This window comes from Erythrolamprus reginae, chromosome 6, assembly GCF_031021105.1.
Source record: "Erythrolamprus reginae isolate rEryReg1 chromosome 6, rEryReg1.hap1, whole genome shotgun sequence".
Classification (NCBI taxonomy): Eukaryota; Metazoa; Chordata; class Lepidosauria; order Squamata; family Dipsadidae; genus Erythrolamprus; species Erythrolamprus reginae.
In genome coordinates, this window is record NC_091955.1 from 97106132 (window position 1) to 97247404 (window position 141273).

The 141273-nt window shown below is 47.0% G+C and overlaps 5 protein-coding genes across 7 annotated transcripts in view; 3 read left to right on the forward strand and 2 right to left on the reverse strand.

Annotated features, from left to right (window-relative positions):
- Positions 1 to 2410: 2410 nt before the first annotated feature.
- Positions 2411 to 91487, forward strand: FLNC (filamin C). Of its 3 annotated transcripts, XM_070754510.1 has the most exons (48): positions 2411 to 3347; positions 26213 to 26461; positions 30743 to 30840; positions 31067 to 31217; positions 31897 to 32015; positions 33536 to 33613; positions 34208 to 34370; positions 35627 to 35827; positions 42908 to 43045; positions 44420 to 44546; positions 46333 to 46469; positions 47762 to 47955; positions 48062 to 48175; positions 48606 to 48749; positions 49673 to 49796; positions 50498 to 50658; positions 51264 to 51354; positions 51488 to 51657; positions 52450 to 52567; positions 53413 to 53675; positions 54408 to 55005; positions 56730 to 56903; positions 58364 to 58526; positions 59421 to 59581; positions 60432 to 60599; positions 61712 to 61835; positions 62967 to 63123; positions 63711 to 63900; positions 64005 to 64028; positions 64765 to 65012; positions 66102 to 66200; positions 68163 to 68262; positions 71268 to 71408; positions 73473 to 73601; positions 73804 to 73977; positions 74712 to 74873; positions 76645 to 76848; positions 78361 to 78513; positions 79806 to 79928; positions 80506 to 80748; positions 82607 to 82876; positions 83919 to 84056; positions 84257 to 84372; positions 85933 to 86065; positions 87596 to 87772; positions 88714 to 88932; positions 89259 to 89468; positions 90119 to 91487. In XM_070754510.1, exons 1-48 carry the CDS (start codon positions 2978 to 2980, stop codon positions 90304 to 90306), a joined length of 8196 nt encoding a protein of 2731 aa, XP_070610611.1. In that variant the 5' UTR covers positions 2411 to 2977; the 3' UTR covers positions 90307 to 91487. The 3 variants fall into 3 exon arrangements, with proteins under 3 accessions (XP_070610611.1, XP_070610613.1, XP_070610612.1); XM_070754512.1 differs by lacking the exon at positions 80506 to 80748; XM_070754511.1 differs by lacking the exon at positions 66102 to 66200.
- A 1764-nt stretch (positions 91488 to 93251) lies between these two features.
- Positions 93252 to 96885, forward strand: ATP6V1F (ATPase H+ transporting V1 subunit F). Its single transcript, XM_070754551.1, has 2 exons — positions 93252 to 93568; positions 95266 to 96885. The coding sequence occupies exons 1-2, from the start codon at positions 93411 to 93413 to the stop codon at positions 95465 to 95467; spliced, it is 360 nt and encodes a 119-aa protein (XP_070610652.1). The 5' UTR covers positions 93252 to 93410; the 3' UTR covers positions 95468 to 96885.
- A 1592-nt stretch (positions 96886 to 98477) lies between these two features.
- Positions 98478 to 99764, forward strand: SPMIP1 (sperm microtubule inner protein 1). Its single transcript, XM_070754536.1, has 2 exons — positions 98478 to 98937; positions 99655 to 99764. Exons 1-2 carry the CDS (start codon positions 98478 to 98480, stop codon positions 99762 to 99764), a joined length of 570 nt encoding a protein of 189 aa, XP_070610637.1.
- A 9101-nt stretch (positions 99765 to 108865) lies between these two features.
- LOC139169158 (uncharacterized) lies at positions 108866 to 129036 on the reverse strand. The gene is made up of 8 exons (XM_070754984.1): positions 128978 to 129036; positions 126844 to 127040; positions 116529 to 124325; positions 115437 to 115571; positions 114020 to 114169; positions 111933 to 112040; positions 109938 to 110026; positions 108866 to 109290 (listed from the first exon to the last, which is right to left on the reverse strand). Exons 3-8 carry the CDS (start codon positions 124311 to 124313, stop codon positions 109110 to 109112), a joined length of 8448 nt encoding a protein of 2815 aa, XP_070611085.1. The 5' UTR covers positions 124314 to 124325; positions 126844 to 127040; positions 128978 to 129036; the 3' UTR covers positions 108866 to 109109.
- A 10845-nt stretch (positions 129037 to 139881) lies between these two features.
- Positions 139882 to 141273, reverse strand: part of LOC139168808 (interferon-induced protein with tetratricopeptide repeats 5-like) — a 7050-nt gene continuing 5658 nt past the window's right edge. The window contains exon 2 of the mRNA XM_070754530.1: positions 139882 to 141273. This exon is cut by the window's right edge and continues 853 nt beyond it. Within this exon, the coding sequence (XP_070610631.1) occupies positions 140782 to 141273 (492 nt within the window). The 3' untranslated portion in view covers positions 139882 to 140781.

Consider the following 141273-nt stretch of genomic DNA (forward strand, 5'->3'; position numbering starts at 1 on the left):
TTAATCCATCTCTTTTTGTAGGTGAAGTCTCCAGAACTGGACACAGTATTCCAAATGTGGTCTCACCAGCGCTCTATACAACAGGATGATAATCACCCTCTTCCTGCTTGATATACTTCTAGCTATGCAGCCAAGCAACGGGGGATGGTGGTGAATTCACACCGTTGTATATAAAATTAATAATGCCCTGGACACAATGCCAAACGATCTGGAGCATTGCTTGAACATCATTGGCCTTGACACAACCTCCCTCAGTCAATTGCAAAAGGCAGCTGGACTCGGAAGAGTTGACATCCTGCGACGAGGCCTTTAATTCCCTCAAACTTCCACATCTGGCTATCTCACAGGTTCTTGGGAAGGATTGGGGAAGTGGACAAAAATGCCACATCCACCCTGAAGTTCCGGCTGACTTTGCATAGAATAGAATAGAATAGAATTCTTTTTATTGGCCAATTGTGATTGGACACACAAGGAATTTGTCGTTGGTGCAGATGCTCTCAGTGTACATAAAAGAAAAAGAGACATTTGTCAAGAATCAGGAGGTACAACACTTGATGATTGTCGTAGGGGTCAAATAAGCAATGAGGAAACAGTCAATATTAATGAAAATCTTAAAGATACAAGCAACAAGTTACAGTCATACAGTCCTAAGTGGGAGGAAATGGGTGATAGAAATGATGAGAAAAACTAGTAGTAATAGTTGTGCAGACTTACTAAAAAGTCTGCAGTGTTGAGGGAATTATTTGTTTAGCAGAGTGATGGCGTTTGAGAAAAAGCTGTTCTTGTGTCTAGTTGCTTTGGTGTGCAGTGCTCTGTAGCGATGTTTGGAGGGTCAGCGTTGAAACAATTTGTGTCCAGGATGCGAGGGGTCAGTCAATATTTTCACAGCCCTCTTTTTGACTTGTGCAGTCTACAGGTCCTCAATGTAAGGCAGGTGGGCAGCTATTGTTTTGTTCTGCAGTTCTGATTCTCCTCTGAAGTCGGTGTTGGTCCTGTTGGGTTGCAGCACCAAACCAGACAGTTATGGAGGTGCAAATGACAGAGTCAGTGGTTCCTCTATAGAACTGGATCAGCATTTCCTTGGGCGGTTTGAGCTTCCTGAGTTGGTGCAGAAAGAACATTCTTTGTTGTGCTTTTTTGATCAATCAACCCTAGTACTAATATCGGCATTGACAATATCAGTCAATTGCCAAAGGCCTATCTATCTATCTATCTATCTATCTATCTATCTATCTATCTATCTATCTATCTATCTATCTATCTATCTATCTATCTATCTATTAGATCAGTATGCCGCCCCTCTCCATAGACTAGGCTTTGCTGGGAATGGCTAGACATCCCGAGATCTTTCACTGCACCAGAGTTCCCAAGTTCTTGGGGAATACTGGGAAAGTGGGCAAAAATGCCAGATCCAATCTGAACATCTGGCTAACCATGGTCAACCAATCCACCAACCCCCAAGAACGGAAATTGATGGGACTTTTTGGCTAACAAATCTAATAAATTATTATTATTATTATTATTATTATTATTATTATTATTATTATTATTATTATTATTATTATTATTAACTGCACCGCTTTAAGTTTTCAACACCCAGATAAGGCCTCTGCTGCCTCTACAGCAGAGCCCTCCAAACTTGGCAACTTTAAGACTTGTGGACTTCAACTCCCAGAATTCTCCAGCCAGTCTTAAAGTTGCCAAGTTTGGGGACCCCTGCTCTGCAGTGTGTGGAGTACTATTCAACGAACACACACACAAACAAACACACACACACACACTCCCTCCTTCCCAAGCTGTGTGCTGACGCGTTTAGAAGACTCTCCAACCATCCTTTTCAATCACTCAGGGTCAAGTCTGAAAACTTAGAAATGACTCCTCAATCAAACATCGGGTCGATTTTCCGGGGCTGCTTTGAGAGGGCTCCCTTGGCAGGAAGGACCCTCCTCGCCCCCCCATTTGGAAAGCCACAGAGGGTGCCCCCCATCCCTTTTTTGCACCCCCCCCTCCAGCTCTTTTCTCTCCACCAGCAAAGTCACCGCGCCAAGAAAACCGAGTGCCCTATTTTCCTTTCGCGGAGGGTAGAAATTAAAAATAGCAGCTGATATAGACCCCTGGCGTTCCGGCCTGTGGAAGGGGAGGGGGGCTGGGTGGGCAGCCAGGGGACTGGGGTAGAGTGGGGGGATGTCTGCCGCTGGTGAAGGAGCCAATCCCCGCCGCTTTGCTATCCATAGCGTCCAATCCCCAGCGCCGGGATTATCTAGCCCGGGCGGGGGGCGCGTTGCGAAGAAACTTTCACCCCCCAACATCCCTTACTTGTCGATGGGTCCCGGGGCAGCGCAGGCATTCCTGGCGGTCCTTCCTCCTGACGTGGGGCGGGGGTGGGGTGTGTGGGGGGGACGGACGAGCCCTTTTAAAACACCCCTCCTTCGTCCCGGAGTTTCCACTTTTTTGAATGAGCCAAGCGGTGTTCCGGACGCGCGCGCGCCCCTCCGGTTCCAGACGCTCGCCGGCGCCCTTCCCGCCCCGGGACGCAAAGAAAAACCAAGCCGAGCCCTGAGATCAGAGGGGACTCCCCCACCTTGGCCGCCCCCTCCTCTTCAGAGTCCCGGAGACAAAGAGGAACCCACCCAGCCAGCTTAAGGAAGACCCTCCGGGTGGCTAAAACCGCTGCGCCTTTTTGGGGCTAAACAGTCGTTTTTTGCGCGACGGTTTTGCGAAGTTTTGGAGAGCCGGGAGAGGTGAGAAAGCGGACCCCACCCCGCTTTCCCCAAGCCAGCCAGCCCGCCAGGCCGAGGGGGCTGACCCGCTTTCACTTTTGAGCACTTTCACTCTTCATCCCGGGCAAACTTTCCCTGCGTCTTCTTCTTCTTCCTTTGCTCTCCCCGCAGCCAAGTTCGGAGCGCGCGCGCGCAGCAGCCCACCGCGAGCGGAACCCACCGCCCCAGCTACCCCACCCGCCCACCCCGCCACCGCCATGAACAGCAACAGCTACTACGAGCAGCCGCCGCCCCAGGGCTACTACCAGCCGGGCGAGGAGCCCCAGCAAGAGGAGATGCCGGCCACGGAGAAGGACCTGGCCGAGGACGCGCCCTGGAAGAAGATCCAACAGAACACCTTCACCCGCTGGTGCAACGAGCACCTCAAGTGCATGCACAAGCGCATCGGCGACCTGCAGAAGGACCTGAGCGACGGGCTGAAGCTGATCGGCCTCCTGGAGGTGCTCAGCCAGAAGAAGATGTACCGCAAGTACCACGCGCGCCCCAACTTCAGGCAGATGAAGCTGGAGAACGTGTCGGTGGCGCTGGAGTTCCTGGACCGCGAGCACATCAAGCTGGTCTCCATCGGTGAGTCCACGCATGGCCACGCCACGCCCCCCCCGGAAGGATTGGGGAGTGGGGGCAAGGCTGCTGGGTGGGCCCCAGGGCTGGGCTGGGCCAGTGGGGGAGCCAGGCAGGAGGGCTGGGACCCAGGAAGGAGAGGGGGGCTGGTAGAGGAAGGGGGCTCTGCCCAAGACAGGAGGGTCACAGAGTCCGGAATGGGCAACTTATCATGGTTAGACATGGCCATTTAGCCACGCCAATTCAATAGGGTCAATTGGCCATGGCCAACTCATCATAGCCAACTCACCATAGCCAACTCACCATGGCCAACTCAAGATGGCCAACTCAACACTGCCAACTCACCATGGCCAATTTGTCATGGGCAACTCAACATGGCCAATTCAACATGGCCAACTCACTATAACCAACTCAACATGGCCAACTCAACATGATAATCTCATCGTAGGGTGACTCCCTGCGGGACAATTCAACAGTTCAATTATATTATTTAAAACAACTTTGAAAACATTCTGATTTGGGTCGTCCGCATTTCTTTTTAGCTCTCCTCTTTCATCCTTCCTTTACTGATTTGCCCCCCCCCCCCCTTTCTTCAATATTAGTGTAACTGTTGTCTCATGGCCAGTTGTCTGTGTGGAGTTGTCTGGTGGTGAATTGTGCGAGTTTGGCTGTGGCCAGTTGGGCATGGCTGGGACTTGTCATGGACCCCACAGAATCACCTGGGAAGGAGAGTGACAGGCGGGAAGACCCTCAGGGTATGGTGGTGACAACCACTATCTGGGTTTGGGCTGGGTGTGGTTGTGTGCAGCCAGCTTGGCAAAAGGCAGCATGGGGCCAGCTCAGGAGGTGTGGACGTGATGGAAGGGGTCTGTTGTGTGGCCATTGTGGGTGCCAACCTCGCCTGCTGACCTGGAATGGGTTTACTTGATCAAACCCAAGTTTGACCGGTTGTATGAAGAAAGAACTGCCCTTGGATTGGCGGGTTGGGGATAGAGGGCTCTCGGGATCAATGGTGTGATTGGATAGGTCATCCTGGACCGACTGTGGTTCATTTAGTGACCATTGGAAGTTACGATGGTGCTGAAACTACCATGGTTCATAGTTACGACCCCAGCAAGCATCCTATGGGTGACATGATCCAAACTGAGACACTTGGCACAGCTGACTCAGATTTTATGACGGTTGTAGCGTTCGACCTTCTGATGGGCAACGTCAGCCCAATTGACTCAACCACCATGGGGCTTGTGTGAACTCCTGCAGGGATTCGCTTAACAACCGTGGCGAGAAAGGTCACAAAACAGAGCAAATGTTTTCCAAACCATGGTCTGGCTTAGTGGCAGAAATTCGGGGGGTGGGGGAGGCTCAGTTGTGGTCGTAAGTGGAGGACGAACTATTAGCTGCCTTCAGCATGAAGGAGAAGGTGACTGCATGAAACCTGGACAAGCGGTTGGTGTGACTTTTTGTTGGCAGCCACAATTTCTCTCTCCCCCTTTCTCTCTTTCTTTTTTCCTCTCTCTTCTCTCTCTCTCTTCTCTCTCTTTCTCTTTCTTTCTTCTCTCTCTCTCTTTTTCTCTTTTTTCCTCTCTCTCTTCTCTCTCTTTTTCTTTCTTCTCTCCCTCCTCTCTTTTTTCTCTTTTCTCTCTTTCTCTCTCTTCTCTCTCCTGTTTTCTTTCTCTTTCTCTCTCCTCTCTCTTTTTTCTCCCTTTTCTCTCTCTCTCTCTCTCTCTCTCACACACACACACCCCTTGCTCCACGGGCCCTGGCTCAGAGGCCGGCCTTCTCTTTGGGCTCCCAGCTGTCCCTCTGGCAGCTGCTCCCAGGCCACCTCTGACCGGGTGCCAGCTTCCCAGGTTACACAGAATGCTTCTTAGTCATGGCTGAAATGCCGCTTGGGAGGCAACTGGCGCCCTTGATGGGTGTTGGCAGCTGGAGATGCCGGGGGGCCCGCTTGACAGGAGGTGGGTGGGAAGCTCGCGGAGGAGGTGGCTGCAGGGTCGACCCCATAGAGGAGGGACTAGCGTGGGGTCCTTGGGGGTCTCCCTGAGCTGGGGGGGGTTTCTTGCTGACCTTTCCTGGCCTGACTAGGGAACAACATCAGGGCTAGGAGGGAGAGGGGCTGGGGGAGAGGAGGAGGAGGAGGAGGAGGAGGAAAAAGACTGCGGGGTCCTTGCTGGTCTCAGAGCTTATTTCCTTGTAGACATCTCATGACCCAACTAGGTACTATTATCAATTCTAGGAGGGTGTGGGGTAGAGGAGGAGGAGGAAGAGGAAGAGGAGGAGGAGGAGAACAACTGTGGGGTTCTTGGTGGTCTCAGAGATTGATTGTTTCCTGACCCAACTGGGTACCACTGTCAGTTCTAGGAGGGTGTGGGGTAGAGGACAACTATGGGGTCCTTAGTGCTTTGTTCTTTTGTGGCAGACGTTTCATAGCCCATCTAGGGAACATCATCAGTGCTAGAAGGGAGTGGGGTTTGGTGCTCTACTGTTGCTTGTTGCAGGCGTTTCATGACCCAACTGGGGAACATCAGTACCATTTGTTGGGGGTCAAGGGAAAGGGAGGGTCTTGCCTTCTCTTTCTGCTCAAGATCCCCATGGACAATTGGGGGGCCACTGGGGGACACAGAATGTTGGACTTGATGGGCTTTGGCCCCATTCAGAAGGGCTTTTCTTAGGTTCTTAGGTTCTCTCTGTCTTTCTCCTTCCTTCCTTCCTTCCTTCCTTCCTTCCTTCCTTCCTTCCTTCCTTCCTTCCTTCTTTCTTTCCTTTATTCCCTCCCTCCCTCTCTCTCTTTGAGTTGAAGCAGGCAGGGTTCCCTTGGGTCCCATTTTTTGGGGGTCCAGGGAAAGGGAGGGCCTTGCCTTCTCTTTCTGCTCAAGATCCCCATGGACAATTGGGGGGCCACTGGGGGCCACAGAATGCTGGACTCGATGGGCTTTGGCCCCATTCAGAAGGGCTCTTCTTAGGTTCTTAGGTTCTCTCTGTCTTTCTCCTTCCTTCCTTCCTTCCTTCCTTCTTTCATTCATTCCCCCCCTCCCTCTCTCTCTTTGAGTTGAAGCAGGCAGGGTTCCCTTGGGTCCCATTTTTTGGGGGTTCAGGGAAAGGGAGGGTCTTGCCTTCTCTTTCTGCTCAACATCCCCAAGGACAATTGGGGGGTCACTGTGGGACAGAATGCTGGACTTGATGGGCTTTGGCCCCATTCAGCAGGGCTCTTCTTGGGTTCTTACATTCTCCTGCGACGTAGCTGGGACCAATTGTATGGGCCTTTGCTGTCCCATTAGATAATTTCAGAGACCTGGCGAGGGGGGATCTGCTGCTTGGGTAACGGTCTATCCTCCATGCTAACCTACCCAGGCTTCATGCTCTGCGGAGTCCAGAGCATGGTACTATGGTCTTTCGAGGCCGAAGGATGCCAATGCAATGGCTTAAAATAGGAATAGCATTAGACTTATATACTGCTTCATGGTGCTTTTATATCCCTCTCTAAGCATTTACAGAGTCAGCCCCTTGCCCCCAATAGTCTGGGTCCTCATTTGATCCACCTGGGAAGGATGGAAGGCTGAGTCAACTTTGAGCCCGTGGTGAGATTTGAACTGCTGAACTACAGCTTGCAGTTAGCTCATGTAGCTTGCAGTAACCACTGCACCACCCTCAGACTCTTATGAGCAGAGAGATTTGATTGGTGGATATTAACCAGGTACGGTGAATCCCTGAGTATAAGCCACAAACGGGGATGTTGGTTAGTTTGGGATTCAGAGGGCTGGCTGCATCCAGATCCTAGGTTAATTCAACAGGTTTTGAGAATGCGGCACGGGTGTCTCTGCTTGGTGGCAGAACAACAAGAATTTGAGCTTTTTACAGGGCAAAACTCCTGATGTGGTTTAGAATAGAATAACAGAGATTGAAGGAACCCTAAAGTTATTCTGGTCCAACCCGCTGCTTAGGCTGGGAACCCTACACTACACTTCAGACAAATCGTTATCCAGCATCTTCTTTAAAAATTCCAGTGTTGGAGTATTTACAACTTCTGGTGGCAAGCTGTTCCACTGGCCAATTGTCTTCATTGTCAGGAAGTTTCTCCTTAGTTCTAAGTTACTTCTCTCCTTGTTTAGTTTCCACCCATTGCTTCTTGTCCTACCCTCAGGTGCTTTGGAGAATAGCTTGACTCCTTCTTCTTTGTGGCAACCCCTGAGATACTGGAAGGCTGCTATCATGTCTCCCCTGGTCCTTCTTTTCATTAAACCTAGACATACCCAGTTTTGCAACCGTTCTTCCTGTGTTTTAGCCTCCAGTCCCCTCATCCTCTTTGTGGCTCTTCTCTGCACTCTTTCTAGAGTCTCAACATCCTTTTTGCATCGTGGTGGCCAAAACTGGATGCAAATATTCCAAGTGTGGTCTTAGTTTAAATAAAGTTTGAATGATGAGCATTTTTATGTTTCCTTTCTAAATTGGTGGATGTGTAGCAACAGAGGTATGGTCTAACGCATCCATCCTATTTTCTCCAGGGCGGTTAAATGACCTTTGCATTTGTACCAAAAATTAAGTTAACTTGCAACCCAGAGAAAGTATCGGCTTTTTTACCGGTTACTTTTGAGAAGTTCTGCTCAATTCACCTGGGAACAAAACTTGCCAAAATCTCTGTTTTTGTGCTGTGTTGTTTCTAAACTCCTCACGTTCCAACAGCTGTCGGTTGGGATAAAAGCACCCGAGGCTTTAAATTTTTTTTTTAAAAGGCAGTCGGAGGGAAACAGGATGCAAAATTTTCCTCTCTCCATCCTCTTCTGTTTAATTTCACATTCCTGATTCATTGTTTTTTTTTCCCTCGTAACTTTTAAAACCGACAATTCTAACCCTGAGTTGGTTTTCTCTTTCGGGCAAATAGGATGGAGAGGTCGCTTGAACTCAGGGGTCCCCAAAGTTGGCCACTTTAAGACTTGTGGACTTCAACTCCCAGAATTCTCCAGCCAGCATAGCTTAGAGAATTATATAGGAGCGTAACTGGCTGGAGAATTCTGGGAGTTGAAGTCCACAAGTCTTAAAGGGCCCAAGCTCGAAGGCCTCTGCGTTGACTGGAAGGATGTACAGGCAATCCTTGAATTGCTTAGTGACTGTTTGCTTAGTAAGGGCACACGAGACTTTGCAATGTTTCGGCTCCTGTGCACCAGCTGATTTTCGGCCTCCAGAAAGGCCGTTTTGCCCTCCAAGCACTTCAGGGAAGGTTCCCTGAATAATAATAATAATAATAATAATAATAATAATAATAATAATAATAATAATAATAATTTATTAGATTTGTATGCCGCTCCTCTCTGCAGACTCGGGATGGCTCACAACAACAATAATAACAATATGACAATGTAACAAATCTAATATTTAAAAAACATCTAAAAAACCCTTCATTAAAACTATACAAGACAAGCATATCATACATAAAACTATATAAGCCTGGGGGAGGTATCTCAATTCCCCCATGCCTGGCGATAAAGGTGGGTCTTAAGCAATTTATGAAAGATAAGGAGGGTGGGGGCAGTTCTGATCTCTGGGGGGAGTTGATTCCAGAGGGGCGGGGCTGCCACAGAGAAGGCTCTTCCCCTGGGTCCCGCCAGACGGCGTTACTTAGTCGACGGGACCCGGAGAAGGCCAACTCTGTGGGACCTTATTGGCCGCTGGGATTCATGCGGCAGAAGACGGTTCTGGAGGTATTCTGGTCCGATGCCCCGGAGGCAAAATAATCCCACAATGGACAAACCGGAAGTTTGGGGAAATGGACTTCCGGTTTGTGTTTGTGCTGTTTTTTGCACTCCGCAGAGTTCAGGGAAGCTTCCTGAAGCCGCAGAGTGCAAAAAACAGCACAATGGGCAAACAGGAAGTGTGTTTTCCGAACTTCCGGTTTGCTCATTGTGCTGTTTTTTGCCCTCCGGAGCTTCTCTGAACCCTCCAGAGTGCCAAAAACAGCACAACGGCAAACCGGAAGTACATTTTCTGAACTTCCTGTTTGCCCATTTGGGCATTTTTTTCATGTACTGGGCTTCAGTAAGGCCTGTGCGTATGCATGGAGGGCAGTGTGGTGGTGGTGGTTGCGCACATGTGTGGGGGGGCAGAGAAGGGGTGGGGGCATGTGTACGCATGCTAGCACACCAGTGAAGGGCTGCTACCCATACTTATTTTGTGGGTGTGCTTGCCAGCCATGTGACCAGGTGGGAGTGGTTTGATGATCATGTGACTGGAGGGGGTGGCTTAAAAGTCATGTGACTGGCTGAAAGGTGGCCAACTTGACGTCACTCATGTCAAGGGTTTGGGTTCAGGTGCCTGGCCTCTCCTGGCCTCCAAGAGATACGATTTCCCTCTCTATTTACTATTACTCTTTAATTCTATGTATATATGCCATGTGTGGACATACATATTACACACAGGCACACAAAAATATACATTCTTATCTACTATATAAAGTGTGTGTACACACACCCGCATGCACAGCTCTTCTAAAATTATACACATTCAATCTCATTTACTGAGATAGGAAAAACATGACCTAGGCCAGAAGTTGGAAAAAAGAAAAAAAAATTCAATTTTTTTCCTACCATGACCACCCTTTTTCTACCGGTTCTGCGTACCACACCCCTTTTCGCACCCAAACCAACAAAGGTTCGCCGTCGCTGATATATAGTGTCTCCTGCTTGAGTCGAGCGAGGGACTAGCACAACGTTTCCCAACCTTGGCAACTTGAAGATATCTGGACTTGCTGGCTGGGGAATTCTGGGAGTTGAAGTCCAGATATCTTCAAGTGGCCAAGGTTGGGAATCACTGGACTAGCAGACCTCCAAGGTCCCTTCTGCTGCACGAATCCCAGCGACCAGTTAGGTCCCACAGAGTGGGCTTTCTCCGGGTCCCGTCAACCAAACAATGTCGCTTGGTGGGACCCAAAGGAAGAGCCTTCTCTGTGGTGGCCCCGGCCCTCTGGAACCAACTCCCCCCAGAGATTAGAATTGCCCCCACCCTCCTTGCCTTTCGTAAGCTTCTTAAAACCCACCTCTGCCGCCAGGCATGGGGGAATTGAGATGCTCTTTCCCCCTAGGCCTTTACAATTTTATGCATGGTATGTCTGTATGTATGATTGGTTTTTATAATACTGTGGGTTTTTAACTGTTTTTAGTATTGGATTTTGTTATACAGTATACTGTTTTATTGCTGTTGTTAGCCGCCCCGAGTCTCCGGAGAGGGGCGGCATACAAATCCAATAAATAAATAAATAAATAAATACATTCTGACTCAGTGGAAAAGAGAAGCTGGCGTCCCATTTCCTTGAAGTTTGACCTCCCCCCCAACAAACCTGGTTATATTTGCCTCTGGGAGAGGACTGACCTCCCCCCCCCCCCCGGCTCCCCAAGCGAGAGGCCTTTTCTCCTGGAGACACTTTGGATTCCACCGCACTCCCATCAGAAATCTTTTTGTGTGCTCATTGTCTATTTTTGGGCATGGATTCCTCACTCGGGCCCCCCCCCTGGACGGCTAGCCTGACGTCCTGCTGGAAGATTGCTGACCGGCTTCTGTTGCAGGATTTGTTCTCCTCACAAGCAGCCGATTCCTTGTAGGAAGGAAGAAGGGAGATGGAAAGGGACCTTGGAGACTGGGAAGCTGCAGCTCACCATTTGCAGCTGGGTTCACACAAACATTGCATTCAGTTCATGGAGTGTGCGTGTGTGTTTGTGTGTGTCTTTGTTTCATTGAACTTGTGTTGGATAGACTTCATTTGGAGCCCAGTTCTGAGGGTGCATTTAAAGCGAAGGCATCTTTTGCCACATGTGGTGATTGTGCCCTAAAAGGAAAAGATTTCAGCTCAAAATATAGATTAGATTTATTGGATTTATATGCCGCCCCCCTCTCTGCAAACTCGGGGCGGCTACTCAAAATAAATAAATAAAGGGAACACTTAAACAACACAATATAACTCCCAAAGTAAATCAAACTTCTGTGTAATCAAACTGTCCACTTAGGAAGCAACACTGATTGACAGTCAATTTCACCTGCTGTTGTGCACATTTAACTTTGCACAGAACAAAGGATTCAATGAGAATATTTCATTCATTCAGATCTAGGATGGGTTCTTTGAGTGTTCCCAAGTCTTCAATCACATAGATAGCCAGAGAGGGAGTCAGAGGCAGTAGTGGGTTGCTACCCTGTTTCCCCAATAGTAAGACACCCCCGATTGTAAGACGTATCGGGGGTTTCAGGGGGGTTGGCTAATATAAGCCGTACCCCAAAAGTAAGACATATGTCTTACTTTCGGGGAAACACGGGGGTATTGCCGCCTCCCTCTCATCTAGCTGCGCGCCGCCTCCTGCCCACGTCCGCACCGTCCCCCTCTCCATACGTCGCCGCATCTGCCACCTCCCTCTGATCTTAATGAGCGCCGCCTCCTGCCCACTTCCGCGCCGCCCCCCTCCATACATCACCGCGTCTAAATGTTAATTTTATGGTTAAAACAAAAAATTCGACAATTTTTTTCCAATATAAGACATACCCCGAAAGTAAGACATAGTGGGGCTTTTGGGGATAAAAAGAAAGTAAGACACTGTCTTACTTTCGGGGAAACACGGTATTATTATTATTTTATTATTATCATTTGTTAGATTTGTATGCCGCCCCTCTTTGTAGACTCGGGGCGGCTCACAACAATAACAAAGACAATGTAACAAATCTAATAATTTAAAAAACACTAAAACCCCCATTATTAAAAGCAAGCATACAGACAAACATACCATGTATAAACTGTACAGGCCCGGGGGAGATGTCTCAGTTCCCCCATGCCTGACGGCAGAGATGGGTCTTAAGAGTTTTACAAAAGGCAAGGAGGATGGGGGCAGTTCTGATCTCCAGAGGGAGCTGGTTCCAGAGGGTCGGGGCTGCCACAGAGAAGGCTCTTCCCGTGGGACCTGCCAAATGACATTGTTTAGTCAACGGGACCCGGAGAAGGCCAACTCTGTGGGACCTGACCCGGTCGCTGGGATTCGTGCGGCAGAAGGCGGTCCCGGAGATAGTCTGGTCCAATGCCATGAAGGGCTTTATAGGTCATAACCAACACTTTGATACCGGTGTGATAGTGGACTGTGCACTGCTAGTAGTAGTAGTAGTAGTAGAAGTAGTAGTAGTAGTGGCGGCCGCCAGATTGCGTGATTTGCGCGTGACCACTCCTGTTGCAGTCCTACGGGCACCACCCTCTTTGTTTTGTATTTTTTGCTTTGCGCACATTCACAGGAGCAAAATTTCACGCAAGATTTTGGCGATTTTTTGCTTCCGCATGTGTCAAAATCTCTACATCGCGCATGTTCCCTCACAATATTTCAGTGTGCTTTTCCTCTGTGCACATGCGCAGAAGCAAAAAACGTGCTGGGTGTGTGCGCGCATAGAGTGTGCACGCACGCAACACAACCGAAGCTGTGCACGCAGCACACTGGTAGCAGTGGTAGTAGCAATGCGCCCCTGGTCAGAGAGCCCCCCCACCTCTATGGGGCAGGTTCTAAGTAGAGCGCACAGCTAGAAGTCCCGAATGCCAGAAATGTTTCTCCAGCTCAAATTTGCTCTCAGCTGTTCGGATGCTCCACCCACCCTTGTCTTGATGCAGCCACGATTTGGACAGGTGGGATAACTCAAAGGGTCGGGGGGTGGAGAGGGAAGGGGGGCATTCCTGCATCCGAAGATCTCCATCCCTTCTCCCCGCTGCCGGGTTTAACCAGGGGTCTTTTGGTGGGGGGGGGGAGAGGAGAATTGGAATGCCATCTGTTCCGACCACTTTCAGAGGGGGCTACGGACAGTGTTAAATTAGCAACACCAGTTCTTAAGTGAAGCTGGCTTCTGTGTGGACTTGGCAGTTCTGTATTAGCAAAAACTTCACAAGAGGATTTAGGGGTCGTGATTTCTGACAGTCTCAAAATGGGTGAACAGTGCAGCCAGGCAGTAGGGAAAGCAAGTAGGATGCTTGGCTGCATAGCTAGAGGTATAACAAGCAGGAAGAGGGAGATTGTGATCCTGCTATATAGAGCGCGGGTGAGACCCCATTTGGAATACTGTGTTCAGTTCTGGAGACCTCACCTACAAAAAGATATTGACAAAATTGAACGGGTCCAAAGACGGGCTACAAGAATGGTGGAAGGTCTTAAGCATAAAACGTATCAGGAAAGACTTAATGGACTCCATCTGTATAGTCTGGAAGACAGAAGGAAAAGGGGGGACATGATCGAAACATTTAAATATGTTAAAGGGTTAAATAGGGTTCAGGAGGGAAGTGTTTTTAATAGGAAAGTGAACACAAGAACAAGGGGACACAATCTGAAGTTAGTTGGGGGAAAGATCAAAAGCAACATGAGAAAATATTATTTAACTGAAAGAGTAGTAGATGCTTGGAACAAACTTCCAGCAGACGTGGTAGATAAATCCACAGTCACTGAATTGAAACATGTCTGGGATAAACATATATCCATTGTAAGATAAAATACAGGAAATAGTATAAGGGCAGACTAGATGGACCATGAGGTCTTTTTCTGCCGTCAGACTTCTATGTTTCTATGTTTCTTTATTGGTCCGACGGTCACAAAACCTGGATTGCGTGGCCCAGGGATGCTGCAACCGTCATAAAATATGAGCTGGATGCCAAGCGTCAGAATTTTGGCTGGAGAGGAGGCCGCGAGTGTGAAAAAGGATCCCAAGTCACTTTTTTCTGTGCCCTTGTAACTTGGAATGGTCTCTAAATGGACGAATAGAATAGCAGGAGTGGAAGGGACCTTGGAGGTCTTCTAGTCCATCCAGCCAGGAAACCTTTATACCCGTGATGGCGAACTCATGGCATGCGTGCTACAGGTGGCACGCGGAGCCATATTGGAGGGCACGTGAGACTTTGCCATGTTTTCAGTTCCAGGGCTCATGCGCACGCTGGCCAGCTGATTTTTGGCCTTCGGAAAGGCTGTTTCGCCCTCCGGACATTTCAGGGAAGCTTCCCCAAAGCCCCGGGGTGCAAAAAAATAGCTTAATGAACAAACAGGAAATTTGGAAAAACGCACTTCCGGTTTCCCCGTTGTGCTCTTTTGTGCACTTCAGAAGATTCAGGGAAGCTTCCTGAAGCCCCGGAGTGCAAAAAACAGCACAATGGGCAGACCGGAAGTGCATTTTCCGAACTTCCAGGTTTGCCCAGGGCTTTTTGTACTCTGAAGCTTCCGGAAGTGACAGTTAGTAGCAGTAGAATATGTAAATATAATGCTCAAAAAAATTAAAGGGAACACTTAACACAATATAACTCCAAGTAGATCCAACTTCTGTGAAATCAAACTGTCCACTTAGGGAGCAACACTGATTGACCATCAATTTCATTTTGTTGTCAGCACATTCAGCTTTGTACAGAACAAAGGATTCAATGAGAATATTTCATTCCTTCAGATCTAGGATGTGTTATTTGAGTCTTCCCTTTGTTTCTTTGAGCAGCGTATGTAAATAGAAATGTACAAGCAATAAAAACAAAGGAAATAAGGTTAAGCATAATGTGACCAAGTTAAGTGAAAAAAATGCAATTATTATTTATTATTATTATTAGATTTGTATGCCGCCCTTCTCCGAAAACTTGGGGCGGCTCACAGAATAAATATAGAAACAAAGTGTACAAAACAAATCTAATGCATTAAAAAAACTACAGCTAAACCCCCCATATATTACTCAATCAGACAATCCAATCACACCATGCATCACATTTATTAGTCAGGGGGGCAAGATCTAATTGTCCCAGTTATGTGACAATGCAGAATTGCTCAAAGTATTATTGTATTGTTGTTTTTAAAGAAAAGAATTGAAAAATAAAAAGGTTTAGATGAAGTAAACAAACAAACCCCGGATAAATTAAAATTAAAATTCCAAGAGTCGAGAAACAGCCTTGCTAAACTTTTGTAGATTTGTAGATGTCGGAAAGAGGAAACCACGCAGCGGCAAAGAATATTGGGGAAATATAATATGCTGGTCAATATAACAGAAAATCTGCTCTTTTTAAAATCCAGGCACTAGGAAAGGGGGGAAAATTACCCCGACAGCAGTTGATTGACAAAAATGTCCTGGTGGGAGGGGGCCCCTGCCATCCATGTGACCCAACAGAAAACACCCCTCGATACCCTTAAAAGGAAGGAAGCTGGGCTATTTTGGGATCCAGGAGCTAAAAGATCAGATGCTGCCAGACTTAAGAGGAGGGGGTGTTGGGGAAGAAAGAAAAACTGACCCTCGTGGGAAAGAGAGGAATTTTTTGACACAAACCTTGACCTGAGAATTGATCCCTGCCTAAAAAAGTTTTGGGTAGCAGCAGCAGCACCCCAAACCCCAATATGTAGGGTCAATTGTCCAATGAGCTGGCATTGATTTGGGTGCTGATTTAATTCTTTTGCTGCTGGGTTCTTCAGCCCCGACTGAAGTTTTATTATTATTTTTTTAAAGCAGGGGGGGTCTCCAAATCTTGGTTGCTCTAAGACTAGTGGACTTCAAGTCCTAGAATTCCCCCTGCCTGCCTGCTTTACGATGGTGGATTCTGGGAGTTGAAGTCTCCATATCTTAAAGGTTGAGAAACAGTTGGACGAGACTAGGAATATCCAATTTTGGCCACTTGTGGACTTCAACTCCCAGAATTCCCCATCCTGCCTGCTTTATGATGGTGGATTTTGGGAGCTGAAGTCTCCATATCTTAAATTCTTGAGAAAATGTGGACTAGGCCAGGGATATCCAATCTCCATATTTTAAAGGTTGAGAAACAGTGGGCGAGACTAGGAATATCCAGTTTTGGCCAATTTAAGACTTGTGGACTTCAACTCCCATAATTTCCCAGCCTGCTAGGGAATTCTGGGAGTAGAAGTCCACAAATCTTAAAAGTGGCCAAGGTTTTACACCCGTTTTAAAAGTTTTTCTACCTGGGGCTAGAGGCTTTGTTTTTGTTTTTTAAAAAGCTCATTTCTACAAAAATGCAAAGTCAATCAGTTGGAAAGGGAGTTTTGATTCATTTGTGCCAAGTTTCTACCCTCTACCACTGGTACAGCAGCAAACTTTTTATAGGGGGAGCTTGTCCGTAGTGTAGAAGTATCTATGTGCAGATTGTGTGGGTGACTCTTGAGGTGTGTGGGTTTTTGTGTGTGTAGGTATATTTATTTTTGTGAACACGCAGTTCCTCTGGGAAACCTAATTTCCTTCACTCTATTCCTGTTTGCAGACCTTGTCCTTTGATATGTGGGTTGGGTTGGGGGTGGTGGTCAACGTACTTGGGGTTTGGAGGGCTTTTGCCCATTTCAAGTGGATTAATTTAGCTTCTGCCAAACCATCTTAGAGGAGACCCCAATTCTCAAAATTCCATGCATTCTGTTTAATATTTGTCAGGGCAAATGGGAACCACATAAAGAATAGAATAGAATAGAATAGAATCTTTATTGAGAATACAATACAGAATACAGAATACAGAATACAGAATACAGAATACAGAATATAGAATATAGAATAGAATAAATATAATAGAATAGAATCTTTATTGAGAATAGAATAGAACAGAGCAGAACAGAATAGAATTCTTTATTGGCCAAGTGTGATTGGACACACAAGGAATTTGCCTTTGATGCAGATGCTCTCAGTGTGCATAAAAGAAAAATATATTTGTCAAGAATCACCAGGTATAACACTTAAGGATTGTCATAGGGGTCAAATGAGCAATCAGGAAACAATCAATTATAATAAAAATCTTAAGAATACAAGCAACAAGTTACAGTCCTAAATGGGAGGAAATGGGTGATAGGAATGAGGAGAAAAAACGACTAGTAATGGTAGTGCAGCCTTAGTAAATAATTTGGCAGTGTTGAGGGAATTATTTGTTTAGCAGAGTGAGGGCGTTCGGGAAAAAATCAGAATAAAATAACATTCGGATCTGAAGCTTCTCACAACAGATTTTTAACGGCAGTGCCAATCCAGAGAGGTCGAAATACTCCGGCCACGCTTTGCGGTCAGTAACCAGAGGAGGGATATTGTCCTGTTAGGGATTAACTGTCCTGCCGGCTGATCCTACGAGACAATCGGTGGTGTGTTCATTTCATGAGACCAAAATGGAAAGTGAGACCCATCTCCAGGACCGTCTGCCCCCCCTGCGCTCGGGCTCCCTCGATATATACATATATTTTTGTTCTATTTAGGGGCTGGCTGGGGAGTTTTGCCCCCCGGCTGCAGATTTTAACTGTGTGGTCCAAGAAACTGTAAGACCATTTGGAAAAAACACAGAGCAGAACAGACACAAAACTATTTTTTTATAATACATATTTATACAAGGTTTTTTTTAAAAAAATCCCAATTTCTTTTTTCATGCAACATTTCTTTGCATAATGCATTTTTACGCAGGCTTTGTTGTTAACCCAAACTTGTTTTTTCCGTGCAAAGTTTCTTTCAACAATGCATTTTGATGCAGGCTTTTCTTTTTGTTAACCCAAACTTCTTTTCTTTTGCAAACTTACCACTTGATAAGGTTTTGGTAAAACAATTGCTCTTGGAATATTTGCATCCAGTCTTTGGTCACTTCAATATTAAAAAAAAGATGTTGATATTCTAGAAAGAGTGCAGAGAAGAGCAACCAGGATAATTAGGGGATGGGTGGATGGAACATACAAAAATGGTTGTAGGAATTGGGTGTCTAGAACCATTAATCCATGGAACTGCTTGCCACCAGAAGTTGTGAATGCTCCAAACTGGAAGTTTTAAAGAAGATGTTGGATAACCATTTGTCTGGAGTGGTATAGGGTTTCTTGCCTAAGAATAGAATAGAATAGAGTAGAATAGAATTCTTTATTGGCCAAGTGTGATTGGACACACAAGGAATTTGTCTTTGGTGCTCTCAGTGTACATAAAAGAAAAGAGACATTTGTCAAGAATCACGAAGTAAAAAACACTAAATTGATTGTCATAGGGTACAAATAAGCAATCACGAAAAACAATATTAATAAAAATCTTGAGGATACAAGCAACAAGTGACAGTCATACAGTCATAAGTGGGAGGAAAAGGATGATAGGAATGATGAGAAAAATCTAGAAGAAATAGTAGTGCAGACCTAGTGAATAGTTTGACAGTGTTGAGGGAATTATTTTATTTGTTTAGCAGACTGTCCTTGTGTCTTGTTGTCTTGGTGTGCAGTGTTCTATTTATTTTTATTTATTTATTTTGTCCAATACATAATGAAGGTTAATGAGATTAACCATGTAGAATATATATCAAAGAAAGGAAAGGAAGAAAGAAAGAAAGAAAGAAAGAAAGAAAGGATAGGAGTGAAGATATAAGAATAAAATGCAATGTACATCCAATACACAACTCTGTAGTGACATTTTGAGGGTAGGAGTTGAAACAGTTTGTGTCCAGGATGCGAGGGGTCAGTCGATATTTTCACCGCCCTCTTTTTGACTCGTGCAGTCTACAGGCCCTCAATGGAAGGCAGGTTGGCAGCCAATGTTTTTTCTGCAGTTCTGATTCTCCTCTGAAGTCGGTGTCGGTTTTGTTGGGTTGCAGAACCGAACCAGACAGTGATAGAGGTGCAGATGGTGGACTCAACGATTCCTCTGTAGAACTGGATCAGCAGCTTCTGGGGCAGTTTGAACTTCTTTAGTTGGCACAGAAAGAACATTCTTCGTGGTGCTTTTTGGATGATGTTTTTTTGATGTTAGGTGCCCATTTTAGGTCTTGAGATGCAGTAGATAATTTTGATAGATGGGGCAATCGAAACACACACAGACACACAAAGACATACATACATACACACACACAAAAGCACACACACACACACACACACACACACACACACACACACACACACAAACAAACACCAAGATGAGAGAAAGTTGACCAGGAATCCTGCATCAAAATAGCAGTCAGTGGACCATCTCTGCTGCAGCTGCACCCACAATTTTGTGCCAGGGGTGCCTCTAGGGCCATCGTAGCCCCCCCTGAATCTGGTGGGCACCAAATTGTGGAAGGGGGTCCCTGCAGGCAGGGGGTCTAGCTAGGCGGCTGCCGCAGCGGCTCAGTTGATCTCCCCCGAGAGCCCAGAGGCGGCTTGACTTTCCCTGGCCTTTGCAGTCGCTTGACCTCAGTGCTCAGCTATGAAGGGAGGTGGTGCGTGCCGGAGTGTCTGTGCGTTCCTTTGTGTGTGTGTTTGGTGGTGTGTGCCTGCAGAGGAGAAGAAGGAGGAGGGGGCTTCGCAGAATAACCGAGTGGCTCTTTGTCGCTGCCCCCCCCACCGCCTGCTTCCTTTCTTGCATGGGAATCTTCAACAGGCACGTTGATCCGGACAGACATTTAGAAACTACCCACCCCACACACCCTCCCACTCCCTACAACGATCCTGGTTGTGTGTTTGGGTCCTTGGACTGACAGACCCACCAAATTTCTGTTGCTAAGTGTGAAACATTGGTGAGGCGAGTTCGGCCTCATTGTAAGGCGTTGTGGGCCACCGTCGTTAAATGGATCCCCGCAGTTCGGTTAAGAGCAGGGCTGCGTTCGCAGGGATGGTGCAGCGGCTGTTAAGTGTGAAAATATGGTAGTAAGTCATTTTCAGTGCTGGTGTAACTTTGGTCACTAAATGAATTTTATTTACCGGTACTTACTTACTTACTTACTTACTTACTTACTTACCGGTACTTACCAGTACTTACTTACTTACTTACTTACTTACTTACCGTATTTACTCACTTACTTACCGTATTTACTCACTTACTTACTTATTTACGGGTACTTAGTTACTTACTTACCGGTACTTACTTACTTACTTACTTATTTACTGGTACTTATCAGTACTTACTTACTTACCGTATTTACTCACTTACTTATTTACCGGTACTTAATTACTTACTTACCAGTACTTAATTACTTACCTATTTATTTACTTACTTACTTATCTACTTATTTCCTCCCTTCCTTCCTTATTTATTTATTTATTTACTTATTTACATACTACCTCCCTCCCTCCCTCTCTTTCCTTCCTTCCTTATTTGCTTACTCACTTATTTACTCATTTACTTACTTACTTACTTACTTACTGACTTACTTACTGACTTACTGACTTACTTACTTACTTGAGTTGGAAGGGACCTTGTAGGTCATCTAGTCCAACCCCCTGCTCAAGCAGGAACCCTTGTTGTAACCTTTGCACATTGTTGTAACCTTAGGAGTGACTGAGGTTTTGCTTCTGGGTACCCCCAAATCTAACCCCACTTTTTTGCCAACTCTTGAGACTCCACCTCCCATCATCCCCTGCCAGGTCTTTTTTTTTTTTTGGAACAAGGGGAGGTTTTTTTCCATCTCAGGGGTCTTGACAGTTGCAACACACACACACACACACACACACACACACACACGCAGATTTTTCCTGCCCGCGCAGAGCCCTGGAATTTGTCAAATGAAGTTATGAATCATCGCACAAACAGAAAACGCGTTTTGGAATTCTCCGCCAAAGCTCCTTCAGGCTTCGCACACGGCGTCTGCCAGAGACATTGTTTTTTCCAGGGAAGTCCCGGCATTCCGACCCTCCTTCCTGTTGCTTCTGTGCGCGGGTTGCCCTCTGAGGGTGTGCAGAGTGTTTCCCTTGCATTGCCAGTTGCAAAACGTCACTATTTATACAGGCAATTGGACACAGGAAGGCGTGGATGGCTTTTCAGCCTCCTGTGGGTGAACCAGCCACGGGTTCAAGAGGAGTTGATCTCCACACCTCCAAGTCTCTCCTCTCCTTCCTTCTTCCCTTCCTCTCTCTCTTTTCCTTGCCCTCCCCTTTTTCCTTACCATATATCCTTCCTCTCCTCTCCTCTCCTCTTCTCCTCCATGCTCCTCTCCACTTCTTCATTTTTCCTTTCTTCTTTCTCCTTTCCTTTCCTTTCTTCTCCTCTTCCATCCTCTTGGGTCTCCTTCCATTCTTCCTCCTTCCATCTCTTTTTCTCTTTCTCTTCTCCCCTCCTCTCTCCTTTCATTCTTCTTCCATCTCTTTTTCTCTTTCTCTTCTCCCCTCCTCTCTTCTTTCATTCTTCCTCCTTCCATCTCTTTTTCTCTTTCTCTTCTCCCCTCCTCTCTCCTTTCATTCTTCTTCCTTCCATCTCTTTTTCTCTTTCTCTTCTCCCCTCCTCTCTCCTTTCATTCTTCTTCCTTCCATCTCTTTTTCTCTTTCTCTTCTCCCCTCCTCTCTCCTTTCATTCTTCTTCCTTCCATCTCTTTTTCTCTTTCTCTTCTCCCCTCCTCTCTCCTTTCATTCTTCCTCCTTCCACCTCTTTTTCTCTTTCTCTTCTCCCCTCCTCTCTCCTTTCATTCTTCTTCCTTCCATCTCTTTTTCTCTTTCTCTTCTCCCCTCCTCTCTCCTTTCATTCTTCTTCCTTCCATCTCTTTTTCTCTTTCTCTTCTCCCCTCCTCTCTCCTTTCATTCTTCCTCCTTCCACCTCTTTTTCTCTTTCTCTTCTCCCCTCCTCTCTCCTTTCATTCTTCTTCCTTCCATCTCTTTTTCTCTTTCTCTTCTCCCCTCTCTCCTTTCATTCTTCCTCCTTCCATCTCTTTCCCCTTCTCTTCCTCTCCTCTCCTTCCTCTTTCCTTTCTTCTTTCTCCTTTGCTTTGCTTTGCTTTCCCTTCCTCTCCTCTCCTCCTTCGGCGCCCACAAACCTGAGGACCATTCTCAAAGTCACTTCTTCAGTGCCATTTAAACCCTGAATGGTTGACCAACAAAGATTTGTCTGTCCTGGTCTCCCCGGTAACGTATGCAGCCGGGTCTCTTCGCCAGGCGCCCAATGCTGCTCTGCTCAAGACGGGCATTCTCCCCTTTGGTTTGCAGGCCGTGCCTGCAGGAGGCCAGGAGGAAGGTTACCTGTGGCCTTAGGAAGCCGGCTCCCACTGCATTGTGTTGTGAGTGCTCCTTGTCCCCCTCAGGCCATGTCAGATTCTGAGGAGGGTGAGCCAGGCCCCTCTGGATACCCTGGGCCAGGTGTGGGTTGACAGATGAAGCAGAGAGCGAGAGTAGGGGAGAAAGTGACTTGAGTGAACCCGAGGAACCACTAGAGGGGGCTGATGTGACAATGGGGGAGAGGTCCTAGTCAGAGGATGAGGAAGACATGAGAGTGGAAAATCAGTGGATTGACCCTCCTTATAGGAGATTATTGAGGTGAGAGGAGTTGTATAGCTTTATGCATGGAATATTGAGTTGTGTGATTGTTCTTATTAAGGGTTTCTTAATTGTTTTGCTTTTTAACTTTGGATTTGTAGACTGTATTGTTTGTTGGGAGCTGCTCTAAGTTCTCCGACAAGGGCGACATACAAATCTAATAAATAAATAAATAAATAAATAAATAAATAAATAAATAAATAAATAAACAAACAAACAAACAAACAAACAAACAAACAAACAAACAAACAATATTAGCTTACAGTCTTAGCCTCTTTGAGGTGTGATGTCACTTCCAGGCAAAGGATTGTGGGAAATGGGGTGTGGAGAATCAATGGAAGAGACGTGAGGCTAGGAGGTGTGATTGAACAAGGCTTAAAAACCACGATTTCTGCTTCAATAAAAGACATTCTCTGTTGGATGCTGTGCTGGGCAAAGCTTACGGTGAACAAAATGCATATATTTAAGTAATGGATGGACTTTATCTAAGGAATGTAGATGAGACGAGGTTTTTGGTGCTTTTCCCAGACAGAGGTTCCAGGTAGCTCTAAAGAGGAATAAAGCTCCTTCTGTGCCGTTTTTCAACCTGTGTTTCATTATGTGTGCGTGCGTTCAAGTAGAGTCGGATTTTATCACAAAATAAGTGATTTCTGAGTTGGGGTCCCCTCCGAGGGCCATGCACAGAACACATCTGGAGAAGCACAGCTGGATTTGGCCAACCATCACAGGCTCTGCTGTCTATCCGTTGCTCAACACTGTCCTTTTCCCGTCTCCGGACAGCTTGGAGGTTGGAGAAAAAGGGAAATTTTGACTCAGCACCTCCAAGAGCCAAAACACCACCACCGAGGCTGGCTGTCCGCTGGCACCAAACCCAGACGGACACCTGTTCCCTTGGCTCCCTCTTGCTGGTTTCCCAAGCCGGATGCTCCGATTCGGCCCGCTTTCCCTGGCCTGGACAGGCGTCCAGCTTTCGAACAGCCCCTCCCATCCCCCCAGCAGCTGTCCTGGGATAGGCTGGACGTGGGCGAGAGAGGAGAAAGATTTTGCAAAGGAGCAAAAAAAAACCCCTGTTGTGGTGGGGTGGAGGTTGCAGAATGTGCTGTGGGGCAGTCGGAGGATTGAGCAAAGCGCTTAAAAGACATCCCAGGTGGCCCTCGACTTAGAAACCTAGAAACCTAGAAGATTGACCGCAGAAAAAGACCTCCTGGTCCATCTAGTCTGCCCTTATACTCTGCTACATTTTATCTTAGGATGGATCTATGTTTATCCCAGGCATGTTTAAATTCAGTGACTGTGGATTGCCCAACCACGTCTGCTGGAAGTTTGTTCCAAGCATCTACTCCTCTTTCAGTCAAATAATATTTTCTCACGTTGCTTCTGATCTTTCCCCCAACTCACCTCAGATTGTGTCCCCTTGTTCTTGAGTTCGCTTTCCTATTAAAAACACTTCCCTCCTGGATCTTATTTAACCCTTTAACGTATTTAAATGTTTCGATCATGTCCCCCCTTTCCCTTCTGTCCTCCAGACTCTACAGATGGAGTCCATGAAGTCTTTCCTGATACGTTTTATGCTTAAGACCTTCCACCATACAACGACTTATATACTAAAGCTAAAGCTTCTATTCTGGCACCTTGAAACATATTTTTACAATCTGACCAATCAGGCGTTTACAGTGGGGGTGTCCCTCTGACCTTCCTGCCAATCAGCTTAAAGCTCCGTTGGGAGAATTGGTGCTCGACTTATGGTTGGGGGTCACCACAACAGGAGGAACTGCATTAAGGGATCGTGGCATTAGAAAGGTTGGGAACCAATTGCGAACCCGTTCTGAGGGGGGTAATTCCCCCCTCCAGAACCAAAGGTGGACAATTAATGGAATCTTTAGAATTTGCAAAAGAAGAAGAAGAAGAAGAAGAAGAAGAAGAAGAAGAAGAAGAAGAAGAAGAAGAAGAAGAAGAATTCCTGCCGATCCTTGGGAGGCTGGCTGACACCCCCTCCCTCCAGAAGGGTCTGGGGTCCAGGAGAGGCTCCTCTGCTTTCCCCCACCCTGGGGGAGGGGAGGGGGTGTCACCGTGCACGGGCTGCTGGCAAACATCTGTAGCCCATTTCCTTCCTGGGCAGCCTCCAGGCGGGGGACTTTCCACTGGACGGCTCCCCCCCCCTCAGTGAAATTCATGTGTGTGAAGGATGGTGAACATTTGCACGCTTTGGGGGGAAAAGAGTGAGGCCCTTCCTTCCTTAACCTCCCCCCCTGCTCCCACCTTTTCTTTTTTTGAGAAAACAAGCAAGCCAACTTTGGTCTTTTGGTCTTTCGACTTTGGTTTTAGACTCAGATTTGGAGTTTAAACTGTTACCTACCTACCTACCTACCTACCTATCTATCCATCCATCCATCCATCATCTCTCCTTCCTTCCAAGGTGGGTGAAATGAGGACCACCGCTTAGAGGGGGCCGTGAAAGCACTGTGAAGTGGTATATAGGTCCAAGTGCTATTGCTAAATGCTATTTGTGGCAGCCCCTCAAATATTAGAAGACTGTTTTCCCGTGTCCTTCTTTTCTCTAAAGTTGATATATCCTGCAATTGTTCTTTATATGTTTTATTCTCAGGGCCTTTAATCATCTCAGTTGCTCTTCTATGCATTTTTTCCCCAAAGTCTCAAAGATTGGGGTTTTTGGTATTGGGGTGACCCAAACGGGATGCGAGGGCGGATTCTGGTTGTGTGGAGGATGTCCCGAGCCCTTCCCCTTCTTTTGCCCAAGCAGGGGGTTGGACTAGAGGACCTCCAGGGTTCCTTCCAACTCTGTTGTTGTGATGGTGGTTGTGGTTGTGGTTGTGGTCGTCGTCGTCGTCGTTATTATTATTATTATTATTATTATTATTATTATTATTATTATGTCAATACAACACAGCAAATGAGATCACTATGCTGGATTTTGTATTTCATCACCAGTCGGGCTCTTCCCAAGCACCTAGGACTGCATGATGTAGCGGCGAATTATGTTTGCCCATCCCAGTAAAACGGCCTTTTGCAATTGACAGATGGAGATTTTGTCAATTCTGATGGTTTTCAAATGTCCGCTGAGATCCTTTGGCCCTGCGCCCAGTGTGCCACGTACCACTGGGACCACTTTCACGGGCTTATGCCAGAGTCGTTGCAGCTCGATGTTTAGATCTTTGTATTTCACTAATTTCTCTAGCTGCTTCTCCTCAATTCTGCTGTCTCCTGGGATTGCGATGTGACAGCATTTATTATTATTATTATTATTATTATTATTATTATTATCATCATCATCATCATCATTACTACTACTATTACTACTATTACTATTACTACTACTATTACTATTACTATTATTACTATTACTACTATTACTATTATTATTATTATTATTATTATTATTATTATTATTATTATTATCTCTGCCACCAGGCATGGGGGGATTAACCTCCCTGTCTTTTTCTCTGACCTCTATATTGATCAGCTGGACCGAGTGTGTATGACTGTGTAGTTAATGGGATTTTATACATGTATTTTAATTTACCGGTAGTTTAAATTTTAAGATCAGATTTGTATTGTATTACTGTCCTGTTGTGAGCTGCCCTGAGTCTTCGGAGAGGGGCGGCATACAAATCCAATAAATTCAAAATTCAATTCAAATTCAATTCAAATGATCATCATCCTCATCATCCTCTTCCTCCCCTGCAGACAGCAAAGCCATTGTGGACGGCAACCTGAAGCTCATCCTGGGCCTGATCTGGACGCTCATCCTCCACTACTCCATCTCCATGCCCATGTGGGAAGACGAGGATGAGGAGGACGCCAAGAAGCAGACCCCCAAGCAGCGCCTCCTGGGGTGGATCCAGAACAAGGTGCCCCAGCTGCCCATCACCAACTTCAACCGCGACTGGCAGGACGGCAAGGCCTTGGGGGCCCTGGTGGACAACTGCGCCCCGGGTGAGTGTGGGTGTGGGGTGTTGGGGTGTTGGGGTGGAGGGGGGGAGAAGTACACAGGGTGCCCCACCCCCCAGGAGAGCCTGACTGGACCCCATGCGCTGCAGGTGGATTGAAGGATTGATCGAGGCTGGAGAGGTTTGCAATATATTTAGTCATGAAGGATATGGCCATTTGTCTTGTCATCCTTCCTCCCTTCCTACCATCCTCCATCTATACACCCTCCCTCCTTCTCTCCTGCCCTTCATTTCTTATCATCCATCCATCCATCCACTTCCTTCCTTCCTTCCTTCCTTCCTCTCCTCCCTCCCTCTTTACTCTCACTTTCTCTTTTTCACTCTTTCTGTCTCTTTTTCTTTCCTCCCTGCTTCCGTCCCCTCTTTCTTTCTTTCTTTCTTTCTTTCTTTCTTTCTTTCTTTGTCCCTCCCTCTCTTTCTGTCTTCCTTCCTTCCTTTCCTTCTTTTTGTCTCCCTCCCTCTCTCCCACCCTCTCTCTTTCCCCCTCTTTCTTTCTTTCTCCCTTCTTTCCTTCTTCCCTTCCCTTCTTTTCTCTCTTTCTGTTTTCCTTCCATTCTCCCTCCCTCCCTTCTTCCCCCTTTCTTTCTTTTTTTGTTTCTTTGTTTCTTTCTTTGTCTCTTTCTTTGTCTCTTCCTTCCTTCCTTCCTTCCTTCCTTCCATCCTCCCTCCCTCCCTCCCCTCCATCCTTCCTCCTTTCCTTCCTCATCCATCTATCCACCCTCCATCTCTCCTTCCCTCTCTCCCTTCCTTCCTTTCTTATCATCCATCCGAAACAGTCATCTCTTTTTTCCATTGCCGTTGTAACTCTGAAACAGTCACTAAATGAGTGGGCTGCCACGTGTATCGTAAGCCACCCAGAGATACCCTGTAAATTTTATAAACCACTGAACAATTTCAGCCCTTCCTCCGCTTGACAAGAAAGAAAATCAATCAGAGGGCTTGTAAAATCTCATCGGCGTGGAAAATTCTGGAAGGGACCGGATGCTTCTCCGGTGACGTTAGAAACAAAGCCCAGGGAGATTTTCTTTTTAAAAAAATGACATTTCTTTCCTCCACACATCCAGGCAAGGATTTACATATCCCGCTCTGGAATTTGCTGACTTCAGGAATTTGCTGGTAGCTGAGATGATTTCATTCAAGATTTCTCACTTTTGACAACTTTATGAGGGGGAGGGGGAAGGACTTCGATTCCCAGAATCCCCCAGCCTGTTGTGGTCTGGGAGTTGTAGTCCACCCTCCCCCACCCCCGTGACATAAAACTGCCTCAGAGCAGGAGTAGGCAAATTTGGCTCTTCTATGACATGAGGACTACAAGTCCCAGAATTCCTGAGCTAGCATGATTGTCTCAGGAATTCTGGGAGTTGAAGTCCACAAGTCATAGAAGAGCCAGCTTGGCCGACCCCTGCCTCCGACGGAGAAGCCACTGAAGGTTAAAACTGTGAGGTGAATTGCACAGTGCCGGCGGCCATCTTGACTTTGTGGACGCCCTCAGCAGGCGCCCCGGAAGACGTTTTTCACTTCAGTTGCCATTTTCTCCTGATCCAATGCTGGTTTTCCAGGGATATTGGTGCAACTTGTCTGACTGTCTGTAAGAAAACCAACAACAATCAAGCTCAGCTACTACAGACTCCACCATTTTTTCCCTTCTCTCTACCATTCTCGTAGCACTGATGATCCTACCTAATTGGGTCATGAAACGTCCCCAAGAAAACAGCAACAAGGAGCCCCACTGCCCTTCCTTCCTTCCTTCCTTCCTTCCTTCCTTCCTTCTCTTCCATCCTTTCCCTTCCTTCCTTCCTTCCTTCCTTCTCTTCCATCCTTTCCCTTCCTTCCTTCCTTCCTTCCTTCTCTTCCATCCTTTCCCTTCCTTCCTTCCCTTCCATCCTTTCCCTTCCTTCCTTCCCTTCCATCCATCCTTCCTTCCTTCCTTCCTTCCTTCCTTCCTTCCTTCCTTCCTTCTCTTCCATCCTTTCCCTTCCTTCCCTTCCATCCTTTCCCTTCCTTCCTTCCTTCCTTCCTTCCTTCCTTCCTTCCTTCCCATTTAGAAATAACACTTAGATGTATATACGACTTTACAGTGCTTGACAGCCTGCTCTAAGTAATTTTACAGAGTCAGCCTCTTGCCCCCAACATTCTGGGTCCTCATTTTACCCACCTCAGAAGGACGGAAGGCTGAGTCAACCTGGAGTTGGTCAGGATCGAATTACTACCAATGGGCAGAGTCAGCCTGCAATGCTGCATTCTAAGCATTGTGCCACTGACGAAAAAAGGAAGGAAGGCCAGTAGCATTTAGACTTATATACTGCTTCATAGAGCTTTTACAGCCCCCTCTAAGTGGTTTACAGAATCAGCCTCTTGCCCCCAACAATCTGGGTCTTCATTTGACCCACCTCGGAAGGAGGGAAGGCTGAGTCGACCTAGTCAGGATCGAACTCCTGGCCGTGAGCAGAGTCTGGTTGCAATAAAGCATACCAAAATTTTTGGGCATGGCTTATACAAGACGTCCTGCATTTTCTTTCAACATGTTTCAGTGCAAATTGGATGCTGTGGGGTGCACCTCCATTTTCACTACCCCACTGCCTGGTTCGGGCAGTAGCCCAGCCCTGATTCTAACCCATTGTGTCAGCATGATTCTTCCCTCCTTCCTTCCTTCCTTCCTTCCTTCCTTCCTTCCTTCCTTCCTTCCTTCCTTCCTTCCTTCCTTCCTTCCTCTCCCCTCTGGCTGCACGGGTGGCCGGCTTGGCTGGCGAGGACCCAGCCCTGGCTTTTGCAATCTAAACAATCTGGAAGCAGATTTATAGCCCCGGAGGATTTGCACACCCAGGGATGGATACACACACACACACACACACCACTTAGTTTGGAAAGCTGGCCAAATTTGGACATGCTCAGAGGCCTCGCTGGATCAGGGTGTGTGTGGAGAAAGAGCCTGGTTAAAATGGAGATTAGTTTTAAAGTTTTTCTCCACTTTCCAGTACAGAGGAGTCCTTGAGGAGGGGGGTGTCTGAAAATATACCCCTCCCTCCCTTTCTCCCTTTTTCCTTTCTTCCTTACTCTCTTTTAATTGTTGTCAGTTTCTCTTTCTACCTCTTTTTCTTCCCTCCCTCCTTCTCTTCCTCCCTCCCTCCCTCCGTCTTCCTTCCTTCCTTCCTTCCCACTTAGCAATAGCACTTTGACCTGTGGTTCTCAACCTGGGGGGTCAGGACCTTTCTTTCTTTCTTTCTTTCTTTCTTTCTTTCTTTCTTTCTTTCTTTCTTTCTTTCTTTCTTCCTTCCTTCCTTCCTTCCTTCCTTCCTTCCTTCCTTCCCACTTAGCAATAGCACTTAGACCTGTGGTTCTCAACCTGGGGGGTCAGGACCTGCCTTTCTTTCTTTCTTTCTTTCTTTCTTTCCTTCCTTCTTCCTTCCTTCCTTCCCTCTTCACGCTCACTTTCTCTTTCTCACTCTTCCTGTCTCTATTCGGAGAGAGTAACAATGAAAGAGCTTGCAAGCTGGTAAGAGCTGGGAACATCGTTAGCACCTGGTTAGGGCTGGAAAGAAACTTATTGGGAGCAAGTTAGAGCAATGGAAAAAAAGCCCTGCAAAGATTTATGGCTTGGGAAACAATCTTGGCAGAGAGAAACAATGAAAGAGCCTGCAAGGAAAGAGCTGGGAAGATCGTTAGGTCCTGGTTAGGGCTGGGGTGTGTGGAGAAGCTACATTATAGATTATATCTTATAGACACACCCAAATGATCAGCCTCTCTTAGGGAGGAAAAAGTTGCATCTTATACTCTGAAAATTACGGTATATGCCTCCCAATCCCAAAGGGACTCAGGATGGTAAATAGTATATACAATACCATAAAATTACATACAATAAACCAAAACGTCCCAACGACCCAACCAGAAGTTCGGAAACAAACTTCCAGTTGAGCTGTCGGGCTAGTTTTGGCCATCCGAAGGGTTCAGGAAGCTTCCTGAAGCCTGCAGCGAGCGAAAAACAGCCCAACGGGCCCACTGGAAGCCTGGAGGTTTCCAGTGAAGCCTCGGGGGGCAGTGTGGGGCTGATGTTTGTGTGCATGCATGGGTGTGGGGGGGGTTCTGCACATGTACGGAAGGTGAGCATTGCATCACAGATGTGGCCACGCGCATGCATGCTACCATGCCTGCGTGCACATTTTTGGCACCCGAACCAAAAAGGTTTTGCCATCACAGATGTAGGGGGGGATCTTTTGGGTGTCTGCAGCCCCCTTGCCTTGCTGACCCCCCTCTTTTCTTTCCCTTCCAGGTCTGTGTCCAGATTGGGAGACATGGGACCCGAGACAGCCGGTGGAGAATGCCCGCGAAGCCATGCAACAGGCCGACGACTGGCTGGGAGTCCCACAGGTACAGGGATTGGGGAGTAGGCGGTGGGGGGGGAGAAAATATCCTGCCCCCAGGAAGGGGAAACCAGCAGGAACCATCCGGAACAGGCCGTGCTCCCTTCGAGCTTTGCAAGGGACAGCTGCCAATCAAAAAGGTTGAGCTTCTCAGCTAAATTTATATCACGCCGGCTGAAACGAAGCCAACAGGGTTTTCTGGATGATTGATGGGCGTGTTCTTCTCTCTGCAGGTCATCGCCCCCGAAGAGATTGTGGACCCCAACGTGGACGAGCATTCGGTCATGACGTACCTCTCGCAGTTCCCCAAGGCCAAACTCAAACCCGGAGCCCCCCTCAACTCCAAGCAAGTCAACCCCAAGAAGGCCAAGGCGTATGGGCCTGGTAAGCAGCTCAGAGCCAAGAAGGGTCAACGATGGGGGAAGAGTTGCCACTCAGCTGATCTAGCTATTACAGCAAGTCAGCTAGCCAAGTTCCAAATACCAGGATTCCCTTCAATTCTCTCCCTTCCCCTCCCTTCTTTCCTTCCTCCTCCCTCTCCTTTCTTCTTTCTCTCCTTCCTTCCTTCCTCCTTCCTCCCTCCCTCCCTTTTTCCTTCTTTTCACCTTCCTTCCTCCTCTCTCCCTTTCTTTCTCTCCCTCTATCCTTCCTTCCCTCTCTTATCCCCTTTCCTTCCTTCTTTCCCTCCTTCCTTCTTTCCATCCTTCCTTCCTACTTCCCTTTTCTTTCCCTCCCTCCTTCTTTCCTTCCTTCCCACATTCCTTCTTTCTTTCCTTACTCCTCTCTCACTCACTCTCTCCTTCCTCCTTTTCCCCCTTTCTTTTCCTTTTCCTCCCCCTTCCCCTCTTCTTCCTTTCCTGCTTCCTTTTCACTTCCTTCCTTCCTTCCTTCCTTCCACCTTTTCCTCTTCTTTTTTCCTTCCTTTCCCTCCCTTTTTTCTGCTTCCCTTCCCCCTTCTTCTTCTGCTCCCATTCTTTCTCCTCCATTTCTATTTCCCCCTTCTCCTTCCCCTCCTCTGGAGCCAGGGTTGTCCTTTTCACCCCCCTGTCTCACCTTCCACCAGGTATCGAGCCCCATGGAAACACGGTGCTGAAACCCGCCCATTTCACAGTGGAGACCGTCGAGGCCGGCTTGGGAGAGGTGCTGGTGTACATTGAGGACCCCGAGGGACACACGGAAGAGGTAGGTCACCCACCCACCCACTCCCACACCCATCTTCCCCAGACCCCCTCCCCCACAGGCCCTACAACTTCTGCCCAGCTCAGAGAGCCTGACCCCTGGTAGCCCCCCTCAAAGCTGCAAAAAACAATTTATCCGGTGGAACAGCTTGCCACCAGAAGTTGTGGGTGCTTCCATCAATGGAGGTTTTCAGGAAGAGATTGGACAGCCAAACAATCAGGAAAAAAAATATCCCAAAACAACACAGTACCTAATGACGCATATAACGACAGCAGCAAGAATATTATACGCTCAGTTGTGGAAAAACAAAATGATTCTGCCAGAAATTAATACCATGGGCAAAAATCTATAAATGTGCAGAAATGGATAGAATGACTATGGAGGTAAAGGGAACAAGCTATTCCGAAGATTACAAAACTTGGAGTAACTGGTACAAAATGGATAGAGAACAGGAATAAGGTACAGTGGTATCTCTACTTACGAACTTCATTCGTTCCGTGACCAGGTTCTTAGATAGAAAAGTTTGTAAGGAGAAGCAATTTTTCCCATAGGAATCAATGTGAAAGCAAATAATGCATGTGATTGGGGAAACCACAGGGAGGGTGGAGGCCCTGTTTCCTCCCAGGAGATTCCTAGAGAGGCTCCATGGAGGCTTCTCCCCACCTTTTCCGGCCCTGTTTCCTCCCAGGAGATTCCTAGAGAGGCCCCATGGAGGCTTCTCCCCACCTTTTCCGGCTCTGTTTACTCCCAAGAGATTCCTAGAGAGGCCCCACGGAGGCTTCTCCCGCCTTTTCTGGCCCTGTTTCCTCCCAGGCGATTCCTAGAGAGGCCCCACGGAGGCTTCTCCCTGACTTTTCCGGCCCTGTTTCCTCCCAGGAGATTCCTAGAGAGGCCCCACGCAGGCTTCTCCCTGCCTTTTCTGGCCCTGTTTCCTCCCAGGCGATTCCTAGAGAGGCCCCACGGAGGCTTCTCCCTGACTTTTCCGGCCCTGTTTCCTCCCAGGAGATTCCTAGAGAGGCCCCACGCAGGCTTCTCCCTGCCTTTTCCGGTTACATTTTCGGAGGCTCGGGTTTGTAAGTGGAAAATGGTTCTTGACAAGAGGCCAAAAAATCTTGAACACACGGTTCTCATCTAGAAAAGTTCATAAGTAGAGGCGTTCTTAGGTAGAGGCCCCACTGCATTGTGATAAAATGTGCAAGGGCATAATTGTTCTGATGCTCAAAAGACTCCCGTCCTTCCATTCTCCTCCCTCTCTCTGCCCCAAATGATATGATGGATCCCTCTTCCCTGCAATGCCCAGGGGAAAGGACGCCCTCTCACCCCTCCCTGCCAGGCTGGGTCTTGAGACCCTGAGCTGCTGTGGCTGGCATCGGAGGGTGAGGCTGGCATCCGCTTGGGCCGCGACTCTGCAGGCAAAAAAGGCCTGGAGGGATCTGGAGCTGAGCGACAGGCGGCAGCTGCTGGCACAAAGCTCTGGCAGGACTGGGTAAAGGCCCCCCCATTCTTTCTTCCCTCCCCTCCAGGCCAAAGTGGTTGCCAACAACGACAAGAATCGGACCTATTCAGTCTCCTACGTGCCCAAGGTGGCCGGCTTACACAAGGTGAGTGTGACCTCTGCAGACTAATCTCTCCCCTTAAAAAAATAGCATTTAGCATTTAGACTTATATACCGCTTTACAATGTTTCTCCAGCCCTCTCTAAGCGGTTTTACAGAATCGGCTTCTTTTGCCCCCAACAATCTGGGTCCTCCTTTGACCCACCTGGGAAGGATGGAAGGCTGAGTCCACCTGGAGCTGGTGGTGGGATTTGAACTGCTGAATTACAGCTAGCAGTTACAGTAGCGGAAGGAGCCTGCAGTGCTGCACTCTAACCACTGTGCCACCCTGGCTCTTTCTTTCCTTCCTTCCTTCCTTCCTTCCTTCCTTCCTTCCTTCCTTCCTTCCTTCCTTCCTTCTCTCTCTTTTCCTCTCTCCCTCCTTCCTTCCTTCCTTCTGAAAACAGTGTATTTACGACCGCTTTCCACACTTATGCCCATTGCTGTCTTACTACAATTTGAAGATTTCATCTTACTTATATATACACGGCGTCCCTGAAAATAAGATCTTACAACTGGGAGAGTTCAAGTCAGTTTCTCGTATCTTTGCCGAGTTGTCTGATTTCTTCTGATTTCCCCCCCCTCTGCTGTTCCCACCCAGGTCACTGTCCTTTTTGCGGGCCAAAATATTGACCGGAGCCCCTTTGAAGTCAACGTGGGCATGGCGCTCGGAGACGCCAGCAAGGTGACTGCCCGTGGACCAGGCCTGGAGCCCGTGGGAAACGTGGCCAACAAACCCACATACTTTGACATCTACACCGCAGGTAAGGGGCAGTGATGGGCTGCAGCCCCACAAGGGAGGGACGCAATGGACGTAGTAGGTTTATGCCCTATTTATTGAATATTTAATAGCTTTTTTTATTGCCCTTCCTTCTCTAGCACCTGCATGATCCTTCATTACTTTTAAAACAGGAAATAATGAAGTGCTATGCTTTTACCCATAAACACGTTAATCATTTTAATCATTATCTAGAACTGAACTTTGATAGCACTTAAAGAAAATTGAGCTACTTGCCTAATCTGTTATCCTACTGAAGCTTGTGGGTTCGGTACAAAACTTTCAAATGTTACTGTGCTCCTCAACAATTAATGCTGTCGATCATTTGTCCTTTTTGGGGCTCTTCAAATAATGTGAGTGAATCCACTGAAAAAGAGTCCAAACACCTATTTGAAAACTTATCTTGATCGGTAAGCCTCTCCCATCCAGTCACATGACCTTTAAACCACCCCTCAGTCACATGACTGTCAAGCCACTCCCACCTGGTCACATGGCCAGCAAGCGACTCCTACCCGGTCACCTGACCATCAAGCCACACCCACACAACAAGCCACGCCCACAGCGTGGCAGTAAAAAATTGGGCAGCCCATCACTGCACGGCGGCGTGTGTTCAAGCAAGATTTTGCTTCTGCGCATGTGCAGGAAGGAAAATGTTGCGAGGGGATGCACATGCTTGTGAGATTTCAGTCAATTTTTGCTTCTGGGCATGTGTGGAAGCAAAAAAAATAACCGAAATCTTGCGCACGTGTCACCTCGTAAGATTTTGCTTCCCGCGTATGCGCACGCCAGGGAGGCGAAGTTCCGTGCACAGCGCATTGGGAGCAACAGGAGCAACAACCCCGGTCTGCACATGATCACCATTCACAACTTTCCTGGCCAGCTTCCGACGAGAAAAGTTAGTAAGGGGAACTGGATCCGTTTAACGACCAGCAGGTTCTCTTTACCGCTGCCGCAGAAGAAATCTCATAAGCAATTGAGTTTTTTCCCAAACGGCATCACTCTGCTAAACAATTATTTGTTTAGCAGAGTGATGGCGTTTGGGAAAAAACTGTCCTTGTGTCCAGTAGTCTTGGTGTGCAGTGCTCTGTAGCGACGTTTTGAGGGTAGGAGTTGAAGGAGTTTATATCCAGGATGCGAGGGGTCAGTAAATATTTTCATGGCCCTCTGTGAAAAATAATAATTTTTTAAAAAGACAATAAATAAATAAATCCAGACAGCTAATGCGGGATCTTCCGTCTGCAGGGGCCGGGGCCGGTGACGTGGGGGTGGTGATCGTGGACCCCCAGGGGCGCCGGGACACTGTGGAAGTGGTCTTGGAAGACAAAGGGGACAATATTTTCCGCTGCACTTATCGCCCCGTCCTGGAGGGTCCTCACACCATCTATGTGACCTTCGCGGGGGCCCAGATCCCCAAAAGCCCCTTCACGGTCAACGTGGCAGAAGGTAAGGCCTTCCCTGGCTCTCCTGGGGGTTCCTTCTCCCTCCTCTCTGTTTCTTTTCTCTTCCCGCTGACCATCCGCCACCCTGCTTGTTTGCCATCTCTAATGACCTCCTGACTACTAAACTAGCAGCCCACACACCTAGGGGTGGATTTTTATTACCGCCACTATGGTTCAGCGAACTGGTAGCAAGCGGAGTTTTAGAACCACTTACTCGGGCACCAAATGCATACATTTGATAACCTCTCCTCCAAATCTACCTTGCAGAGTTGTTGTTTCAACCCTCTGCTTCACTTGGGGTCAGAAGGTGCGACACGAGTAGGAATGGTAGCCGGCACCAATATTGCATCCTTACCTTCACGCAGCTGTCCCCAAAGTTTCTGTGTTTGAGGCAGGCAGGAGTTGCCGCTAGCGCTATAACTGGGTTCTTTGCGCACAGCTTCGGGCCTTTGGCATGTGCGCACAGATGTCCAAAGCTGCGTGCGCATCACAACTTTTGTTACCGGTGCAGCATCCTTTATCATCCCAGTAGATTGGTGGGCATTGGATTTGTTATTGTGTACTGTTTTTTATTATTGTTGTGAGCCACCCCGAGTTTTCGGAGAGGGGCGGCATATAAATCCAATAAATCTAATCTAATCAGTAGGAATCCATGGTGTCTGGCACAAAATTGCGTCCGTATCTTAACTCCGAGGTCCCCAATGTTTCTGGGTTTGCAAACTGATGGTTTGGGGAGAGAGGGAAGGGTTCCACATGAAACAACAGGCAAGTGTGCGCACACAGCTTACCCAAATGGAGCTTTGATGCGCATACAGTTACACACCTGCTCTCCCACTGCTTCTGCAGCCCTGGGTGTGCAGCCTGGGGTTGTGGTCATCTGTATTTAAGGCAGGGGTCTCCGACCTTGGCAACGTTTAAGATTTGCGGACTTCAACTCCCAGAATTCCTCAGCTTTGCTGACCCCCTGGACTTTCTCAGGGGCTGGGGATGGACCTGGGATCTGCCCATCATCCCCGGCTTCCCTGCAAGGAAAAACAGGAACCGCTGACGCATCGGTGCTTCCTGTGTCCTGCGACAACACCCGGCAGAAATATTTTTCCTAGATTTCCACATTTCCTCCTGGAAACGGATTGGCCGACATTCCACACAGATGTTTTTTTCACCTCTGTTTTTATGGCTTGCTACAGCCCCCCCCCCCAAGTACGAGTGGCCCTCGCCTTACGACCGTTCGTTTAGTGAGTGTTCACAGTCACAAAACAGCACTGAAAAAAAAATAGACCGTTTTTCACACTTACAACCATTGCAGCCTGGCCCAAATTCAGATGCTGGCTCGTACCTACGACGCTGGTGTGATTCCCTGTTGCGACCTGAGGGAGGGCAGATTCACTTAACAGTGGGCAGGCTCTCTTGCGGTCATAATTCAAGGACTACTTGTACGCGAGCGAGATCACCATTTGAGTGAAAAATCTCAATTTGTGCATCTTTTTCTCTGGGTGTAAAACTCTATTTCCCATGTCAGAGGGTCATATAGCAAGAAGCGTTTGAAAAAACGAAATATGCAGCTGCTTACGCCCAGGTGAAGAAAATTCCTCTAAACATGCTCAGAGGCAACTTGAAGCTTAGAACCTGCTGACTGGATTTCTATGACAGGAGTCCCCAATTCTCCTGGCTGTGTCCTAAATTATGGGTCCTGGCACTGTTGGAAACTGGGCTGCGAAAGCGACGGGCGAGCTTGCACAAGCAAGTGAGTGAGGCCGTGCCCACTCATGACTTCACTTGGGTGAGTGGTGGGCACCCCTCGTGCAAATGGAACTGCGTGCACGCAACACACTCGTCCGTGTCTCACGTGTAAACCTTCCCTCTCCCTTCCCACCCGCCGGTTTCCACGAACGTGGAAAGTTTGTGGAATGCTGTTCTCTGCAGCCTTTTAGGGAGATCAACATTTCATAGATGGGCAAACTGAGGCTGGAGATCAGTGCCTCCCTTTATGGCTGAGCCCTGCTGATTTTGAGGGGTGTGTGTGTCTCTGTTCTCTGCTCCCCAAACTACGAGGAAAGTCAGGCTACAAGGCCCATGGCTCTTGCGGGGAATATTCACGCAGGAAGTTGGTATGACTGTCATGTAGACTTTTTTCTCCCCCTAGGCCGTTACAACTGTATACATGGTATGTTTGTATGTATGTTTGGTTTTTATATATTAAGGGGTTTTAATTTGCTTTTAGTATTGGATTTTTTTGTATATTGTTCATGATTGTTGTTAGCCGCCCCGAGTTTTCGGAGAGGGGCGGCATATAAATCCAATAAAAGTTGAAACTTGAAACGTGTAGCGGGAAGCCAGCGGAAGAGTCCGAGCAGAGCCAGGGGTCAGTAGATCATGGACTGCCGGTTGTGGGGAAGGTTAGAGACGACCGTCCTCATTCCGTTTCCCTCCAAGGGCAAAGTGCGCTGTAATTATTATTATTATTATTTATTAGATTTGTATGCCACCCCTCTCCGTAGACTCAGGGCAATGATGCTGTGAGCCGCTACCTGATTGCTCAGGGCAGGAACGCTACTGCGATTCATCACAAAAAATTTTCAGGTTATGGAGGGGACATAATGTCAAGACAGAAGGGGACAGAAAGTTCATGCAAGTTGTCAATTGTTGAACGGCGATCAGAGACAAGATTTTCTTCAATTTTCTGCACCATGTCGTCAGTCACAACAGACAGCCGTCCACTTCTGTCTTCATCATGAATTTCTGTCCTTGAATTTGAATTTTCCGTACCCATTTTGTCACACGCTGTCTTGACATTATGTCCTCTCCATAAACTGAAACGATTTCACAATGAATCACAGTGTTCCTGCTCTTAGCATTCCGAGAGCGCATTACATTGCACACTTCACCCTTGGAGGGAAACGGAATGAGGGTGCTCATCTCTAACCTTCACCGTAATTCCAGCCGATGATCTACTGACCACTGGCACTGCTCGTTGTCTTCCGCTGGCTTCCCGCTTACAAGATAGCCATACCAACTTCCCCCGCAAACATCCCCCACGAGAGCTACGGGCCTTATAACCTGACTTTCTGGATAACCCTTGTAGCTTCCAGCCACAACCTCCCCATGTGCTACCTTGCCCCACTGGGGTCCACCTCATCTCTCCCCGCTTACTAACCCTTTTCTCTTCCCTCCGGCCCCTGCAGCGCCGCCTCCAGCCCCCCTGCCCGGCATCTCCCCTATTCAGATCATCCCTCAGTCTGTCTGTACCCCACCCGCCGATGCCAGGAAAATACCACCCCCCATTCTGCCCAAGCCGCACAAACCAAGTTAGTACTATAAACCCACCATCTGCATTTGTGCGTCCTTGGCATGGGTTGATCCGACAAGAGCATGGCATGGGTCGAGTTTCCCAGTGATCCTGGTTTCCTTCCGACCGCTTCCTGGGTTCCTAGCCAGGATGGTGAAACCAGGGTTAGATGCAAAGGGTGTTTTTTTTTAAAACAGATGTCGAAGCAACCCGTTGAGCTATGTCACTCTGTTCCAGCCAGAAAGCGTGAACGTGTTATTGAATGAACATTGTGGGATTTGATATTGCTATAATGTTTTACTGCCAAGGATGGTGAACCTATGGGACATGTGCCACAGGTGGCGCATGGAGCCACATTGGAGGGCACATGAGGCATTGCTCTATGTTAACTCCAGTGCGCATGCATGCTCTAGTCAGGTGATTTTTTTGCCTTGGGGAAGGAAATTTCACCCTCTGGGGCTTCAGGAAGCTTCCTTGTAGCCTCCGGAGGGCAAAAAACAGCACAACGGCCAAACTGGAAGTCCACTTTTCAAAACTTCCGGTTTGCCCATTTGGCCGTTATTTCTTCACCGTCCCAGGCTTCAGTGAGGCCTGGGTGCATGTGTGGCATGCTTGCCTTGCACTCTCGGTGGGTGGTGTGACTTGGTGCCCTGCATTGCATGAGATGAGGAACCCCCCTCCAAAAAAAACCCCTGACCTGGAGCCCAGCAACTAAGAGGTCTGCAAGGGGCGTGCGTAAGCACACCAGTGTGCCTACCATCCCTGCCCCAACGTTCCCCAGGCTTTGCGTAAAATATCACCTACACCTAACCAGGCTTGTTGTACATCTTATACAGACAGAACCATGTTTATCACGATGTCTGTCATCACAGACACACGCTTGGCTAATTTTTTATTTTTAATTTTATTTATTTGTCAAGCGTGCCTAGGATAGTAGGACAGTGGCACCCCTACCTAAGAATGCCTCTCCTTCCGAACTTTTCTAGATAAGAACCGGGTGTTCAAGATTTTTTTGCCTCTTCTCAAGAAACATTTTCCACTTAAGAACCCTGGGAGGAAACAGGGCCGGAAAAGGCAGGGAGAAGCCTCTGTGGGGCCTCTCTAGGAATCTCCTGGGAGGAAACAGGGCCGGAAAAGGCAGGGAGAAGCCTCCGTGGGGCCTCTCTAGGAATCTCCTGGGAGGAAAAATGGCCGGAAAAGGCAGAGAGAAGCCTCCGTGGGGCCTCTCTAGGAATCTCCTGGGAGGAAACAGGGCCAGAAAAGGCAGGGAGAAGCCTCCGTGGGGCCTCTCTAGGAATCTCCTGGGAGGAAACAGGGCCAGAAAAGGCGGGGAGAAGCCTCCGTGGGGCCTCTCTAGGAATCTCCTGGGAGGAAACAGGGCCAGAAAAGGTGGGGAGAAGCCTCCGTGGGGCCTCTCTAGGAATCTCCTGGGAGGAAACAGGGCCAGAAAAGGTGGGGAGAAACCTGTGTGGGGCCTCTCTAGGAATCTCCTGGGAGGAAACAGGGCCAGAAAAGGCGGGGAGAAACCTGCGTGGGGCCTCTCTAGGAATCTCCTGGGAGGAAAAATGGCCGGAAAAGGCAGAGAGAAGCCTCCGTGGGGCCTCTCTAACAATCTCCTGGGAGGAAACAGGGCCAGAAAAGGCAGGGAGAAGCCTGCGTGGGGCCTCTCTAGGAATCTCCTGGGAGGAAACAGGGACAGAAAAGGTGGGGAGAAGCCTCCGTGGGGCCTCTCTAGGAATCTCCTTGGAGGAAACAGGGCCTCCACCCTCCCTGTGGTTTCCCCAATCACACGCATTATTTGCTTTTGCATTGATTCCTATGGGAAAAATTGCTTCTTCTTACAAATTTTTTTACTTAAGCACCTGGTCACGGAACAAATGAAGTTCATAAGTAGAGGGACCACTGTACTTTGTATAAATAGAACATAAGTAAAAAGTAATGATAAAAGAGGACAATGCGACGGTAGGACAGGGACGGTAGGCACAGTGGTACGCTTATGCACGCCCCTTAAATTTATTTAAATTATGAAATAAATTTAAATGTATTTAAATTTTTTATTTAAGTAAAATTTAAGATTTGAGTGGGATGCAGACTCGGCATTTTTGTAGCTTTGGGGATGGGAGGGGTCCGGTGGGGGCCGTCTCCTTTGGCCTGCTTTGCCAACCATGCACCCCTTCAATCTTTCTTCCTCCATTTTTTCTTTCTCCCCTTGTCAGTCATTCTCTATTCCTGAATAATTGCTAATCCAGTCATAACTTTCCATCTCTCTCTTTTTTTTTCTTTTTTGGGGGGAGGGGGCTGAAAAAATCCTTCTTCCACTCTTTCCTTCCTTCCTTCCTTCCTTCCTTCCTTCCTTCCTTCCTTCCTTCCTTCCTTCCTTCCTTCCTTCCTCCCTCCCTCCCTCCCTCCCTCCCTCTCTCCCTCCCTTCTCATTCTTTCCTTCCTTCATTCCTCCCTCCCTCCCTCCCTTCTCATTCTTTCCTTCCTTCCTTCCTTCTCATTCTTTCCTCCCCCCTCCCTTGCCCGAGTTGTTAACTGAATCACTGCAGTGGTTAAGCGAATCCGTCTCCCCCCTTGACTTTGCCTGTCAGAAGAGCAGAAAAAGGGATTGTGTGATCCTAGGACATTGTGACGGTCATAAATATGAGTCAGGGGCCAAGCCTCTACGTTTTGATCATGTGACTGTTCCAATGTTCATGGGGAATCGTTGTAACTTTGAGCGGTCACTAAATGGAGGGAGGGAAGTCCAGAACTGCTCGGCACAAGCCACCCGAAGTGGAATGCCGCCTCTTTGCTGGACACGTGTCAGTTTGGGCCTCTTCCGCCTGCCCCCGTGGCCTGCTCAGGTTGCTTGCGTGCCAGGTTGGGTGCATGGGGACGTGGGGTGGGTGAGTGGGGAACCTGCTCCTTGGCCCTGGGTGCGAATCTTGGTTTGGTTCTTCCAAGGCTTTTTGTGGTGCTGGGTAAATCCCAGGAGGTCTTCCTCTTCTTCTCCATCCATCCATCCATCCATCCATCCATCCATCCATCCTTTTCTCTTCTCTTCTCCTCCCCCTCTTCTCCCTCCTTCCATTCATCTTCCTTCGCACTCTTCCTTCTCTTCATCTTCTCTCTCCTTCCATTCTTCTTCCTTCCATCTCTTCTCTCCTTTCCTTTCCCACCCTTTCTTTTCTCTCATCCCCTCCCATCTCCTCTTCCTCTCCTCTCCTCTCCTCTTCCTCTTCTCTCTCCTTCCATTCTTCTTCCTTCCATCTCTTCTCTCCTTTTCTTTCCCACCTTTTTTCTTCTCTCATCCCCTCCCATCTCCTCTTCCTCTTCTCTCTCCTTCCATTCTTCTTTTTTCTATCTCTTCCTCGTTCACTTTCTCTTTTCTTTTTTCTTTTCTCCTCTCCTTTTTCTCTTCTCCCTCCTTCCATTCATCTTCCTTCGCACTCTTCCTTCTCTTCATCTTCTCTCTCCTTCCATTCTTCTTCCTTCCATCTCTTCTCTCCTTTCCTTTCCCACCTTTTCTCTTCTCTCCTCCCCTCCCATCTCCTCTTCATCTTCTCTCTCCTTCCATTTTTCTTCTTTCTATCTCTTCCCCATACACTTTCTCTTTTCTTTTTTCTTTTCTCCTCTCCTTCTTCTCTTCTCTCTCCTTTCATTCATCTTCCTTCCATCTCTTCCTCTTTCTCTTCTCTCCTCTCCCCTTCCCCTCCCCTGCCCCTCCCTTCCCTCCTCTCCTTCTTTCTTCCTTTCCCTCCCCTCCTTCCTCTCCTCCCCCCTTCTTCTCAGAAATGCTTTTTGTCCCCTTGACAGCTTGCAGCCCAAGCGCCTGCCGGGCCATGGGTCGGGGTCTCCAGCCGAAGGGGGTGCGCGTAAAGGAGGTGGCAGACTTCAAGGTTTACACCAAGGGAGCTGGCACAGGAGAACTCAAAGTGGTGGTCAAGGGACCAAGTAAGTTATTATGAGATTTTATTTTTCTCCTTAAAGAAATCGAAAGGTTTCCGAGTTGCAAGAAATGTACCCGTACATCCTTCTTCTACTTCTTCTTCTTTTAAAATAGTTTTTTAAATTAATTTTCCAACATTAAAAAACACAAATACTAATACAAAAAAAATAAAGCTAAAATTAAAGTTAAAAAAATAATAAGACAAAAATCAAGTTGAACAAATGCAAAGTACACTGCTCAAAAAAATTAAGGGGACACTTAAACAGCACAATATAACTCCAAGTAAATCAAACTTCTGTTCAATCAAACTGTCCACTTAGGAAGCAACACTGATTAACAGTCAATCTCACAAGCAGTTGTGCACATTCAACTTTGAACAGAACAAAGTATTCAATGAGAATATTTCCTTCATTCAGATCTAGGATGGGTTCTTTGAGTGTTCCCTCTATTTTTTTGAGCAATATACATACAAATACAAACATTAAGAACACTATAGAATATATTTTACAGTATTTCGTGTCAGAAAATATATATACTACTTTCCTACTTCATCATTTAAGTTGGTGAACTTGTATTTTGCAATTAGTAATTTAACCTATAGTTTCACGTATACATGAATATTTTATCATTCAGCTTTTTAGTTTTTCTGTTTCTTACTTTGATTCCTAATTTTAGCTAATTGTAAAATCTATTCCAAATTCTATAGTAGTCAAATTCCTCTTTTTTCTTCTGATTCCATTCAATCCATTTTGGGACATTCGACACATTTCAGCTGGGGGAATCCTTTTATTTTGCTTCCAGAATTGTGCAAAGATAATTCTGGCCACAGTTAATATGCGAAGAGCTAAATACTGTTTATCTTTTTCCATTTTCGAATCCAATATTCCCAATACATACAGTTCTGGTTTCATTTGGATTTTATATTCCAACCATTCCATAACTTTTGGCCAGAATTCCTTTGCGTGCGAACAAGTCCACCACATGTGCTAAAATGTTCCAGATTTGTGACGGCATTTTCCAACATTCCTGGAACAGGCTTGGAAACATTTTGGCCAATCGGTAGTGCTCTTCTTATAGCCACAAAATTGAGCCACAAATTTCTAAGCTGCTAAGCGAGAGGTTTGGGAAGTAAGTTTTGCCTCCTTTTACTCATTGATCTTGCTTGTCACATGAGACTGGGATCGTCACAAATTTGAGTCAGCTGGGGGGGAAAAGAGAGAAAAATCTACAGCTGCTTTTGTAAGTTGGTACGAAGACATGGCAGGGATCTCCAAGTGGTCTCCTTTCCTTCCTTAGGGATGGCCCCCAGGGGAACCATTAATGCTCACTGATTCCTATGGAGAGAATGCTATATAACTAAGTTTCTTTTTCCACCCCAGAAGGAACCGAGGAGCCGGTGAAGGTACGAGATGTCGGTGATGGGGTTTACGAGTGCGAATATTACCCCAAGGTGCCCGGAAAGTACGTGGTGTCGATTACGTGGGGCGGCCACGCCATTCCGAGGAGGTAAGACACTCTGCAAGGTGGATATCGGTCAAGAAACGTGGCCCATAAGGAATTGGAATTGGGTGGCTTAGAAATTTAACTAATGTTCTGTCGGGCTCTCTGGCAGAATCCTCCCAAAAATTCACAGGTACAAATTTCAGACACACACACATTTGAAAATTCAAAACAATGTTCTTTATAATGAAAAGTCACTTAACCTAAGCCCTCTTTTGGTATAGCCAAGAGCCCTCGTCTCCAAACAAACTGGTAATTTGTACAAGTCACTTATCAGTTCTGAGATACTTAGCTTGCAGCTGTGAGGCAATTCACAGTCCTTCTTCTTTCACAAAGTGAAACACACTTTGCTCTGGTTTAGTTTCAAAGCGGGGAAAAATCAGCACACAAAAGGTCAAAGTCAGTAAAGCAGTCACGAAACACAACGATCAGATAATCCTCCACAATGGCCAAACCCACAGGCTGCTATTTATAGCAGCCTCACTAATGACCACAGCCCCACCCAACCACAGGTGGCCTCATTTTCTTTGATAATAATCTCTCAGTTGTTGCTGCCTATGCATCGCTCTCTCCGCATGCGTGGCTGTATCATTAACTCTTGTTCCGAATCCAAGGAGGAGCGAGATAATTGATCTCCTTCTGAGCTGTCTGCCCCACTCTCCTCCTCCCTGTCACTCATGTCTTCTTGGTCAGAGCAGCCTTCATCAGCAGATTCCACCGGGAGCAAAACAGGCCTGCAGCATGTGGATGTCTCCCCCACATCCACACTCCTTGGGCCAGAGCTAACCACAACAACTAACAACAACAACAATAACAACCTCCAGCCAATACCTTAAAACATATCAATAACATACAGTTATACATTTTTTATCCAGTCAATCATAGAAACATAGAAGACTGACGGGAGAAAAAGACCTCATGATCCATCTAGTCTGCCCTTATACTATTTCCTGTATTTTATCTTACGATGGATCTATGTTTATCCTAGGCATGTTTAAATTCAGTGACTGTGGATTTACCAACCACGTCTGCGGGAAGTTTGTTCCAAGCATCTACTCCTCTTTCAGTAAAATAATATTTTCTCACGTTCCTTCTGATCTTTCCCCCAACTGACCTCAGATTGTGCCCCCTTGTTCTTGGGTTCACTTTCCTATTAAAAACACTTCCCTCCTGGACCTTATTTAACCCTTTAACATATTTAAATATTTCGATCCTGTCCCCCCTTTTCCTTCTGTCCTCCAGACTAGACAGGTTGAGTTCATGAAGTCTTTTCTGATAAGTTTTATGCTCAAAACCTTCCACCATTCTTGTCACCTGTCTTTGGACCTGTTCAATTTATCATAAAGTCTTTCCTGATAAGTTTGATGCTTAAGGCCTTTGACCATTTTTGTAGCCCTCTTTGGACCTGTTCAATTTGATCCATATCTTTTGGTAGGTGAGGTCTCCAGAACTGGACACAGTATTCCAAATGGGGTCTCACCAGCGCTCTATACAAGAGGATCACAATCTCCCTCTTCCTGCTTGTTAGACCTCTAGCTATGCAGCCAAGCCTTATACCCGCTTTCCCTAACGCCTGAAGTACTAGAACTCACATTCTCTCAGTGATTGGTGCAAAGTTACCTAGCCATCTTTTGTGTCTTAAAACAATACAGTACTAGAACTCACAGACTCTTGGGGATTGATGCAAAGTCACCCATCTTGTGTACTTTAGATGGGACTAGAATTCACCGTCCCCTGGTTTCTAGTGTTTTCCTTTAAGCACTAGATCTAACTCTTCCTTCCTTCTTTTCAGTCCCTTTGAAGTGCAGGTGGCACCTGAAGCCGGGTTGCAGAAGGTTCGGGCCTGGGGTCCCGGCTTGGAGACTGGCATGGTGGGCAAGTCGGCGGACTTTGTTGTGGAGGCGATCGGCACCGAAGTGGGCACGCTGGGTACGTAAAAGGCGTGTCGGGGACAGGACACTGGCAAAGTGGGGGAAAAAGGTGGCTTTAACAGGTGGGCCAGCTGACCCCCCAGAGGAGGACGACCAATTCTCCTCTTCCTGTTCAAAATTCCTGAGAGTCCTTGACTTATGACCGCAATTGAGCCAAATCCCCTGTCAGTAAGCAAGACCGTCGCTAAGCGAACATTGTCCCCATTTTACGAACTTTCTTGGTTGCAAAGTGGGTCACAGCAGTCATTAAATGAGACACACAGTTTTTAAGGGAATCTGGCTTCCCCATTGCCCCCCCCCCACACAAAAAGGGGTCACATTTATGACCGACACCCCAAGCATCCTAAATACGAGTCTAACTGCCAAATATCTGAATTTTGATCGCCCAACTGTCATAAGTGTGAAAAAACAGTCCGAACTTGCTTTTTTTCCAGTGCTGTTGTAACTTTGAAACGGTCACTAAACAAATGGTCGTAAGTTGAGGACTACCTGTAGTGTTTGACTGATGACCAACAATTTTTTTGTAGTTAAGCAAGAGAGTTGTTGGGTGAGCTTGGCCCCATTTTATGAACTTTTGTGCCACGGTGGTTAAGCGAATCACTGCGGTCGTTAAGTGAATCAGATGGTCGTTAAGCGAACCTGGCTTCCCTAATTGGCTTTGCTGGTCAGAAGGTTGCACTAAATGGGATCATTTGGTTCACCAGGACACTGCGACAGTCATAAAGCGTCTGAATTTTGATCACGTGATTGTGGAGATGTCGCAACCAAGGGCAGATTACCGCTATCGCTGGTACCAGTGCGCTGCATGCGCAGCTTCAGTCGGCATGCATGAGTGTACAACCCCAACGTATTTTTGCTTCTCTGCAAAAAATGTACTGAAATCTTGTGAGGGGATGTGCACGCTACACAGATTCCAGCAATTTTTTTGCTTTTGCGCATGTGCGGAAGCAAAAAGCCATCAAAATCACACCCATGCGAGAGTCCCTTTGTGAGATTTTGCTTCGGCGAATGCGCACAAAGCAAAGAATATGAAAAATTAGAAAAAAAGATGGTGCCTGTAGCGGTTGCGCACAAATTGCGCAATATGGTGGCCGCTACCGGTGCACAGTCCACTACTGTACCGGTAGCAACCCACAATCGGTTGCAACCATAGTTAAATGTGAAAAATGGTCATAAGCCACTTTTCTCTGGTGCCGTTATAACTTTGAAACAGTCACTAAGCAAATGATTGTAAGTCGAGGACTATCTGTGAAAGCAATCTAATTTTTTGCTCTTCTGGCCACCCTGCAGGCTTCTCCATCGAGGGACCGTCACAGGCCAAAATCGAGTGCGACGACAAAGGAGACGGTTCATGCGACGTGCGATACTGGCCGACCGAGCCTGGCGATTACGCTGTCCACGTGATTTGTGACGACGAGGACATTCAGGACAGCCCCTTCATCGCCCACATCCTGCCGGCCACCAACGAGTATTTCCCCGAGAAGGTCAGTCTCTCTGAGCCCATCTGATGGTCTCCCTCGGAGGGGAGGCTGTGTCCTAAGCATTGCAGTTGGGCTGCTGGGCTCAGGCTGGTCCAAATCCCCTTTGCAGGTCAAAGCATTCGGTCCCGGGTTGGAGCCGGTGGGTTGCATCGTGAACAAACCGGCCGAGTTTACCATTGACGCCCGAGGAGCCGGGAAAGCCGTCCTCAAGATCTACGCTCAGGTCAGCTGTGGCGGGGTCGAAGGCTGCAGGCCGGGAAGCCGCTTCTCTGTTGTTTAATTTGATTTGATTTGATTTGATTTTTTAATTTAATTTGATTTTTTAATTTAATTTAATTTTTTAATTTAATTTAATTTTTTAATTTAATTTAATTTTTTAATTTAATTTAATTTTTTAATTTAATTTAATTTTTTTATTTAATTTAATTTTTTTATTTAATTTAATTTTTTTATTTAATTTAATTTTTTATTTAATTTAATTTTTTTATTTAATTTAATTTTTTTATTTAATTTAATTTTTTTATTTAATTTAATTTTTTTATTTAATTTAATTTTTTTATTTAATTTAATTTTTTAATTAAAGGATGAGCCAAGAACTTCTTTGACCATCTAGGAGTAACTTAGGGGTTCACCAAAGGTGCTTTTCTTCTTAGGATGCGGAAGGCATCCCGATTGACATCAAAGTGAAGGACAACGGCAATGGGACCTTCTCCTGTGTCTACGTCCCCACCAAAGCCATCAAGCACACCATCATCATCAGTTGGGGAGGGGTCAACATCCCCAAAAGTCCATTCCGGGTGAGTAACTCCAAGATGGAGAAGAAGCATGTTGTGGGGTTCTGGGTCTTCTTCTGTCAATGGCCCTTTGGGGAGCAGGGAAGAGCGTGTCTTCTTCTTACCATCACATTCATATGGCTTAGTGCCATTCTAATTTTGAATGGTAACTAATCCAACTATTGTATGTCCACCTGTAGATATCATATGTCCATCTGTAGATATCATATGTTCTCCTTGGTTGAATTCTAATAAATATATTTCAAAAAAGGTTGATTACATTGTTAAGGAGTGAGCAGAGTGAACCCTGAGTTATCAAGGATGCACATGAGCAAAGGAAATGTGAAGTCCAGCAGATATCAAGCAGATAGTCAGGAGATATGAGTAATGATCCAGTCATACAAACCAGATACTGTAAATTAAAATGTATAAACAGTGTTGACTTTAGCAAATATCATAGTCAAATTAAACAATCCAGTCATGCACAGTCAAACCAGTCAATAATTCTCAATACATATAACAATACTACAAGTTTTACTTGTACAGCTTACAAATACATAACTATCATCAAACACACAGTTCTTACTACAGCAGTCACAATGAATCAGCAATAACAACAGAGTGAGCAGAGAATCAGAGAGAGAGAATCATGCTTTCTGGCTCCCTCTAGTGGCCATCTGCAACACTAACTCTTAAAGCTGTGGTGCTTCAATACATACAAGCATTCATGGTTAGCTTGTTTATATATTGACAAACCCAACTGTTATGCACAGAGAGCACTAAGACCATGAAGATGGTACAGTCTTTGTTAAGTGTGAGGAACGGTCATCGGTGCCATCGTAACTACAAATGGCCGTTAAATGAATGGTGGTAAGCCGAGCACTTACCTGGTTCCATAATTCCATCTTGCTCTTCATACGTTCGTCTGCTTTGCTTCCTCTTCACAGGTGAGTGTCGGAGAAGGTAGCCACCCTGATAAAGTCAAGGTGTACGGTCCTGGAGTCGAGAAAACAGGGCTGAAGGCCAGCGAACCCACCTACTTCACCGTGGACTGCAGCGAGGCTGGTCAAGGTGAGCCCCTCCCCCCAAATCTGAGATCCAGTGGGAGGCTAGGAGATTAAAGCTAACCACAAACTTTAACAGAACAGCAGAGCTGGAAGGGACCTTGGAGGAAGGGGACGGAAGGAAGGAGAGAATGGAGAGAAAGGAAGAGAGAAAGAGAGGAAGGAAAAGAGGAAGGGAAGGAAGGGAGGGAGGGAGGAAAGGAGAGAATGGAAAGAAAGGTAGAGAGGAGGGAAGGAAGGAGGCAGGCAGGGATGGAGGAAGGAAGGAATGGGAAGAAAGAAAGAAAGAAAGAAAGAAAGAGAAAGAAAGAAAGTAAATAAGAAAGAAAGTAAGAGAGAAAGAACAAGGAAGGAGTGAGTAAGGAAAGTCCAGCCGTTGTTGGGTTGAAACACCATTCCGGAGATGACATCCCACCTTTGAATTCTGATCCTTCAACCACATCTATGACTAAGACAATCCTTTTTGTTGGATTCTGGTGGGTTCATAGCAGTGTTTCTCTACCTGAGCCACTTTAACATGGGTGGACTTCAACTTGCACTCTGGAGCTTCAAGGAAGGTTCCCTGAAGCGTCCAGAGGGTGAAATGGCCTTTCAAATAGCCACTGGAGCTGACATAAGGCAAGGTCTCACGTGCCCTCCAAAATGACTACACATGCCATAGGTTTGCCATCACGGCTCTAGAACTTTAATCCCATGTTGGCTTTTCAGGAGACGTGAGCATCGGGATCAAGTGTGCCCCTGGGGTAGTGGGCCCAGCAGAAGCCGACATCGATTTTGACATCATCAAGAATGACAACGACACCTTCACGGTGAAATACACACCTCCAGGTCCTGGGCGTTATACCATCATGGTACTCTTTGCCAGCCAGGTAAGAATCATGGCGCCATGGGGATCACCAGACTGGGAGCTGGTACCTATGCCAGATGTGGCCTTAGGACGAGTGATCTGGATCCAAAGATTTGGGTCCCGAGGGTTCTTCTTCTGCTTCTCTATCGCCACGTTGCGCATCTTCATGGCCAGTTTGGTCCAGTGGTTATGGTGCCAGGCTAAAAACAGCTATAAACATAGCACTGCTATGGCTTGTGGACTTCAACTCCCAGAATTCCCCAGCTGATCATGCTAGCTCAGGAATTCTGGGAGTTGAAGTCCACATGTCATAGAAGAGCCGACTTTACCTAGATATACAGAGAGTAGGCAAATAACCTTTAGACTTAAATGAGACAGAAGAATGAGATGCTTTATTGACAAGATAGGTTTGCCGTATCGTTGCAATAATTGATAATAACCTACACTGTTGCTTCTTATCTGGTGCCGATTTAGAATGGAACTTGAGTTGACCAGGGGTGTGCAATTAATCTCCTGAGCTGCAACTTCATGTATGATGCTGATCCTTTGTGCGGGACATTACCTGTTACTCTCTTTAAGGTTATGTGCCCTCCTTCCTGATCCTTCTCTTCTTCTCCATCCCTGCAGGAAATCCCTATAAGTCCTTTCCATATCAAGGTGGACCCTTCGCACGATGCCAGCAAAGTTAAGGCCGAGGGGCCTGGCCTCAATCGGACGGGTGAGTGGCCCCCCCAAACTACAGTATGATTCCAATGACATTTCCAGAGATGGGTGGGGGTCTCCAGCAAGGAACCTGCAAGCCAGGGAAAGGCGAAATCTGATTCCTTCCTTTCTTGGTGCTTCTTCCCCAGGAGTGGAGGTTGGGAAGCCCACTCACTTCACCATCTTCACCAAGGGAGCGGGCAAAGCCAAGCCAGACGTCCACTTTGTCGGCGCCACCAAGGGCGAGGTGGTGCGTGACTTTGAGATCATCGACAATCACGACTACTCGTACACGGTCAAATACACAGCTGTGCAGCAGGTGAGCGAGGGCCTTTGGCTCTTTTCCTTATTCCTGGGGAGGGTGTGGTCTGTTGGTCATTGGCCCCTCCGGCAGCTAAATCAGAAGAGGTGGAGGCAGTGTGGGAGTCAGGATCAGCATCAAGTTAATCTGAGAGCTCCGAGGGGAAATGGAACTAGCAGAGAGAGAGAGAGACGGGGTGGAGCCTGGGCTGCCCATCATCCCTCAGATGGAGAGTCAACAGCCCCCAGGTCTGGAGGTGGCTGATGATTGAGAGGAGGAACAGCTGGGTCCTGTGCCTAAAGTACGGATGTGCAGAAGGCAGAGAAGAGGAGAGCAATGGAAATCTATGGGCCGGTCCTTGGGATGGAAGATCCACTGTTGCTAGCAAAGCCCCATCCTAGCTCTGGGGGTAAAAGGCAATGAGGGAACAAATGCAGCCACAAAGCATTATTTTGAGTGGTTCAAGGCCATCCTTTGCTCGCCCACCTGGGTGGAAGCGGAAGGAGGACTTGCCATGCTGGCACAATCTGAGTGGGCAACGTGACAGGTTTGTGTGTGGGGAACAAGGGATGTGAACTTTCAACTGTGGGGGAAACTCAGATCCAGGTTTTCCAGTGTGGGCGTCAGGATGGATCCGGAAATACATTGGAACTAGTCCAGCCCCCTGCTCTGAGGAGTTCTTTGACTTGGACTCTGATTTAGTTCAGATGCTCCCTGGAACCTTGACCTTGTGTCTGTCCTGGGAACCCCTCACGCACCCGCAGGATTTGCGTGACCTTACATAATGTATTCCTGTCCCCCGCTAACCAGGGAAACATGGTGGTGACGGTGACCTATGGCGGTGACCCCATCCCCAAGAGTCCTTTCCCGGTCCACGTGGCGCCTCCTCTCGACCTTGGCAAGGTCAAAGTGCAAGGACTCAACAACAGTAAGTTTGGGCCTTGGGTCTGCTTGTTGGATGCTGTTGAGTTGAAAGGGTTGCGAGTATTGGAGCACTGAGTTCGGGGAGGAGAGGATCGGGATAAATCTAAAGGCGGGGTTAAATAGGTCATCAGTTTGGGGTGTCTATATCCCCATAAGGAACCTAAGCCCAGCTACCCCCTCCCTTGAAGTCGGTTGGCTCTTAGCTGGGGTCAATTTGTCCTGACAGAGTTGACAGAGTCAACCTATCGGCCCTAACAATCTGGATCCTTGTTTTACCGATCTGGGAAGGATGGAAGGCTGGGTCAACTCTGAACTGGTTAGGATCGAACTGCTAGAAGTTGGCAGAGTTAACTTGCAATGCTGCATTTTAATCACCATGTAACCAGGACCCACTTCCTCCCTCCCTCCCTTCTTTCCCCCTTTATCACCTTCCTTCCTTCCTTCCTCCCCCTTTTCTCTCCTTCCTTTCTTCCCTCCCTCTCTCCCTCTACTCATCTTCTTCCTCCCTCCCTCCTTCCTTAATTCCTTCCTTAATTCCTTCCTTCCCTGCCTCCCTCCCTATCCTCATCTCCTTCCCTCCATCTCCCTCCCTCCCTCCCTCCCTCCCTTCCTTCCTGCTTCACAATACTTTCCAGCCCTCTCTAAGCAGTTTACAGAATCAGCCTCTTGCCCCAAACAATCTGGGTCCTCCTTTGATCCATCTTGGAGTTGACCTTTGAGCCAGTCAGGATCGAACTGCTGTCAGCGCGCATAGTCAGCCTTGCAATACTGCATTCTAACCTCTGCGCCACCAGGGCTCGTCTTGACTCAATTCAATGTGCTTCTCTCTCCTGTTCTATCCATGCGCAGAGGTCGATGTGGGCCGGGACCAAGAATTTACGGTCAACACGCGAGGAGCTGGTGGTCAGGGACAGCTGGACGTCAAAATCAGTTCGCCCTCCCGCCGGCCCATCCCTTGCAAGATGGAGACTGGGGCCACCAACGACATCCACTCAGTGAAGTACATGCCACCTGAAGAGGGTCCGTACAAGGTGGACGTCACCTACGATGGGAATCCGGTCCCCGGAAGCCCCTTTGCTGTCGAGGCGGTGATGCCCCCAGACCCCACCAAGGTCAGCTCCAGCCACAGGTTCCACAGGATGTTAGTAGGGGAGGGGGTGAGATTGCCTGGGGGGGGAGCGTGGTCAGGATTCTGGTGCCCTCCTGCAGTTTTTTGCTTTTCAGTGATAACTTTATTAAACTTTTAAAGAAGAGAGATAAAAAATGAACAGGGACTATTCATTAAGGTGAGAAAAAGAGAGAAAAAAGAAAGTATAAAAAGGGGGGAAAGAGGAAGGAAGGAGAGAATGGAGAGAAAGGAACAGAGGAAGAGAGGAAGGAAGGAAGGGAAGGAAGGAAGGGAGAGAATGGAGAGAAAGGTAGAGAGGAGGAAAGGAAGGAGGCAGGGGGGAAAGAAGGAATGGGAAGAAAGAAAGCGAAAGAAAGAAAGAAAGAAAGAAAGAAGGAAAGAACAAGGAAGGAGTGAGTAAGGAAAGAATAGAGAGGAAAAAAGGAAGGAAGGGAAAAGGAAGGAGTGAGCATGGAAAGCATAGAGAGAGAGAAAGATGAAGGAAGGAAAGAAGAAAAGGAAGGAGAGAATGGAGAGAAAGGAAAAGAGGAAGGAAGGAAGGAAGAAAGGAGGCAGGAAGGCAAGAAAGAAGGAAGGAGAAGAAAGAAAGAAAAAGAAAGAAAGAACAAGGAGGGAGGGAAGAAAGAATTAAGAAGAAGGAAGGAAGGAAGGACAAAGAAACGAATGGATTGAAAAAACAAATAAACCTGACTCCTACCCCTTTGTTTCCTGCTAGGTGTGTGCCTATGGGCCTGGCTTGAAAGGGGGCTTTGTGGGGAAACCAGCCCCTTTCACCATCGACACGAAAGGAGCCGGGACAGGCGGGCTGGGCTTGACCGTGGAAGGTCCCTGTGAAGCCAAGATCGAGTGTCAGGATAACGGTGATGGCTCCTGCTCGGTCTCCTACTTGCCCACGGAGCCCGGTGAATACACCGTCAACATCCTCTTTGCCGAAGCTCACATCCCAGGCTCCCCTTTCAAGGCCGACATCAAACCAGTCTTCGACCCAACTAAGGTGACGGCCAGCGGGCCTGGTCTGGAGCGTGGCAAGGTGGGCGAGATGGCCACCTTCACCGTGGACTGCTCCAAAGCGGGCGACGCCGAACTGACCATCGAGATCATCTCCGATTCGGGCGTCAAAGCTGAGGTGTTGATCCAGAACAACAGCGACGGGACCTACAGCATCACGTACACGCCTTCTTTCCCAGGCACCTACACTATCACCATCAAATACGGCGGCCACCATGTGCCCAAATTTCCAGCCCGGGTCAACGTGGATCCTGCTGTGGACACCAGCGGTGTCAAGGTCTTTGGGCCCGGCGTGGAACCTCGAGGTAGGTTGTGGCGAGCAGGACGGCAGCCATTTAACTTTGGCAGGACAAAAAGGCCAAAAGTGGGGAAAATATATTATAAAATTAGCATTTTTTCAGAGTATAAGATGCACCGGAATATAAGACGCCCCTTAGTTTTTGGGGAGGAAAACAGGAGGAAAAAATTGGCTTATCAGTTATTCAGCTTGCTAGCGTTCTTAGCCAGCATATTTTATCCCCTAGTTAGGGCTTAAAAAAAACTTTATTCGACGAGAGTAACAATGAAAGAGTTTGCAAGCCAGGAAGAGCTGGGAACATTGTTACTATCTGGTTAGGGCAGGAAAGAAACTTACTCTGAGCAAGTTAGAGCAATGAAAAAACCCTGCAAAGTCTTAGGGCTTGGAAAACATTCTTTGCAGAGAGAAACAATGAAAGAGCCTGCAAGGGAAGAGCTGGCAAGATTGTTAGCACCTAGTTAGTGCTGGGGAAAGAAAGCTACATTCAGGGTATAAGACACACCCAAATTAACAGCCTCTTTTAGGGAGGAAAAAAGTGCGTCTTATACTCTGAAAAATGCGGTAAGAACCAACTATTAGGAGATGACAGGACTGAGCCCGAGGGAGGGGTCAAATGTGTTAAAAGTCCCGAGTCCCTGTACCTCCGCGAGATCGAAGTCCAGCCCACCTTTGAATGGCTTCCTTATCTCCCGCTCATTTCCCTTAACAGTCAGTTGGCCAGATTCTTGTAGGCAGCTTAAGCTTCCAATAAATCTTTAGGCAAGTAGTCCTTGATTTACAGCAGTTCATTTAGTGGTTTTCTATAGTTTGGCCTGAGTTCGTGTAATTCACAATTTTAACATGTCAATTTTCTTTTTTAAAAAAAATTACATTTATCTCCTGCCTATTTTACTGTTGGGCTCTCTGGTAGACTTCTCCCAAAAATTCACAGGTACAAATGTCAGACACACACACGTTTGAAAATTCAAAACAATGTTCTTTATAATGAAAATTCACTGAAACTAAGCCCTCTTTTGGTATAGCAAAGAGCACTGGTCTCCAAACAAACTGGTAATTTGTACAAGTCAGTTATCAGTTCTGTGATACTTAGCTTGCAGCTGTGAGGCAATTCACAGTCCTTCTTCTTTCACAAAGTGAAACACACTTGGCTCTGGTTTAGTTTCAAAGCGGGGAAAAATCAGCACACAAAGGTCAAAGTCAGTAAAGCAGGCACGAAACACAACGATCAGATAATCCTCCAGAATGGCCAAACCCACAGGCTGCTATTTATAGCAGCCTCGCTAATGACCACAGCACCACCCAACCACAGGTGGCCTCATTTTCTTTGATAATAATCTCTCAGTTGTTTCTGCCTATGCATCGCTCTCCGCATGCGTGGCTGTATCATTAACTCTTGTTCCGAATCCAAGGAGGAGAGAGATAATTGATCTCCTTCTGAGCTGTCTGCCCCACTCTCCTCCTCCCTGTCACTCATGTCTTCTTGGTCAGAGGAGCCTTCATCATCAGATTCCACCGGGGGCAAAACAGGCCTGCAGCATGTGGATGTCTCCCCCACACCCACAGTCCTTGGGGCAGGAGCAGGGCCAGAGCTAACCACAACATAGGGCAGTTGACTAAACGGGCAGCAAATAAATTTATTAAAAGATAAATAAATTTCTGGGGTGCCCGCTCCCACAGATCCAAGCGGGGTGCTCATTATTGCTCACTCCTTTGCCTTCTCTCTCCCCCCAGGAGTCCTGCGTGAGGTCACCACAGAGTTCACAGTGGATGCTCGTTCTCTTACCAAAACGGGGGGCAACCACATCCAAGTGCGGGTTATTAACCCTTCGGGGGCCAAGACGGATACCTACATCACCGACAATGGGGACGGCACCTATCGGGTCCAGTACACCCCCTTTGAAGATGGTAAGGCTCCGCTAATGTGCCTCCTCCCCCTTCTCTCTCGTCATCATCACCCCCCCCGGCTTCAATGGGAGCTCTTCCCGGCTACCTTGGATGCAAAAAAATACAATCCAATAAATCTGCCTCTAGCTAGGATCGAACTCGCAACCTCCTGATTGTGAGACAAAGGCTCCACCTCCAGGCTGCTGTTGCAAGGAGAAACGGTGGCCTGGAAGTGGATTTCTCATCTCACAATCTGGAGGTTATGAGTGATTCTAGCTAGAGGCAGACATCGTATTTTTCGGAGTATAAGACGCACCTTAGCTTTTGGGGAGGACAATAGGGAAAATAATCTGCTTACCAGGTTTTCAAATGGCTAGTGTCCTTAGTCTGGTCAGCTTCAGCACATTATTTTATTCTCTGGTTAAGGGCTTTAAAAAACCTTTATTCGGAGAGAGTAACAATGGAAGAGCTTGCAAGCCAGTAAGAGCTGGGTACATCATCAGCACCTGGAAAGAAACAGTCGGAGCAAGTAGAGCAATGGAAAAAACCCTGCAAAGACTTAGAGCAAAGGCTTGGGAAACATTCTTTGCAGAGAGTAACAATGAAAGAGCTTGCAAGTGGGTAAGAGCTGGGAACATTGTTAGCACCTGGTTAGGACTGGAAAGAAACTAATTCAGAGCAAGTTAGAGCAATGAAAAAAACCTGCAAAGACTTAGGGCTTGGAAAACTCTCTTGGCAGAGAGAAACAATGAAAGAGCCTGAGAGGTAAGAGCTGGGAAGATGGTTAGCAGCTAGTTAGGGCTGGGGAAAAAAAAAAGCTACATTCAGAGTATAAGACGCACCCAAATTATCAGACTCTTTTAGGAAGGAAAAAGGTGCATCTTATACTCTGAAAAATAGAAATAGAATATAATTCACCACCCTGAAAAATACAGTAAATCTCTTCCCCCACGAACATTCACTATGAGAGCTACGTGCCTTGTAACCTTACTTTCCGGATAACCCTCGTAAGTCTGCATTGGCGACAGGGAATGGCATCCAGCCATCAAAACACTTGACTGCATACAATTTATTTATTTTATTTATTTATTTATTCATTTGTCCAATACACAAATACATAGGAAGAAAAATAGACATGTGGTAATATAAAAGAGGGTGAAGGTGAACTTAGAGGAGAGGATATATGAAAGGAAGAGAATATATAGGATAGGTGAAAGAAAGGAAAGACAATTGGACAGGGGACGAAAGGCACACCAGTGCACTTATGTACGCCCCTTACTCGCCTCTTAGGAACCTGGAGAGGTCAATCATGGAGAGTCTAAGGGAGAAATGTTGGGGGTTAGGGGTTGACACAATGTTGGGAGAATTATAATAACGGGAGGAAAATGCAGACAATCCCCCTCCACCGCCCCAGGTAAGGGGGCAATGATGTTTTGCCCAGCCTAGGGGACGAAGGCCCACCTGACCTCTTTGTCTCACAGGTATGCATCTGGTGGAGGTGACCTACGACGATGTGCCAGTGCCCAAGAGCCCCTTCCGGGTGGGTGTCACTGAAGGCTGCGACCCCAGCCGTGTCCGTGCCTACGGTCCTGGTCTTGAAGGGGGGTTGGTCAACAAGTCGAACCGCTTCACCGTGGAAACCAGGTGAGCCTCCCAGAGGGTTCGGCTAGGAGGAAGGGTCCCGGGCTCAAGGCAGGACAATCCTTTGTCTTTGCAGGTGGAACTGGATCTAAACCGGTGTGTTCCAAAAAAGCTGGCAGCATTATTATTATTATTATTATTATTATTATTATTATTATTAATAGAAGTAGAAATAGAAATAGAAGTAGAAATAGAAAAAATAGAAATAGAAATAGGTTTTTAGTTTTTTAATATTAGATTTGTGCCAATATAATATTGTTTTTATCGTTGTTGTGAGCCGCCCGGAGTCTATGGAGAGGGGCGGCATACAAATCTAATAAATTATTATTATTATTAAATAGAAATAGAGATAGAGATAGAGATAGAAAAAATAGAAATAGAAATAGAATGTAATTCTTTATTGGCCAAATGTGATTGGACGCACAAGGAATTTGTCTTTGGTGCAGTAAAATGATATAACAGCTATAGATTAAAAAAAACCCACAACCCAAGTTAAAGACCAGATTAAAACAAATAGACAATCATAAAGTTACACACACACAAAAAAAACCCCTGAGAGAAGCAGATTCAAAACAAGAAATCAATCGTCACCATAAATAATAGGATGAAATTCAAGACAGCGTCTCCTGGTGTTTATGCTGCAGCATTTGGGGGGGGGGGGTTGCTGACCTTTGACCCCCCCCCAGGTCACATAAGATGGGTGGATTGATTAGGTCTGGGATCTTCTGCAGGCAACTCTTGTAGATTTCATTTGTTTCATCTGTTTCTGGTGGTTTTAATTCACCAAGTGGTGGCTGAACTTACCTGTAGGAATGTTGGTGGGTTTGTTCTTGGTGACTTTGTTCGCAGGTCCTATTTTTGGGTGGTGTTCTTTAATGGGGTCCCTTTTCTCCTCAGGGGTGCAGGGACTGGGGGTCTCGGCTTGGCCATCGAAGGCCCCTCAGAGGCCAAAATGTCCTGCAAGGACAACAAAGACGGCAGCTGCAGCGTGGAATACATCCCTTTCACGCCTGGGGACTATGACGTCAACATCACCTTCGGTGGACGCCCCATCCCAGGTGGGTGAGGACGGAGGATGGGCAAGGAAGAGAGGAGGGGGGGAAGGCCCAGGCCCAGGTGAGAAGTGGGCAGATCTTGGGAGGCCCATGATGGCTCATGCAGCTGTACTAGTTGCAATCAGATCGTATGGTCCAGTGCCAGCCTTCTTCTCAAAGCTCTTCCAAGAAAGCCCGGATGAGCAACCAGAAGTGGTCAAAGAAGCCAAAGTGTTATGGTCTGTTGGACACTGGACCCTCCAGCAGCCAACTCAGAGGAGGAGGAGGTGGTGGTGGTGGTGGAGTGAGAATCAGCCTCAGGGCAACCTGAGAGCTCCAAGGGGGAAGAGGGAACGGAGCTGTCAGAGAGAGAGAGAGGCGGAGTCTGGGCCATCCATCAGCCCTCAGATGGAGAGACATACAGTCTCCCAGATCTGAAGGTGGCCGATGGCAAAGGGGAGGAACAGCTGGGTCCTGTGTCTGACGCACAGATGCATAGAATGCAAGTGGCTGATGATGAAGAGAAGGAACACCTGGGTCCTGTGCCTGATGCACAGGTGCATAGAAGGCAGAGGAGAGGAGAGCAGTGGAAATATATGGACTGGTCCTTGGGATGGAAGATCCACTGCTGCTGCACCCTAGCTCTGGAGATAAAAGGGCCAGGGAGGGCGGAGATGAATTGATGGGGAAGAAAACTGTCCATTTCTCTGCCGGACAGACTTATGACCCTGCGGTGAGAGAGAAACTTTTTGCCGGCGCTCTTAATAAAAGAACCATTGATTTAATTGCAGAGGGTTTGTCGTATTTGGGGAACTGAGTTGGGACACAAAGGGTGATCTTCTGCTGCTCACTCGTGATGGGTCTCTTTTCACAGGGAGCCCCTTCCGTGTTCCTGTCAAAGACGTGGTGGATCCTAGCAAAGTCAAATGCTCGGGACCTGGGTTGGGGGCCGGCGTGAGAGCCCGGGTCCCTCAGACCTTCACTGTCGACTGCAGCAAGGCTGGGCTGGCCCCCCTGGAAGTGAAGGTGCTGGGGCCTTCAGGTATGCCGGTTTGGGGGAGAGGAGCGTTGATTAAGGAAGGATTATGGGATGGGAAGAAGCTGGGAAGAGGGGCCTCGAGGGGGACAGAGGTCTATGCCTGGATCTTCAAGAAGACATTGGACAACCGTTTGTCTGAAATGATATAGGGCCGTGATGCTAAACCTATGGAGCCATATCAGAGGGCATGTGAGACTTTTCCATGTTTTAGCTACAGTGCGCATGTGTGCACTGGTCAGCTGATTTTTGGCCTTGGGAAAGGCTGTTTCATCCTCTGGACACTTCAGGCAAGCTTCCCTGAGCCCCGGAGGCAAAAAAAATCCCCCAACAGACAAACCAGAAGTTCAGAAAAACACATTTCTGGTTTGCCGTTGTGCTATTTTTTGCACTCTGGAAGCTTCCCTGAACCCTCAGGAGTGCAATGTTTCTGTTTATCTATTAAAAGGAATTATTATTAATTGGGTTTGTTAATTCGGTTCATGGCCACATTTGTGATACATTATTTGGATTTTTCCCCCCTTGAAATTGTTATAATTTTTTCTCAGGCTCAGATTTAATTTTTTTAAAAACCTGCTGGATGTAAAAAGGAAGTTTTTCCTCTTTTTTTCTTGTTTTTTAAATCTTTTAAAGGGCATTTATTATAAGAAGAGCGGAGGGGCGGCATACAAATCTAATAAATTTATTATTATTATTATTATTATTATTATTATTATTATTATTATTATTATTATTATTAGAAACATAGAAACATAGAAGACTGACGGCAGAAAAAGACCTCATGGTCCATCTAGTCTGCCCTTATATTATTTCCTGTATTTTATCTTACAATGGATATATGTTTATCCCAGGCATGTTTAAATTCAATTTAAATTCAAATTATTATTATTATTATTGTTGTTGTTGTTGTTAAGAAATATACATGAACATTGATATTGCAGATATAGGGAGAAAATTGAAGCACTACGGCCAAATTAATTAGATGTGATTAATATTAGGAACAGTCTAAAAAGTGTTAAGAACTTTTGATGGGTCGGTTCTGGCCTAGTTGGCTTGCATTGACCCAAAGCCACCGTAGATGCCTTCTAATGCTTTGCCCCTCTTCTTCCTCTCTCCAGGAGTGGCTGAGCCGGTGGAGGTGCATGACAATGGAGACGGCACGCACGCTGTGAAATACACACCAGCTACAGATGGACCGTACACCATCTCTGTCAAATATGCCGGGCAAGAGGTGCCCCGCAGGTGAGAGTATTAGAGGTTCCTGGCCAACTTCTTCCACCGCTAGAAGACTTTAGATCCTTTCTCGAAGCCCCCACGATTCACTTAACAACAAGGGCAAGAAAGGTCGTAAAAAGGGGCAAAACTCACATGACAAATGTCTTGTTTAGCAACAGGCGTTCAGGGTAGTATAGTCCTTTGCAGATGAGGACTACCAGTACCATATTCTCTTCTGTTTAATCATAAAAGTGTCTGTTGGGTTCAGTCGGGTTTACTGCTATAGAATTCACCCTTCTGGGTGACCAAGACTACAATCTCCAGCATTCCCAGCCACAGGGTATCAGGGATGGGAGTTGTAATCTGACTGATCTGGCCCTCTGATTCTGCAGAAGGAGAGGCTCAAGTCCTTTTGGGGTTGTCGGGGGGACCCTGGTTAGATACCCTTCCCAACTCACATCAGCTGCTTGCTTGGCAAATAGGAAGAAGAACAGAATTGTTTTATTGGGGAGGTGGAGGGCATAAAAACACACCTACCTAAATGCAAATAAACGGAATGAAGGAAGAAATGAATGAATTGAATGAATTGAATTGAATAAATCAGTTTAAATGAATGATTGAATAAATGAATGAATGGGTTGAATGAGTTGAAATGAATGAATGAATGAATGAATGAATAAATGAATGAATTGAATGAGTTGAAATGAATGAATGAATGAATGAATAAATGAATGAATTGAATGAGTTGAAATGAATAAATCAGTTGAAATGAATGATTGAATAAATGAATGAATGAGTCGAAATGAATGAATGAATAAATGAATTAATTGAATGAGTTGAAATGAATAAATCAGTTGAAATGAATGATTGAATAAATGAATGAATGAGTTGAATGAGTTGAAATGAATGAATGAATGAATTGAATGAGTTGAATTGAATAAATCAGTTGAAATGAATGAATGAATAAATGAATGAATTGAATGAGTTGAAATGAATGAATGAATTAATTAATTGAATGTTAAAATTAATTAATTGATTGATTGATTGATTGATTAATTAATTGATATGTCCCTCCCCAACTGAAAGGGTTCTTGGCTGGAAGGGAGGGGATGAGGGGAGGCCCAACCTATCTGATCTCCTGCCTTCTGCCTCTTTCAGCCCCTTTAAGATCCGGGTCCTTCCTGCTCACGATGCCAGCAAAGTGCGGGCCAGCGGTCCTGGACTCAACACCTCGGGCATCCCTGCCAGCCTGCCAGTGGAGTTTACCATTGACGCTCGTGACGCTGGTGAAGGGTTGCTCACAGTACAGATCCTGGTAAGTGGTGGGACTGGAGACTAAAACATTTGATGAACGGTTGCAGGAACTGGGCACGGCTACTGTAAGGAAGAGAAGGACCAGGGATTGACACGATAGCATCTTATTTGAGGGACTGCTATAGAGAGGAGAGGGTCAAACTATTCTCCAAAGCACCTGAAGGCCAGACAAAGAATAATGGAAGAAAACTGAACAAGGAGAGATTCAACCTGGAAATGAGGAGGAATTTTCTGACAGTGAAGAGCAATCAACCCATGGACCAGAAGTTTTGGGAGCTTCTGGAGGTTTTCAAGAAGAGATTGGACTGTCATTTGTCCGAAATGGTGTGGGGTCTTCTACTTGGATAGGGGTTGGACCAGATGACCTACAAGGTCTCTTCCAACCCTATAATTAGGATGGATTATTTCTACATTTCTTTCTCTGTCCGTTGTACAGTCGAGGGCTCGGCTTCCTTTTCTCTGATCAGTTCTAGGCTTTGTCTTCTCCTCCTCCTCCCCCCAGCTCACTTTCCAAGATCATTCTCGCGTTCCATTATAGGTTGACCTTTGACCAGACCCCCTGCCTCTCTTTCTCCCCCCATCCCCCAGGACCCCGAGGGCAAACCCAAGAAGGCCAACATTCGGGACAACCGAGATGGGACCTACACAGTCTCCTACGTTCCAGACATGACGGGCCGCTACACCATCACCATCAAATACGGCGGCGATGAAATCCCCTACTCGCCTTTCCGCATCCACGCATTGCCCGCTGGAGATGCCAGCAAGTGCCTGGTGACAGGTAGGTGGTGGCTCTTCTTCCTACCTGGAGGGGGCACTTTGTTGGGGGCGAGAGTGTTTCCCGAACATGGATGCTCATGTCTCTTCCTGTCTCTCTGTCTCCAGTGTCCATCGGAGGCCACGGACTAGGTAAGCTTTGACGTGGACTGCAAGAACGTTGTCATGGCCACGTTACCCCATCGGGTTCCCTGATGTTTTGGAGATTGGGAACAAAGAGGTCCAGGAGGTTCTGTTTGCAAAGGATGGGTTCCAAAAGAGACAATAGGCTTTTATTGATTGATTGATTTTGTCCATTACACAATGACGGTTTTAGTGGGTATACACATAGTAAAATACATAATGAAGGTTATAGAGGATATACGCTATATCTAAGAAAGAATAGAAGATATAGGAATAAAATATGAGCCGGGGTGGCGCAGCAGGTAGAGTGCTGTACTGCAGGCCACTGAAGCTGACTGTAGATCTGTAGGTCAGTGGTTCAAATCTCATCACTGGCTCAAGGTTGACTCAGCCTCCCATCCTTCCGAGGTGGGTAAAATGAGGACCCGGATTGAGGGGGCAATAGGCTGGCTCTGTTAAAAAGTGTTATTGCTAACATGTTGTAAGCCGCCCTGAGTCTACGGAAAAGGGTGGCATAAAAATCGAATGAATGAATGAATGAATATATCAATGAAAGAATAGAAGAAGATATATAGGAATAGAAGAAATGTATAGGAGATATAGGAGAGCAATAGGACAGGGGATGGAAGGCACTCTAGGGCACTTATGCACGGCCCTTTTAGTAAGAGGTCTCTGCAATGGGATCTTCACCTGTAGACTGTGGCCTCTGGGCTTGGCTGCCACCCTTCTCTTCATTTCTCTCTAGGGGCGTGCCTTGGTCCCACCATCCAGATTGGAGAGGAGACGGTGATCACGGTGGACGCCAAGGCAGCTGGGAAGGGCAAAGTGACATGCAAAGTCTCCACGCCCGACGGGGCTGAGCTGGATGTCGATGTGGTGGAGAACCACGATGGGACCTTCGACATCTATTACACAGCTCCCGAGCCCGGCAAATACGTCATCACCATCCGTTTCGGAGGCGAGCAGATCCCCAACAGTCCCTTTCATGTGGTGGTGAGTACAGGGTGTGCCCAGACAGAATACAACGGTGTAAAAAAGGATGTGGAGACTCTTGAAAGAGGGTAGAGAAGAGCAACAAAGAGGATGAGGGGACTGGAGGCTAAAACATATGAAGAACAATTGCAGGAACTGGGCAGGGCTAGTTTAATGAAAAGAAGGACCAGGGCAGGATAGCAGACTTCCAATATCTCAGGGGTTGCCACAAAGAAGAGGGAGTCAAGCTATTCTCCAAAGCACATGAGGGCAGAACAAGAAGCAATGGCTGGAAACTAAACTAGGAGAGAAGCAATTTAGAACTAAGGAGGAATTTGCCGACAGTGAGAACAATTAGCCAGTGGAACAGTTTTCCTCCAGAAGTTGTGAATGCTCCAGTACTAGAGGTTTTAAGGAATATGTTGGACAACCATCTGTCTGAAGTAGTGTAGGGTTTCCTGCCTAAGCAGGGGGTTGGAGTAGAGGATCTCAAGGTCCCTTCCAGCTCTGTTGTTGTTGTTAGTATTGTTATTTTCACAAAAAAACAATAATATACATCAAATGAAATTTACTACTACTACTACTACTACTACTACTACTACTACTACTACTACTACCATCCATGGGGTAAAGGGACACAAGCAAAGGCACCCTTTTTTAAAGATCATCAGGCAATCAATAGAAATGTGGAGCTCCTGATTAAACTAGGGGCTCCATGGGCTTCGTGGTTTCCTTGCAGATGTTTTATGACCCAACTAGATAATGTTATCAGTAGTAGAAGGGAGCGGGTTTTGTGGAGAAGGAGAAGGAGGACAATTCATGCTCTCTGAGCTTAGTTGTTTTCCTGCAGACCTTTCGTGACCCAAGTAGGTAACATCATCAGTGCCAGGACGGAGAGCTAGAAGGCTTCTGATAATGAGTTGGGTCACGAAGGGTCTGCAGGAAAGCCACCAAGCTCAGGGAGGACTCATCTGGTTGAGTTTGGTGGCCATCCCACACTGGTTCAGCTCTATCCCACCAACCACCGGATGCGGCGAGGTTGTGGGGTGGAAGAGGGTTCTTGTGACGCACGAAGGACCCTCCTCTGACGTCTCCCTTGCTTCCCGGCAGGCCTGTGACTCCATTTCTCAGGTGGAGGAGCCCTGTGAATCCAACCAACTCCGCCAGCCCTTCCCGGTGCACCACCCTGGTGGCTTCCCTCCGCACTGGGTACCAGGACCGTTTCCCTCGCTCGCCTTTCTCTCCTCTCTCACTCTCTCTCTTTCTGTCCTGGAAAGGAGGGTCCCCCCTTTGCCCCCAATGCCAAGAGGGTTCTCACAGTGGTGGGCTGCTAAGGTGGAACAGTGACCTGTACTCGGCCCTGTGGCTCTGAGTGCTAGCGCAATTATGCCCCTGCAGGTGCGCTGTGGAATGCTAAGGATCAGCAGCTCCTTGGGCAGTTTGAGCTTCCTGAGTTGGCGCAGAAAGAACATTCTCTCTTGAGCCTTTTTAATGATGTCTTTGATGTTAGCTGACCATTTTAGGTCTTGAGATACGATAGAACATGGAACATCTACACACGGATTCCTTCTCACATGGTCAATTATATGTTGCATGTTCTGGAGTTGGTAAATCAGACAAACCAGGCTGAGTCACCTGTGTGTCCGCATGCTATTTCGCTACCTGCCCAGGTGCAGTAGCATAATTGCACTGGACTCTGCTAGCACTCGGAGCCATGGGGGCGAGCACATGTCACCGATGTACCTTAGCAGCCCTCCTTTGGGTCCTCAGTTTGCGGCAGAAGGAATCGAGAAGGTGATCACGATGTGCAGTTGAAGCTCTCCCAACTTTGGATGGGCCACACAGACAGATTTGGTTGTGCTCTTTCAGCCGCCATCTTCTGTTGGACACCTCCTGCAGATAGCCCTGGCTGAGGCCAAGTTCCGACCTTGGGTTTTCTGAGACATTTGTTTGCTTCTTCCCTTTCCATCCTTCCCAGAGGGCCTGAGAGCATGAAATAATAGCAGTCTTCCAGTATTTGAGGGGCTGCCACATGAAGAGGGGTGGTGGTGGAACCAACCTATTCTCCAAAGCCCCTGAAGACAGGACAAGAAGCAACAGATGGAAACTGATCAAGGAGAGAAGCCACCTAGAACTTAGGAGAAACTTCCTAACAGTGAGGACAATTCACAAGAGGAACGAGTTGCCACCAGCACTTTTTTATTTTATTTTATTTAACATGACTTGTATGCTGCCCAATTCCAGTGAACTCTGGGCGGCTAACAACATTTAAAACAATACAAAAGTTACAATATCAAAATAAAATCAGAATAAACTATGAAAACTATTAATAACCTTCTAATAACATTCATACACTGAGTCATTCCTAGTCCTAGGCCCGCTGGAAAAGCCAGATCTTAACTGCTTTCCGAAAGGCCGGTAGGGTAGGGATAGTGCGGATCTCTGGGGGCAGTTGGTTCCAAAGCAATGGAGCTGCCACAGAGAAGGCCCTCCCCCGTGGCCCTACCAACCAACATTGCTTGGTGGACGGGAGCTGGGGAAGGCCAACTCTGTGGGCCCTTATTGCCCACAGGGAAGTATGAGGTAGTAGATGGTCCCGTAAGTAGTCTGGTCCTAAGCCATGTAGAACTTTAAAGGTGATAACCAACACCTTGAATTTGATCCGGAGACCAATTGGGAGCCAATGCAGCTCACAGAGAGTTGGAGTTATGTGGGTGCATCTTGGTGCCCCTACTACGGCTCGCGTGGTTGCATTTTGAACCAGCTGTAGTCGCCCAACACTCTTCCAGGGCAGCCCCATGTAGAGCCTGTTGCAATAGTCCAGGCGATAGTCAACTTGTGGGAGTTTCATCGCTGGAGGTTTTCAAGAAGTAGATTGGACACAATTTCTCCAGAAATTGCTGCCCCCACTGAATTCCCTTCAGTGTATCCTGGGCTCTTCTCTTTTGGGGGTGGGGTGGAGGGGGTGCCGTTGGTCTTTCCTTACAGCTCTGTCGCTTCCAGCCTCTACGTACCCCCCAAGACGGTTTTGTTTTCCAAATCGTTCTTTTTTCCATTTGTCTCGTCTCGGGGTGCTCTTTCCTCTCTTTCTCAGCCCCTCCTCCTTCTCTACCTGGACTTAGTCTCTCTTTCTGCCCCCACCCCCGTTTCCTCTCTCCCCCTCCACGCCAGGCCATGGATGAGCCCGTCGCCCCACCGGAGAGCGTGGACGCCATGCTGCGGCCCTTCAACCTGGTCATCCCCTTCGCCGTGCAGAAGGGAGAGATTACAGGTAGACTGTCTGTCTGTCCGTCTGTCTGTCTGGGGATTGGGGTGTATGGGAAGGGGGGGATCATGGCCTGGAAGCGCAGACTTGACTTTTTGGAGTGGGGGGTAGGGGCCCCCGAGTTACATCGTTTTGGAATCGCTTCTGAGTTTCTGTATTACGGCTAGGCCTCGAGTTACGACCGTTCGTTCACTGGTAGTGACTCCCATATTTTATTTTTATTTTTATCTTTATCTTTATTTATTTATTATTTATTTATTTATTTTTATTATTTTATTATTATTTTATTATTTTATTATTTTTATTTTTTATTTATTTTTATTTTTATTTTTAATTTAATTTAATTTTATTATTTTGTTTTGTTTTATTTTATTTTATTTTTAATTAAATTTGTACGCTGCTCACTCCTGAAGGACTCTGGGCATCTTACAACAATAAAAAATAATATAAAAACAGTTTAAAATCCCATAATACAATCATACCATGTCATGCAATCTTATTCTATCCGGAACTAAAGAGGTGTCAATATTATATTATATTATATTATATTATATTATATTATATTATATTATATTATATTATATTATATTATATTATATTATATTATATTATATTTTAATTAAATTTTATTTATTTAGAATAGAATACAAGCAACAAGTTACAGTCATACAGTCATAAGTGAGAGGAGATGGGTGATAGGAATGATGAGAAAATATTAGTAGCAATAGTAGTGCAGACTTAGTAAATAGTTTGATAGTGTTGAGGGAATTATGTTTAGCAGAGTGATGGAATTTGGGAAAAAAACTGTGTCTAGTTGTCTTGGTGTGCAGTGCTCTGTAGCAACATTTTGAGGGTAGGAGTTGAAACAGTTTGTGTCCAGGATGCGAGGGGTCAGTCAATATTTCCCCGCCCTCTTTTTGACTCGTGCAGTCTACAGGTCCTCAATGGAAGGCCGGTTGGCAGCAATTGTTTTGTTCTGCAGTTCTGATTCTCCTCTGAAGTCTGTGTCGGTCCTGTTGGGTTGCAGAACCGAACCAGACAGTTACAGAGGTGCAGAGGGCAGACTCAGTGATTCCTCTGTAGAACTGGATCAGCAGCTCCTGGGGCAGTTTGAACTTCTTTAGTTGGTGTAGAAAGAACGTTCTTTGTTGAACTTTTTTGATGACGTTTTTGATGCTAGGTGACCATTTTAGGTCTTGAGATATGATAGAACCTATAACATCTACACACAGGTTCCTTCTCACATGGACTATTGTATGTTGCATGTCCTAGAGTTGGCAAATCAGACAAACCAGGCTGAGCCACAGCAATGAATGGCTGGGTACAGCTAGGAAGTTTATGCAGCATATACTGCTTTTTAAAAAGGTTTTTCTATTTGGCTCGCACACAGTACAAAGCCCCCTCTATAGGCGATGTTGTGGTTAGCTCTGGCCCAACTCCTGCCCCAAGGAATGTGGAGGTGGATGTGGGGGAGACATCCACATGCCGCAGGCCTGTTTTGCTCCCGATGGAATCTGCCGACAAAGCCTCCTCTGACCAAGGAAGCGTGAGTGACAGGGAAGAGGAGAGTTTGGCAGACAGCCCAGGAGGAGATCAATCATCTGTATCATCCTTGGATTCTGAACAAGAATTAATGACACATCCACGCATGCATAGAGTGATGCATAGGAGACAACAACTGAAGGATTATTACAAGAGAAAATGAGGCCACCTGTGGTTGGGTGGGGCTGCTGGAATTAGTGCTACAGATAAAAGTTCAGCCTGGTGTTTTAGCCTCATGGCAGTTTATCTGATTCATTGTTTTGTCAAGATCGTGGTTTTTGTGCTGTTCAAGATTGTGTGTGGACTCTCTGGATTTTAGAATTGGACTCAATTTCCCAGTTATTGGGTGAGCAATTGGACTGCATTTAACCTGTGCCTTGTGTGTACCAGAAAATCCCTTTGACATTTAAAAAGGGAGCTGTTTCTGTTTTTCTGTTTATAAAAACTTTTGGGTTTTCCTTTTATCGTGTGGTGTGTGTCTTCCTGGACTAATTACCCTGTAATTACGGGCAGTTGAAATACGCCGGCAGAACAGGCGATGGGCTGTTTGAATCATTTGGTGGCCAGATTAAAACGAAATAAACGATGAAAGGCAAATTCAGTTTCAGAGATTAAATCAATAATCCCAAAAGGAAAAAAGAGAGAGAGATGGGCTGGGTGAGCCAAAACAGAGATGGAGAGAGAGAGAAAACAAGGAGTTTGGAAGCTTTGATCCGTGGTTGTTTGCTAGGGCAGCTCAGTAGAACCTCCAAACCCAGGGGCAGTCTACCTTTGCGTCCTTGGGGGTGGAGTTTGTGAATTCCCCCCATCCTACACTCCTCTCACAACTGCATTCTGGGATCACACAATATGGCAGTTGAAAACCTGCATTCCGCTGTTCCGTTCTTTCCCATGATGCATTTGGAATACAGAGCATCTCAAGGAAATTATTTTCTTGAAAACAAATCTCTGGGAATTATGGACCCAGGGCTAGGGTTGGGGGCGAGCTTGTGGCCGCAGGGTCTTTTTGAGCTGACTCCATTTGGGGGGAGAAAAGGTGGGGCAGCCGGAAGCAGACAGCAAGGTAAATCTTGTTAGCCCCACCCACCTCTAGCCCCGCCTAGGTTTAGCTCCTCCCTCCCACCTGCAGCCTCCCAATTGCTGTTCATCAGCCCTGCTTCGACTTTAGACAGGTTGGAGTCAGTCCAGAAGTGGACAATGTTACTGAACTACAACTCCCAGGATCCTTCACTGTTGTTCAGACTGGGAGGCTGGGAGTTGTAGTTTGGGGAGGCTTCCCACATCTGGCTAGTCCCATTCTTGTCTCAGAAGTGGGAAACATTACTGAACTACAACTCCCAGGGTCCATGACTGTTAGCCAGGCTGGGCTTCTGGGAATTATAGTTTGGAGAGGTTTTCCCACTCCTGGCAAGTCCCATTCTTACGGGTGGGAGTTACCGTGGTCCCACCAGCCTGTTTTCTTCCTGCAGGTGAGGTCAGGATGCCTTCAGGCAAGACGGCACGTCCACACATCACCGACAATAAGAACGGGACGGTGACCGTGAAATACGCCCCCACCGAGAAGGGGCTGCATGAGATGGACATCAAATATGATGGCAACCACATTCCAGGTGAGAAACGCAGAGCGAACAGAGTCAAATTGATTCCTGGGGGCAGTAAGCAGCTGGCTGGGAACTCTGGGAGTTGAAGTCCACCCATCTTAAAGTTGTTAAGCCAACAGTGTGGTGCTAGCCCAAAAGGGCCAATGCAACCCTAAATTGCATTAACAGGGGGATACAATCAATAGCAATAGCATTTAGACTTATATAGCGCTTCGCAGTGTTTTTACAGCCTTTTCAAAGCGGTTTAAAGAATCAGCCTCCTGCCCCCCACAATCTGTGTCTTCATTTTACTACCAAGGAAGGAAGGGAGGGAGGGGGGGAGGAATAGTAGATTTATATACCACTTCACAGTGCTTTTCCATCCCTCTCTAAGCAGTTTTACAGAATCAGCCTCTTGCCCCCAACAATCTGGGTCCACATTTGACCCACCTCGGAAGGAGGGAAGGCTGAGTTGACCTTGAGCCGGTCAGGATCGAACTGCTGGCAGTGGGCAGAGTCTGGTTGCAATACTGCATTCTAACCACTGGGGAAGGAAGGAATGGAGGGAGGGAGGGAGAGAGGGACGGAGGAAGGAATAGTAATAGCACTTAGACTTATATACCACTTCATAGTGCCTTTCCATCCCTCTCTAAGCAGTTTTACAGACTCAGCCTCTTGCCCCCAACAATCTGGGTCCTCATTTGACCCACCTCAGAAGGAAGGAAGGAAGGCTGAGTCAACCTTGAGCCGGTGGTGAGATTTGAACTGCTGAAGTAGAGCTAGCAGTTAGCTAAACTAGCCCGTAGTTCTGCACTCTTACCACTGCACCACTCCGGCTCTAGATCATGGGAGGGAATAATACCACTCTATAAAGCCTTAGTAAATCCACAACTAGAGTACTACACCCACGTTTGGTCGCCACACTATAAAAAAGATGTTTAGAAAGAGGGCAGAGAAGAGCAACCAAGACGATTAGGGGACTGAAAGGTAAAATATATGAAGAACGGTTGCAGGAACTGGGCACGGCTAGTTTAATGAAAGAAGGACCAGGGGAGACACGATAGCAGCCTTCCAATATTTGAGGGGCTGCCACAGAGAGGAGGGGGCCAGGCCATTCTCCAAAACACTAGAAGGCCAGACAAGGAATAATGGATGGAAACTGACCTAGGAGAGATTCAACCTGGAAATAAGGAAGAATTTGTGACAATGAGAACAAACTGATGGAACAGAAGTTTCCTGGAAGCTTTCAAGAAGAGAGACTGGACTGGTGTAAGGTCTCCTGTTTGGACAGTGGGTTGGACTAGATGACCTACAATGTCCCTTCTAACTCCCTTAATCTGTTAATCTGATGGAATAGTTCGTTAGGGTTTTTAAATGGAGTTTTGCAGCTTTTATTAACTAATATTTGACTTTTTGTTATTTGTTGTGGTAAGATGCCCTGAATCCCACTGGGATTCGGCGGCATAGAAGGTAATTAAAAAATCAAATTAAATTAAAAAATTAAATTAAATTAAAAAATTAAATTAAATTAAAAAATTAAATTAAATTAAAAAATTAAATTAAATTAAAAAATTAAATTAAATTAAAAAATTACATTAAATTAAAAAATTACATTAAATTAAAAAATTACATTAAATTAAAAAAATTAAATTAAACTAAAAAATTAAATTAAATTAAATCAACTCGTTGAGCTGACTGGGCAATTCTGTGAGTCGAAGCCCACTTACCACATTTATTTATTAGTTGGACTTGTATGCCGCCCCTCTCCGAAGACTCGGGGCGAGAAACACCAGCCAGAAGAATGAAAACACATCACGTCTGGGTGCACACAGCTTATGCTAAACCCACTTTCTTAAACTACAGTTTGTTAAACAAAATAGGAATCAGATCCTTTTTAAGTGGAAATGCGAATTGCCATTTTGCTGGAGCTACTCTACCAGGTCCTACCCAGATCGGGGGGGCCAGACAAAATGACCTCTAAGCGCCCTTCCATGACTAGGACTTTCAGAAAGATTAGATGATTTCCCTCCTCGTTCCCTGCCTGCACAGGATTATGGGCCCCTGAATCCATTGCTTTTTTTCCTTCCCAACCAGGGAGCCCCCTCCAATTTTACGTGGACGCTCTCAACGCCCGCCACGTTAGTGCCTATGGACCTGGGTTGAGCCACGGCATGGTCAACAAACCCGCCACCTTTACCATTGTCACCAAGGATGCCGGCGAAGGTGAGTCTCCTGTACTGTGTGAAAAACGTGGTCAGAGAGTGTGTTGAAGTGTGCTGTTTATGGTAATTCCCTACTTGACCTCTCCCATCACACATGATGGCTACTCTCCAACATCACGAAAGCTGGAAAGGACCAACATTGCTCTCACCCTGAGACTAAACTTTCCCTCTTGAAGCTAACCAGCCTCTCCTCCTCCCCGCAGGAGGTCTGTCCCTGGCCGTGGAGGGCCCGTCAAAGGCCGAAATCACCTGTAAGGACAATAAAGATGGCACCTGTACCGTTTCTTACTTGCCCACGGCTCCCGGCGACTACAACATTATTGTCCGCTTTGATGACAAGCACATTCCTGGCAGCCCCTTCACTGCGAAGATCACAGGTGGGCCTTCTGCTCTCTCTCCCCCCCCACCTCAACTACTTTTGTAATTAATTTAATTTAATTTAATTTTGATGCACATTGTATTATTTTATTTTACTTACAAATACATCATACTATCATCAAACACAGAGATTTTACTACATCAGCCACAGTGAATCAGCAGAATGAACAGAGAAAGGAGAGAGAGAGAGAGAGAATCATGCTTTCTGGCTCCCTCTTATGGCAATTTGCAACACTACCTCTTAAAGCCATAGTACTTCAATGCAAACAAACACTCAGCTTGTTTATATATTGCCAACTCAACTGATTGTGCATAGTACTAACACAATCTAGAAACTAAGGAGCAATTTCTCAACAGTTAGAACAACCAATCACTTGAACGGCTTGCCTTCAGACGTTGTAAGTGCTCCAACGCTGGAAGTTTTAAAGAAGAGATTGGACAACCATTTGTCTGGAATGGTATAGGGTAGGGATCCCCAATCTCGGCCACTTTAAGACCTGTGGACTTCAACTCCCAGAATTCTGGGAGTTGAAATCCACAAATCTTAAAGTCGCCGAGATTGGAGAGCCCTGGTATAGGGTTTCCCGCCTGAGCGGGGGGCTGAACTAGAAGACCTCTAAGGTCCCTTTCCAATTCTGTCATTCTGACTGGGAAAAGTCATTCATTCAAATACTTAAGACATGTCTTGAACCCCAACCCTGATGGCTTCTCTCTCCCCACTTTTCTGGCCTAGGGGACGATTCCATGCGCACCTCCCAGCTCAATGTGGGCACTTCCACCGATGTGTCGCTGAAGATCACCGAGAGCGATTTGAGCCTCTTGACAGCCAGCATCCGGGCCCCATCTGGGAACGAAGAGCCCTGTTTGCTCAAGCGCCTGCCCAACCGCCATATCGGTGAGCCATCTTTTGCCACTTCCGCTAACCTAATATGGAACAGACACACAACCGGGAGCAGAGGAACTGAAATTGTAGCGGACAGAGAGTTTACAAGCTGTTGAAAATCAGAAAGGCAGCTGGGAGGGCAGCAGAGAGCCAGCAAAGAAACAACCACTGGCTCTTTGCTGCCCCTAGTGGACATTGGAGTTCTGCGGTTACATCCCGTATATCTAAAAAGAGAGTCAATAATAGAGGAGAATAGTTGTAGCTCAGGATTGAAATGTTGGAGTTCTTGGTGCTTTCTGAATTTGGTAGTTTTCTTGCAGATGTTTCATTGCCACGCTAGGGAATGTTATCAATGCTAGAGGGAGTGGGGTTTGCGAACTAGAGGAGAAGGAGAAAGAGAAGGAAAAAGAGAGGAAAGGTGGGAAGAGGAGGAGGGCTGTGAGGTCCTTGGTGCTCTCTGAGCTTGGCTGTTTTTTCACAGACTTTTCATGACCCAACTAGGTAATATTATCAATGCTAGAAGGGAGTTGGGTTTGCAGGGAGGGAGGAGGGAGGGAGGGGACAGCTTGCCTCCAGAAGCTATGAATACTCCAACACTGGAAGTTTTGAAGAAGATGTTCGATAACCGTTTGTCTGAAGTGGTGTAGGGTTTCCTGCCCAAGCAGGGGGTCGGACTAGAAGACCTTCAAGAGTGCTGTTCAGGAGTATTCAGAGTGACCCATGAGTTATCAAGGATGCACATGTGCAAAGGAAATGTGGAATTCTAGCAGATATCCAGCGGATGGTCAGGAGATATGAGTAATGGTTCAGTCATAAAAATACATTATGACAGATACATTAAAGCATATAAAATAGTACAGTGGTACCTCGACATACGAGTTTAATTCGTGCCAGAGCCGAGCTCGTATGTCGATCAATTCATATCTCGAACGAATGCATTTAGATTTTGCTTTTCACGCTGAGATAACTGGAAAAAATGGAATTCTTGTGCCACGTAGTGGACGTTCGGCTCATATCCCGAATTTGAGCTCGGGTGTCGAACAGAAATTTTGCTCATGTCTCAGCTCGTAACTCGGAATACTCGCATGTGGAGCAGCTCGTATCTAGAGGTACTACTGTATTTACTTTAGCAAATATCGTAGCCAGTCTTACAGTCAAATCAGTCAATAATTCTTTTTTTTTAAATTAAATTTTAATTTTAATTTTTTTAAAAATCAAAATAAGTCAGTAACTCTCAATACATTAACAATACTTCAAGCCTTACTTGTACATATTACAAATACATATGCTATCATCAGTGGAGGGCTACCAAAAGTTTTACTACCACTCTGTGGGTGTAGCTTATGCAGGATGCCCTGCATTTTCTTTCAACATCTTTCAGTGCAAATTGGGTGCTCTGGGGTGGAGCTCCATTTTCGCTACCCCACTACGTCCCCCCAACCCCGGCCGGGCAGCAGCCCACCCCTGACTATCATCGAACGCACAGTTCTTACTACAGCAGTCACAATGAATCAGCACAAAATGAGCAGAAAAACACAGAGAGAAAGAATCAGGCTTCTGGCTCCCTCTAGTGGCCCTCTGTAACACTAACTCTTAAAGCTTGTTTATATATTGCCAAATCCAACTGTTATGCACATAGTGCTCGTAACGGCCCCTTCCAACTCTGTTACTGTTGTTCTTATTATAGTCCGGGCAGTTTGAGGAAAGAGCTCCTGGCTTTGGTGAAATTTTAGGGCTGCCAGTTGTGCCCCCCCACTTCATTTCCCCATCTGCCTCTCCTCAGGGATCTCCTTCACCCCGAAGGAGGTTGGGGAGCATGTGGTGAGTGTTAAGAAAAGCGGCAAGCACGTCACCAACAGCCCCTTTAAGATCATGGTGGGCCAGTCGGAAATCGGCGACGCCAGCAAAGTGAAAGTCTCCGGCAAGGGGCTGGTGGAAGGACGCACCTTTGAGATGTCCGAATTCATTGTCGACACCCGGACTGCAGGTGAGGAAAAAAGAGGTTGTGTGACAATTATCGCGAGGGAGTATACAACTCGGTGGCAGCGACGGGGCGTTCAGAGTTAAGAAAATTGAGCTAATATAGGAGGCCCTTAAACATTAGGTTTGTTGATTGTATTAAAACAGGCTTAATTAGCTTTAATGAAATATATTAATAAAGCAAGTTGAATTTGATAAGTAAGTTTGGAATGTAAGTACAGATACCGTTTGAAAAAGTTATTAAAATGGAATTAGTGATTAACAGATGGTTTATGGTGTACTGAAAAAAATGAATGAAATTGTGCTTTTCTTCTTTATTTTTCTTTTTTAGTATTTTAATGTTAATGATTAGATAGACTATATAGGATTTTTTAGATTTAAGTAAAATGTGTAAAGAGAGATGGGAGGCACTTATTTATTTATTCATTCATTCATTCATTCATTCGTCCAATACACAAATACATAGGAAGAAAAATAGACATGTAGTAATATATATAAGGGTAAAAGTGAATGTTAATTAGAATGTTAGAAATATTGCTTATTTGTCATTCTAGATTTGAGGGAACATTAATGAGGAAATGTAATACATGATAATCATGATTGCTGGAGGACAAGATTAGAAAAAAAATTGCAGTAAGGGAGAAAGGATTTATAGAGAAATTTACAATTTGGGATTATGATTTTTTTGGTGGTGATTATATAAGAGTTACTAACAAAATACTGCATTTTATTGTCCTGGAATTAGAAGATATTTTGCATTTATGTATGGTATGCTTGTGTGTGTGTTTGTTAGAATATTGGGGTTCTCTTTTAAACTTTTTTAAATATTTAAATTATTTGTATTTGTTACGATTTGTTTATGCCTTGTTGTGAGCTGCCCCGAGTCTGCGGAGAGAGGCGGCATACAAATCTAAATAATAAATAAATAAAATAAATAATAAATAAAATTGTTTGAAGGGGAATTTTTTTTAAAAAAATTATATTTTGTAAAAAATAGGAGGTCCTTGACTTCCGATGACCATGGAGCCTCAGATTTTTCTCGCTGTGAGACAGGGGGTTAACTGGACTCTGTTCCATAGTAAGAACTTCCTTACCATTGAGTAAAGTAAATCAACTGTGGTTGTAGCATTTAGTAAGATGGTCATTAAGTGAATCTTGCTTCCCTGTGGACTTTGCTTGCCAAGTAGGTCGCAGAAGGAGATCGGCGAACATGGCAACCATTGTAAAAACAAGTCAGTTAGCCACATCCCCTTTTTTTCAGTGCTGTCATAACTTCGGACAGCCACTGAACCGGTTGTAAGTCAAGGACTACTTCTGTTACCCTCAACCAACAGTCGGCAGCTCCTCGTAATTAGAAAAGGCTCCGTGGAATTCAAGGGAGACTTAGTTTGTTTGTGGCTACGTAGGGATGCTAGGCTAATTCCTCTTTTCACTGCCACCTCCAAATTCTGTGGCTCCTGCTCAAAACAAGCTGGCATTCAAAGCTTGCGGGGAGAATAAACTGAGTTATTGGTTCCAGGCTACGGGGGTCTCGGCCTCTCCATCGAAGGCCCCAGCAAAGTCGACATCAATTGCGAAGACGTGGAAGATGGCACTTGCAAAGTTACCTACTCACCTACCGAGCCCGGAAATTACATCATCAATATTAAGTTTGCTGATAAACACGTGCCAGGTAGGTGTCTGTCTGTCTTTATTTCCCCAAAAAGTTTTTTTTATTTTTTCTCCACCTTCACAAAACAAATTACATGTATATACCACCTGTTGGCCCACCATCCAGTGTTACAAAAAGCACATCGCAAGACACAGTCTTATCATTATTCAAGAATCTCCGTCTTAATCTGTTCCAGCCTATTCCAGCCTGCTTCTTTTCTTATTCTTTCTACTCCCCTCCTTCTAGCTTCATCTCCTCCTCCTACCTTCTTACTCCTTCTCCCCTCCACTACCTCTTCCTCCTTCTACTTCCTCTTCTACCCTCTTTAGCCTTTCCAAGATATCGCCCATCTCATATTTGCAGACTGGTATTATATAATCAAACTTCAGGAATATCCCTCACTCTTCCAAAAAATAGTAATAAAGACATTCTTATTTATAATGTCTGAATCCTAAAAACATGACATAAATCTATTAAACCAGGTATATAACGCCCATGTCTGTCCGTCTGTCCTCAGCAAATTTTCAAGTTTCTAGCTCTCAGGTTGGAAATGTGGGGCAGGGGCAATGATGGGTGGCCAAAACGTTTACTGCCACACTATGGGTGTGGCTTATTGTGTGGATGTGGCTTGATGGTCATGTGACCAGGTGGGAGTAGCTTGACAATCATGTGACCAGGGGTGGCTTAAAGGTCATGTGACTGGGTGGGAGTGGCTTACCAACCAAGATAAGTTTTCAAATACGTGCTTGGACTCTTTTTCAGTTGATGAAGACCCATTATTTGAACAGCCACAAAGAGGACAAATGATAGACAGCATCATTTGTTGAGGAGCACAGTCACATTTGAAGGTTTTTGTACTGAATCCACAAGGTTCAGTATGATAACAGATTAGGCAAGTAGCTCAATTATCTTTAAGTGCTATGAAAAGTTCAGTTCTAGATAAGGATTAAAATGGTAAAAGTGTTTATGGGTAAAAACATACTTTTTCATTATTTCCTATTTTAAAAGTAATTAAGAATCGTACTAAGGTACGAGAGAAGGAAGGAGAATAAAAAAACTATTAAGTATTCAATAAATAGGGCATAAACTTACTACCCCCACTGAAACCTCCCCCCCCCCAGTGGGGGCAGCAACCCATTAGTAGGTGGGGGTCAATTAGGTCAGTGTTTCTCAATCCAGGTAAGTTGAAAGAGGGGTGGACTTCAACTCCCAGGATCCCCCAGGACTGCGGCAACTCTGGGTCCTTTGGGTGCCACCTGGGATGGGATGTTCCAGGCGGTTGAGCTAACCACTAGTCTCTCTGACCCTTCCAGGAAGCCCCTTCACTGTGAAAGTGACCGGAGAGGGACGGATGAAGGAGAGCATCACTCGCCGGCGCCAGGCGCCCTCCATCGCCACCGTGGGCAGCACATGCGACCTCAACCTCAAGATCCCAGGTAAAGGGTCTCCGGAGGTTGGCACTATGGCAGGGGAGGCTGGCGGCCTTCGGGCGGCTCTCCACCCTGGCTGGAATCCTTTCAAGGCCTGGTGGTCCATGGTTGCCCCCCACCCACCTCTGTGTCCCACTTTCTAACTGGCTTCCTCCTCCTCCTCCCCTTCTTTCTCTCCTTCCTCTTTCCTTCTTCTCTTCCTCTTCTTTCTCTTTCTCCCTCCTTCTTCCTCTTCCTTATCTTCCTCTTTCTTCTTCCTCTCCCCCTTTTTCCTTCTTTCCTCTTCCTCTTCCCTTCTTCCTCCTTCTTCTTCCTCCTCCATCTTGTTCTCCTCTGTCCTCCTCCTCCTTTCTTCCTCCTTCTCCTTCCTTCTTTCTTCTCTTCCTCTTTCTTCTTCTCCTTCCTCCTTCCTCCTCCTCTCCCCCTTTCCTTCTTCCCTCTTCCTCCTCCTCCTCCTTGTTATCCTCCCCTTCCTTCCCCTTCCTTCCTCCTATTCTTTCCTGCTTCTTCCTCCTTCTCCTCCTTCCTCCCCCCCCTCTTCCTCCTCCTTCCTCCTTCTCCCCCTTCATGGCTGCCGGCACAGGGAACTGGTTCCAGATGGTCTCGGCCCAGGAGCGCCTGACCCGCACTTTCACGCGCAGCAGCCACACTTACACACGCACCGAGCGGACGGAGATCAGCAAGACGCGCGGCGGGGAGACCAAGCGCGAGGTGCGGGTGGAAGAGTCCACGCAAGTGGGCGGGGACCCCTTCCACAACGTCTTCGGGGAGTTCCTCGGCCGCGAGAGCCTCGGCTCCTTTGGCAGCATCGCCCGGACCCAGGAGGGTGCGTGGGCCTTGCCGGTGTGCCGTGTGCTCGCTCGCTTGCGCCCCTCGGCCTCGCGCCCACGTGGGGACACGGCGGTGTGTGTGTGACTTGCATGGCAGCCTCACTCGGGCAGGAAGAGGAGCTGAATTGGCCTGGGGGGGGTGGGGGGCTTTCCCACTGTAGGTTAATTTGAGGGGTCACAGCCACCTGAGAAGAATCCCCTCACTTTGTCTCCTGGGTAGCGTTTTATCTCTCCGTTCCGAATAATGTTTCCATACCTTGTCAAGTTTAACTGGGGTGGATTTCAACTCCCAGAATCCCCAAATTCAAGTCTCAGAATTCCTAACTCCCAGAATTCCTGATTTTAACTCCCAGAATTCCCAACTTCAACCCCGAGAATTCCAGAACTCAACCCCCAGAATCCCCAACTTCAACTCCCAGAATTCTCGATTTCAACTCTCAGAATTCTCAACTGCCAAAATTCCCAACTTCAACTCCCAGAATTCCCAAAGTCAACTCCCAGAGTCCCTGACTTCAACCCCCAGAATTCCACACTTCAACCCCAGAATTCCCGACTTTAACTCCCAGCTTTAGAAATCTGGGAGTTGAAGTCCACCCTGTTCAAAATTGCCAAGATTAAGAAAGACGGATTCAGATCCCAAAAGTGGATTCTAATTCTACCCGATCCGACGGCAAAACTAAAATATCACCAGTGCTTAAAAAACCCTAGATTGTTTATCATTTAAATACAGCTAGTCCTCAAGATACAACCCTATGTGAGCCTGGTGATTTCGGTTCTAAGCCATGAGAGTTGTAAAAAAAAGACCCATCCCCGGACACAATTGGATGAATTTTTTCATGACAGTCGTTAATTGAGTGAAGCCGTTGTGAAGTGAGCACCACCGGGATGAAGCCAATGTTCCCTGTGGTGTAGTTCCCGCTAGAAATTGGAAGCCAAATGCTGCCTTAACAGCAAAACCGTCACAAATTACGGGTCATGTCACCATAGCAGGGATGACAATTAGCCAGTGGAACTGCTTGCCACCAGAGGATGTGGGTGCCCGATCACTGGAGGTTCTTAACAACAAGACTGGACCGCCATTAGTATGGAATGGTATAGAGTTTCCTGCCCAACTCTAGAGTTTCCTGCCCAAGTCCCATCCAACTCTACTAATTTGCACTCGGGATCTTCTATGCATGCTGCTTTTTTTTGGAGTGCTGTGTTTTTTCACCCTCGGTCCCAAACAATGTCACTTTTACTAAACACTGACTAAAAAACCCCACCACCTTAACAAAAGGTATTTAATCAAGGGAAAAAAATTGTCTTATGATTGCGAGTGAATTCTATTAACATTTATTTAATTCGCGCTCTTGTGTGGCACCTGCGGGAAATTGTTTGAGGTGTATTATTTCAATATGGGAATGAAGGACAAAACTTGGGAGGCCCAAGAAGTGAGCCCCAAAAAAAGTCTCCCCCAACCTAATGTTGGGAATCCCCCCCCCCCACAAAAGCCCTGATGTTTCAGCCTTCTTGAGGACTAGAAGCACGATTTCTTTCTTTGAAAAGAAACTGCACGGCCACTTTCCCCAAGCTGGGGAATGGTGGCTGGGGAGGAAGGGGGGGTGAAGGGAGGCGTTGCCGTTACTGCAGCTTCCATTCTCACGTGCACGCATGCCAGCGTGTTTTTGCTTCTGCGCATGCCAGAGAACCGAAGCTGTGTCTGCAGTGCACCATTTGCTACCGGTGTGCCTACTACCACAGTACCGGTAGCAACCCACTACTGGAGGGGGGGGGGGCTTTTGTGGTGGGCTGGATTTCCCCACCCAGATTCCCTGGTCTGACTGCGCCCGGTGTTCTTTTCTGTCCCCCTTGCAGGAGAGGCCGGCCTCCAAGCCATGACAGCTCAAGTGACTAGTCCCTCGGGGAAGATGTCCGAAGCGGAAATCATCGAGGGAGAAGACAGCGCCTACTCCGTCCGCTTCGTGCCGCACGAGATGGGCTCCCACACAGTCAACGTCAAATACCGCGGACAGCACGTGCCCGGAAGTCCCTTCCAGTTCACAGTGGGGCCATTGGGAGAAGGGGGCGCCCACAAGGTCCGAGCGGGCGGGCCAGGCCTGGAGAGGGGCGTGGCCAGCGTGCCAGGTAAAGGTGGAGGTGTCCTCCACGGCTGGGCGCACGGCCCAGTGTGGCTCTGAACCCCTTTCTTTTACCTCCAATTGTGAATCGAATTGGAAAAAAACCCACTTGACTCTGAAAAAGGCCAGCAAACCAAATCTCGGCTTCCTTGAGGACTAGCGGCATGCTTGGGTGGTTTTGATGGAGCAGCATGATTCAGGATGCTGGATCTGTGGGTTGCCTCTGATGCGCCTTCACCAGTCTCAGTGGCAGGAAGGGAGAGATGCCACAGCTGAACCGGGAGGGTTTATTCCCTGGTTTCTTCTGCCCTCAATTGGGCTGGCAGGTTAAAAAGGTTCATTATTAGAGTGAATTAATTAATAGCTTTCTTTTCTGGTTGGGGAATTGCCACCCAGCAATCTTCCTTCCTTCCTTCCTTCCTTCCTTCCTTCCTTCCTTCCTTCCTTCCTTCCTTCCTTCCTTCCTCTCTCCTCAATCTCCTTCCTTCCTTACCTTCTTTCCTCCCTCCCTTCTTTCCAGTTTCCTTCCTCTCTTCCTCCCTCCCTTCTTGTATCCTTCCTTCTTTGTTCTCCCTCCCTGTCTCCCTCTTTTTCTCTTCTTTTCTTTCCTCCCTCCCTCCTCATTCCTTCCTTCCTTCCCAATCATTCTTCTCTCTCTCTCCCTCCTTCTTTGTCTCCTTCCTCCCTCCTCTTTTTTCCTCCTTGTCCTTCTCTTCCCTCCTTTCCTCTTTCCCCTTCCACCCTCCCTCTTTATTTCTATTCCTTCTCTTTCTCCTTCCTTCTCAATCACCTTCCTCTCTCCCCTCCCCCTTTGTCTCATCCATCCCTCCCTCCCTTTTCCTCCTTCCCTCTTTCTCCTCCCTCCCTCCCTCTCTTTCTTTCTTTTTCTTTTTTCTTCTTCCTTTCCTTCCTTCTTCCATCTCTCCCTCCCTCCCTATTTAATTCCTTCCTTCCTTCCCACCCTCCCTCCCTCCTTCTACTCATCTCTCTATATCCACCCATCTTCCCTCCCTCTCGTGTTCTCTGCTGACTCCCTGCTCTCTTCCCAGCTGAATTCAGCATTTGGACCCGGGAGGCCGGGGCTGGGGGTCTCTCCATTGCGGTGGAGGGGCCCAGCAAGGCCGAGATCGCCTTTGAGGACCGGAAAGACGGTTCCTGTGGAGTGTCGTACGTGGTCCAGGAACCAGGTAGGATATTTGGGGGCACTGAAATCAAGCCAGGGGCAAAATCAGCTGCCAACAATCATTTGGAAATAATGTCCAAGCAAGGCTGGTCCAGAAAACTCAGAAGCATCTCCTTCCTTCCTTCCTTCCTTCCTTCCTTCCTTCCTTCCTTCCTTCCTTCCTTCCTTCCTTCCTTCCTTCCTTCCTTCTTGTCTCCTCTGCAGGTGACTACGAGGTCTCCATCAAATTCAATGACGAACAGATCCCGGACAGTCCGTTTGTGGTCCCTGTGGCCTCCCTCTCGGATGATGCCCGACGCCTGACCGTCACCAGCCTCCAGGTATGCGATGGAGGAGGAAATTAGTGGCTGAACTTGGTGGTTTTGTTGCAGATGTTTCATAACCCAGCTAGGTAATACCATCAGTGCTAGAAAAGCAGGGTGTTAGTAGTGGGAGGAAGAGGAGGAGGAGGAGGAAGAGGACTGTGGGGTCCTTGATACTCTCTCAGCTTGGTGGTTTTATTCCAGATGTTTCATTACCCAACTAAGTAACATCATGTTAGCACTATGTCAGTGACAACTTGGAGATATTTGGACTTCAACTCCCAGAATTCCCCAGCCAGCATTCACTGGCTGGGGGATTCTGGGAATTGAAGTCCAAATATCTCCAAGTTGCCAAAGTTGGGAAACACTGCACTGTGTACATAAGTAGTTGAGTTTGGCAATATATAACATAAACCAACAATGCATGCTTACATGTATTGGAACACTATTGCTTTAAGAGCTAGTGTTATGGATGGCCACAAGAGGGAGCTAGAAGCCTCTCTCTCATTCTCTCTCTCTCTTCCTCTCTGCTATTCTCTGCTATTCATTGCTACTTGTGGTTTGTCTGTGTGACTGCTATATTTAGAACTGTGTGTTCAAATGCTGGTTTAATATACTGCTCAGAAAAATAAAAGTACACATCCTAAATCCCACACTCAAAGAACACATCCTAGATCCGAATGAATGAAATGTTCTCATTGAATAATTTGCTCTGTACAATGTTGAATGTGCATAACAGCAGGTGAAATTGATTGTCAATCAGTGTTGCTGCCTAAATGGACAGTTTGATTTCACAGAAGTTTGATTCACTTGGAGTTGTATTGTGTTAAGTATTCCCTTTATGTTTTTGAGCAGTGTATATTTATAAGCTGGACAAGTAAGGCTTATAGTATTGTATATGTATTGAGAGTTATTGACTGATGGAATTGTGTATAAATAGGATTGTTCTTAACTGAGATATTTGCCAAAGTAAATAATATTTTATACATTGAATGTATCTAAATTGTATTACTGAATTATTTACTAGCATCTCTGAGCTATCAGATGGATATCTGCAAAACCTCCATATTTCCTCTGGGTGTGTGTGTATCTGCGACTACTAAGAGATTACTCTGCACACTCCTTAATACGTAATACATCATCAGTGTTAGAAAAACAGGGGGGGTTGTGGAGAGGAGGAAGAAGAAGGTGAGGAGGAGCGGAAAGGTTGGGAGAGAAGGAGCAGAAAAATGAGAGCTGAAAGGGAAGGAAGGAGGAGCGATGGAGGAGAAGGAAAAAGAGAAGGAGAAAGAGAGAGAAGGAGAAAGAGAGAGAAGGAGAAAGAGAGAGAAGGAGAAAGAGAGAGAAGGAGAAAGAGAGAGAAGGAGAAAGAGAGAGAAGGAGAAAGAGAGATAAATGTCCTAAAATTGGGCCAATTCACTTCACAATGTCTTCACTTCACAAACGTCTCGCTTAGCGACAGAAACGCCGGGCCTTCATTACGGTCGCATGTCGAGGACTATCGGTATCCTGGCAGGAACGTTGGGGCCTGGGTAATTGTGCGAAACTGACTGGGTGCCGCCTTCTGGCTTCCCGCAGGAAACGGGTCTGAAGGTGAACCAACCGGCTTCCTTCGCGGTGCAGCTGAACGGGGCCCGGGGCGTGATCGACGCCAAGGTCCACACGCCCTCCGGCCTGGTGGAAGAATGTTACGTCTCCGAGTTGGACAGCGGTGAGTCCCAACTTAGGGCAGGTGGGAGTACTGGGGACCCATTCTATGGATCGGTGGCAGAAGGGCTGCAAAAAAATTTACTACCACACTGTGGGCAGGGCTTATTTTGTGGGTGTGGCTTGCCGGCCATGTTACCAGGCAGGAGTGGTTTGATTACCATGTGACCGGGGGGGGGCCCTTAAAGGTCATGTGACTGGCTTAACGGTGGCCAACATGACGTCACTCACATCAAGGGTTAGGGTTAGGGTACCTGGCCTCTTTTTGCCTCAAAGAGAGACAATTTCCCTCTCTATTTGCTATGACTGAACATACAAAATATACTAATTTATTTCTATGTATATATGCCATATGTATACATACATACTACACACAGGCACACAAAAATATACATTGTCTACTATTTAAACACACAGACATGCACAGCTCTTCTAAAATTATACACATTCAACCTCATTTACTGTGATAGGAAAAACAGACCGAGAGCCCAGAAGGGGGGGGGGGGGGAGAGAAAAAAAGTCAATTTTTTTTTTACCAGTTCTGTGTACCTGACCATACCCGTAGGAGACTATGACTAGTCCCAGCATATTTTTGCTTCATGTGCATGCACACTGGAAGTTTTTAAGAAGATGTTGGATAACCATCTGTCTGAAGTAGTCTAGGGTTTCCTGCTTAAGTAGGGGATTGGACTAGAAGACCTCCAAGGTCCCTTCCAACTCTGTTGTCGTTGTTATATTATTATTATTATTATTATTATTATTATTATTATTATTATTATTATTATTATAAAAATTGTTCATAGCATCAAATAGTTAAAGTCAAAAGAACGTTATCAGGAACTGGGCAGCGGTCCACGGCTAATGAGGTCCAAGATCTCATTAAAGTCTCTCTGAATGGTCTATTAATCATTCAAAACTCACAGCATTTTGGCAGAAGTCCAGGATGAGCAGTCTGTGGATATTTCAAGCTGTCTGGAAGCAAACAGGATCTCTACAGCACAGAGAAACACACCTTGTCATTGCTGGAATGACTGATTCCTGGCGAGACCTTTTCTTATATAGTCACAAGGCGCGGCCAAGTGTCCCTAAAGAGCTACTCACACCCAAACCTCTTCTCAAATAATCCTGCCTGGTCATAGTTCTGCCCACTCTTGCATCTATAAGTAGTTCTGCATCATCCCCTGAGGCACTCAAAGGAAAACCTCTGGGGGGGCCACAGCCCCCGGTTGGCTTTCAGTCTCTTAACTCCTCATCCTCTTCACTCTCTGACTCGAGGGCCAAGAACACTGGTTTAGGATACCAAAATGCATCCATCTCTCGATCTTTGAAATCTGTGATCAGCTGAGCAGGATGTGGACTGGCCACAATGCTGTCCACCCTTAAATTGGGGAGGGGGCTGTGAAAAGTAGTTGGTGGGAGTAAAGTAAGGATTAGTGGAGGCCAGGTGGGAAGAAATTAGGACGTTTCAGCCTGAGGGGCTTCCTTCCAGTGACCTCAGCTTGACCCTTTGGATTTCTTCCCCTCCCCCCGCCAGACAAATATGCCATCCGCTTCATCCCCCATGAGAACGGGGTCCACTCCATCGATGTCCGGTTCAACGGCTGCCATGTCCCAGGCAGCCCCTTCAACATCCGTGTGGGGGAGCAGAGCCAAGCAGGAGATCCCGGGCTCGTCACGGCCTATGGCCCAGGCCTGGAGGGAGGAACCACAGGTAAGGCCCTGCCAGGTGGGGAGGGTGGGGGCAGGCAAGGATTCAGGGGGCTTTGGAACAGGGACAGCAGCAGGCAGGTGGAGCATTGAATGGCAGAACCTCCCCAAGGTTCTCTCCCTTCCCCCCTCTCCTTCTTCCCTTTCCTCTCTTTTCCCTCCTCCTTCCTTTCCTCCCTCCCTCTCCCCTTCTCTTTTTCCTTCCTTCCTTCCTTCCACCCTCCCTCCCCATCCTTCACTTTTCTTTCCTTCCATCCTCCCTTCCTCTCCTTCCTTCCTTCCTCCCTTCCTCCTCCTCCTCCCCCTCCCTCCTTCTTCCCCTGCTTCTTCCCTTCTTTTTTTTCCCTCCCTTCCTCTCTCCCCATCCTTCACGTTTGTCTTCCTTCACTCCCTCCTGCCTTTCTTCTCTTCTTTTTCATTCCCTTCATTCTCCTTTATCCTTCCTTCCTCCCCCTCCCTTCCCCTCCATTTCCCTTCTTTCTTTCCCCTTCCTCTCTTCCTTCCTTCCATCCTCCTTCCCCATCCTTCACTTTTGTCTTCCTTTCTTCCCTCCCTCCCACCCTCCCTCTTCCTTCCCCTCCTTCTCCCTCCCCATTGTCCTCTCTCCTTCCCACTCTCTCCTTCCTTCCTTCCTTCCTTCCTTCCTTCCTTCCCTCCTTCCTTCCTTCCTTCCATCCACCCACCCATCCTAAGAGGAGAACTACCTACTATCTACATCCTTAGTAAAATTCTGCTCTGCCTTCCGTGAGCAGGGCTCAGCCACCACACCCCGAATTCTTCCCCCTTAGAAGACCTTTACGTGACCCCCAGAGCCCCCAGGTTCTTCCGTTGCTCGTGTTCATAAACAGGCTATGCCATCAGCGGGTGGGTTTTCTGCAAAAGAGCCGGGCACCGTGCCAATCCTGGGCGGCCCTGGCTCATCGCGAGCCTCCTTTCTCCTGCCAGGGGTCTCCTCCGAGTTCGTTGTGAAGACACGGAATGCTGGCTCCGGGGCCCTTTCGGTCACCATCGACGGGCCCTCCAAGGTGCAGATGGATTGCCAGGAGTGCCCCGAAGGCCACAAGGTCACCTACATGCCCATGGCGCCTGGGAGCTACCTCATCTCCATCAAGTACGGCGGACCGCAGCACATTGTCGGCAGCCCTTTCAAAGCCAAGGTCACGGGTGAGTGGAGCCTCCCACTTTCAGGACCCTGTGGGGAGGGGGAAAACGCCGACCTGTCTTGGCTGGCGTCCCCACAAGTCCCCCCCTTGGTTCTTGGAACATTGCTTTGCGTGGTCTGGTTTCGGGTACTGGTAGGTTGAGTCACCACTAAGTTACTTGATTATGTTTGACAGCCATTTTGGTCTAGTGGTTGGGGTCCGAGGCTAGAAAACTTGGAGACTAGGAGTTCTAGTCCTGTCTTAGCCTTGAAAGCCCACTAGGTGACTTTGGGCCAATCACCAGGAGATGGTGAGTTCTAGTCCCTCCTTTTCTCTCTGCCCCACCAGGTCCCCGCCTGTCTGGTGGGCACAGCCTCCATGAGACCTCCACGGTGCTGGTGGAGACGGTCACCAAATCCTCCACCTCGGTGGCTGGCAGCTATGGCGCCCTGCCCAAGTTCTCCTCGGATGCCAGCAAGGTGGTCGCCCGGGGCCCCGGCTTAACCAAGGCCTTTGTGGGCCAGAAGAACACTTTTACCGTGGACTGCAGCAAGGCAGGTGGGTGTCCTGGTGCCAGGTGGGCCGAGAGGGGTGAGGGACTGGTGTGGAAGAGGATGGGGGGAGGTCTTGATGTCTTCAGAACTTCGGATCATAAAACTTCTTTGGTCGAGTAGTTTTCCAAAACACGGGTCTCCAACCTTGGCAACTTTAAGACTTCTGGGCTTCAACACTGTCAGTATAGTGAGTTTGGAAATATATAAACAAGCTAACAAAGAATGCTTGTATGTATTGAAGCACTATGGCTTTAAGGGTTAATGTTGCAGATTGCCACAAGAGGGAGCCAGAAGCGTGATTCTCTCTGTGTGTGTTTTCTGCTCATTTTGTGCTGATTCATTGTGACTGCAGTAGTAGCGTGTGTTCGATGATAGTTTATGTATTTGTAAACTGTACAAGTAAGACTTGTAATATTATTAATGTATTGAATCCCAGCGACTGGTTAGGTCCCACAGAGTTGGCCTTCTCCGGGCCCGTCGACGAAACAATGTCGTCTGGTGGGACCCAGGGGAAGAGCCTTCTCTGTGGCATCCCCAACCCTCTGGAATCAATCGTGAATGGTGCAGGGCTTCCTGCCTGAGCCCTCGAAGGGGGCTTGATTGGATGGCCTCTGAGGCGCCTCTGTGACTCCCCAATTCTCTCCTTCCTCGCAGGCACCAACATGCTGATGGTGGGGGTCCACGGGCCCAAGACCCCCTGCGACGAGGTCTACGTCAAGCACATGGGCAACCGAGTGTACAGCGTCACCTACACCGTCAAAGAGAAGGGCGACTACGTCCTCATCGTGAAGTGGGGGGACGAGAGCGTGCCCGGCAGCCCCTACCAAGTCAGCGTGCCCTAGGACGGGGATGAAGACCCCCCCATACGCCCTCCCTTGGCCTCCCCACCCCTCGCCCAGAACTGGCACCCGCGAGAAGGTGCGACCCTCGGACATTGGCTTGCCTCCTTGAGTTGGACTTGGGCGTTTGAGGATTTCTCCAGGCGGATTTGGGGATCGGGAGGGGGAGAGGGGAAGGGGGGGGCGGGGACGGGCAGGGGGATGCCCTTTGAGCTGGGGGAGGGCGCAGGGGGCCCAGCGAGGCCGATCTGGGAAGAGAGGAAGGGAAGTCGTCGTAAGGACAGAGGATGTTTGCAAGAGACACGTGGATACTTAATGGCCAGGAAGTTACTACCTGCCAGGCATGAATTCGGATTTACCCAAAACCACAACCGCAAAAAAGAGGGGGGGTTAGTCCTCAATCTGCCCTAGGAGGGGAGTGTCCATCTATACGACCTTACTTGGCTTTTACTTGGGGGAAAGTGACTTTGGCGACTTGTTCCTGCTTAAGTTTGTGGGGCGGGCAGCTTCGGATTCGAATCCAGAACCCGGCTCTTCTGAAGCAGAGTGCAAGGGCTCAACACTTTGTTTTTAAAGCAGCCCACTCTTTTACCCCGGCGTCGCAGAGCCGTCGCTGATCTCGGCGGGGGAAATTTTTTTAAAAAGGAGGCGGCTGCTTTAAAAAGCACTTAGGTGGAGGAGACCCTCAGAACAACTTCCAAGAATCAAATCCAAAGTGCAGCCATTGTTCAAGTGGTTGTGTTTCACTGTGAAGGTGGGGGTTGGGTCCTCAAACTTGGCCCCTTTAAGACTTGTGGACTGCAACCCCCAGAATTCCACAGCTGGGGAATTCTGGGAGTTGAAGTCCACAAGTCTTAAAGTGGCTAGGTTTGAAGGCCTCTGAGCTACCCTAACTCATGCCAAAGAGATTTTTTAACAAAAGGAGGAAGGAGAAATATATATATATATCAATAAGGTAGGGGAAAGGAGGGCACAGATCTTGGCCTGGGTGGGGTTTTTTTTCTCTCTTTTTCTCTTTCTTTCTTGATCTCTCTTTCTTTTTTAAAAAGTGTTTTGAGGTTGTGTGTGTTCACTGGGGCTGAAATGGCATCACCACTAAGTAGACTGTGGCCAAAATCCAACCAGCAACCTTGCACCCAACCGACCTGGTCCTCAGCAATAAAGTTTACTTGCTTAAAAAAAAATATCAGTGTTTTGCTTTACTGTTTGGAGGTTTTGGGGTGGGTGGGAGGGGAGGGTAACACCCTCCCCCAATTCCCCCCCCCCTCAGCTCTTTTTCCAACCATGGGAGGGGCGGGTTGGTATTTAGTGCTAATGACGTTACCTAGTTGGGTCATGAAATGTCTCCAAGGAAACAACCAAATTCCAGAGAGCACGGAGGACTCTCCTCCTCCACAAGACCTGTCAAGGGGAGGATTTACGTGTGAGAATCTTTAGGGCTGAGTTTTTCGGTCTTAAGCATTTTAAGACCTCTGGGCTTCAACTTGCAAAATTAATTCCTTCCTTCCTTCCATTTATACAGCTTAAGGCATGCCAGCTGGGGAATTCTGGGATCTGACTGAGAGTCCACCCATTTTAGTGTTGAATATTTAAAATTGGGAAGGGATCTCAGAGGTCATCTAGTCCAGTGTTTTTCAACCAGTGTGCCGCGGCACACTAGTGTGCCGTGAGACATGGTCAGGTGTGCCGCGAAGCTCAGAGAGAGAAAGAAAGAGAGAGAGAAAGCAAGAACAAGAGAGAGAAAGCAAGAGAAAGAGGGAGGGAAGGAGAGAGAGAGAAAGACATAGAGGGAGGTAGGGAGGGAGAGAGATAGAGCAAAAAAGAGGAAGGAAGAGAAAGAAAGGGATGGAGAGAGAAAGAGGGAGGGAGAGAGAAATAGAGCGAAAGGGAGGAAGAGAGAGAGATAATTTTATTGTCCAAACTTTTTTTAGCCCCCACCCTCCTCCCGCTCAATGTGCCCTAGGGTTTCGTAAATGTAAAAAATGTGCCGCGGCTCAAAAAGGTTGAAAATCACTGATCTAGTCCAACCCCCTGCTCTCCTTTTCTTCTGATGATGATAATGAACAAACAAGCTGATTGTCCATTCCTTCCTTCCTTCCTTCCTTCCTTCCTTCCTTCCTTCCTTCCTTCCTCCATCCTATCTCTCTATCTATCTCTCTATCTCTCTATCTCTCTATCTCTCTATCTATCTATCTATCTATCTATCTATCTATCTATCTATCTATCTATCTATCTATCTATCTGTCTGCTTATTTTTTTAAAAAAAGTTTATTTATTGGTTTTTACACAAATACAAAAGACCAAAACAAATATTCATATTTGTCATTTACAGGTCATAAACCATTCTATTACATTCCTTATTAACATATCTATAATAATACATATTATTCAAAGGGATAGGATAAGTGTGGTAAGTAAAATAGATTAATAGTATTGGTAGTTAATTATGCTTATAAGTGTATAGACATTTTACTTGTTTATTTATTGAGTTGGAAGGGACCTTGGAGGTTATCTACTCCATGAATGAATGAATGAATGAAACTCAATAAATAAATAAGTAAAATTTCTATACATTTATAATTAACTACTACTAAATATTTTGCATGTTTATGCGACATTTCGGTGAAATCACATTCACCATCATCAGGCTGATACATACATACATACATACATACATACATACATACATACATACATACATACATACATATATTATACAGATATGTTAATAAATTGATACAATATTGAATTAATAAATTAATAAATAATCCTTGCAAGAAAAAGAAAAGCATACGCGGAACCCGTTAGTCCACATCCTCACATGCATCTTAATTTTTCCTATCTCTATACTTCCGATAGCTTCATTAGGTATGAAGGCACGACGCATGCGTCGAAGCAAGAATGCGTCTCTCCCCCTCCCACTCTTCATTTTCCTATCTCTGAGCTTCCGATGATTACATAGAAGGCAACGCATGCGCCGAGGTAGGAAAAAGGGCCTCGGAACACCGCGCATGTGCATCTCGGCGTTTTATAAGACGGCTAGGGCGCCTGCGCGACGGGACAGCTGATTATTTTCCTCGCTGTTTCTCCCCGTCCTTGGAGCGATCATGGCCGGCCGGGGAAAGCTGATCGCTGTGCTGGGCGACGAAGACACGGTGACCGGGTTTCTACTGGGCGGCGTGGGCGAGCTGGACAAGCACCGGCGCCCCAACTTCCTGGTGGTGGAGAAAGAAACGTCGCTGACCGAGATCGAGGAGACCTTTCGGTGAGGGAGGGGGGGTGGCGAAGGAGAGGGAAGAGCCGCCAGGCGGTTGCCCGGGAAACGGCAAGGAAAGGACCATCGCTCTTGGAAAATGGGGGTGGGGGGGCTTTAATGGAGGGAAGTTTGGATGAAACCAAGCCAATGTTAAAGCGGGCAAGGGCGGAAGAGACCAACTCCTCTTCTGCTGGGGGGGGGTGTACCGCAGAAAAGGTGAGGCTAAACCATTCCAGGCGCGGGGTGGGGCAATTACATTAAATGGGGGTTATTTTACATTTAATTACATTTAATGGGGGTTATTTTAAATGGGGTGGAAAGACGGAATTAAACTGGGAAGAAATGATGGGTCTGGACTTTATCTGATATAGTACGGGGGTCCCTCCTGTTTGAGGAGGGGGTTGGGCTAGATGACCTCCAAGGCCCCTTCCCAACTCTTGTGGCTCTGTATTCCTAAATGCTGGGGTTGCTTTTTAACCCAATGGTATTCTGTGCAGACCCACCCCCTTTATGCGACATAGTACAGACTCTCTCTCGTTTGAGGAAGGAGGGGTTGAGCTAGATGACCTCCCTTCTCAAGGTCCCTTTTCCTATACAGTATTTCTAAATGCTGGAGTTGCTTTTAGCTCGGTGGGATTCTATGCAGAAATCCCACCCCTCTGAAATAGTACTCATCTCTCCTGTTTTGAAGAGGGGGGTGGGCTAGATGACCTCCAAGGTCCCTTCCCAACTCTTGTTATTCGGTGTTTCTAAATGTTGGAGTTGGGAGTCAGTGGGACTCTATGCAGAAACATCCCCTCCCCCTCTTAAATTTCCTCCCTGTTGCGTTTCCTAAACTGACCCTGGTTAGAACTGGCGGACAAGATCTTGCCCAAGTGAGAAAGCGGGTGGGTTGGGCCCATGTTTGTCCACAAACAGCCCAGCTTTTGCAAAGGTCTGGCTTTGGCTGCTTTGGGCCGGTCTTGGCTCACTTGGGAAGGATCTTCCCCTCTGCCATTGACCTTGAGAGGGAGGAGAAGGTTGAAAGGAGGCAGGATGTGATCTCGGCCCCACATTAGTTACCTGGTGAGTAGTTTTTTCCATGGAAGAAAGGGTAGGTTTTTTTCCCATTTTCAGGAAATTCCTCATTTGGTCTTCAGAGGAACTCAGTGGCCCATGCATTTAATTCATGTTTACTTTCTGTAGTAGAGAAAGCCTGCCTTTGATTCATTTTAATCTTCTAATTATTTTTATTTCCATAATCTGTATAGGTAATCCTTCACTTACACTAGTAGTAACAAGTGTAGCCCCAAAGAGCTGATGGAGCCTCAGTAGTAGTCCCAGAAGGAGTCCCAGTAGCAGGGGGGACCTCAAGGAGTAGCCCCAGTAGTAAAGGGAATTCTAGTAGCAGTGGGGTCCTCAAAGAGTACCCTTAATAGTAGATGGAGCCCCAGTAGTAACCCAATAATAAAGGGAGTCACAGTGGCAGCTCCAGTAATAGATGAAGCCCCAGTAGTAGTCCCAATAGCAGTTGCAGTAGCATGGGGGACCCCCAAGGAGTAGCCCCAGTAGTTGATGGAGCCCCAGTAGTAACCCAATAGTAAAGGCAGTCCCAGTGCTAGCTCCAACAGCAGAGGGAGCCCAGCTGGAGTCCCCGTAGTAGAGAAAGCCCCAAGAGCGCTGACCCCTGGTGACCTCTTCTCTCCACCCCCTCCCTCTGCCCACAGGAGCTTCCTGGCCCGTGAGGACATTGGCATCGTCCTCATCAACCAGTTCATTGCCGAGATGATCCGCCACGTCATCGACGCCCACAACAAGTCCCTGCCGGCCGTGCTGGAGATCCCCTCCAAGGAGCACCCCTACGACGCCTCCAAAGACTCCATCCTGCGCCGTGCCAAGGGCATGTTCACCGCTGAGGATTTGCGATAGGCGGGCCCCTTCCTTTCCCGGCCGGCTCTGTCTGTTTCGTGGCGGTCGCCCGTCCTACTCGGCCCGTATTCTTCTCCCCGTGTCGCTTTGCGGTCCCTTCACCTCCAGCTCCTCCTCATCGTCGCGTGGCACCGCAACACCTCATCGTTGGGGACTTCCTTCTTTGGCCTTTCCAAGCTGCTCTTCACCCCGACCCTGCTGACCTCCTGGGAGTCGGGAACCCGGAAGAAGAACCCGTGGTTCTAAGCGTGACTGGGCTGGGGAATGCTGGGAGTTGTAGTCCACGGGTGGTCTCCAAGCAGCCAAGGTTGTGAGGGAAGAAGTTCCACAAATCCCATGTTTCTCGGCCACTTCAAGACACGTCGACTTCAATACTGGTGGCTTTGGTACCCACTTCATCTGGGACTCTTGGGAGAAGGAAACACCACCCCCCATCTTCTCCACAAGACCCCCATTTTCTCCCAGGCCTTTCCACGTTCCAGCTTTGGTCCTTGTTCTTCAGATGTGGTCATCCCAGTATTGTGGGGGTGGGATGGCATTCTGAAGCGAAAATGGAGTTCTGGGGGACCAGTGGGCACCGGGGCGCATCTGAGTGAGATTTGGCTTCTGCGCATGAAGCAAATCTCACAAGAGGACATGCGGGCACACATGGTTTCAGCAATTTTTTGCTTTCACACATGCTGGCCAGCAAAAAAATCGCTGAAATCTCACGTACCCACGTGTCTTCTCGCAAGATTTTGCACGGGTAGCTTGGGGGGATTCTGGGAGTTGGCCCCTACTTCTTCAGGTGGCCTAAGTTGAAGCTCCACCATCCGATTCATTCATTTCATAAACGTATTCCACTTTTAACACACGTGGACTTCAATTCCCAGAATTCCCTAGACAGCGTAGTTCTAAGCATGGCTGGCTGGGGAATTCTGGGAGTCAGAGTCCATCCATCTTAAAAATGGCCGAGATTGATTGGGTGGTTTTCAAATGGAGGCCGCTTTGAGCCGCCTGGACTTCAACTCCCAGAACTCCCTGGTTCTAATCATGGCTGACTGGGGGTTTCTGGGAGTTGAAGTCCACATGTCTTCAAGTGGCCATGGTTGAATTTCTAAGCATCTGATTCAGTGTTTCTCATCGCCACTTTAAGAAATTTCCCAGCTGGGGAATTCTGGGAGTTGAAGTCCGCACGTCTTAAAGGGGCCGTATTGAGAAACCCTGGCCTGGTGGCTTCACACAATCCATCTTGGGGGGCATATTTGGGGTCTAGCCCCTCCCCACAAACTGGGATCTCCTTTTCTCCTCTCTACCCTGCCTACAAAGTGATTATTTAATAGCAGTTGCAATTTCTGTTGTCTCAGGAGAAAACTTTGTCTGTTGAAACCAAACCCCCAACTGGAAGGAAGGAATAAATAAAAGTGATCTCTGTTTAATGTTGGTCTATTTGAGCTCTGGGTGTTTCTGACTCTGCAGGATATTTATCAGCCCGGCCCGCGTGGTGTTTTTTCCCTGAAGTCTGTGCCGTGGGGAAGTTAGCGGTGCCTGTCCTTGGCACGCGCTTGTGAGTCACTTCCTGGGAGCCGCTTGCAAACCAGGCGGCCTCGATCGGCTTCCTTCCCTTGGGACGATTGATCGTGGTTTGCTTCTGGTTCACAGGGGTCTTGAAATGACGAAGCAGCTCAGACTGAAACGCTTTGATGCTGTTTTACTGAGTAGTTCCAATTCGTAAGCAATACCCTGGTCATTCAAAGAAGGATCTAGATGAAGGCTTTCTTTCTTTCTTTCTTTCTTTCTCTTCCTTCCTCCCTATTCTTTTTCTTTCTTCTCTTTTTCCTGCCTTTTATTTTCTCTATTTTATCTTTCCTTCTGTCCTTTTTCTTTCTCCTTCCTATCTTTTCTTGTTTTTTTTATCATTTTCTCTATTTCTTTTTTCTTCCTTTCATTTTCTCTCTCTCCTCCCTTCCCTTTCTTCTAATGCTAATAAAATACACATGAAAATTGGTTTTTCTTTAGAAGTCTTTATTTTTTTCTTCTTTCCCCCATTTCTTTCTCTCTTTTCTCTCTCTCTCTCCCTTTCTTTTTCTTCTAATGCTAAGAAAATACGCCTGGAAATTCATTTTCCTTTTCTCTTTCTTTTCTTTCTCCCTTTCCCTCTCCCTCCCTCCCTCCCTCTCTCTCTTTCTGTGTCTCTGTGTTGACAAGTTTGGAGATTCCAGGCTGAGGAATTCTGGGAGCTGAAGTCCACAAGTCTTTAAAGTTGCCAAATTTGCAGACAACACCCCACCCCCTGGCCCGGTTTAGAACATAGCCTAACAGGGTTGGAGGTCATCTAATCCACTTCCTTGCTCAAGCTGGAAGCCTCATCCATCATTCCAGACCAAGGCTTGGCTTGGCTACCAAGAAGGGAAAAAAGGCAGCCTGAGCCAATTCGAGGGACCCGCTCCGGATGTGGGCGCCATGATTAGCATTACCACTTAGGCTTATATACCGCTTCACACTGCTTTGACAGCCCTCTCTAAGGCGTTTACAGAATCAGCCTACTGTCCCCAACAATCTGGGTCCTCCTTTGACCCACCTGGGAAGGATGGAAGGCTGAGTCAATCACGAGCCTACTGAGATTCGATCTGCCAAACTATTGGCAGCCGGTGATCAGCAGAAGTAACTTGCAGTCCTACACTCTAACCACTGCACCACCAAGGCTCTAGATTTTGGGACCTCCTGCTTGAGCTTCTCGGGGGTGGTGGGCTGCCTCTTCTGTCTCACTCCAGGAGTGGGGGAGCCGTGACCTCACAAGAGGCTGTGACAGCAGCTGTGAAGTAGCTGGCTTACCAAATTTGATTACCACCCCTGGAGACCCACAAGGACATCAAGCTCCACCCTTAACAGCCGAAAGGAAGACCGACCGGCGGGTTGTCTCTATGCCGCTACGAGAAGAAGGCTCAGGAAGGGAAGCCAACATTTGTGATCCCGGTCAGATAGATCTTGTGGGTAGCCGCACAGGGCCACCCTCTCGTCCCGCTCAGACATGGCGCGTCCACTCAACATGGACACCCTTCAGCAGAACTTCTGGAAGGAAGAATATGAGAAGGAGATTATGCTCCGTTACGGTTGGCACCAGAAGTACGGGGCCTTGGTCAAAGCCAAGCAGGAGAGCCTACGCGAACGCCGGAAGAAAGCAGAGGATACTACTCTCCGCCTGCCCTCCGTCCGGCCCCCAATTCCGGTCAAGCCTGGCTCTCCCCCTCCACCCCTTCCTCCTCCTCCTCCCAAGCTGGCTCGCCAACGTGACCTGACCGGGCTCGATCAGGCCCTCCTGGAGATGGAGATGAAACCAGCTCCCCGTGAAGTGCGCAACCTTCTCTACCAGGGCATCTCCCACGAGAACGAAGGACGTTACCGCTACTTGAAACTGCGCCTCCTCGTCCCGCCGGAAGAGAAATACACTTTCCCTATCACCACCAACTTCAGCTACGGCTGGCAGATGGGTGAGTGGTTGGGTGGGAAAGGGAATAGGGCCGTGATGGTGAACCTTTTTTGGTTTGCGTGCCAAAAGGGGTGTGTGAGAGTGTGCTAGTGTGCATGCACGTGCTGACACTCCTTCCCTCTCCACACATTCACACTGCCTCCCACGCGTGTACACAGGCCTTTCTGGAAACCCCCCCCGAAAGTTCAGGAAAATGCTGTTTTTTGCACACTGGAGGATTCAAGGAAGCCCCAGAGTGCAAAAAACAGCACAGCAGGCAAACTGGAAGCTTCACAAATGCACTTCCGGCTTGCCCATTGTGCTGTTTTTTGCACTTGGGGGCTTCAGGAAGCTTCCCTCAAGGTTCCGGAGGGCAAAAAACAGCACAACAGCAAAATGGAAGTGCATTTTTCCTGAACTTCTGGTTTGCCCATTGGGTGATTCTTTTTGCCTCTGGGGCTTCAGGAAGCTTCCCTGAAGCATCCAGAGGGTGAAACGGCCTTTCCCAAGACCAAAAATCAGCTGGTGCACATTGGAGATGAAACATGGCAAAGACTCGCGTTCCTTCTGATATGACTCTGCGTGCGACCTATGGCAGGTGTGCCGTAGGTTCGCCATCATGGTCCTTGGGTCTCTCAGGCCCGCTTAGAGGAAGGACTTTCACCTCAAAGGGGCCACACAACTCCCTCTTATTTTTCTCTCCTCACATTTGTGTCTCCTCCCCATTTGTGTCTTCCAGGAAAAATGGCCGCCTCCCACGTGGCCCCCACAGCCAAGACCTGCACCGACAGCTTCTTCCGAAAGAACGGTGCCTTCTCTCTGTTGCATCCTCGGGATGTGGCCCTCTGAATGCCAATGCCACAAAAAGTGAAACTAAGAGATTACTTTGGTGCCCGTCTCCTTTCTTGGCTGGTATTTAAGGGGGCTTCGGGATGATCTAGAGCAGTGGGGTCGAACTCAAAGTTCACTGAGGGCTGCATCAGGATTGTGTTTGATCTCGGGCCAGTGGGGTGTGGGCATGGCCAGCTTTTGACGTCGTTCATCCAGGCTCTGATTTTGGTCGCAGTGGCCTCCTGCAGTCCTCTGCCGGTAAAAATGCAGCCTGTTTTCGCTGGCAGAGGGATGCAGGAGGCCATCGCGGCCAAAAACAGCCTGGGAGGCCTGCGTGTAGCTCTCCCAAGCTCCGTTCTCATTGTCAGAGCAGTGTTACCGGTATGGATAAGGATGCTGCAGTGGTAGCAAAAATTGAGCCGCACATGCAGCTTTGGTTGTATGGTGGGCGTGCAAGCATGCCCCAGCGAGATCTATGGAGAAGGGCAGCATACAAATCGAATAAATTGAATTCAATTGAATCTTGCTTCTGTGTAAGCACAGAAAGCAAAATCTCACAAGGGTGTGTGTGTAATTTGGGTGATTTTTTGCTTCTGTGCATGTGTGGAAGCAAAAAAAGTCACTGAAATCTCACATTTGCGCACGTCCCCACATGAGATTTTACTTGCTGTGCATGTGCAAAAGCAAGATCTCACTGGGGCACGCGCACACACCTACCAGTCACCTGAAGCTGCGCGCATAGCACACCAGTAGCGGCAGGATTGGCAACCCCCGCCTGTGTCCGAGGGCTGCAGGGAGGCTGTTGCGGCCCAAAACTGAGCCCGGAAGGCCAGTGTATGACCCTCCTAAGCTTTGTTTTTGCTGTTAGAGGGCTGCGGGAGGTCATCGTGGGCAAAAACAGAGCCCACATGGGGGCCCTCCCGAGCTCTATTTTTGCTAGCAGAGGCATTCAGGGGACCGTCATGGACCAAAAGACCCGTTGTACCTACCTGAACGGTCTTCTCGATGCACTGGAAGGAGAGTCCAACATGGGTATTTAACCAATCCTATTGGTAGAGACTGAGTAAAAAATTAACATAATAAATAGGCACCGCCCCAACAGTCTCCCATGAGCCTCAGTTTTAAAAACGAATCACCAAGGAAAGAGGATAACCAAATTTATTGAACAATCCAACAACCCAACAACAACAACCCAACCTCCGGAGTCCCGAACCTTCAACTACCGGGTGGGTTTGGACTCTCCTTCCAGTGCATCGAGAAGACCGTTCAGGTAGGTACAACGGGTCTTCTCCACTGCATCTGGAAGGAGAGTCCAACATGGGATATACCAAAGCTCTCAAGGCCCATGGGAGGGAGAAGGTCTAACTAGGGACTTTGGAGAAACACACACCTTCTGGAGGACTCGCCTACCAAAAGCTGCTTCCGCAGAAGCAAAGGAGTCCACCTTATAATGCCTAATAAACGTAGTAGGCGCTGACCAGGTTGCTGCTCTACAAATGTCTTCGATGGACGCCTGAGTTGCCCAGGCCGCTGACACTGCTGAGCTCCTGGTTGAATGAGCTAGTATCCCGTCTGGAGGAGTATGCCCTCCCGCCTTATAGGCTTCAGAGATACAATCCTTAAGCCACCTACTAATAGACTTTGCCGATAGTCCAAGTCCCAATCTAGCCTCTGAAAAGGAAATAAACAGGTTTTCCGACTTTCTGAATGGTTCTGTTCTCCTAATATAAATCTTCAGAGCCCTCCTGACATCTACCTTATGCCACAGTAACTCAGAGGGATGAGTTCCATGAGTGCAGAAGTCAGGGAGGATCAACTCCTGCTTCCTATGGAAGACCGAATTTACCTTCGGTACAAATGAAGGGTCCAACCTAAGCACTACTCTGTCTGGATAGAACTGGCAGAGGTCTGCCCTTACAGATAATGCTGACAGCTCTGACACCCTGCGAGCGGATGTAATAGCTACAAGAAAAGCCGTCTTCAAGGAAAGTAACCTGACTGGTATAGTCCTCAATGGCTCAAAGGGAGGCTTAGTCAATGCTTGCAGTACCAGTGTAAGATCCCATGTTGGGAATCTCCTAACTGGAGGGGAATGAATATTTGTGGCTCCCTTAATAAATTCTCGAATCCAAGTATGCTGTGCTAACGTTCGAGACTCTGATGTCTGGATCATGGTAGATAAGGCAGCTACCTGCCTCCTCAATGTATTAGGGGCTAAACCTTGTTCTACCCCTGCCTGTAAAAATCCCAGAACATCTAAAACAGAAGCTACCCCAGGGTCGATAGAATGTTTAGTGCAAAATCTACAAAAGGCCGTCCAAGTCGCCTGATAAATTCGTGAGGTCGATGGACGCCTAGCGGCCTGCATGGTAGCTATGACCTTCTCCGGCAAGTTAAATTGTCTTAGTCTGTTCCTTTCAAGTGCCAGCCTGTCAAGTGTAGCCACTGGGGGTCCGGATGCTGAAGGTTCCCCTGGCTGAGCGAGACAGACCGGTCCGGAATCCTCCACGGAGGTGACACTGAGAGCGCCACCAAGTCGGCGAACCATGGACGTCTTGGCCAGTAAGGGGCTATCAAGAGTACTTCCGCCTTCTCCTGGAGGATCTTCTCCACCACCCTCGGGACCAGGTTCACCGGTGGAAAGGCATACAGCAGACCTGGGGGCCAAGGAGCCCACAAGGCGTTCGTCCCTTCTGCTCTCGGATCTGGAAAACGTGTGAAGAACCTCTCGAGTTGAGCGTTCTGACTGGTGGCAAACAGGTCTACCAGGGGTACTCCAAACCTCTGGGTCAACTGTTTGAAGAGTTCCGGATCGAGTCTCCACTCTGACGGATCCAACGTTGCCCTGCTGAGCCAATCCGCTTTGATGTTGCTGACTCCAGCAATGTGTTCCGCAGTGAGGGACGCTAGGTGAGTCTCGGCCCAATTGAAAAGCCGTGAGGTCTCTTCCATGAGTCGGTGCGACCTCGTGCCCCCCTGGTGGTTCAGGTGGGCCCTGGTCGCCACATTGTCTGTTAATATGAGTATATGTCTGTTCTTTACTATGGGGGCAAAGGCTAAGAGGGCTAAAAAGACTGCCCTCAGCTCTAGAAAATTTATATTGACTGGGGACAGGTCTTCCACTGTCCAGATGCCCTGAGCCATGTGACGGCCCAGATGAGCTCCCCATCCGTATAAGCTGGCGTCTGTGGTAAGTATGAGTCGATCTTGTGTCCGGAAAGGAGAACCTCCCTGGATCGCCTCGGTGGTCCACCACTGTAGGGCCTTTGCGACTGCCCTGGGCAATTTGATTGACCTGTGGGAGTGGCTGATCCTGGCCCTCTGAGCTGGTAGCAGAAACCATTGCAGGCTTCTGATATGGTGTCTGGCCCAGGGTACAATCCCGATAGCGGACACCAGTGTTCCTAACACTTTTGACAACAGTGCCAACGGAACCTGACGGCGGCGAGACAGCTCGGTAACGAGACGGCGGATATTCTCCTGCCGCTCGGGAGAAAGAGACACAGTGCCTGACATGGTGTCTATGATGGCTCCTAGATGTTGAAGCTTGGTAGCTGGCACCATCTGGCTCTTTTCCAAGTTGATGGTGAATCCATGGTCTTCTAGAGTACGCACCGTCCTGGACAAGTCCTCCCTGGCCTGACCGGGGGACCTGGACAAGATAATTATGTCGTCCAGGTAGGCCATCAGTCTGATGGAGTGCGACCGCAGATGCGCCGTCAAAGCGTCCAGCAACTTGGTAAAGGTTCGCGGGGCGGAAGATAGGCCAAAGGGCATGGCCTTGTACTGATAATGAGTGCCCTCTGAACAAAACCTGAGGAATTTCCGATGAGCCGGGTATACCGGTACATGTAGGTAGGCCTCTTTCAGGTCTATCGAGGTTAGCAGATCTCGAGTCCTGATTGAAGGTAGAATGGTCTGTAATGAGTGCATGTGGAATCTCCTGTACTTTATAAAGACATTGAGCTGTTTCAGGTTTAGTATCATTCGGTATCCTCCAGATGCTTTGGCCACGAGGAAAATTCGGGAATAAAATCCTTTCCCTTCCTCCAGTGGCGGCACCTGCTCGATTGCTTGAATCTCTAGCAAATGAGCCACTTCTTTGTGGATCTGTTGTCGCTTTAGAGGGTCCCGGATTAGCGGGCAGTGTACAAAACGGTGAGGGGGTTGACCTATGAATTCCAACCGTAGTCCGTCTGTCACGGTGGTTAGCACCCACCTGTCCGAGGAGGTCCTCCGCCAAGAGTGGCTGAAGTGTTGTAACTTCCCTCCCAGCGGCAGACTCCCGGCTGAGTCACTTTGAACGACGGAAGCCTCTCTGATTATACCCCCGAAAGGGCCGTCTGGTTGACTGGTAACCCCTCTGTCTGTCCTGGGAGAATCCACGGTCGCTCCGAAAGGGTTGCTGTGTATATTGGTTCTGGTTGAAGGGCCGCTGTGTCTGGCCTGAACCAGTAGGTGTCTCCCATCGAGGGTTCTGGCGGCGCGTGTAAGGAGTGAACCTCCTATCCTGGCGTCTGCTGGATCGAGGCAGGACCTTTTTCTTGTCCTTGTCTTCAATTAAGACCTTGTCTAGGATTTCCCCAAAGAGCATTGAACCCTGTAATGGGGCTGAAGCGAGGCGCCACTTTGACTTCAAGTCTGCTGGCCAATTACGTAGCCACAGAAGTCTACGAGAAGAGAGTGTGGTAGCCATGCCTCTGCTGGCGAACTTAGCCGCATGGAGGGTTGCATCTGCTGAAAATTCAGCTGCCGCCAGCAGCTTACTCAAGTCCTGGCGTAATCTACCCTCCTCTGGTCCAATTCGTGACTGCATTTCTTGGAGCCACATTATGGAGGCTCTGTTAAAGAAGGAGGCCGCGGCCGCTGCTCTGAACCCCCAGCCGGCCATCTGGTGGGTTTTTCGCAATAGAGTTTCCGCCTTCCTGTCCTCAGGTTTTAGGCTCTCTCCCGTCTCAGATGGTACTAGGGCACTGGAAACCAGTGTCACTACTGGTTGATCGATGGGAGGGAACTCCAAAAGTTTCTCCACCTCCTCATCAAACGTATAGAATTTGCGCTCCAGGTTTGATGGTCCCTGGGCCGCTGCGGGGTATTGCCACGGTTTCTTGACCCCTTCAATGAAAATGTGTGAAGCCGGAATAGAATCCGTCTCGGGTTGAGACTCCCTAAGCAGAGAAGCTGAAGTCTTTCCGGTGTCTTCCTCAGATGTCTTGGTTCCCTGAAGATTCATCACCTGTTTTGCCTTAAAAAGCAAGGTCCTAAACAGTGCTGGCTTGAAAAGACCTGCTACAGGCTGTTGCTCGGGTGGGTTCTCATCCTCTGAGAACTCGTACTCCTTGTCACTGTCCTCGCCAAAAACCGGCTCCTCTGATAGGGACCCCAGCCCCGAGGGGGGCGGTGCTGGCCAAAGGTTCCTTGTCTGAGGTGCAGCTCGGCGTGCATACTGGCTAGACCCTGCGGTCACCCCCTGCGAGTATATCTCAGCCATTAACTCCTGCATATCTGGGGGCACATGTTGCCAAGACCCCTGCTGGGACCGCAATCCGGCCGCCGTGGGGGTGAAGGTGGCTGAAGGGGGTTGTGCGCCTCGTCTTGCTGGCCCCACTGACTCAGGTCGTGTCCAAGACGGGGAGGGTGATGGTGCCGCTTGAGGTATAGAGAAGAACTGTCCATCTGGTGACCAATCACCTTCCTGGAAGGCCCCTGTAGGCCCATAGGCTGATTGCGGGGTCATAGGGTCAGGAGTGGTTACCTGCCGCTGAGTCAAGGGCACCACTGAAGGAGAAGGCTGTAAGGCCGCCTCTAGCTTCTTTTCTAGCGCCTTTATGCGCTTCTCTGCCTCTTTAAGTGAAGCTGCTGAGGCTGGGGAGTGAGAAGCCTTGGATTTCTCTTTGGTCTTCCCCTTTTCCTTCTCTTTAGGGCCCGCCGGAGACCCAGCTTTGCTTTCCCCGGCTTGTTTCTCCATTGTACTCACTATTAGCACTTCGTTTTAATCACCGAGCCCGAAACCTCTCCTTAGCACCTCGTCACTCCAGAAAAAATGGCGACCGGCCACCCTGTTGGTACTGCGCCTGCGCTCTGGAGCCCGAAGCTCTCTTGGCGCCCTCCAGCTGCCGGAAGCCCTTCCGGTCGGCGCGCTTCTCGCTCCCTTGGGGGCTACCCAAGATGGCGGCGCCCAGCGCTTTCGCGGGTTTTCCCCGCTTCCTTACGCTCACCGCCCGAGGAAACCATGCCTGCCGCCGCTTCCCCGGCCCCCTCGGACCTCCTGGGGGTCTCCCGGATCCTGCCTCTTCCGAGGCTCCGTGGCGCTCTCGGCGGCGGTGGCGGCGGCGGCTATATTCAGCTCTCGCCGCTTCACAGCTGATGGGGCTACCGCTCTTCCCAGCGGAGTCCCCTGGGGTGCCTCTTCGCCTCGGACCTCCCAGTGGGGGGGGCGGACCCCCCCACCTTCGGCCCGCAGCCCTCGTTTGACCGCGGAGGCCAGTGACTCCGGGCTGAGGTGCTCCTCTTGGGGGCAGATCCCGCGGAGGGAAACAGCCCCTAAGGAGATTGGTGGGGGTGTTGTCCTCGGAGGACAGAGACCCCTTCCTCCAACGCAGTTCCATCTGGAGAGGAGACAAAAACAACACATTAAACAAGGTAAAAAACAATAATTTACTCTAAGCAAAACTCAGTATGACTCTACTCTTGGACTGAGTTTTTAAAACTGAGGCTCATGGGAGACTGTTGGGGCGGTGCCTATTTATTATGTTAATTTTTTACTCAGTCTCTACCAATAGGATTGGTTAAATACCCATGTTGGACTCTCCTTCCAGATGCAGTGGAGAAATGGAATCTGGGAGACCCATGTGTGGCTTTTCTGTGCCAGCTAATTATCGTCTGAGAACAGATATCAAGCTCATCGCTATTTCTCCTTTGACCACACAGCTCTCATTTTTATTGACTCGTGTTGAGTTGGCAGGCAGCCTGGTGATAAGACGTTCCTTCTTTTCGGTTGGTAATTCATCCTTATAAACTAATTAGTCCCACATCTAACTCTGATCATCCATCACTCACATTATACAGTTGATTTCCGCACTTGCCTATCACAAGACTTGCCCTTATATAGCCAGAAGGTGTGGTTAATTGTTCTACAGAGCTATTCATGCATAGATCTTTTCTTGTTCAGCCATTCCTGCCTGCTAATAGTTCTGCGCACTCTTGCATCAAGGAGAGGCTCTATCTCTTCTGAGTCACTCATGTGCACGTCTGAAGGTGCAAAGGCCCTGGTTGGCTTTCAGACTCTGACCCCACATCCCTTCCAACCTCCTCACTATCAGACGTGGGCGCCAAGTACACTGGCCTAGGATACCAACCCACATCCATCTCTCGATCCTCAGAATCCGTGATCAGTTGAGCAGGACGTGGAGAGGCCACAACAATTCCCGAGTCCACACATTGTACAATTCTATGAAATAAGACGGCAATAACCACATCATGGTGCACATCATGGATCAAATCACCTACAAGAGGTTGTAGATGATCTGAAGCAATTTGAACGTCAGCTTGAGGTTCCCTTTGGATTCCTAACACGAAATATGGAGGATGGAAGTGAGTGGCTGTGAAGACGCACCATTCTGGCTATGGGATCTTCCTAAAAACCCTTGACTATATAGTCTGTTTCTTCTGGGGTCATTCCAGATGTGATTCAAGTGTTTTCCAGAAGTAAAAATTTTGGGATGGGTAGGGAGGGAAGAGGTTGGCAGGATTCCATATGGATTCAAAGCCTCTTTTAGAAGATTTGTATTGTTGGGAAAACTGTTGAACCACTGTCGAGAACATCCCAGGAGTGGGTGGGGGGGGTTTAAATGGCTGTGTTTGGGATGAGTGGACAATGAATTAAAGACAAATGAATTTTGTTTTTGTCACTCATGGACGACAACATTGTGCTGAAGATATCTTGCAAACAAGAACACAATGCAGAGGGTGAAAAAGGAAATACAGTGGTACCTCATGATACGAACTTAATTGGTTCCAGGAGGAGGTTCGGAAGGTGAAACGTTCGGAAGACGAAACAATGTTTCCCATAGGAATCAATGTAAAAGCAAATAACGCCTGCAAATCCTTCAGGAAAATCTCAAACTTTAGAAGGGAGGCGAACAGAAGGCAGGGAGGGGCAGCTAAAGGGGGTGGGTGGAAGAAGCAAGGCTAGGCTAAAGGGTGAGTGGGAAGGAAGAAAGGCAAGGGGGGCGCCCCTCCCTTTTCTTTCTTCAAAAGACACCCTTTCAGTGCCTCTGCAAGCACGCTGTTCTCCTACTTTTTTAAATGCAAACTCTTTCCCCCTCCAAGCCGGCCCCCCATTTTCTTTCTTCAAAAAATGGGGGGAAAAGAAACTCCTTCATCCCAGCAGCAGCGGCTTGGGTTCATAAGGTGAAAATAGTTCGGAAGAAGAGGCAAAAAAATCTTAAACACTGGGTTCGTATCTTGAAAAGTTCATTAGAAGAGGCGTTCGTAAGATGAGGTACCACTATATTTTCATCAGAGTATTCCTATACCTAAAAAAGAAATCCAACTAGGTTATTCTTACCCAACTGTGACCAGCCTTTCTCCCTTTTATTCTTTCTGTTATTGTCCACCAAAGCAGATTGTCTTCTTTTCTTTCTCTTTTCTTTTTTCTTCCTCTCTCCTTTTCCCACTCTTTCTCTTCCTCCTCCTTCTCTTCTGGTTTCCTCTTATTCTTCTCCCATTCTTCCTCCTCCTCTTCCTCTTTCCCTTGCTTCCTCCTCCTCTTCTCCTTCCTCCTCCTCCACCATCATCTGTAGGTTATTGTCGATTATTGCCAACGATATGAAAAAACCTATCATGTCAATAAAGCATCTCATCCTTCTGTCTTATTTAAGTCTAGAGGTTATTTGTTCTAATCTCTGTGTGTCTAGGGCAAAGAGCAAAATGTGGGTTAACTATCCATGTCTATAAGAATGTGGAATGCCCTCTGGGGATATGATAGGATCAAACCTACGTGCCTGGTTAAGGCAACCCACTCCTTGGATTAGTTTAAGGAAATAATTATCCATTTAAGCTTCCGTTTACCTAAGGTAATTAAATTCCTTCTGTTTGTCAAAGGTAAAAACTAATTAGATACCCCTCTGTTTATTTAGCAATTGTACCTTGTCAGGATTTTGTCTGTATGCTATGTGTGACATATTAACCATTTGCATTGTAATTAGGTTAAGCAAAGGGTTAATACTTTATATTTACATACACAAGAAACTTGTAATAAATAATAAACTTGCAGGTCCAGAGACAGAGAGCTTCTGAACACGAGGCATCATTTCTGAACATTTCACCTCTACCTCCACCACCATTCCGCCTCCCTCCTCCTTATTCTTCTTTGGGAACCCTACGGCAGATGTGAGAAAGAGCCTCCAAATTCACTCGGTCTTTGGGGGATCCTGAGCAACAGAGGTTTCCTTGTTGATGCTCCTCTGCCCGTCTAAGTGTGGGTTTCTCCTCCCTACGGGCCACCAGTGGGTCCAGAAGCTCCTTGAACTTCAGAGTATTCCTGTAGGAGGGAGAGAGAGAGAAAGAAAAAGTTGGGTGTCAAGCCGGTGCAGAAGTTGGGGATAAATTAACGGCTTGCTACACTATCTAAAGAAGGTCTGATGTTGATGGGAAGTTGGGAGGGGGGATTTTCAGGAGGGAACAGATGCAGCCACAAAACATTCTTGCGAGGGGTTCAAGGACATCCCATGCCCACCCACCTGGGTGGAAGTGTAGGAAGGACTGGCTACGCTGGGACAATCTGAGTGGGCAACATGACAGGTTTGTGGGTGGGGGGACGAGGGATGTGTATGTTCAACTGGGTGGGAAACTCAGCAGACCTAGTCATGGGTAAACCTCCTCCTACAGAGCGAGTCATGCCTGCTTGCTGCCCTGCGTACTCTAGCATCAAGCAGAAGCTTCTCTTCTTCTCCTGAATCATTCATCACAGGAAGTGCAGAATGTCCTGGTTGTTGTCCAGACTGTGACACCATGTCCTCTTCACTGTCAGTGCCAGGAACATGGGAAGCCAGGAACACAGGACATTCTCTGAGTCCATGACTGTACAGGATGCGAGCGAACCACAACACTGAGTCAATGAAATTGGGGGGTGGTTTATGGAAGAATCTGTGATGCAGATAGACATCCACATCCAGACACGCTCCTTACCTTTCTCTCTTGGACTGCATGATGTAAGTTCGTTCTCTCTTGATCTTCTCCAAATGGGTCTTCACGGCCATTTTCTGCCCAGCTTCATCCTGCCAGAAGGGAAAAATCCAAGAGTTAGTCCCAGCTGCCCACCCTTGTTGGGGTCTAGGGAAGAGACCTCCTGTTAAGGTTCCAGGTAACATCCAAGCTAAGTCCGAGTCCAAGTCAAAGTACTCCTCAAAGTTCCAATTTATTGCCGGAGTCATCCTGACACCTACACTGGGGAACCTGAATCTGAGTTTGAAAGTTCACATCCCTTGTCTCCTCACCTACAAACCCGTCATTCTGCCTACTCAAGTAGTGGCAGTGTGGCAACTCCTTTTTCTGCTTCCGTCCAGGTGGTGGACATAGGATGGCCTTGAACCTCTCGAAAGAATGCTTTGTGGCTGCATCTGTTCCCTCCTGAAAATAACCCTTCCCAAGTTCTCATCAACATCAGGCCTTCTACAGACAGTGTTGCAAGCTGTTGAACTACAGAGTAAAAGGTATTAGCTTACAGCCCTAGGCTCTTTGAGGTGTGATGTCACTTCCAGGCAGTATAAAGGAATGGGATTGTGGGAAATGAGGCATGGAGACTCTAGAACACCATTCTATGGAAGAGACATAAAACTGGGGGTGTGCTTGAATGAAGTTTTAAAACCATGATTTCTGCTTCAAAAAGACCATCTTTGTTGGACACTGTGCTAGGGAAAGTTTTTGGTGAGCTAACGCATAAGTAAATGAATGGGCTTTATCTCAGGAATGCAGATAAGACTGAGTTTCTGGGTCTCTTCCCGGACATAGATTACAGCTAGCTCTAAAGAGAAAAAAATAACTGCTTCTGTGCTTTTTTAAACCCTGCATTTTATCATGTATGCCTGATTTAGAATAAAGAGTGGGATTTTATCATAAAATAAGTGATTTCTGAATTGGGGTTCACTCCGGAGGTCCATGCCTAGAACAGCCAGAGTCCCAGAAATAGATAAACATAGCAATTAATTAGTAGACTGAAGTAGGTTTTCCTGTGGTCGACTTGCATAACTTGACTGGAAGCTGAGAGCTCATCAAGAAAGCCAAAAATGTCCCTTTAAAACACAAGCTGAAAATCAGGAATGAAACTAGGTGTCTAGTATTGAACAATGTTGTTCTCTGCACCAGAGTGACGCATGACTCCATCTTAAATAGCTTGAGGGTGTGGCCCAGTAATTAGCAGTGCTACTCATGAGTAAATCTCCTTCTGAGTAACCACTCCTGTTTCCTAAAGGCCCTGCGAACCCTAACATCAAAAAGAGGCTGCTCCTCTTCTCCTGAGTCACTCATCTCAGGAGGTGCAGAAGGCCCTGGTTGCTCTTCACCTTCTGACACCATGTCCTCTTCGTTGTCAGTCTCGGGTACCAGGAGCACAGGATGCTTGTACTGTGCTTCCACTGTCTCTGAGTCCTCTGGGGCCATGACTAATTGAGCAGGACGCAAGCAGACCACAACAGGGAGTCTGTTTCCAATGCACGCATGCACAGAGCTGCCAGAAAGCAAGAACAATTAAAGAGGAGAAGGGCTACTCGGGAGTAAGGCTTGGAGATAATTGGCCCCTCCCATCATCTGTAAAAGTGGAGCAAATGGATGTGCTGGTTGCGGGAAGCAACTTAGTTCAATTTGTGTCTCAGCATTTCGTTTCTGACTCCGTGTTTCCCGCAAAGCTCCTTGCTAATTGGTCTTTGGCAGCATGTCCGGAGAGATAAAGGTTGGTACTTATCAGCCTTCTTCCTAAAGACTTATGTTGGATTTATTAAATATTGTTTGGGACTTATTATGGCTGGGAATGAACAGAATTCACAGCTGTTAAAATAAAAGAGGTTTTTGGTACGCCCGTTTGTGTTTTATGATTTATCAGGAAACCTAGATCAGAACATTCCCTTCTCCCCCCCAAACATCAATTTATATTACCTCAATAATTTAATCCCATGGGAAAAACCATACCTGGCCTTTGGAGGTTGATGATGCCCGGGGCCATCGGTCTGCTGGATTATCTCTCAGAAGATCCTCCTTGGACCTCCGACATTTGGCTATCAAGAGTCGCTCCTGGAACTTAAGGGAGGAAGACCTTTCTTTCCATATTGCTTTTGGCAAGTTTTAGGGGTGTAATCAGTATCGGGCTCCTACCAGTATGGATGAAGATGCTGCATCAGTAGTAAAATTAGAGTTGCGTGTGAAGCTTTGTGTCTCGGCCATGCGTATGCTCCTATCCAAATGAGATTTTACTTCCGCGCATGTGCAGGAAGCAAAGTCTTGCTAGGGGGCGTATGTGTGTGCAAGATTTCAGAGATTTTTTTGCTTCTGTACATGCGCAGAAACACACACAAACAATTATTTTATTTATTTATTTACTTATTGTATTTATATGCCACTCATTCCGAAAAGGTCTCAGAGCAGCTAACAAGTAAGATAAATACAACAATAGTAAAATAGAGAAATAGTAAAAACAACAACAATAAGAGTATCACCAAAATCTCTCTCATGCGTGCTGAAGACCCACCTATGTCGCTAGGCATGGGGTCCTTGAGGTATCCCCAGTGTTAAGTCTGTATATAACCAATGTAAAACTCTGTAAAAGAAAATACCTTGTAAATACTGTTTAAACTATGAATAAACCTTGGCCGCGTCTGATTGGCTAAGACGCACGGCCGTTTCTTTTAGGCGCGAGCCTTAAAGGTATAAAAAGGGCTGTTTTGACACTGACAGCTCAGATGCGTTCCTTGCTGAAGTCACTTCGAGAGAGCTGAATAAACGGAACCATCTTGTACTTCTTGTCTGAGTCTCATTCATTTCACTGGCGACGAGAGAACGAAGAATCCACGAGTCAAGCATGAATCATCTCCAGATCGGCCGGGCTCCCGACTACTTCGACCCCGAGAAGTCGTCTTGGGACGCCTACATGGCGAAATTTGAAATCTTCACCCAGGCTAATGGGATTTACTTATGTATGGTAGGATTGAATTGTATGGTTTTTATTGATATGGGTTTTTAGATGCTGTTTTTAAGTATTGGATTTGTCACATTTTTTATTGCTGTTGTGAGCCGCTCCGAGTCTTCAGAGAGGGGCGACATACAAATCTAATAAATAATAATAATAAAATCTTGTTCATTACTCCAGTATTGGAGGCTTTAAAGACCACTTGTCTTGGACAAGGGGTTGGACTAGAAGACCTCCACGGCCCCTTCCAGCTCTCGGATTCTGTCAAATGGGTCAACGGGAAATACCCCAGTTCCCGGCAAAGAGGGGGGGCCGCTTCTCCTGGGTCTGAGATTTGTATGCCGCCCCTCTCCGAAGACTCACAACAACAATAAAAACAGTATAACAATGGAACAAATCTAATAATAAAATTACATTACAAAACCCCAACAATTTAAAAACCATACAACACATACATACCAAACATAAAATATAAGAAAGCCTGGGGGAGATGTCTTAATTCCCCCATGCCTGGCGATATAGGTGGGTCTTGAGTAACTTGCGAAAGACAAGGAGGGTGGGGGCCATTCTAATCTCCAGGGGGAGTTGATTCCAGAGGGCCGGGGCCGCCACAGAGAAGGCTCTTCCCCTGGGGCCCACCAAACGACATTGTTTGGTCAATGGGACCCGGAGAAGGCCAATTCTGTGGGACCTTATCGGCCGCTGGTATTCATGTGGTAGAAGGCGGTTCTGGAGGTATTCTGGTCCAATGCAATGAAGGGCTTTAAAGGTCATTACCAACACTTTGAATTGTGACCGGAAACCGATTGGCAGCCAGTGCAGGCCACGGAGTGTTGTAGAAACGTGGGCGAATCTAGGAAGCTCCATGATGGCTCTCGCGGCCGCATTCTGCATGATCTGAAGTTTCCGAACACTTTTCAAAGGTAGCCCCACATAGAGAGCGTTGCAGTAGTCGAACCTCGAGGTGATGAGGGCATGAGCGACTGCAAGCAATGACTCCCTGTCCAAATAGGGCCGCAACTGGTGCACCAGGCGAACCTGGGCAAACGCCCCCCTCGCCACAGCCAAAAGATGATGACCAGACGATGCTCACCCGTAGAGCTTGGCGCTCCTTATCCCGCCAACGGCGACGTTCGCCCTCGGCCTGTGACTCCGCCAGTCGCTGCAGCATGTCCCGTTTGTCCTGGGGGGAGAGCCAGATGTTGGCCTTTTCCCGAGTGGGCGGGCGAGGGGGCAGCGGAGGCTGGTGGGGGAAGGAAAGGTAGGTCAGGAGGAGGCAGGTGAGACCAAAAAGGACTGAATAATGATGCTGACAGCAGCAGAGGAAAGACGGGCTTCTTTGAGGAATAATTTTAGGAACAAAGAACAGATGGGACATATGTGAAGTGATTTTTTGCCCCATTTTACGGCCTTCCTTGTCTCCGTTGTTAATTGAATCACTGCACTTGATGCTAATAGCAGCGTATGAAAAGGAGGTTCTGTGTCAAGTGCCCAAGAAACCAGGAGATTCACACCATTCAAGTGAGTATGTTCAAATGTCCCTGAGTTATGACCGCAATTCAGCACAAAATCTATGCCGTGAAGGAAGGAAATTTTTTAAAAAAATTATTTAAAATTTTAAGTGAAACACTTGTGTTGTGGTTCTCTGGCACCCGGTGAGATTAGTCGAGGACGCAGAGACAGGGGAGACAAGGTATAGGCGTCCTGTGTTTGACACCTGAGATTGAAGATGAAGGAGCCTCTTCTGGATGCTAGAGTGCGCAGGGCATCTAAGAGACATGAGTGGGTTTCTAGGAGGAGATTTACGCCTGAGTAGCACTCCTGGTTATTGGGTCACGCCCTCACACTATTTAAGTGTGAAGCACACCTCTTTGTAGAGAATAACACAATTCATTTTGGAAACATCTTGCGTCGTCTCTTGAATTCGGCTTGTGTTTCAAAAGAGCACATTCTTGGCTTTGCTAATGAGCTTCGGCATATCAGTTAACTTCTGATATCTAGGCCTTTGAACTCTTGCTTCACCTGGTAATTATTATTGTGTTTATCTCCTCTCTAGGACTCGGTCTAGCTGATAAGACTTTGCTGAATTTGGTTCTCCTTTGGAAAAGACTTTTAAAAGACTGAGACTTTTGTAAATATTAGATCCTTTTATTAGTTATACAATTGGTGTTCATCTGATTATTGGGGGCTTGGTGCTAAGAAATAACAATTTCTTAAGTTCGCTCCATTTTCCTTTCATTGTTAAGTGAATAACTGTGTTTGTTAAGCAAGTGACACGGTCATTAAGTGAATCTGGTTTCCCCATGGACCTGTGAAAAATGGACATATCATTTATTTTTTTCAGTGTTGTCGTAACTTTGAATGGTCACTAAATGAATTGTTTGTAACTCAAGGGCTACCCAGTGATGTTGGACCTGTCCTTCCCAACCCCTTCATTGAACCAGGCAGCTGAAATTCTGGAAAATATTGGCAGCCCCAATGAATGAGAGCCCAAGAACTTGGTAGCTCACCTGTCCTTCCATTCCTTCCCCATGAAAGCCGCCGATGGCCTTTGGGTTGGGTTCACTTGGCCAGGGTTGATCCGTTGACTTCTCCAAGGATGGAGAGTCCCCAGGACAGGTGACTCTGATGCGGACATTGTCCTCCTGAGAAGAAGAAGAAGAAGAAGAGGAAGAAGAGGAGGAGGAGGGGAGGGAGAGGAAGGAGAAGGGGAAGAGGAAGAAGGAGAAGAAGAAGAAAAGAAGAAGAAGAAGAAAAACTAAGTAGGCAGGAACCCTCAAAGTCAGTCTGGTCATTGGGTGGACACAGTGGAAGGTTTGAGGGTTATGTGGAAAGTGAGGTTACAAGGCCCGTAGCTCTCGCAGGGAATGTTCGCGGGGGTAGTTGGTATGACTATCGTGTAGCGGGAAGCCAGGGAAGAGAATGAGCAGTGCCAGGGGTCAGTAGATCATGAACTGGCATTGTGGGGAAGGTTAGCGATGAGCAACCTCATTCCGTTTCCCAGCGGTGTGCGCTGTCATGCGCTCCCTGAATGCGAAGGGCAGGAACGCTGCTGCAATGGGGGCCCAAGATTTTTCTCGCCGATCGCTGAGTTTTGAATTTTTTGGCTGAAGGAGAATGGGTGTGATGTCACTGCCTTGATTGACGTTTGCTCTCTGGAGTGTGGTGATAAACCCAAGTTTCATCTCCTGTCACTCTACAGTTGAGAAAAGCCTCGCCTTCAATCTCGAAATGGTCAAGAAATTCTCGGACAGCCCTGACTGTTGATTTTGTGTGCTTCCGTAAGCATCTTGAGCACCCATCACAGCAGTGTTCCTGCCCTTTGCATTCAAATAGTGCATTACAGTGCACACTTTGCGCTTGGAGGGAAATGGAAAGAGGATGCTCCTCTCTGACCTTCCCCACCAACGCCAGTTGATGATCTCCTGACCACTGGCACTGCTCGTTCTCTTCTGCTGGCTTCCTGCTACACGATACCAACTTCCCCCGTGAACATTCCCCATAAGAGCTACAGGCCTTGTAATCTTACTTTCTGGATAACCCTCGTATCTCCACCTGAATCCCAGTTTAGTGCATGACGGCTAAATGATAGATCTTCTTACCGAAGATGACGAAGAAGGCTGGTCCGCATCGAAAGAGGTCTCGATGAAAATGTCCACGTTGAGCGAGCTGGGCTCCCACATCGTCTCACTGGGCTTTCCATGGCTGGTGGGAGAGAGCAAAGTCATAGCTGTGGTTTCTGTGGTCTTCTGCTCCCAGAATCTCTGCAGTCTTCTGCTGTCATCTTCAGGCTCACGTTCTGCCAGGTTCAACAGGCCCTTCTCATGGGTTGAGCGATCCCTTGGTTGAGTTCCTTCAGCCCCAAGAGTCCTTGCCTTTCTCCATTCCTGAAAAGCTTGGTTCTCCTTCATCCGTTGAAGCTGAAGAGACCCCAGTTTTTGGTCCTTCCATGATTTTAGCTTCCTTCGTTCTTGGAGCTTTAACCTCACATACTTCTCCTGATAATGTTGGTCTACTTGCTGGGCCTTCTCTTTCTGAGCTAAAAGAATGCTCTGGTTTTTCTGTTTTGTGACAAATTCCTGGCTTTGGGAAGAAATGGCTTCTGCTTGGATGTTTAATGGTCCTTGAGATATAGATCTACTACTTTTAGTGGCCACCTCTTTATCCAAGGAAGGTAAGAAACCTTCTATCGTTTTTGTTTTCTCATGTTGGAACTTCTGAGTCCTCAATAATGACTGAGGTTCAAGGGATTTAGATTTTGCCATTAAAGCTTCTTGCATAATTGAGGGATGGTCCTCTTGTAGCTCTGTGACCATTGGTTCTTTCTCTCTCACCTTCCCTTCAAGGCTAATGGGCTCCTGAAGATCCATGATCTTTGCTTCCACATTTTCCAGTGACTGAAGCAAAGGACGATCTTTCATCCCAGGAACCATAATTGGTTTTTTGGACAAGTCTTCTTGGTGTTGGACCATTTGTGGTGCCTTCTTCATTGGTGACCTCATGCTCCTCACCGACTCCTTTTTTATTCCTGGCATCCAGTCAGGTCCTTGGCTTTGGGAAGATTGAAGCTGCATCTTAGAAGCTTCAGAGAAATCCCCTGTTGATGGTGATGGCTGTGGAGATGTTGCTGAGCTCAATTTCTGGTGCTTGAGAACTTGAGAACCTCTATTTATTTGGGGTTCAGCTGGCATCTGCTGCTGTGGTTGACTGGAACCTTTAGCACTTTGGGGGCAAATGGCCTTCCCATCCTTTACTTCCTGCAATGGACTGAGGGTACTTAATTCATTATGCAACCTTCCTAGTTCCTGAAGAAATTTAAGACCCAACTGTGGACTGTCACAAGGTAGAACAACGTGAGGTATACTGTGCTGTGGAACTACTGTATCTTCTTGTTCCTGAGGAGGTTCCTGGTTTGCATGTAGAGATATCTTGGATTTTATGGACTCCATCTCTATTTCGTGAACTTCTCTTGGGCAGCTGGGCTGTCCTGTAGATTGCCCAATGCTTTCAACATTTGCTATCTCCTGATGTTGAAGAACTTCAGGGTTACTTATCTCCTGGATTATTTGTGGCGTTGGTACCTCAAATCTCTGCAGCAGCAACTGCCTCTCGACATACAACCTGTGCCATTCTCCAGGTTCTTCTTTCCCCTGGACATCCTGGATTTGAGGATCGACTCTGCTTGTTTGTTCCTCGTATCCAAATTCCTTGGATTTTCTCAGTGGGTTCTTGAGAAGAGGAGGACTTTGTAGATTTCTTTCTCCCTGGTGATCAAGATCCAGTGGTTTTCTAGGTCTTTGAGATTCGGATTCTATCGGCATGCACTGATCGATAGAAAGAGGCTCCTTCAAACTCTGGGAATTAGCCAGAAGTTGAGGAGCTTCCTTGTATTCTTTGGAACAGAACATCTGGATATCCTCGATTTTGTCAGAAGTTGTGATTTCTCTCTCGTGCTTCAGCAGTTCTTGGAACTTTTGAGCTTCCTGCTCCATGTGCTCTGTTTTCTGGTCAGCACAACTATTTTCTTCCCGTTGGCCAATCTCATCTTTTGAAATAAGGTCCTCAATGGGTTGGGTTTCGGAGTAGATCATTGGAGTCTTGCATTTCCATTGTTCATCTTGGAGACTTCTTTGTGGTTGAGACAGATTGGCTGAAGGCATCTTCTGGGGTTTAGAATAATCCAACTCTCCCAAAAGTGACTTTAGACAGGGCATTTGATATTCTCTAAAGTCAAGAGACTTAGATTTTCCCAGGGGCCACCAGATTGATAGAGTTCCTTTCTCTGCAGACCCTAAGGACAACGGTGTGACGGGTTTCACATGTTCCCCAAATTCAAGAGTTTCTGGTGTCGCTGAGTGTTTTTCTGGTTGAAGAACATCTGGAGGGTTTAAATCTCTGCTTCCAAAATACTCTGGATTACTTTGCAGAGAAACATCTTCCTGAGGAATTCCTGGTGACTGGACAACTTCAATTATTTCCTGTCTTTGGAACTGCTGGGCCTGGTCATCTTGAGGATTTAAGGTAGCTGGCTTATTTTGGCCAAGTTCTTCCTGAGATTGTGAGTCCTTCAGTTCCTTTTGCGTAGGGCATCTGCTCTTATTCTCCTGCAAAGACATATTAATCCCCTGTGATGACATTTGATCATCAAAGATCTGAGGAGGTTCCTTCATGTTTTCTTGAGATCGGGAAATGTCTGGTTTTTTCAACGCATGAAGCAGGACAATATTTGCTTTGGGAAATTCCAAAGATTTTGATTTCCTGAATGTATCTGGCAAAGGATAGGAGATATCTTGGGCAAGCAAGGTCTGAGGAGATCTTTGCAGGTTTCCTTGCATTTCAGGGTGACTATCTTCTATGCCAGGTTCACAATTCTCTGCTTCATGGTGTCCCTGTAAGCAAAGCATCTTGGAGGTTGTGGTACTTTGGGGTTTGGAGCTCTGGAGCTGAATTATTTCTCTGAGTTCCGGGCTCTGCAAGGAACATGAGTCCATCTCAAGAAGTTCTGATGTTTGCGTCGATGAATTCTGGAGAATGGAAGGGTTTTTAGAAGCCGATTCATGAGACTGCAGTAGTTGTAGATTCTTTTCTTGAGATGGAGACTGTGAATCTATCTTTTCCTTGTCTTTCTTTGGAAGGTGTTCCTGAATCTTCAAGGCTTCGGTTGTTTGAGTTTGAAAAGAGCCTTTCTTCGGTGGTTCCTGGGCTTTCAAAATTTGAAGCTCCCCTAAGTCAAAGGACTTGGATTTCCCCAATGGTTTTTCCAAAGGTAAGTCTACTTCGATCTTACTCTGCTCTTCAGAAGGGTCAAGAATTGGTAAGTCTTCCTGCTTGACTTCCTCCCATGTCTCATCATGGACTGGTTCCTTTGGGTGAAGAACCTGGGATCCATTGAGAAGCCCACATTGTTCTGTGTCTGCTTTCAACCTCTGGAGTTGTGTGGGTGAAGGTGAGGGATCTAGAGAATTCACCTTCCCAAGCATATCCAGAGTTTGATGGTCATGCGAATGAATCACTTTAGATGACTCGCAGAGCTTGGATATCTCTTCCTGTCCCAAATCCTTGGGCTTCATGGGAGTAAGTGTCTGTTGTGTCACCAAGAATCCCTCTCTACTCTCAACATCTCCTTCTAAAGATTCTTCAACTGACACCGGTTCTCTATCCTTCAGCAGATAGATCTCAAGGTCTGGAGGACTTCCCTCGGGACCTTGACATGATTTTGCTTTCTCCTGGGCCAGATACTGAAATGCTTCTGAGACTGAAAGCCCAGGGCTGGTGGTCTCTACTTGAGGAACAATTTCAAGGGGGTGGGAAGGTTCTAGACCTATACATTCCTGGGACTGAAGATGATCACCTGCTGTCACACTTCCTTCGACTTGGAAGGATTCCTTCTGCGGTTGAGGAGCCTCTACTACTTTCTGCAATTTCTTAGCAGAAGATACAGTTTGACTCCTTGGATGTTGTGCTGCTGACTCACTCTGGAGCCCTTCTTGTCGTTGTGTCCCTGGACTGTAAGAACCAAGCTCCTGAGGTTGAGGAGAAATGTTATATAGTATTCCATGGTGAGCTAACTCCCAAACCCACCAAAGAAGAGGAGAGGTCTCCGGACTACCGCATTTTGCATGCTGAAGATATTCTGTTTTTCTTTCTGAAGCTAGCGGAGATGTTAAGGCACTTATATTCTCTCCATGTGATCTCATGTGTTCTAGTTTCTCTGGTTCTTCTAGAATTTCATCACTCTGACCTTGTGGAATGTCTAGATCTTTCAGTTCTTGAAGCTCCAGGATCTGAACGACCTTTGAGTTCTCCAGAAGATGCTGCATTGAAATGGAATCCAGAGTCTGGGTATAAACGGACTGGAATTGAGTGACCACCTGCTCCCCCAGATCTGTTGGGTAATACACCTGTGGAACTTCATGCCTCTGGGTTCTTTGGGATTCTGGTTTCATCTGTAGCTTTTCTGATAGTGGGATCACCTCTAAATTTGAGCTCTCCTCTACATGGGAAGCCTGGGGATCCTGCTGAGAACTTGGCAAGGCGGCCTCTGAGGAGCTCCCCTGAAAACCCTGTGACTTGATTAACTCAAATGATTTTGACTTTATTTCTAAGACTCTCCCCAACAAAGGAGAAGGTCCAAAGCTTCTACTTTCCTCAGGATGAAGAAGTGTTTCCAAAAACTTCATTTTGCAAGTCACAGAGCCCTGTTGATCTTCCAATTCCATTTCTGAATCCTTTATCAGTTCCACAACTTGTTGCGGCATTTCGGAAGGTTTTGGCTTTTCTTGTGAGGTTATCCAGGTTTGAGACAATTCCGTCTGTCTTATTGTTTGGCCCATTAAGACTTCTCTTTCACTCAAGGAAGGAGAGATACTCGTCCTGGGCCCAGCTTCTTGAAATTGAAGGATTTCTGAATTATTTACTTTGGGGGACTGTGACTGTTGAGGATCAGTAGGTAGGATACCCCCACTCTGAAAGAGTCCCATCTTGGACTTATCTGGAGGAGACTCAACTTCCTTGTTGAGGTCTTGAGAAGAAGCAACATCAAGACCTTCCCATTTTTGAAGAATAGAAGATTCGAACTCCATGTCGGCTCTTCTCCACAATGGAGCCATCGGTGACACCTTCACTTCAGGAGCTTCTATGGCAGACGATGTCCTCAACTCAAAAGACTTTGATTTCTGTCCCATGAACCCCCACAGAAGAGGAGGCGAATCTAGACTTCTGTATTCCTGGAGTTGCTGGACACATACCTCTTTTTGCCACTGATTTCCTTGAATCTGGACTTCCCCCAGAATATCTTCCTGTCGGAAGGATCCTGAATGCTCCAGCAATTCTAGCTCCCTCTGTGTGATATCTTCTGGTGGAAGCTTTTGAAGCCCTCCCCTTGGAGGTTCACAGGACGAACGATTCTCCAGCTCCCCTGTTTCTCCTGGGCGTTTCTCTCCAAGGTTTACTTGTTCTGCTGCTATTTCTAGAAGTGCCTCTGGTGTTGTCTCTCCTTGATGGTGAAATCCCAGAAGGTCAGTTTGTACGCATTTCTCTGCTAAGACAACCTTTTCTGCTTGGGACTGTGGTGTTCCTTCCCATTGCTTCAAATTCTGGAGATAAAGGATGTTGGACTTCTGGAATTTTTGGTGTTCTATTTCCACCAGTGATCCTTCTTCTCGTTGAACTATCAATGCTCCCTTTGTTTCCTGGGGAAGTTGAAGGACAGGCATGTCCTTCTTGGCCATTCTCTGGATAGTAGCTTGTCCTAGTTGTGGGCCTAGAAGAAGACATGGTTTCACTTGTTCAAATGACTTTGCCTTCTGCCACAAGAAGCTCCACAAAAGAGGTGGACTTTCAGAACTTCTGAAATCCTGAGACACAGGAAGATCTTCTTGCCTACATGAAACCAACTTCTGGATCTGTTGTTTCAGTGATTCTCTCAAGGTAAGAGATGGACAATCCATCTGAGCTTTCTGGGAGTGGAGCCTTTCTCCACCAATTCCTTCTGTCGCTCCTGAGATACGAAGCTCCTGTGATTGACTTGCAGCTTGCAATCTTGATCTCGTGTCCAAGTTTGGAGACTCTCCTTTCCTTGCCAAATCGATTTGGAACCCTGGTTCCTTTTTAGCACCTTGTGATCTGCTGAGATCAGTTGGAAGCTTCTGAGAGGGAAGAGAATCTGTGTCCATCAGGTTCTGTGCTGGAGGGTGGGATGATGGTATCTCCTTCAATGGAGCTCCTTGCTTCTGAAAATCCAACTTCTTTAGCATAGGTGCCTTGGACATTTCAAGTAATGGTCCTGATATCTCGACTTCTTCTTCTTTGCATGTTGGAATGCCTAGGTGCTGGAGAACCTCTACCGAATCAGGTAACTTCAAAGATCCTCTTTCTGAAATGTTATGACTTTTCACCTTTTCCCATTCCTGAAGTTGATGGTGTTTATTTTCCAGTAGGATCTCTGCAGAAACATCTGATTCACTGGCCCTTGTCTGCAATAGCTCTCGAGGTTCAGGTGAGTTGGATTTCTTGAGAGGAGGCCCTTGACAACGAGCTAATTCTAGGACCTTCGGATCCGGACGACAAATGTCTTTTGAAGGTCCCTTCATTTCTGCAATGTGAAGAACTGATGGTGATCCTTCCTGGAGATGTCTGAAAAAGTCAAATCCCTCCCAATCCTGGGCCTGAGGTGTTTGTGTGCTTTGAGTGTGGAATGTTTTCTCACTCCCACCATCTCGTGAGTCCAATTCTTTCTCAGGTTCTTGCTTCCCTTGGAGAGAAATGTGAGTTATCATCTCAGTATCTGTTTGAACGGCTTCTGTTTTGCTCTGTAGAATAGCCTGGAGTCTATTTGGGCTTGGTTGGGAATGTACATTTGCCATCTGTGTTTTCTGGGAAGGATGTGTCTGCAGATTCTCTGATAATAATTGGAGAGAAGTTTCTGTGTCTTTTGATCCTTGGAACAGCAGGCTCCATGGTGTTACAACCTCTAAGCACCCCAAAGACTTTGACCTCTTTAGTCTCCTAGGATGCAAGTTATTTACATTCAGTCCATGGAATGGATCTTCTTGAGAACTTTCTTCTTGAGTATCGCACTCCTTTTTCTCAGGAAGAGTTTGGCCCATGTCAGGAGTTACTAAAGCCTGGGAGATCTCTAGATCTTTCGGTCCTTGGTGTCCGCAAGGTTCCCAAGGTTGAGAAATCTCTTCCATCCTCTGTAAAGTTCCTGAACATTCAAGACTCTCCTGTTGTTTAGATGTGGTCTGAAGACCATCAACTTCTCCTTTACTGGTAACTTCAGATTCCTTCTCATCAGAGAGCTCTGGAATATTTTGAGGTTCATGAGATACCTCCTTTGGGAGACCGAGAACTTCTGGATCTTTCTGGTATTCATTTTGCTTTTGGGACAACTCAAGAAGTCCAGGACCAACCAGCTTCTGATCACCTTCTGCCTTCCTAGATGGGGTTTCTACATGCTTCTTTTCCTGGGGACCTCCAGACTGCAAATCTTTCACATTTGTATCTTCTTGGAAACCCTGCGGAACATGACATGATGATGGTGATCCCTGAAGCCAATGTGACTCCTGTGGTTGTCTTTCAGCCTGGAGGACATTAGCATCCATCCGTACAGTGTCTTGGAGCCTGAGGTCTTCTCCTCTGGCATTTGTCCTTTGAAGACCTGGTTCTTCTAACCTGCTGCGTGAAGAGTGTCCTGGACCTTCCAATTGTGACTCCACTTTCTCATGGACTGGAAAACTTTGCAAAGTGGTCCAGAAATGCTTCTTGACCCAACTCTTGTTCACTTCTTGAGCACTCTCTGAAAACTCTCTTTGCAGCATGGATTTCATGGAGAAGGCCCTGTTGTCTGGGGGCTCCATCTGAGGAGAAAAGGGCTTTCGGTCCATCACCAAAGCGTCCTGAAAAAGAAACACATGGAGTTTTATAAATCTACTTATTTTTTGGGATGTTCTTATTGTTTTTATTACACTTTTACAAAAGTGTATTAATGTATGGGCAGAGTAATCCTTGTTTACCAAGGTTGTGCACACACAGAAACGTTTAGATTGAGATTAGTTGTGAATAACTATCTATGGAGAGGGGCGGCATACAAATCTAATAAATAAATGAATGAATGAATGAATGAATAAATAAATAAATAAATAAACTACTCAGCCACACACTGATATACTAGCTTGAATTAAAGTTTACTTCGAGAAATAACATCTTCATATAAACAGTCTAAAGTCACACACATAATAAGTCAGAATAACAATCCAAATATTACCAAGTACAAAGTCTTTCTTACCAGTTGTCTCTGTCATAATCAGCAAAGATATTAAGCCTGAACACATTTTAGCTGTAATATATAACTACAATACACAGAGATTGCAGAGAAAATGCAGAGCAAACGTAATAGTGAGTAGCCATTAAAAGTGAGTAGCCAGACAAAGAGAAACAGAGAGAGTGACTCATATGAATAAGCTATAAATTCTAGCTCCCCCTTGTGGCAGTCTGCGAGACATGCAGTCAATATATTGCCAATCCAACAGTTATGGAGAGAGTCCTAACAAAGTGTTTGAATTGTTTTATAATTTTAGAATCGCAAGTCGGTTTGGACCGGTTTGTGCGAACCGGTGGTGGAAATTTGGCCCCCTTGGCCAAACTGGTAGTGATGGTTGGCTTGCCATGCCCCCAAACCAGTTCCACGGTTGCCGCTGCTTGAAAGCATCTGGCAAATAACCCTCTGTGAATGCACAAAGGCTTCTGTGCATACACAGAGTATCAGTTCCCAGAGGTAATGCATGTGCTAAGTGCGCACTTCTGACGCGATGCACACACTTCCAAACTAGTAAGGAAGGCAAGAAAAACCCACCACTGCTTGGGACATGACACATCTTGTCTTGTCTTGTCCTGCCGGCAACTTCAAGAACCCCCCTCCCCCCATCTCAGAGAGCATTATAGACACTCCATCAAGAGACACCCGTAGGGCAGAGGCCACTTATGGTTACATATTTATTTATTTGCATCCTGCCGTTATTATGTTTTGCAACTAACTGGACGATTAGTCTTGGCTTTGGGGAAGAGGCACCTGATCTCCAAAACTTTATGGGATGAAAACTATTAGGATTCTGTCCATAACTGTTGGGTTGGCAATATATTGACTGCAGATGTTGCAGACTGCCACAAGAGGGAGCTAGAGTTTATAGCTTATTTCTCTGAGTCACCCTCTCTTTTTCTCTTTGTCTGGCTACTCACTGTCAATGGCTACTCACTGTTAGGTTTGCTCTGCAATCTCTCTGTATTGTAGCTATGCACACCAGCTAAAATGTGTTTAGGCTTGGTATCTTTGTTTCCTGAGCATGACAAAAACAACTGGTAAGAAAGACTGTACTTGGTAATATTTGGATTGTTATTCTGACATTTGTGTATGACTTACTTATTAGTTATTATTTACAACGAATCTCAGTCTAAACATTTCTGTGAATGCACAATTTTGGTAAACAAGGATTACTCTGCTCATACATCTAGAAATACAATCTTTAGTCTCTGCAGCTAAAGTCATCTCAGTAGATTTCTTGGACGGGCTCCTTATAATATTTATTTATTTATTCATTCATTCATTCATTCATTCATTCATTCATTCATTCATTCATTCATTCATTCATTGTTAGAGCTGAAAGGGACCCTGCAGGTCATCAAGTCCAACCCCCTGCCTGAGCAGGAATCCTAAAGCACCCCAGCCAAGTGGCAGTGACCAATCTCCTCTTGAAAGTGTCCAGAGTTGGGGAGTTCACAACCTCCGCAGGCAGGTTGTTCCACTGGTTGATCGCTCTGACCGTCAGGAAGTTCTTCCTTACTTCTAGGTTGAATCTCTCCTTGGTCAGCTTCCAGCCGTTGTTCCTCGTCCGGCCCTCTGGTGCCCTGGAGAATAGAGTGGCCCCCTCCTCTTTGTGGCAACCCCTCATATACCTATATACAGCTATCATGTCCCCTCTGGCCCTCCTTTTCTCTAGGCTATCCATGCCCAGTTCCCACAATCTTGACTGTGGAAAGCTGTGAACGTAAGAATCTAAGAAGAGCCCTGCTGAAACAGGCCACAGCCCATTGAGTCCAGCATTCTGTGTCCCACAGTGTCCCACCAATTGTACATGGGGATCTTGAGCAGAAAGAGAAGGCAAAACCCTCTCTTTCCCTTGACCCCCAAGGACCCTCTGGGTGAAGAAATATTTCCCTTGCTTTGTCCTCGCTTTCTTCCCTATGAGCTTTAGGGAGGGCCCCCTCATCCTAGTATTGTGTGATAGAGAAAATGATTTTTCTCTATCCACCTTTTATATCCTATGCATGATTTTATACACTTCGGTTAAGTTGCTGTCTTTCAAGGCTGAAGAGACCAAGGCGTTGCAACCTGGTGGATGAAACATCTCTCTCTCTCACCCTCCTGCTGGTGATTTGGGCCAGCTTCTCAATGGTCCATCTCAGCTCCTCCACCTGCTCCTTCTGCAGGGCCACCAGCCTGGCGACAGCACCATCCCACCATGGGGTAGTCTCAGTTGGCGACGGTTCCGGGGGCAGCCTCAGCCCCAGATGGGTGGGTTCCTCTGCCCCAAGAGAGGTCTCTCCACTGTTATTTCCTGCGGGAGAGAAGAAAGTCATTCCCGGGTGAGGGAAGGTGTTAGTGCTATGTACATAACTAGTTGGGTTTGGCAATATATAAACTAAACCAACAATGTATGCTTACATGTATTAGAACACTGTTGCTTTAAGAGTTAGTGCTAGAAACACTAGGAGCCAGAAGCATGATTCTCTCTCTTTCAGCTATTTCTATTTTGTCTTTGTAACTATACTGAAGTGTGTGTTCAAATGCTGGTTTATGTAAGCTAAGCAAGTAAGGCTTGCTTGCTTGCTTGTTTGTTTGTTTGTTTGTTTCCTTCATTTTTGTCGGCGCTGCTTTGAACCCCAGCAAGGGGAGCCTCAGGGAAATCCCAGCACTTCGGCTGGCAACAGAAGGTGGCGGCTCAGGTTCGTAAGGTGAAAAGAGTTTGGGAGAAGAGGCAAAAAAATCTTAAGCACTGGGTTCATATCATGAAAAGTTTGTATGAAGAGCGGTTTGTAAGACGAGGTATCGTATTTTATTCTGCTATTCTGTAATTTATTATTCTGTTATTATTATTCTATTATTCTGTTATTCTGTTATTCTATTATTTTGTTGTTTTGTTATCATTATTCAATTATGATATTTTGTTATTTTGTTATTGTTATTCTGTTATTCATTACTCTGTTGGTATTTGGTTATTGTATTCTATTTTGATTGTTATTTTTTGTTATTTGGTTATTGTAGTCTATTGTTATTGTTATTCAGTTATTTTGTTATTGTTATTCTGTTATTTACTATTCTGTTGTTATTCGGTTATTGTATTCTATTCTGATTGTTATTCTGTTATTCTGTTATTGTTATTCTCTTATTCTCTTATGGTTATTCTGTTATTTTGCTATTCTGTTGTTATTCGGTTATTGTATTCTATTTTGTTATTGTTATTCTGTTATTTTGCTAATCTTTTATTCTGTTGCTATTCTGTTATTTTCTTATTCAGTTATTCTATTCTATCCTGTTATTGTTATTTTGTTAATGTTGGTCTGTTGCTATTCTTTTATTTTCTTATTCTGTTATTGTTGTTCTATTACTTTGTTATTCTCCAGTTCTTTTGTTCCTCACTGGTGGCCTGCTAGGGTTTTGAGATGCTGTCAAACCATTTCCCCCCAATCCTACACAGGTCCTTCCCTCCCCCAAGACAGGCCCTCACCCTTGCCCTGTTGAACATCCGCTTGTTGTTCTGGTGTTCCTGTGTTGAAATCAGCCCATATTATGCTCAGTTATCACTTTGTGAGGACAACCAATTCTCGGAGGATCCGGGAAGTAAGATAGGGACCTCGAAGGGACGTGTGCCAATTGGGGCCACCTGGAAGCCTTCCGTTCTCCATAGGCTTTCTCCAAAATTTCTTTGGCTGCGTAACTGAAATGTTTCTTTGATGATAGGTTAGCAAAGAAGAAATAAAAGAAAGTTGCATGTAGTGAAGGTAAATTTGTGGACATAGAATTGTATGGTTAAGAAAGTAAACAAATAAGGGTTTGAAAAAAGAAGGAGGATAATTAAAAGAAGTAAGATGATATTAACAAAGTTTTTTAAAAGAGGAAAACATGAATGGAGTTTAAGAGAGAGATCTTATACAAAAACCGAATGTGAGCCATGGATATCTAGCACCATAAGATAAACCAAGAGGAAAAGAGTGAGCTGTCAAGATTGATAGCATGTCTTTTTCCTTTTTTTTGGTCTTTTCTTCTTCTTCTTCTTTTCTTTTTTTCTTTTTTTTTGGGTATTTTTGTTTAGATGTGTTAAGAATAGAGTAGAATAGCAGTCGGCATGAACCTTAAATGGACTCTGGGTGAGGGCAGAGGACAGGAAGGCCTGGAGGAATATCGTTCATGGGGGTGGCAGTGGGTCAGACACAACTTCACAACTAACAACAATGATGACTTTGTAGACTTCAATCTCCGCTTACGAAAGCCTACCTTCTCCGAGGTGGATGGGCTCTGTGCCGGGGTGGCCTTGTCCCTGGGCAGCTTTTGGTTCAACTGGGACCATCAAGGACGCGATGAGAGAACTTCGGTCCCTCTCCTGATGGCGCAGAAGTTGGTCCAGCACCACCTGCTTTTGGGGGAAGAGACAACAGGTGAGGTGGGCTTCACAGTTGATCAGTGGAACGACTTGCCACATGAAGTTGTGGGGGCTCCAACGCTGTTCAGTTTTTAAGAAGAGATCCAACAGTCATCTGTCTGGCATGGTGTAGGGCCTGTTGCTTGATCAGGGGGCTGGATTAGAAGAGCCCCCCAAGTCTTTTATTCTATCCTGCCACCCATTTCTAGGTGCCACTGGGGACATCTTGGCCCTCTCAGCAACACTTCTATGGCTTCCCCCCTCCAATAGCCTCTGCCTATACACCTCCTGCTGATCAAGACAATGTATAATTGAATAGGGAAGGGAAGAGAGGAGAGGTATGGAGAGGAAGGAGGGGTGGGAAAAGAAAGGGGAAAGAGGAAAGGAAAAAGAAAGGAGAGGAGAGAAGAGAAGAGAAAAGAAGAGGAACTAGTTGGCATTGGGAAGAATCAGACTGCAACGCTGCATTCTAATCCCTGCACTACCAGGGCCCTTCCTTCCTTCCTTCCTTCCTTCCTTCCTTCCTTCCTTCCTTCCTTCCTTCCTTCCTTCCTTCCTTCTCAATCTCCTTCCTTCCTTACCTTCTTTCCTCCCTCCCTTCTTTCCAGTTTCCTTCCTTCCTTCCTTCCTTCCTTCCTTCCTTCCTTCCTTCCTTCCTTCCTAACTTCCTCCCTTCTCAATCTCCTTCCTTCCTTACCTTCTTTCCTCCCTCCCTTCTTTCCAGTTTCCTTCCTTCCTTGCATCAATTCATCCATCTTTCACTCGCTCACTCACTCTCCAGTTTCCTTCATTTCTTCCCTCCCTCCCTCCCTCCCTCCCCAAGCAATAGCACTTAGACCTATATACCCACTTCTAAGCAGTTAACAGAATCAGCCTCTTGCCCCCCAACAAACTGGGTCCTCAGTTTACCGACCTTGGAAGGACCCAAGGCTGAGTCAATGCTGAACCCTTGTCAGGATCAAATTCCTAGTTGTGGGCAGAGTTATGTTTCTATTTAAACCAAGAAAAAAACAACAACCCCAAAGGAAAATACCTCCGTCGATCTTCTGGGCACCATCCTGGCATCCTGCGGCTGCTGCGCCCACCCTTTCTTCCACCATGCCACCAGGCGCAGCTCGGCCAGCTCTCGATGTCCAGCCTCGGGCACGCTCGGCTGCCAGTCCCAAAACCTGCAAGGATGCCCAGGACTCAGCCCCCAGGCCCTCAGGGCTCCTGCGGACTTCCCTCGCAATCAGGAGATGGCCCTGTGTGCCATTCTAGAGGTTATGTTTCATATTTTAGAATCAGAATTAGAATTATTAGAATCAGAATTATTAGAATTAGAATTATTAGAATTAGAATTATTAAAATTAGAAATAAAATTAGAATTAGAATTTTTTTACTGGCCAATTGTGATTGGTCAGACAAGGAATTTGTCTTTGGTGCAGATGCTCTCAGTGTACATAAAAGAAAAGAGACATTTGTCAAGAATCAGGAGGTAAAAAACACTTAATGATGGTCATAGAGTTCAGAGAAGCAATGAGGAGACAAAATCTTAAGGATAAAAGCAGTAATGGGCTCCTATGGGCATGGTCAGATACACAGAACTGGTAGAAAAAAATCGAATTTCTTTTTTCTCTTTTCCCCTTCTGGGCTCTGGGTCTGTTTTTCCTATCGCAATAAATGAGGCTGAATGTGTATAATTTTAGAAGAGCTCTGCGTGTGTGTGTGTGTGTACATACACATACAGTTTATATAATAGATAATGTATATTTTTGTGTGCCTGTGTGTAATATAGATTTATTGGATGTACACACATGACATATATACATAGAATTAAAGAGTTTATTAAAGAGAATTAAAGAGTTTAAAGAGTTTATTTGGGATGTTCAGTCATAGTAAATAGAGAGGGAAATTGTCTTTCTTGGAGGCTGGGAGAGGCCGGGCACCCAAACCCAAACCCTTGAGGTGAGTGGCGTCAAGTTGGCCACCTTTAAGCCAGTCACATGACCTTTAAGCTGCCCCCGTCACGTGATCATCAAGCCACAACCACCTGATCACATGGCCAGCAAGCCACACCCACAAAATAAGCCATGCCCACAGTGTGGTTATAAAAATTTCTGCAGCCTTCACTGGATACAAGCAGCAAGTTACAGTCATACAGTCATAAGTGGAAGGAAATGGGTGATGGGAACAATGAGAAAAAACTACTAGTAATTGTAGTGCAGACTTAGTAAATGGTTTGAGAGTGTTGATGGAATTATTTGTTAAGCAGAGTGATGGCATTTGGGGAAAAACTGTCCTTGTGTCTAGTTGTCTTGGTGTGCAGGGCTCTGTAGCCACGTTATTGTAATTTTGGAGGGTGGGAAGACTCACCGCTCCCCTGTCAAGAGCTCCAAGGCAAGCAGGGCCCCCTGCCAAGTTGCTTCCTTCTCAACCAGCTCAGCTTCAGTGTGCCGGCGGAACAGCTGGCTCCAAGACTCCGGGTCCCTGCAACGGGAAGAGAAATTGGGCAGAATTGGAATTTGAATCCTTTAATGGCTCCATGGTGCAGAAGCTCTTGGCCTGCAGATAATCCTCGACTTAAAAACAATTGCAGAAGCTCTTAGTATGCAGATAGTCCTCAACTATCTTTCAAATTCCTTTAGTGGCTGTTTGAAGTTGCAATGGCTCTGAAATAAGCGATCGATGACCATGTTTCACACTTGCGACCATTATAGTGTTCCCAGAGTCGCACCATCAAAATTCAGCTGGAACAGTCAGATAAGTGTGTAAAATGGTCATGAATCCCTTTTTTCCCAGCAGTGTTGTAACTTCAAACGGTCACAAATTGAACGGTTGCAAGTCGAGGACTGTATGTAATGAATAATCTGATGTCTGACTATGAGGAAGACCACGGGATAGTTTCGGCGCACTCACCTGCCCTCCAGAAGATGGGGCTGGGCCAGGAGGGCCCCTATCTCCCCCTGCTTCCTCTGCTGCAGGTGTAAGAGAGCCTGTCCTGCTGTGGAGTCCACGGCTGAGCAGCGATATTGCCCCACCTCGGAGCTGACCCCAGAGCTGCTGAGGGAGAAGATCAAGAATTCACAATTGTGATGGCACTTGCCACCAACCAGGTTAGTTAAAATGTTTAAAAACCTGTCTAGAGTATTTATTGATCTATTTATTTATTGGATTTATATTTATATCCGAGAGCAGTTTATAACATATAAAAAGAAACAATAGTATACACTAAACTAAATCCAATTAATTAAACTAAATAAACTAGGCTAAAATCCCCAGTTATAACAAAAATAAATCATACCCATACAGACATTCATCTTCTCCACCAATCTTCTTCCCAGGAGATCTGTGGCCATGGTGGGTTAAAAAAAAGTCGAGATGGCCATTGAGCGCCCGTAGTTGTTTGTTAGTACTATGTACATAACTGTTTGGGTTTGGCAATATATAAACAAGCTAACAATGAATGTTTGTATGTATTGAAGCCCTATAGCTTTAAGAGTTAGTGTTGCAGATGGCCACTAGAGGGAGCCAGAAGCCTGATTTTCTCTCTCTGCTCTGTGTTTTTCTGCTCATTCTTGTGCTGATTCATTGTGACTGGTGTAGCAAGAACAGTGTGTTCAATGATCGTTTATGTACTTGTAGTATTGAGAGTTATCGACTGATTTAACTGTGCATGACTGGATTGTTTAACTTGATTACATTTGCTAAAAGAAAATACTATTTTATATATTTTGATGTATCTGGCTTGTATGACTGAACTATCACTCATATGTCCTGACTATCTGCTGGATATCTGCTAAAATCCCGCATTTTTCTCTGCGCATGCGCATCCTTGATAATGCAAGGGTCACTCTGCACACTCATTAATGGATTTCCTACTAAGATATCTGAAGAGACCTCCACCGTCTCAGTTATCTACCCCACTCATCTTCTTCCCAGGAGATCTGTGGCCATGGTGGGTTCAAAAAAGTGAAGATAGCCATTGAGCACCCACAGTTGAATTCCACCATCTTATATCCAGGTAGTCCTTTCCAAACCTTGGACCACTTTTGGTTACAAGATCTTTGGCCGATCAGAGCCATACCTGATCTGGTGCTTGGCCCCTGGGAGACTGGACAGAGGCAGAAGGCTCCCTTGGGGCAAAGCCAAGTCCACCAGCGCCATCATCTCCAGGAGTTTCTCCTCCTTCACGTGGTCAGCCAGGGAAGTCCATACGTGATGTCCTGCAAGAGGGATAAGGATCGGGTGTGGAATCTTCTACTGCCCTCTCTCAGGGATACGACACCTCCAGTCTACAACACAAGAAGTTCTAAGAAGGCTTCACAACCATTTGCACTACTCAGGTGTGACCCTGACCACACAAGTAAACCTCCAAGGGGCATCAATGACTCTCAGAGAGACTACTAATGACTGCAAGGGAATATAGATCCTCTACCATTCAATCAGAAGTCCCCAAAAGTGCTTTTGCAAGAGGCAACTAGAAATTCTGTTTTTTCTTTGAAGATGTTTTGCTTCTCAAGCAAGAAGGTTCTTCAGCAAGAAGAAGGAGGAGGAAGAAGAAGGAGGAGGAAGAGGAAGAAGAAAAAGAGGAGAAGGAGGAAGAAGAGGAGGAGGAGGACAAGGGAAGGGAAAGAGCTGAAGACGCTTCATTTTGCACAAGAAGTAAAACGTCTTCAAGGAAAACCAAAGAAGTCCAGTTGCCTCTTTGAAAAGCCCCTTTGGGACAGCCATGACCTGAAGGAAGGAAAATCTCCATAGACATTCAGTCAGAACCAGGGAAAGCTTCTGGGATGAGGAGTGAAACCTTTTCAGGGGAAAAAAAACCAAACGGAGTCCAGTTGCCTCCTGAAAAAGCCCCTTTGGGCCCATCTTTCTATTTCTCTCAGGGAATTGGGTGGATTCGGCAGAGGTCTTCTCCATCTCTGGCCCATCAACTGCCCAGGTGGAATTCCTGCATCCCAGGTAAGGTCTTCTCACCAAAATGGCCGCTCAGCATCTCCTGGCAGAGTTTCCTGCGAAGGGCCCGGTACTTCCGTCCCAGGGCTGCCAGCAAGTCCGATGCCTCCGACGCCTGCCTGTGGGAGAGAGGGCCCTCCGTCACCTGCACCGGCTTCCTGCTCTCTGTGTAGCGATTTCTCTACTCTTGGAAGGGGACGTGAGACCCTTCCTTCCTTCTCAATCCCCTTCCTCTTTCCTTCTTTCCTTCCTCCCTCCCTCCCTTCATTCTTAATCTCCTTCCTTCCTTTCTTCCCTCCCTTCTTTTCAGTTTTCTTCTTCCCTTCCTTCCTTCTTTCCTTTCTACTTTCCTTCCTTCATTCTCAATCTCTTTTCTTCCTTCTTTGCCTTCTTTCCTCCCTCCCTCCATTCTTTCCAGTTTCTTTCCAGTTTCCTTCCTTCTTTCCTCCCTTCACTCACTCACTCATTCACTCACTCAGAAATATCTTACCATCTGGGGACCCGCCTGACCTCCTGTTCCAGGGATTGGGCCGTGTGACCTCTGTTTCCCCACCAAGAGCAGGATCTGTCCATGGCGTCACCAACGGCCTTCACAAGATGAAACACCCAATGAGCTTCAGCAAAAAAGACTCCCATAATTTCACATTGGGATGTTCTCACACTACTTTGCCCCTCCCCAGCTAGCCACACTGTAACCCAACTTTGAAAGTTGTGCCAATCTATATCCCTGAGATTAATCCATGAGTTTGTTTATTGGCCAGGCCCAGAAAATATAGTTAATTCAGTAAAACTATGAGCTGGCTAACCTTGGATACGGACCTCTGTATCCAATGATTGGTTAGGCTCATTTTATTTCCAAGACCTTTGTTAGTGCTATGTACATAACTAGTTGGGTTTGACAATATATAAAATAAACCAACAATGTATGCATACATGTATTAGAACACTGTTGCTTTAAGAGCTAGTGTTATGGATGGCCACAAGAGGGAGCCAGAAGTATGATTCTCTCTCTTGGCTACAAGCTAACAATGAATGCTTGTATGTATTGAAGTATTATAGCTTTAAGAGGTAGTGTTGCAAATTGCCATAAGAGGGAGCCAGAAAGCATGATTCTCTCTCTCTGCTCTTTCTGCTGATTCACTGTGACTGATGTAGTAAGCTCTGTGTTAGTTTAATGTATTTGTAAACTGTAATGTATGTCTGATATGTAAGACAAAGACAGGCTTGTAATATTATTATTGTATTGTGAGATATTGACTGATTTGAATGTGTATGACTGGACGGTTTAACTTGACTGTGGTATTTCTAAAAGTAAACACTATTTTATACACTTTAATGTTTCTGTTTTGTGTGACGGAATACCCATAATTCCTGGATATCTGCTGGGATTGTTTTTCACGTTTTTCATTGTGCATGTCCTTGATTACTCAAGGGTTCTGCACACACCTTAACAGCCCAAACTCACCCGTTGCTCTGGAACTCTAGGTTGTCCTCTTGAGAAGTCCTCCAGCAACCGGTGGGCACAACAGCCCACCCAAGGTTGTCCACCAAAGACCTGAATGATTGAGAAAGTGCCAAATGGAAGTGGGTCACATCTCCCCCCTCTTTGCTCATAATAGAGCACCATTCCGAGAGGATGGGTAAGGAACTACTTCAAAGTGATGGGTGGGTAGACCCTCATCTGTCTACTACCCCGTCATTTACTACCCCAAAGGACACTTGGTGATCTCCTGCTCCCGCTTGGATAATCCACCATTGTGTTTGCATCCAAGACCAACCTTCTACAAGTCGCATCATCCACAATGGCCAGGGATGGCGAGGATAACAAAATAGCAGAGCATTTCTTATCACCTCCGTCAGTACTATGCAATATATAAAATAAACCCACAATTTCTTGTAGAACAATGCTTTGGTAGAACTTAAGACACCTCCTACCTGGTAGACAGCAGCCCGCAGCTGGGCCCTTTCTTCTGGCATCTGGAAGGGCCCACGATGGGGGTCCCAGTGTCCCAAAATCTCCGGGGTCTCTGGGTGAGGCAGCCTGGCGTCCATTTGGAGGATGTGAGGGCCAGCAACTCTCGGGTTCAAAGAAATGGGGAGGAAGTAGCTTTGATGACAATGAAGATGTATTATGGCATCTCGTTCATTGTCCTAAAATACATCCCATCACCCAGGCTGGTTGGGGATGATGGGAGCCCCCAAGCCAAAGCTTGAAGGAAGCTGGTGGTTTTCTCTTGGATTTATCTGCTCAGAGAAGGTTGGAATTTGAAGACTAAAAACAGTGTTTCCCAACTACAGAGTGACTTGCTGGGAAATTCTGGGAGTGGAAGTCCACCCATCCCAAAACATGTCAGCTGGGAGATTCTGGGAGTTGAAGTCCACCCATTTCAAAGCATGCTGGCTGGGGGATTCTGGGAGTTGAAGTCCACCCATCTCAAAGCATCCTGCCTGGCCTGGAGGAAGATTTTCCCCAAAACCAAAAGTTGGCAAACTTTCTCCAACTTTCCCCCCCTCTGAAAAAGAGCTGGGTTTCCAGAGCCCACCATCCTGGGGGAAAACCTCATTTAGTTCACCCTGAGTAGGGCTAACCTTGGTTAACTTCCAGAGGAGGGGTGGGATGGGGATGGTTGCTGATCTGGGAAGAGGAAGACTTCATCAACCCCCCCTGCCAAGGGGAAGACCCCTGTCCTATTGTTTCTCCTATATCCCATATATCTTCTCTTCTATCCCTTTATCTTTCTTCTATTCTCTTTTTGATTTATCTTATCCTATACTCTCTCTTCTTTTCCTTCTCTAATATTTCCCCCCCTTGAAGGTGTCCTCTAATTCCTTCATTGTGTATTATCGTGTATCGGACAAAATTAATTAATTAAATAAATAAATAAAACGGGGTGGGTGGGGGCTGGCAGGGGAATTGTGGCTCAGAGGATGGAAGGAGGAGCATCCCTGAGGATTTTCAAGAGGGGCCGAGGAGAAGTGGGCGGGGGGGAGGTAGCCGGAGGGCAGCATCACCCCCCCCTTTATCGGCTGTTCCTCCCCACCTGATTTGGGGGAAGAGAAGGGAAAGAAGGAAACCCCCCCACCTCCCCTTACACACACACACCACCGTACCTCTGCGACTCTTGGTTGTGGGGAGGGGGCCACGAGACAGCTCCCCCCCCACTTCCCTCCAGGGAAGAAAGAGGCCAGGAAGCCCCCTCTCGCCTGTCGCTGAGCCTCAATTATTCAAGGGCTGCCTGATACTTGAGATCCATTACACACTCACACACAAACACACCTGAGAGAGCAAGGACTGTGGAGCAACTCAGGTTACAGGCTCTGGCTTCTCTCTCTTTTTCATTCTCTTTCTATCTCTCATTCTTCCTCTCATGCTTTCTTTTTCTCATTCTTTCTTTCTTTTTCTCTCTATCCCTTTCCCATTCTTTATCTTTCTTTTTTTGCTCATTTTCTTTCTCTCATTTCTTTCATCTTTCTTTCCTTCTCGTTCTTTTTCTTTATCACTTTCTCATTCTTACTGTTCCTCATTCTTTCTCTCATTCCCTTTCTTGATCTCTCATTCTTTCCTTCCCCATTTCTCTTTATTTTTACCTACCCAAGCTTTGGGCTCTGGAGAGTCCAGAGCATGGTACCATGGTCTTTCGAGACCAAAGGATGCCAATGGAAAAAAACATACACACACACACACAAATCTGGGACATAATAATCCCACTGGAAACCTGCACTTGTGTATGTGTGTGCATTAGTGGCAGCTGTACTTAAGAGAGGCAAGAAAGAAGATCTCAAGATTAACAGCCTGACAGCAAGTCCAGTCTTTATTATGGTCAAAGAACTCCGTAAGGACAGTGAGGTGCAGGCAATAAAAATACAACAAAATCGAGGAAATAACCCTCTCGGCTGTTTATTAGACAAGGGGGTTCCTTTGCGTTGGGGCCCCACCAAGCAGCACGCTTTCGCCGCTGTCAAACACAATCTTACTTCAAACAATGGTGCTAGCCCAGTAGAGCGCTCACTTACCTTTGGTTTTGACCTGTGATGCCTCCCCATACAGGGTGGGGACGGCCCTCAGTCACTGTTTACCTGACAGCATTGAAGCCTCCATCACCTTCTTCTTTCGCATTCTGGCTGGACCTGAACTCAACTATGGCCAAATGGACAGAGAGGCAGTGGCTTCGATCGCAGGGGTCCGCGGTTTCCACCACTACCTGTATGGTAGGGAGTTTGAGCTTGTCACAGACCATCAGCCTCTTCTGGATTTTCTAACCAGAGATCGTCAGGGTCCCCAGGTGATGTCTCCACAGATGACACGCTGAACTGTTTTCCTTGCTACGTACACCTATCGCCTACACTACCGACCTGGAAAACACATTCTGAGTGCTGATGTGCTTAATCGGTGCCCATCACCTGCCGCCTTGGAAGATCCAGCCCTGGCTTCTACTCTTCTGGGAATCACTGACTCACTGATTCCCATCAACCCCACTGACATTGCCATAGCCATTGTTAAAGACCGTATATTGTCCACTGTAATGACCTGGGTGCCAAGGGGTTGGTCGAAGCACCACGAGACTCCCGTGTTTTCCACTTTCCTGGCTAGGAAGTCAAAGTTATCTGTTATGGAGGGGTACCAGTTATGGGGGAGCAGGGCAGTCATTCCTCCCCAGTTTTGAAAGTCCATTTTGGATACGCTTCACAGGGGCCACCCAGATGTGGTGCGCATGAAGGCCTTGGCCCATGGGCATGTTTGGTGGCCTGGCCTTGACAAAGACGTGGAGGAGAGGGTGGCATTATGTACACCCTTTCAGGAAATCTGGGCGGCCCCTCTCCAGTCCCAGCCCCTGGAGTTGGAAAATCCAATTGGGCCATGGACTCGATTGCATATCGACCTAGCGGGCCCATTGCAGGGCCATAGGTTCCTAATCATTGTTGAAGGTTTTTCAAAGTGATTAGAGGTTTGCTTGATGAGTTCCACCACATCGCTGCCTGAGCTCCCATTTTGCAACTCATGGGTACCCAGATTTGGTGGTCTCTGATAATGGCCCCCAGTTCACCTTCACCAAGTTCGAGGGTTACCTCTCTGGGCTAGGCATTCACCATGGGCTCATTGTCCCGTGTCACCCTGCTAGCAGTGGATCGGTAGATCGAAGGGTGCGGATCACCAAAGATACCCTTCATAAATCCCACCATGAGGATTAGCATAGGAGAATCACCGAATTGCTTATGTCTCAACACTCTACACCAGTAATGGCGAACCTTTTTTTCCTATCACACATGCGCAAGTGCCCACACCCATAATTCAATGCCTGGGGAGGGCGAAAACAGCATCCCCTGCCCCCTGGAGGCTGGAAATGGCCTGTTTCCCAACTGCTGGTGGGTCCAGTAGGCTTGTGTTTCGCCATCCCCAAACTCCAAAGGCCTCCCTGGAGCCGGGGAAGGGTAAAAATGCCCTCCCCCATTCCCCTGGAGGCTCTCTGGAAGCCAAAACTGCCCTTCCACAGCCTCTGTGAAATCAAAAAATCAGCTGGCTGGCACCCGCTTGCATGTTGGACCTGAGTTAGGGCAACAGCTCACACGCCAGCACATATGGCTCCGCGTGCCACCCGTGCCATGGGTTTGCCATCACTGCTCTACACCGTGCATATCCACCAATAAGTCGCCGGCAGAATTACTTATGGGCCGCAAGTTATGCATCACCTTGGACAGGCTACACTCCTTCTACGCCACCATTCCCCCATGGGACACCATTCCCCAGGATCAATCGTTCAAACTGGGTGATCCCACCTTCGTCACCAAGTAAAGGGTAGTAGAAATAAACAGTCAGGCAACCTCTGAGGAACTGCAGTAACTTTTAATAACAGCTGACGACAAGTAATTTGTGACAGGAACTGAGCTACCTAGCAATGACAGCTCCTGTTTATAGTGTACACAGCATAGTTAGCAACCGTTCCTTGAAATTCCTGCTATTTTAACAGCCCTCTGGCAGCTCTCCAGAACATTACAAGTGGAAGTTGTGCTTAAGAGGAGAAAGGCAAGAAAGATGATCTCAGGATTAATTGCCTGACAGCAATCCAGTCTGTATTATGACCAAAGAACCCCATAAGGACAGTGAGGTGCCGGGAATTAAAAATGCAACAAAATCAAGAATATAACAATTTTGGAAAGCTAAAAGTTATAAGAAGGTATTTATAATGACCAAAAGACCAAAAAAGGAAGAAGAGGAGTAGGAGCATGAGATGGCCATAGGGGAAAGGGACAGTATATGGCACACAGAATCTACCACAACACAGAGCAATTCCAATTTGAGAAACTATATCAAGGATCTCCAACCTTCACAACTTTAAGACTTGTGGATTTCAACTCCTAGAATCCTTTAGCAAGAAGACCAGAGGGATTCTGGGAGTTGAAGTCCACAAGTCTTAAAGTTACCAAGTTTGGAAACCCCTTAATTCTAATTTCTGGCACAATTCACACTCAGATGGATTTTAAGGGCCGACACGTAGAGCCTGGCACAATACTGTAGGTTGTAGCTTGGTTTCTATCTGCAAACAGAAGGGGGTTGTAGAATTGTCCCAAGTGCACCCTGGAGTATTCATGCAATAAAGAAGGGGAAAGGAAGAGGAGAGGGTGTCACCAACATTAGATTGTTTTCCATCAATGCCCCAGGAAGGAGCAACTCAGGGGCACCACCCACATGGAGCTGAAGCACCCTGATATTCCCAGCTGGCTCCTAGGGAGAGTTGCATGAGGGTGAGGCAAGGCCTTCAGATGACGCCTCCTGACGCTTTGCTGCCACTGCGTGCAACAGACTGAGGACAGCTCTCTCTTGTTGCATCTCACCTTCCGAACGGAAGGCCCGGGCCAGCTCTTTCAGACGTTGCTCCAGTTGCTTCTGCTCCAGAGGGTGGTCTCCTGGCACCTCAAAGCAGGCCTCGTATGCCTGCAGGGCTGCCTGCCTCTGCCCCTTCTTTCGGAGGAGGAAATCTCCCCAGTGCAGGTAGAAAGACTGCTGGCATCTCTTGCTGGCAGTTGGCAGTTCCTCCATCATGCTCAGGTAGATCTCCTCCTCGTAAAGCTGGCATCTTTCTCCGTACAACTTTGCCAGCTTCAGCCGGGAAAACATAGATTCAGGATTGGTTTCCAGAGACCGTTTGATGCACCTGATGGCGTCCTCCACGATCTCTGCTCGGTTCTCCTCAGATCCTCGATCTAAGAGAGTCAT

Coding starts and splice junctions, on each gene's coding strand:
- FLNC (XM_070754510.1), top strand. CDS start 2,978: ATGAACAGCAACAGCTACTACGAGCAGCCGCCGCCCCAGGGCTACTAC. Junction 74,874..76,644: donor CCTGCCCAACCGCCATATCG/GTGAGCCATCTT, acceptor GCCTCTCCTCAG/GGATCTCCTTCACCCCGAAG. Junction 76,849..78,360: donor TGTCGACACCCGGACTGCAG/GTGAGGAAAAAA, acceptor TATTGGTTCCAG/GCTACGGGGGTCTCGGCCTC.
- ATP6V1F (XM_070754551.1), top strand. CDS start 93,411: ATGGCCGGCCGGGGAAAGCTGATCGCTGTGCTGGGCGACGAAGACACG. Junction 93,569..95,265: donor GAGATCGAGGAGACCTTTCG/GTGAGGGAGGGG, acceptor CTCTGCCCACAG/GAGCTTCCTGGCCCGTGAGG.
- SPMIP1 (XM_070754536.1), top strand. CDS start 98,478: ATGGCGCGTCCACTCAACATGGACACCCTTCAGCAGAACTTCTGGAAG. Junction 98,938..99,654: donor CAGCTACGGCTGGCAGATGG/GTGAGTGGTTGG, acceptor TGTGTCTTCCAG/GAAAAATGGCCGCCTCCCAC.
- LOC139169158 (XM_070754984.1), bottom strand. CDS start 124,313: ATGGACCGAAAGCCCTTTTCTCCTCAGATGGAGCCCCCAGACAACAGG. Junction 114,170..115,436: donor GGGAAGGAATGGAAGGACAG/GTGAGCTACCAA, acceptor TTCCCCCACCAG/CCTCCGCTGCCCCCTCGCCC. Junction 112,041..114,019: donor AGGAGCGCCAAGCTCTACGG/GTGAGCATCGTC, acceptor TCCTCCCTTAAG/TTCCAGGAGCGACTCTTGAT.